Source organism: Bactrocera oleae, chromosome 5 (genome assembly GCF_042242935.1).
Source record: "Bactrocera oleae isolate idBacOlea1 chromosome 5, idBacOlea1, whole genome shotgun sequence".
Classification (NCBI taxonomy): Eukaryota; Metazoa; Arthropoda; class Insecta; order Diptera; family Tephritidae; genus Bactrocera; species Bactrocera oleae.
Genome location: NC_091539.1, coordinates 36,409,047 through 36,553,225, shown reverse-complemented (window position 1 = coordinate 36,553,225; position 144,179 = coordinate 36,409,047). Strand labels below are relative to the sequence as shown.

The following is a 144,179-nucleotide window of genomic DNA, read 5'->3' as shown; positions in this document are numbered from 1 at the left end:
TGGCCATAGGGAAGCAGCTCGTAGTAGATGATTCCTTGCCAATCCCACCAAACACACAGTAAAACCGTCCTGGCCGTCAATCCGATCTTGGCCACCGTCTGGGCCGCTTCCCCGAGCTTTGACCACGACCGTTTGCGCTCGATATTGTCGTAAGTGACCCATTTTTCATCGCATAATCCGCTTCAGAAACGGGTCGATTTTGTTGCGATTCAGCAGCGATTCGCAGATGGAAATTCGGTCCATCATGTTTTTTTTGCGTTAGTTCGTGTGGCATCCAAACATCGAGCTTCTTTTAGAATCCAATGTTATGCAAATGGTTCCAAACGGTTTTCTGGCTTATCTTTAGTTCCTCAGCAATTAAATAAGTGCTCACGTGACGGTCTGTTTCCACTATTTTCATGATTTTAACGCAATTTTCGACGACAGGCCTCCCGACGCGTGGTGCATCTTTGACATCGAAATTACCGGAACGGAACCTAGAAAACCACTTTTTTGCTACACGTTCGTTTACAGTATCGGGCCCATAAACTAAGTTAATTTTTTCAGCCGCTTTGGCTGCTTTTTCGCTTTGATCGAAGAAAAATTGTAAAATATAGCGAATTTTGTCTTTGCCGGTGCCCATCTTTGACGAGCGCTCACAACGTACTGAGTCAATCAATCGAAAAACTGTCAGAAATAAACTTTTAGCGCGAATAAACACGTTTTCAGCGCCGTATAGTATGACATAATGCGACATGTAACACTAATACTATGGACAATAACGCCATCTCTTAGATAAAAACCGAACGAAATATATGAATTTAGTCTACGAATTATCCCAACTTCTATATAATATATATAATGATTTTCGTTATTTTACCAAATCTAATGCCGAAAATGTCGGTCAGTGTGCGAGTTATTTATTTATAAAATTGCTTGAAAAAATGTTCTCGAGTATACCTGTGCAATAGCAAATGTTAAAGCAATAAGCCCCCAATATACTCTGTATAGTGATCTTTGATTTCCCACCAAGAAATTAAGCGAATAACTTTTCTTAAAAATTATAAAATTATATTATTTAGTTTTGAATATTTATGGAGTTGATCTAGACTTTGTTCTTAACCTCGTATTCCTGGTATAATAAATTCGGATCTTCTGGTTGACTCATTCTCTTTTTTTATTAACTCATTATATTAAATTCTTACCCTCTGGTTTAGTTTAAGTCAAGTAACATATATCTGATTTGAAGATGATTTTAATATATAATAATTTTCGCTGACCAGAAGTAGAATGTATTTATAAAACTAATTGAGTCTATGACCTACCTTACGTAAAACATTAACGATTTCGTTGAATAATGAATGTTGAAATCTTTGGCAACATTTTTTAATATTAAATTTTGTCCAATACTTCAAGATACTTCCACGGCTTTGATTCTTGCAAGTTGCAATATTATGAACTGTTCGGTTGCACCCGAATTTTGCTTTCCTTACTTGTTTAGAATACATTTTATTACAATTATAAATTAAGTAGTCTATAATATTTCATCAATGAAAAGCTACACTAATTCAACTTAATACCCGCTGTCTTCCTGGTTCTATGCTTGGTGACATAGTGAGCAACAATTGTTGCATGAAATATTAGTTGAATGCTGTTCGAATTTCCCACTACCTATTGTGTGTGTGCTCTCGACATGTGTTAGCACACTACTCCTTTGTTTTACTAATATTATTTATTGCTAATACAAGCATATATTGAATAAATAAAATTAGTGTACGCCAGTAAGCAAATGTAGATGTTTAATATCTACATCATAAAAATATTTACTGGGTGCGTCAATCTGGATAAGTTAGAACAAATTGTATGGCGCATAGTAATAAATTTGTTTCGACTACTACTTATCAGAGGGCTTAATTTTTTGCCTAAAATATAACCATAAAAATCCATAAAACATTACAGAAACTTAATTTTGATAGCAAATTTTTTTAGATAAAAACTTTTAGTGTCTCAACAGATTCGAAATATAAAACCAAGGTTTCGGATAAAATCGGTATTTTTTCTCATTCTTACTTCCTTCGATAAGTGACAATCTCAAACTATTTTTAATTACAGTCTTGGAACAATTTTAGAGAAGTTTTGTTTAATGTCTTAATTTTGGCACATAGTTTGTTCAGCTTAAACATTTTTCAATATTCAATTTTGTAATATTTGAGAAGTGTAAGTTTTTTGCTATTTAAAATTAGTCTACGTATTTTATCTATATCTTTTAAACCGTTAAGCATTATGGATCATAGATCACAAAATAGCGGTTATGGCATATAGATTATAAACTATAGATTATTACAAAACTCTTTTGGGCCAATCTTAGTGAATTATATAAATTCCTCCAGCTATAGTCAATAAGCACAAAAAATTCCAATTATCATTAGAGAATTTGATGGAATTGTTCATCAAGCTGGTCGCCTATTGATAGGGGATCATGTGGTTTGCTGATTATGAATACTCCTGTAGTTGAGGGCACAACAAGGAGCCAAAACCCAATCAGTCTTCTTTGGACCGACCTATTTTTGGCTCCTTATTTTTTTCGAAAGCGGCAATGACGAGTATTTTTGCCACATAAAGGCTTTTCATTACATCCATCAGTGTTGCAATGTATGATTGAGTTATTTGTTTTTAGATACAATTTTGATATAAAGACCGACAATTTTAATGGTATAAAGCTTGAAGAACATATCCGAAAATTAATTTGAGAGATCGCTCGAAGTTCAGGTAGAGTGTTTGAATTCTTCATTTCAAAGAAATATGTATTTCTACAATATACCATGTAAAGCTGGTTAATATAATATATCATGTTCAAGTTTTGTGAGCAGCAACAAGGGAATCTAAGCCTTGGGGAATTTATAGAACAGACAGGCTGAACTTCACCGTTTTAAAGCTTATCTACCTTTTATTGCTTAAAATTTAGAACATCTTTAAATATGCAAGCGTTCTTCTTGTGCACTCTCAAAAGTGTGTCACGCATCGCTCACTTACGCGACGCATAGTTGCAACGCGCGAATCCGCCTGTTTTGCATACAATGCCATCATCATCGTCCTACTTTGACCCACAATTGCAGTGGCGGAGAGCCGAGTCATCTCACACTGTTGTCATCATCACCAGTCATCCCATCAGACTCTTTGTTAGTGTGTGACAGTATGAAGTTGCGTTTTATCCACTCAAGTGGTCCATTGTCCTCACGTGCGTTCATGACGCGTACATATGCTCGGCCATGTGTGTTCCGCTTGGTTTTTGCCTGCTGTCACTGCACTACAAGACTCGGTAAGACGTATTCACGGCACATTTTTACCGTTTTTTGTTGACTTCTTATAAAAGTCCCAAATAGTGCACGCAATACTCGTCCACACAGATAAGGCGTATGCATGTGAAATTTGGATGTTTTTGGGACGAAGTTTGGAAGATGGAGTATCATTTCGAGTATCGGGCACATGACTGGCGGAAAAAAATTGGACTATAAGCTTAATTTTGTTTATATATTTCATCGACTTATAGGCCTATCGAAGAGAGGCAGCTGATGTACTTTTTAAAGAGAAATATACAATATTTGTGTAGCCACGTGACTTCTTCGTCCCTTTTCTATAGAAACTCCTTAGCACACTGTATGAACTTGAAGGTTGTTTTTTGAAGGTCACACGAGAAATACTTGTATACTGCGATATTATTTAGTTATATACAAATCCGGGTCCATACTGAATATAAATGTAGATCCGCAACGAATCTGTTTTAGCTAAAGATAGGATTCTACGAATCCGGTGACCTACGCTGGTGATTTAGGTTGCTTCTTAGATTTTCCACTGATTGGTTAAGTTATTCGCTAATGAACTGAAATACCATTCCAAAATTCTCGATCAATTTCATAAGCAGATGTCATTTTAAATATTTGACACACACATAGGCTATATGAAGGAAACTAAAGTGCCGATCTGGCACTATTAATTTGAAAGAATTCGATTTTGAACAATTCTTTAAGGGGTACACCTAGTGTGTCCTCCTCTGTTGCAGTGATTACGGCTTTCGAAAAAAATCAAAACTTGACAAAATGACGCTAGAAAATAATTGAATTTCGCTCAAAACTTTGGTGGTTTTCGAGTTCTATTATTCTTCCATTAGGTCCGTGTATGGAGAACATGCAGAAAATTTTGATAGTGATCGAATCATTTGTCTCCAAATAAGCACTCAAGCAAATTGGAAACATGTAGTTTAGTGAAAAACGAGTTTAGAGATATACTGATGGAGCTGATTGAATTGAGCGGCTACAATTTAGAAGGCTAAGGAGATATCTATTTAAAATTGTGGTTTGTTATTTTTAAAGGTAAAGACTGTCCAAAGATTCAAATGATCGACATTTTTTTTTAATTTCACCTTAAATGTGTCTAAGCAACTATCGACATTTGCCTTATTTTTAAACCTGCTTAGGAACGTTTTGAAATATATAAGATTTCTTTATAACTTAATCATTTCTCACCTTCCTCACTGACTAAATTATACTTTTTTTATTTTAGTTTTATTAAATAACTAAACAGTTTCTTTTTTTTATATTTGGCGCTCCTTGGCTGTGTATCAGAGTATGTTTTAAGATGTTTTCAAAAGCATGTATCCGTAGGAAGTGCTATTGAATTCTTAATTTATTTCTGCTTTAGAAAGTTGAGTGCAAAGCTGTAGTCAATTATGCCAGTGGAATGTCCTACTGGGTGCTTCCATATAGGAGTATATATTTTATAACCGTAAATGGTTGCATGCGTGAGTGTGCGACATTAAGTTGCCAGCGCATGCCAGTCACGAATCGCGCACCAATTCACTTTTTTGTTCTATTTAGGGTTTGTTTATCGCGCTTTTTATACACATATATATGCATATATGTGTGTGTATTATCTACCGTGCATGTGTGTGCAAGCGGAGATATGTTTCTGCTTATTTTTCGTGCGTTGTTTTCCCTCACGACAACTGCAATGACATTTTAATCTAGTTTAGTTGCCATTTTTGGTTGCCCTTGTGGCCGAAACCGCTCACACGCACACAGGCACACATATGGTACGTAGCTGCAGTTGCACTTACGCTTGCGCTTGTATGGGTTTTAATATAATAATATGTATATTATATAATACGTTTAAAAAATGGCGAAAAGCAATTTGGAAAAGATTAGAAGAATGCATGAAGCGAATTATATAAAAATGTGTAAAAGATAAAACTTTTCAATTTCCCTAATATTGTTAAGCTTTCCATTTCCATTGTGCATAAGTTGATTTGAAATTTCACATTTCATGAATTCTGATTGACGGTTTGCTAAATTGAATTCAATTTATGCACATTTTCCTATTTTCCAACGAATCAAGAAAATATGGAAAATTGAAGAAATTATTTATTGATTCTGTTTGTTGAAGAAAACTCTATGCCCTGTCCGAAAGTACAAGTAGTTGGCCCAATATTGAGCTGGCCTATCCTATTGCTCAACAAATTTTATTTTTACTGCTTATAAAGCTCTGTTCTGTTTGGATAAGTGGTTTGCGCGATTTGACAATTTGGAGATAAGTGCACGAGTGTCACGTTATTGACTTACCGAATTCGGTATATGTATGGCAAAATATTACACTTTGTTTTGAATAATATGCCATAGGTATGAATCTTTAATAGACTAGACTCATTGCAAGTTGAAACCCATCGGAAACGAAAGCTAAAATAGCAAACATTAAAGGGAGCATAATTTACGGGCGATTTTGTCGGGAAAAGGGGCATGGTTGAATTTTTAAAGTTAAAAAATGGTTTATCTCGATTTCCGGCAAAACTGCGAGTCTTATAGAAAAACGTAATATCGCAATGTTGTAGACAATGAAAAGGTCTATAACTATTGTTTATAGACCTTTTTTACATAACCTCAAAATTAATGTGAAAAACTCAAAAAACCAAGTTATTGGGTACAAACAAATTTTTTCTTTCATGAGATTTGCTGTACGCTTACTTTATTATGTCCTAAACAAACTGTATTTTTTCAATTTTAAACATTAATAAGGAAACCTTATTTCGACATAAAATAGAAAAAGCCCTAATTTTCAATCAAAAATTCTCAAGTAAAAATTTTAGTATTTTTTTTAAGTTAGTACGTTTTATGTTTGTTGAAATCTTTATACAATACAAACTACATTTGCACCAACTGTTGCTAGGAAATAATAAGTAGGTGAAACAAGAAAAAACAGCTTTTAATCGTTTTTCAAGAGTATAGAGCTTACTGACTTAAAAAAAATTTGGTATTATGACTTGAGATTTTTTTATTGAAAACTAGGATTTATATATTTTAAATTAAAAAAAAATACAGCGGGTTTGGGTCATAAGAAGGTAAGTTTTCATCAAATTTCGTGAAAGAAAAAATTTTTGCACAAGATACAAGTAAAAAACGCAAAAAGTTAGCTATTGGAATTTTTCATATAAATTTTGAGGTTATGTGAAAAAGTCTATACACAAAAATTATAGATCCTTTCATTACTTATAACATTGTTACATAACTTTTTTCTAAAGAACTCATATCGATACCTCCGATTTCTCAGATTCTACTTGACCCATTTAATTTTTAAAGAGTCTTCTTTATACACTTGCCTATGTCTGGAACTAACGCCAAATATCAAGCTTTACTATTTTTAAAAAATTCAAAACGGTCAAAAAAGTGGTACAACAATTTTTTTTCAGGCAGTCGGCACTTTGTGAAAAAATATTTTTCCAATTTTTCCGTAGTTCCAGACATTGCGACATTATTCTAAATTAATAATTGTGTTTTTTTTTATTTTTTCGGTTTCAGATTTCTAGGAGGGTCGAAATCGTGGGTATCATCCCGTACCAATTTTTTTTTTTTTTTTTTAACTTTTCCTTTTGATTTTTTTCTGTATTTTTGTAATGTTAGTTAACATTAATTAAAAAAATAGATGATAAAAGTATTAATTGCCTTTTTTTTACGACACTTCAAAAATTGAATGAAATTCAGGCCTTTAGACTAGATACATTTAAATGCGTCTGATTCTTTAAAAGGCTTATTTAAACTACTCTAGGAATAAAATACATAGAAATTAACTAGCTGATATGCGTCGATCATAAAATGGTAAATTTTCTTTTGGGTCAATACCAAATACCCCTGTATACCGCACATGAAGCTTACGGAATAGCCGAGCTAAGACAAAACACTGGACTAAAACAGTTCAGCCTTTGAGATGGAATTTAGTACCGCGTAGTATGAATACAATAGTTGCCTGAGATCGTATTATTTTACCCCCTCTTCATATAAAGTTAGGTGTGATAAAAAGAAAATTTAGGAGAACGTTTTAATAAGGATATTCGCGCTTTGAAAGAGCGATAGGGTAGTTGGAATGCAAATATGGTATGATCGCTGATTATTGCAGGAGCATTCAAAACAAGACTGCTGTTTCTACTCATGCAAGAAAAGCACATAAAAGAAATTTTTTTTCTTGTTAGGAAAGAGCGATATCTTTTTTAAGTCTAAAATTGTAGTATTTTTGGCGAAAAATGTAACATATTCATAATGCTAAAAGCTGCTAGAGCAAAAATGGTTACAGATTTCGAATCAGCGTGGCAATATTATACAAAATCGGCTAAGAAACTTCATAAAACAAAACTACTATTGCTCAGTGTTATTGGTCCATATGTGAGTAATCTAAATGGAATTCAGAGAGCTTCTTTTTTTATATAAATATAAATATGTATCTATAAATGAAGAGGTACCAGTACGAATATTTATTTTCAGAGAGAACCTTTATTACTGGGAAAACTTGATGTGAGTCCACTACAGGGCTAGTATTGGCTATTTTTGATATAGATACATAGATAAGGTAGATTATTATTAGAAAAATAGTGAGCCTATGGCTGCTGAATTAATACCCTGTAGATTATATTCCATTCACGATTTTTTCAAAAAGTGATTTTTGAATATTTTGAAATAATTTTCAATGAAAAGTTTTGCAACAGCTGAAAGTATTTCCCGCCTTTGATCTATGCAAATTGCTAGAGTTTTTAATTTTCGGTTGCACGCGAACTCAGCCCTTCCTTCCTTGTTTTGTTTTCTATCAGATAAAAGTTTTGTAAGCTTAAGAGTTGGTTGTAACACTAATTGAGATATATGAATTTCATGAAAGTTGCTACACGTTTATTTTTGATAGTATATTTGCCTTGAATACGGCAACTAATATCCCAAAACGGTCAAAATAGGTCCAACCCTTTTTCTAGAGTCAAATACAATCTTGAGTCAAATACAATCTTGATCGGTCAAAAATTAAGTTGTTTTATTGTTTCGAACTTAATTTAGTTTGTTCACAATAAAATTATTTAATTGCCTTGGTTACTTTATAACGAATAATATATATTAGTCAAGAACTGCGCTTATTTAATGAAAATCTGCTTAATATTTCCAAAAAAATTATTGCTTAGCGTCATGAGATTCTCTACCAAAACTAAGTAATATCTTTGTCTGTATTATATCAATTTCATTCTAAAATTATTTAGCATACTTTCAAGAGTAAAAAGACGTATATGTAAGTACTTATAACTATACGAATGCAGTGAAACTCACAATCATTAGTATTGTACTAAGAAACCACGCGCCCACATTTATAACAGGGTGATGAGAAGTAGACATCAAGAACAAACTTGGTTGGATATTAGTGTGTGAGCATGAATAAAATTAAAGCCTTATGAAATTCATCAGAAATGAAGGAATCATCATGGTCATGGTGGATCAATAGGAATATCCAGAGATCTATAATTTGGCAAATAGATGTATCATTATTTAGGAAACTTGAGACAAAATGACGATCTGCGAGTTTTTATCCCCCTCACAATAATTAAGGGACTTTATCCTTTTGCTCTCACAAATACATTTTTTTTGTTTATAATTGCTCAAGGAGGTCTCATTTATATATTTTTTTTAATGCTAGTCGGAAAATAGGTTTGAGTCCCAATCTGGTGCAGGCGACCAACCTGATATGGATCGCTGAGCACGTCGTAATTTGGCCTAAACCGGACACTAACTAAGAAAGCATCCGTTGGTTCAACCTCTCTTCGCTTAATTTTGATTAAACATTTGAGAGTTCTTAAAACATTTATCTTTTTTCATTAATCTACAATTTAACGGTCCCCTTTAAGTTCTGCAGGAATTGTCCTTCATAACCACTTCCTGAGTTCTTTTTTTCCCATTTTCACATCATGTCCATTTAATCAAAATTTAAAGGTCTAACCCCCAGCTGGTCAAATTTCAGACAGGTGGCAGACCCTGCCTCGACCTAACCTCACCATATAATGCTGGACACATTTTGAGTGGCTGGCCTGCTAATGTAATTGGATGCATTTGGAATGCATTAGCGGCAGTAAATATAACAAACGGATAAAAGAGCAGACAATGCTCACACACACACTCATGCATATTCCCTACATATTCCCGTATATTTAACAAAAGCGACGTGCTTAAAACCACAAACACATCGAAAAGGCAAGCAGCCACAGCTGAATTTGCGCACATCTGCATGTGTCCACACAAATGCATGTATGTATATGGCGACATTTGTGGTTTGCAAAGCACGCCTCTGCACACACATGCTCACATAAATCGCATCAAACATATTATATGTATGTATGTATGTTTAGGCAGCTGTGTGCCACAGGCCGCATGAAAAAAACGTCATCTGCTGCACGCTTTGCAAGACACAAAAGGATGCATAAAAGGTTGAATTAAATGGCGATGTGACTTAGAGCCATTGGGAGGCGCAGAAGGGACAGCATGACACAGTTAAGCTTCAAAGCGACGTAGAGCTTAGAAAGCGCGCATAACTGTAACTATGTATACATTATAGACGCATGCAGGCTCCACTAACGGTACGTTTACCTCTGCTGTGCTGGGAAAGTGTGAAATGCAACTTTATGTTCGGTGGTCAGTCACTGGTCGTTCACATTATTTTGGGGTGGAATTTCACACTTTTACTTTGTGCATTCATGGTCGAGTTGCTTGCATTGCATTGCTTTGTGTTATTCTCGTTTTAGATACACTGTTTGGCGCGCTTTGACTGCGGTCAAAGCTGATTTTTTTTGTTTTTTTGCTCCTTCTCGATCTCGTTGTTTAATGCTCCATTATTCTGCCCTTTGCCATTTACGCTTTCCCTCCAGCATTTGTGGTCAATGTGGCTTTCATTGTTTTGCTCTTACGCGCAGCGCACTTTGTACTCTTCACCTTTATTGTTGTTGTGATTGCAGTGTGTACTTGGGTTTTCATGGCGTTGTTTAATGCATGCAGTGTGTGTTTCTGTTGCAACCAACTTGTCGCTTAACATAATTAACTCGGTTTTAAAACTTTAAACAATTTAAGGTGGCATAAACCGAGAGTATGAAATTTAAAGATTGCTTAGTTGGTTCTATCTATTGAATCTCAGTAAAAGATCGATTTTGATTCTAAATGAAAAAAAAAAAATTCAGTCCAATCTGAGAAACTGTGGTTTTTGGAGTAAAATTACAAAAAAAAATTCTTAGATTACATGGGTTTCTCGGCTTCAAAAAAACAAAAAAAAATTTTTTTGCTAATTCTATAATATCTCTAGAATATGTCTTAATTTCTCAAGTAGATACCAGTAATAGTTTTGCAGATACAGCGTTGAAAATTTGTTTAAGCACCAATATTTCTTTCTTTTTACTTTTGATGATCCTGTCAGAAATTCTGCTGTCAACGCTGAAGCACCTTTCTTCCGAGGGACTGCCGGAAATGACGTCGAAATAGCAGAGTTTTGAATATATTCCTTTTAAAATTTCCAAAAATTTTAATCAAATACGCTCTTCGAGCTCAAAAGTTTAATGGGAGTTTAATATAAGACTATTTCCCAAGTTTCTCAAAGAATAATCAATTTTGGTAATTTCTTTCGTTAACGATTTATCGCAAGCAAATCAACCGATTTCGACCCGGTTTGCGGCAAACGATGTGTTTTTTCAAGGCTTAGAACTGATTAGTTTTTGGGGTGCGATCGGTCAAGTCGTTTGAAGAAATTCGAAAAAAACGATTTTTCAAAATTTTTATTCGGAATCTACTGGTCCGATTGGGTCCAAACTTACACGAAATTCGAGTGCAATGAAACCCTTTGGAATGCCGTTTAGTTTATTCAAATCGGTTGAGCCGTTTAAAAGTTATAAGAGGGTCACATACATCCACACACACACACATACATCCACACATACATACAGACATACGGACATCATCGTAGAAATGTTCGGGAAAGCTTCCTCGACCCTCAGAACGTCGAGGTCTGTTGATAACTCGATTTTTGAAAAATGGGGTGAAACCAAAAACTTCCCAATTTTTAGAAAACTTTCAATTTTTTTAGCGGGAAGTTAAAAACAAAAAATATAATGTATGTGAAAAGATTTACGTTTCAGAGTGGCTTAAAAATCGAAATTATTTTCAACAATCATATTTTTACAATCATTATCTGATAAATATATCTGCAAAGACTGTGTGAAAACTTCAAGTCGATCGTCCCAGCCGTTTCAAATAAATATTTTAACTTACTCTGAAAACAGCGTTTCGAGAAAAATGCGTGTAAGTTTAAGTACTAAGTTAAAAAAAAAATTAGAAATATATTTAAAACTCCGAAACTGTTTGGCGGATCATTTTAAAATTTTCGGAACAGTTTCTATAATATATTTTCACTCAATATCTCTACATGCACAAAGATTGTTTTTTTGAAATTCACAAGTGCATATAACCACTTAGGCAACTTCGCAGAAATTCCAGTTATCGAAGACTGTCTGCAAAGTCTCTAATGTTTTGTTTGATAAAAAGTAATATCATTAAACATAATTTCACATTTAGTAATTCATATTTAATTAACTTTAGCTTTTGGATTCTGATGTTCCAGAAATCTCTTTAAAACAACTGATACGAAAATAAATGTTTTTCAAAACGTGTTATGTAGTTGCAAATATGGAAAATTTAATTGCGCTGCCTACCTTTTTGCGCAGGATTAAATAATGGCGAACAAAGGATAGACCACTCTGAACAAACTTTATAGTATAGGTCATAAATATGTACCTGAAAGCGATGCCTACCTTTTGGCGATCAAAGAAAGAAAGCTCGTGGTACAATTATAATAACAGGAAAATGAATTAATGATATTGAGGTTGTAAGGCCTTAACATTTGTGAGCCTAAGTGTAGACATAGTATATTACGAAAGTAGTTTTTCAGTTTTTGTTTGTTTTTACGGTTAAAAAAAGTATAACCATGAAACCGTATGTCATTGATTTCTAAAATATATATAGATAAGTGTCATAATTTTAAAATAGTTGTGGCTTAAATCTCTCATAATCGAGTGTTTTTATTGTCTTTTACCTATAATCACTTATTTTTCGCATTCGGTTTTTGTTTCGCACTGCACTCAGTATTATTAGAAGTGATTGATTTGACCTAGTTTTTCTTTTCACCCACTGATTCTCTGTTTAGGTGATATTTCTTCGTATTATCTTCTTTCATTGTTGTGAATAAAAAATTAACCGTTATATCAATGAGTGGTCAGGAGAAAATTATGAATTAATTAAAGAAACGTTACACATAAATGTGATAAAATATCCATAATTTTTGACAAATTAAAACCCAGCTACTCGGACAAAGAACTTGAATTGCTTGACTATTATTCTCTACTATCTACTATCACTCAAACACGTTCAACATTAATATGAAGAAAACCTTAGCCTAAAGTCATCGTATTTTAGTGAAAGTTATGGTGAACATGCTCTAACTGAGCGAACTTGTCAAGAGTGCTTTGCACGATTTAAGTTGAGTTAATTGAAAGACGATTTTGTATATCATCCAAATCTGAATATCTATGGTCCAAGTAATACACTGCATTTGGTGGGATCAGAAGGGCATGCTGTATTATGAACTTGCACAACCGCCGTTTACCGACAAAAACTCATCAAATAAAAGCGAGCGATAGCCGAAAAACGCTCGGTATTTGTGACTAGACACGAGGTAACAATTTTCCATTATAATAACTCTTGGCTTCATGTATTGCAAGACCATTTAAAAACTTTTTCTCACGCTAAGTTCGGGTGTAACCGAACATTTTATAATCTCGCAATTTACAAGAATCAAAGCCGGAAAAAATTATTTTCGAATTTCAATAATATATCTGTCTGGTTGATCGATATTTTCGGTAAAAAAATCGCAATAGGAACTGACGTTCACATATTCGGTATCTGGGGGCTTGAATAGTTTTGGTCCGACTTGGACAATTTTTGGTCACAAGGTGGCACATCTTAAGGGCACTATTCGTGCAAAGTTTTATCTGGATTGGTGCTTAATTTATATACTGGAAAGTGAAATAATCAGATGGAATTTAAAATTGTGTAATATGAGAAGTAGGCGTGGTTTCAGTCCGATTTCGCTCATCCTCACACTGCAACATAGGAATGTTAGAGTAATATCACACACCAATTTTGAATGAAAACGGTGGAGCAGGTACCGGGGTATAGGTTTTCACCTAAATGTGGGTGGTACCACGCCCATCGCCCAATTTCTACCACGGCTCCTGCAAAGTCCTCTCGGGTGTAAAATTTAATGTCTCTAACGTATTTAGTTACTGATTTATCCTGCTTTTAGTAGTTTTAAATAGAACTGTTTTGTGAGGAGTGGGCGGGGTTATCAAGCGATTTCATCCATTTTTACAGTGTCGGTCGGGATGCTTAAAGGAGTTGTCTTGAAAGAATTTGGTTATAAAAGCTTGAATAGTTGACGACATATGTACATTAAACTTCTTAGAAGGCGGGGCCACGCCCACTTTTTAAGAACTTTTGTCCCACAGATGCCTTTTGCTACTGCTATACCCTTAGCAGTTTTATACTTTTATTTGAAGTTTAGTTTAGGCAGTTTATCGATATTCGCTTAATGGCGCTTTGTGGATCTACAAACTCGTCCTCACCTGTTTGTCAAGGAACATGTGTACGAAATTTTATTACGATACCTCAATTTTTACTGAAGTTACAGCTTGCCCAGACAGACGGACAGACAGACATCCGGATTTCAACTCGTCTCGTCATCTCGATCATTTATATAAATATAACCCTATATCTATCTCAGTTAGTTTTAGGTGATACAATCAACCGTTAAGTAAAGAAACTATTATACTCTGTAGCAATATGTTGCAAGAGTATAAACAATTATTTTAACGCGGCAACCCTATATCTAAACCTAGGAAATAGGTTCATTGGTGATTTCTTTACGTGGAGGGGTCCTAATAACAATAAACCCCGTTTATGAGTATCATAAAAAAATCATTTGATTTGCTTTGTGTCGAAGTGAATAGAGAAAGGAAGTAACTGCAAAAAGAATACTCCCTTAGAGTACATATGGTACATGGCAAATTTTGCAAGTAAAATAAAACAAAACTTTTAGTATCATAAAAGCATATGCTTATTATCATAAAATAAAATATATATATAAAACTAAAGAAGTGTTAGCGCGCAACCAATTGTCTGCCAAAGTACCACTAATTTCCCTTATTCTCTCTAAATGGTCTTAATTGCTAACAGCTGGTGAATGTGTTGTTGCAAGCAGCATATTAGGCCCACCTTAATTCCCTTTATCTGCACAATAAAGCTGATTAGTGCCATTACAAAGATACTTCGGTGTTTGTACCCCTGTGTGATGCTCTGTATCTGGCGCTCTTACAGTTCCATTGAAAATTTACTCACGTACGCAAATACAAAGTGGCCACTAAAGCCGAAGCGCCGAACAATGTATTCATGAATTCATTTGTAAATTCAAAGCTTAGCGAATACAATACTTAAGCTCTAAGATTGCTAGAGCGAGAGAATTCCATTATCGGAAGCTCAAAGATGAAGCGGAAGCACTCATAAACGCGTATGATGACTGTTCAATTGTAAAACTAGTTTCAATCAACTGATAAACTCACATAATTCAGAATTTATTATTATTATTAACCGCAATGTACACATTCAAACCTTGCTACAATATTAGCTGTTCGGCCTCGGAAAACTTGTAAAATTGCCATGTTACGAGTATCTCGTAAGTTAAGAACTCTCTACCATTCCATAGTATAGCCATTATCCTTTAAAATATTTTGACTAAAATACGCTGGGATAACATCATTACGGAATGATTTGCTTTAGCAAGTCTCTCGCAAGACTAAATGTTTGGCCTTATTCTGTTTCTTTTCTATCTGTAGTATGGAAATATATGTTATGTATGTCGCTTTTGGAACTCCTTGTAATTGTGCGTCGTAAATGGATCGCGGTGTATTTATTGGTGAATCCATTTTTGTACTCTGAGCAGGGTATATTAAGCTTGCAACGTTGCTTGTAACGCCCATAAAAAAACGTCGGAGACTCTATAAAGTGTATATTTAAATGATCAGCCTGACCAGCTGAGCCGATTAGCCATGTCCGTTTATCTCTCTTCAAGAAAATGTTCCTTTGTCGGAACCGTCGATATCTAACAACTATAGCATATCGCTGCCATACAAACTAAATGATCAGACTCAAGTCCTTGTATGGAAAACTATTAGAAAGAAATTATTATTATTATTAATATTAGAAAGAGATTATCACCTAAAGCATCGCTACAATGTTCGAAGAAATTGATCAGATCGGACTACTATAACATATAGCTGCCATTCAAACTGACCGATCAAAATCAAAATAAAGATCTTGTTATACCCTTTTATGATATAATATATGTACCTGTGATGAGTTTTATAGCTTCGGTAAAGCCGAGGCTAACGTTTATTTTTTGTTTTAATAAATATTGAGCAAGGACCCTAACTTTCCACTGAATCCTGTATAATTTCGAAATATACCAGATGAATCCATCTTTACTGGTCAATATGGTCGACCTATTCAAATGTAAACTTCTGATTCACCCTGTATGTTATTGAAAGAAAGATTCGAATACCATGTCGGGAATATTGATAATTTTCTTGGCCTCTTCGGGTGTTTAGTTACAGGAAACTATTTGTGAAATGTACCTTGATTCTGTTCGATGAATGATACTCTTTACCGAAACTTAGGGTTTGTTTCGATCGTATTTCAAATTAACGGCTCTCCTTCTCACACTTACTATACTCAGCTACAGGAGTGCATGTTCTAATTGAATTTCAACTATCTCAAATTGTCTAGCATGCCAAGCAGCTTGACCGCTTTAAAACTATGCTCCAGCACTCAGCAAATATGCCACATTCAAAGTTAAAGTGAATTTAAGTTTTTAAACACTTCCTCGTAACTAAGCTATGCAAACTACTTGTGCATAGTTATTCAAGTTATTATGTTGTTGCTGTTGTTATAGCAACCATTTTGCCACTCATTAGCGTCACACTGCCAACGCGCATTTGTGGCATGCTCGCAATTCAAAAACTAGTTGCATTTGAAGCTTTCAAATTCACTTGCAATCATTTCCGGCTTCGCCGCAAGTTTTAATGTTGCAACGCTGCGCCCAACAACAACAAAGCAGTCAAGTAACTAACAGCAGTGCGAACCACAATACACGAAGTGACGGACAGTCGTTCGTACATATGGAGATGTGGAGCGCGCAGCCGAAAGGGATTACAGTTCTGAAAGTAGACCTTTGTGTTGGACCAAACGTAGCGAAATGCTCAAAAACGCCAAACTTTCGCAAGCAGCTTGACAGTTGCACGCGTTAACGTCGAGGCGTCTGAGAGTTGGTGTTGCCGTTGGTGCTGCCATTAGAGGCGCTTTGTAAGATTTACCTCGGAGTTGGGCCGCCAACTTGTGCTGCTTATATTTGTACTTCTTAAATATGTACAAATGTAGTGCAGTTTTGTTAAAGTCGCTGAAGAAGAAGAAGATGTAGGAACGCCATTGGTACGAGTCTTGTTTGTGAAGGCTCAACGGCTTTTGGCGTACTAACCATAAACACTTGTTTCTGTCATGTCGGCATGAAAAGCGGAAGCCGTCCTTTGTTTTTTAAACCCTGTGACAGCAACAAGAAGAAAGGTGGTAACAAAAAAGAGTCAGCAATAGGCAGTCACGCTGGGTTATAGTGAAAATCTAGTCATATTTTTGATGTGTATTGCCAGTTTTGGCGCTCGCCATTTTCTGTTTTAGACCTTTTTGATTGTGTGTTCGTTTACATACTAATACACTCGTATGATACATATGTAAGATTGTGATAATAATATGTAATTTACACCTTTGCTAGATATTTTGTGTGAGTTGTTGGTCTCCCTTTTGGGTGTATTCACTGAAGTTATTTTATAAAGGATGTGACGTACGCCTTAACCCGCCTTCGGAAGGCTCCGAGATTTGATTTTAGCAGAATAACATTCGTTTTCTAAAAATATTTTCTTTGATACTATTAATATTTTGTGGGAACATTATTATGGTATGAAAAAGTTCATGGCATAACGGTAGTTCGAAATCACTAAAAAAAATTTTAAAAATAAACTTATTCATACAAAAAAAAAATTATCGAAAATAAATATGGTCAATAGATGGTCCATACATTTTCAGTAGAATAAAATTGCCACTTTTTCGAATTCGTGACAGGCAAGGAATAAGGGAGTGATCTGTTCTCAACTATTGTATTTTATTAAAAAAAGAGATCTTTGTAGTTATTGAAGAAGTGAATATTATCATAGTTATTGATATTTATAAACAAGGCTCCCGTGTTTACCATCCTTGTCTACTTAGAAATCCGGCTCCATTCATGGAACATCGACTCAAAAAGAGGTCCTTTACAGGAGTTAGTCGGTGTGTGGAGTACTTATAGAAGTCAACCGATGCCTTTCTCACTCTCTCCTCAATGCTTAGCTTCCAGGTCTCCTATCTAGGATAAGCTCCAAGTACTTCACTCTGTCCACGGGGTGAAGACTAGAGGCTTCCAATGAGGAGAGAGTAACTTCTGGAACTTTGCACGTCCTAGTAAATAAAACTACATCAGTTTTATCAGGATAAGTGGCTAAACCACTTTTATCCGACTACTTGGTTACCGCATTCAGGTACCATTGGGTAAAAACAACAATACAATAGACGGTGTTGAGGATTTTTTTTTTACCAGAGGAGATGTGTCGTTCGCATAAGAAATCCCCTAGCTGCCATGTTCCTCAAACAACCAGTAGAAAGAAGTTGAAAAAAGGCTGCAGGAAATTTATTTTATATTTTCTGCATTTTTTCTCGTAGTTGGTATATTTATATTTGGATAGGAACTCATTGGCAACAAGTTAAAGCAGAGTTAGAAATATATCGGTGAGAGCAAAAAAGATAGATATGAAAATTGAATCAGAAATCCCTTGTTGGGGCCCCTTCTCGAATTTTTATCAGTTCTGTAGATTTGACTTCTCCACATCCAAAAGCAATTATAAGGCTTAGTATACTTGTATATACCTAGAACGAAGTGATAACTGGTTACCCCTCAGGAGCCCAATGAGCCTAATGATAGCCTTAGTGCGGCTGGTTGCAGTCTTGCGCTCCTGCGTTTTTCATTTCAATCAACAAATTAACCAATTATTGGGACAAGGAGTTAAATTTGCCGGAATAATCGATTACTGTAAAGTCTTTCATTAGTAATTTGAAGTCGATTTTGGATCTAAGCTGAAGTTGGGTGGGATTGAGGGAGTAAATTTTATTTTAAAATTCGAAGTCGATTATTCGGAAGTAACGAATAGAAAGATCTTTTATTTCTACCTACACTAAGCAATGTTATTACAATTTTAGTTATTTATCTAATTACCGTTAAACACCTTTAACTTTCGCTGCTAATCACTTTACAAAATTGGTTTGTTAACATTATTTTCAGAAATCTTTTATATTTGCAGAATCTCAGATCAAGATAAAACTCTGTAGCTTGAACAGCAAAGCAGGTCGCACCATTTCCATGTTTCACCCTCAAAGTAAGACCAGCATAGAAAGTATCTGATTGCTATGAATCCTCGTTGCTCGCTGCCTTTGTGCCACAATTCGCTTGTCATCATCGTCAAGTAGCGGCGCATGTGGTAAGAAACATGACGTGTAACATAACCGGAAACATGTCATCAGCACATACATACTCATATCTAACGGAAAAAAGACAGCAGAACGAAAAATTGAAGAGTAGTTTAAAAAATATTGCGCGAAAGCGTTGAAATGCTGCGGAAAATGACAGCTGCAAGAGGCTAGATGTCTACATATCATGCGAGCTGCATGCATTTGAATGTATATAAAGATATACACATGTATATGGAGGTAGACTACTAAATAAAGGGTGCTTGTTTCTGCTTGAAAAACATTTTTTTAAATAAAATACAAGCAAAATGTAAAATGACAAGTTTTTCGACTTTTTTAGTTGGCAAAATTTAGAGCATTCATCATTTGAATATAATTTTGGTTATATGGCCATCGTAATCGCCATAAAAAGACCGTTCTGTTAATACGAATTTGCACATTTTTGCTTAAGCCTCTGACTTCTGACAGAAAATAGCTTAAACATTCATAATACCTTTCCTAGTATATCGCACAAATATTTCTATTGAAGACTTTTCAGATGGTACTCTTAAGCTCGATAAGTCTTGTACATATTTGTAACATTTTGTACAGTTTTAAATTTCCAGATATGTGGTAACACTTTTCCAAGTTTGACTAAATTGAAGGCCTACCTACTTTCCGAAGCACGGGTTGTAGTGGATTCTATTTTATGACGTTATCAATTTAATTTTGAAAAATTCATTCCTCTATTCAGGAATATGTTTATATTAAAGAACTATCAAATACGTCACCAAAGTTAGGTTTTAGTCTTTTCCGTTTGATACTTATTTTGTAGGATTTTGTTTACATTTACATTTTTCGAAAGGTGGTAACATGAATTAAAGTTACTACTTTCGTAAAGCTAAATTCCAGTCCAAGATTTGAAGGTTCAGGAATTTTTATCAGGGTTCACCAAGGACTGGATTTAGCACTCTAGATGCGAATTTTATTATTTATTTGTTTTTTTATTCAATTCTACAAATATGGTTGCTTTTCGCAATATTGCGCTTAGTTTTGGAATTACTCCAAAATATGAGTAAATTGAAGCTCTCCTAGACACTTTGATATTCATTTTGTAATATCATATTTACTGTTAGATTTTTGGAAATATGGTAACTCTACTCCGACTACTATTTTCGGAAAGTTTCTGAAATAGTTTCATTTAGTTTTAATTTCATCGATCGAAATTCTGTTCTAATATGTCTAAATTTACGAACCCGAGTACTTCTTGAAAGCCTTCCCTACACTAGATAGAATTGAAATCTGTACCTGGGTCTATTAGTTTACATTAGAACCGCAGATAAGCAATATTTTGTGAACCGATTGCTCTAGAGCTTTCTTCTTAGAAAACAGTTTGGTTTTTCCGTACCTAAGGCATTTAGAAGACCATCAGAACTGGTACAAGAAAAATTATGTTTTCTCAGTTAATTATGACAGCACCTTCAGCTACTTAAATTCCTTAGAGTTCATTAAAAATAGTTAGTTTTACATTTGAGCGACTTTAATTTAATGCCTCTACTCCGTTTTAACGTTTTCCTATGATTGCACAAAAATATAGAACTTTATTCCTTCACTAGCCCACTCAAGCATTTTATTAAAAAACTTTCTGTTTTATGTATTTCTGTTATCATTTATTGTTGTGTTTGTTATTATTACTGTTGCTTGTTGCTTCAGACTGCAACTACAAATATCTAGGCACAACAGTCGCCGTGCAATAACTGCATTTGCCTGGCACTCGCTGCATTGTCTCAGCTGTCACTCCGCTTTTCTTGGTGGCTGGATTCAGCACATTGCGGCAACTTTTGTTGTTGGTACTTGAAAAGTTCCTTATGTTGGTGTGAAAAACTGCACGTCATTAGCAGGCATAACTTGCCTTTGTGGAGCAAATTTAGGCTGACTTACATCACTCTGTGTTGTGGGTTGATTTGTATGTTTATACTCTTGCAACATGTTGGTACAGAGTATTATAGTTTTGTTCACCTAATGGTTGTTTGTATCATCTAAAAATTATCGAGACACATATAAGGTTATGTATATATAAATGATAAGGATGACGATACGAGTTGAACTCCGAAAGACTGGAAAGACTGTCTGTCTGTTCGTCTATCTGCGCTAGTAAATTGAGTAAAAATGTAGATATCTCAATGAATAAAAGGTGAGGACGAGTTCATAGATGGGCGTAATCTTATCACTGTCACGCCCACAAAATGTCTTTAATAGAAAACTATAAAGTGCCATAATTAAGCAACTAATTAAGATATCGAACTGTAATTTGGCAAAGGGGATCGCAGTAGCAAAAGACATCTGTGGAATAAAAATTAAAACAAAACTGGGCGTGGCTCTGCCCTTAAAGAGGTTTAATGTATATATCTCCTAAGCCACTTTAGGCAGAACAACCAAATTTGCTCAATACAATTCGCTTAAGCACCCCTACCGACGCTGTGCAAATAGATGAAAACGGGTGATCACTCCGCCCACTCCCCATATAACGATTCTGTTAAAAACTACTAAAAACACCAAAAATCAAGAAATAAATACGCCAGAGACCTTAAATTTTACACCCAGGATGAAGCCAGAAGACTTTATAGGAGTAGGGATCAAAATAGGGTAATGGGCGTGGCACCGCCCACATTTTGGTGAAAACCCATATCTTAGGACCTACTAGACCGATATCGACCAAATTTGGTTTGTAATATTATCTTGACATTCTTATGTTACACTACGAAATCGGATTTCAACCACGCCCACTTTCATCCGATTCTTTCCAGTATGCAAATCGAGCACCAATCAAAATAAAACTTTACACGAATGATGCCTTTGAGGTGCGCCACCTTATTACCAAAAATTACCAAAATCGAACTAAAACTATTGAAACTCCCAGATACCGATATGTGGACCCCACTTCCTACAGTTCCTTTTTCCTGTATATCAAACATTTACGGTGTCGGGTCAGTAATTCCTTTAACCCCCATTAACCTAATAGAAAGATTTTCGAACTATGGTCTGACTTTATATCGCATATATCAGCAAATAAGTAAGATATCTCAGTAAAATTGACAGATTTAATGTCGAAAATATGTAAAATCGGTCCACAAATTACCCAAACTGGCATATACTACATATATTGATTTTCGTTCGATTCTGTATGCACCTAAAGGTATTTCGCTGGCTTTGATTCTGGCAAGTTGCAAGAGTACTACAAGTAAAAGTTCAGTTACATCCGAATTTAGCCCTTCTTTACTTGTTTTTCCTTTTTTTATTAGTCTGCAGCCGGGTTGTGCTCTGAGTTTGAAGAGACTACTGTTCAAACTTTATATATTGGCGGTCAAAATAATTTTATAGTGAATTTTAGTTGTTGGAATTTTCGGAAATAACTTCTGAAATGAAATAGTACTTTTGGTTAACTATTTATTTCGAATCCGCTGCTTTGAAGTCCTAATACACCATGCTGAACATTTAACAGTTAACTCAAATATATTGAACACTTAAAAAAAATTTCGTTTTACCTTAGAAGTATGTTTTAAGTGAAACAGGCGGAATTCACATATTTCCTGTAATCGATTGTTAACATTTTGTGAGTAATTTTCTAACTGATAGATAGGTTTCCTACTTGATTTATAGGTTTAGGATTAACCAGATTAATACAGAAACTGAAAAGTCTGTAGTTAGCCATTTGTATTAAAAAAAAAACACAAAACTTTCAAGTATTTCACTTTAAATCTTTATTACCGTTTTCAAAATGGGCTCCAATCCTTCAGAAAATTTTGGTTTTTTCGGTTTCGGTTCATGTGTAGAGCGCCATTCGCTAGTTGTTGGACAGTTTCGACTATAAACCCACCTTTCGTCATCAATAATGATGCGTTTGATGAATCTTGTATCCTAATCTAAGTGTTAAGTATTTCTTTTGCGATGTTTGTGTTGAGTCGATCCATAAGAGATGTTGAGATCCTCTGCTATGTCTCTGATTTTCAAGCACTGATTCTTTAACTTCTCCGAAGTTAACGCTATTAACAGAAGTGGATGGACGATGTTTTCGGTGCAAGCTCGTTGTTAAATTTTCTTCATGGTAAAAATCGTTGTAAATAAGCAGCTGCCAAACACATACTACTTGATATATGGAGATAAAACTTCACATGAACATAAAATAATGTTGTACCAATCCAGGAAAAATATACTTATAGATTTGGTTTACGCGCCTAGTTTCAGTTCAGTTACTTCAAATATAACATGAATGATTTACATCTAACACAATATCTGTTAATGAAGTCTTTTTCTGTCCCCCACCAGCGGTAAGGCAATTAGAATCTTCATTGAGTTTAATAATTGGTCTTACAAACCAATTATTCAATATCAAAGTTTATACTATAGTAGTTTCGGATCGAATACTGTAATAATGATCTTATTACTCGTATCTACACAGTGCAAATTACTAGCGCTGTGCTTCTGAAAGACTTTCTTATTCAAATTCGTATTGAAACCTTGTCGAGGAACTTTGTAAATTTTAGACTAATTGATTCTAATTGAGTGTTTCTTTACATTAATCTTTTTAAGTTCCAACTATTTAATAATTTTTAAATAACCAATAAGACATCTGATAAGTTTTTTTTTAATTGCTTACATTAGAAAATGGCAGATTTTGTTTGTTTTCTTTGGATTTATTACATTTGTGTTAGTTGTAAGAGTATTTGGTTTTCTTTGTTTATGTTTTATCTTATGCCTGGGTATCTTTAAGGATTGATTCTACGATCGTAAATCGAGTTCTTTAAGGTTCTCCGAATTCAGTATTACTGTTTAGACTCAGTGACATAACTTTTGTGCAAGTCATGTGCTGTAGAATGTGTTATAACTGTTTGGGTACTTTCTGAACTCCAAGGTGTCAGACGAATTTCAGGACAGAACAGGAACTGTCCAAGATATGTTTAACAGAATTACTCACCATTCGTTGGTTTGTAGCAAATCGTGAAAAATACACGGCCCCTGCCAATATTTCAAACAATGATCTTAATTAGCAAATCCCAGCTACTGCGGCAGCCACGTATAGCAAATTGAATCTGTATTTCTCTTCATCGACTGCCTTGAATCAAACTCGTTCAAAATACGTAAATTTCACTTCAAAGCAGGTACATATGTATGTATGTAGTTATTTGACACTACACCCTTCACGCACATTCCCAGGTACACTATCATGTTATTGAGCTTTAGAAATGTTATTATGGAAAATAACACGTGCGTAGCGTCACACTCATATGTATACCTTCACACGTTGCTAGGTAACTACATAAATCATTTAATTTTAGCGAGGTGTCGACATGACGTATGATGAACCTATAGTGTAAATGAGCCGTCAATTCAGTCAAGTAAGGTGACGCGCACACACGTAGAAGTAATCTTTTTCGGATGATGAAGGAAGAGCGGGTAATTCACGCAATGCAATCTGTTCTTCAAAGGAATCGCTTCAGACATTCGTTACAACAGTAACAATAAACAAGTAAGGAATGGCTGAGTTCGGTTGTAGTCTCAACATTTCATACTCTTGCAACTTGTAAGAATCAAATCCGGGGAAATTCCTTCAATTTATTAATTTTATAAATATATAACTCATACACTGACCGACATATTGAGCATTGGGTTTGTTAGAATAATAATAGATATATGAGGGTTGTGGTAATTCGTAGACCAATATCACATATTTTCGGCATTAAACTATAGTAAGTCCAATATTGTACGTTCAGTTTATATTGCTAAGATATCTTACATATTGACCGATATATACGGTATAAAGTCAATCAAAAGTTTGAAAATCTTATATTTGTCATATGAGTGATGGGGATAGTACTGAGCCGCTTTTATCCATTTTTGCTATTACCACAGAAAAATATGATCTCTGAGTTTCATTAGGGTATTTCACATACCATCAAAAATATAATATATGCGTGATAAAGTCAGCTGGATGTTTTAAAATCCTGATATTAGTTATATGGCGGCTAGGGCAATTTTAAAACCGATTTTATAATTTTATGCACAAGGATACATTGTTATAAGAAAAATACGGTCTTTTAATTTTATTAAGATAACTCGCATACGGACCGATATTGGCGGTATAAAGTTAGCCGAAAGTTCGAAAATTTTTCTATTAGGGACTAAGTGAATTATTCATCTGGTTCTTTCCCAGTTTTGGCACACGGGCATATTGATATCAGATAAAGATTCTCCCTAAGTTTCTATGATATATCCCACATATTGACAGGTATTTTCGATAAAAAGTTCACAATAGTTTTGCTTAAATTTAGATAATGTTTAATTGTTTAATGAATTTAAAATTGTGCGCATTAAGACTGCGGCATAAGAATGCCAGAATAATGCCACCTACCGAATACACCTCCTATAAAGTCCTCTAGTACCATCTCGGATGTATAATTTCATATCTCTGGAGTATTTAGTTATAGCTTTATCGCGCTTTTAGTAGTTTTAAGAAGTACCATTATAAGGGGAGTGGGAGGGATTATCATTCGATTGCATCTATTTTACAGTGTGAGTAGCGGTGCTTAACCGATTTATACTGAGCGAATTTGGTTATTATAGCAGTATGGGTTTAGGAAATATGTACATTAAGCCTATAAAGGGCGGGGCGACGCGCAATTTTAGGGCGTGGCAGTGGTCCGATTACGCCCATCTATGAACTCGTGCTCACCTTCTTGCCAAGGAACACGTGTAAGTAACATTGAGATATCTCAATTTTTACTCAATTTGCAGATTGCACAGACAGACAGATACACGGACGGACAGACAGTCACTCGGAATTCAACTCGTCTTGTCATCCTGATTATTTATGTATTCATAAAATAATATCGATCTCGACTAGTTTTAGGTGACACAAACAACCGTTAGGTGAACGCAACTATAATACTTTGTAGCAACATGTTGCAAGAGTATAAAAAGTAATGACATATACATATGAATACATATTTTGATATGTGCGCAATGACAGTAAAAGTGTAAAAGAAGGAGAAATTATGTAATAAAGCACAGCAGCTCATAAAGAAAAGAAAGGTAAAATGGATTAACTTGACGAGTTAACGCTGCATGTTGATTTTAGGCCCGACTTTTTGTAATGACATAATATTCGTTAAGCAAAACTTATAAGCTGGAGTTTATATGGCTTTGTCCGTGTTGCCACTGATTAGAATAAATGAGCCATTCGCCATTATGTTTTCATTTCCTGCAGACAGAGGTTGATAAAAATGTTATTTGATTTCCTGCTGTTGTGCGGTAATGTATCGTAATTCGAAATAATGAATTGAGCTTTGATGTCTTTAAAAAAAAGTATGGTATGTCTTGAATGTTGAAGGTACCATGTAGATTAAACGCATTAGGTTTATTTAATTACTAACAGCAAAATTTTGTTTGAAAATATTTCTTCCTTATTATTTGGCATGTATTATTATTTAAAGCATTAATCTTAATCTCCGAAGAAATTGTATAGATCGGACGACTACAGCATATAGCTGCCATATTAACTGAACGATCGGAGTAAAGAGCTTGCATGGAAATTTTTTTTATTTGACGAGGTATCTTCACGAAATTAGGCACGAGTTGTTGCTTAAGACAACAAATTATTCTCATACAAATTGAACGTTCGGAATCAAGTTCTTGTAAGGGGCCTTTGTATTTGTGAAGGGTATTATAGCTTCGGCGCAACCGAAGTTAACGTTTTTTTTTGTTTTATTTTAAATCATAAACATTTTTGGCGGGTCGTGACACCTTCTGTGAGCACTACTCATATAAGCAAAGCTGGTTAGTGTACAGACCTTTCTCTCTCTTATGTCGAACAAATACGTCGTTTAGTTCTCAAATATCGATGTTATACTCTCTTAACTCCATGACGGCTCTTCTCATAGTACCAATATTGTTTGGATTCACCAAATTCGAATCGTTTGTTTTTTATTGGATTCGGTATCAAAAAGAACGGTAGATACTATCCCAAAGCTTAGGGATATTAAGGGATGCATTGGAGCCCACGGTCTCTCAGAGTTTTTCGAGTTTCTTCTCTAAGAACAGTAAAATCTAAATATCCTTGTGAATCTTCGAAATTCGTAATGAAGCGGAAGATGTTATAACTGTAGTAGTTATCATAGTATACAAAATAAATCATGATCTGCTCGAGGTGTATATTTTTGAGAACTTCGTTCTTCCTTGCTTTATTTCTTTTAATTTAGCTTTAAGAGCTTCTCTTTTCAATTTAACGAAGTCATGCATGTTAGTCATATGTTGGAATTCCACGAAATGCGAGCGCACTCAATTACTGTAAACGATGCGCCAGTATTAGATGCAGTGCTATATTCTAGAAATAGAGTTTTGCATTTTAAACACGAAACTGTGCTTTTGGCCACTTTTTATGTTTTTATAAATTATGCACGTCATGTTTGTGTGTATATATTTAGGACGTCTAGTGGCTGTAAATTCCATTTACACCAAAGACAAACGGAATTTTAATTAAATGCACACAAATAAAATAACGCGAACATTGAAAGAAAAAACTAGGCAAAAACAAATTAGCTAATTTTATTAAGTGTTAATGGGTTTGGCTGCTTAAGAGAAACTTAATCAAATAAAAGTTGTAAGCGTGACTACTTGTAAGAGTAGAAAGTGGATCACAAAACGGTGATGACCTTTTCTGCTTCCGTGCAGAAGTGGAAAGTACGACCTTGTTATTTTTCATGTTGCATATTGACAGCGTGTGTTTTTTTCAACAGGTGGCAACTTTTGGGTACAAAAAAAGGCTGCCAATTCCACGAAATGCTTGCCTTTTTCTAACTGGTTACGCTCCTTTTGTAGGCAGCAGGTGCCGTTATTTGCGCAACGTGGCGTAACGTAAGAAGCGTTGAAATTTTTCTTATGCCGTTGAGTAATTGACGAAATTCCGAATATATGATAGCCAGCCAGTTGGGTAGGCAGACGTGTCGCCGGACACATCTAAGCATATATATATGTATGGCAAAGAGGATATTGTAATAAAGTGCAGGCAGAAATATCCTTAAGCGGCAAAAACGGAATCTGATAGATACGATGAAGAATGAGTACAAAAGCAAAAGAAAGAAAAAAATTCCAAGAAAAAATATAAAATATGTTTAGCGAAAAGTCACTCGAGCCGAAAGTGTCGAAAACACCTCGAAGTTAATGTCATTTCATGTCACAATGGGAGAGAGCGAGCGCGAAATAAAAGTAATAAAAAAATGTTTCAGAAAAATATTGTTGCTGTCGTTTTTGCTTTATGCCAGCAGCAGGTGGCGCGCAAAGTTCATATAGCAAGCGCTGCTAGAAAAAACGGTACTTCTGCTTGTTTTTTGACGAAAGTTTGCGACATTAAATACCACGGTCCCACGGGGCGTATGAGGAACTCATTTGCATGCTATGCACACGCAATTTATTGAGCGACAAGGTACGGATTGCTTGCTCTTGCAGTGGTTGTACTATGTTTTTGCTTTTGAAAAATGAAAATGCTAATATTTCCTTTGGTGCACAGCAAGCTTTTAGAGTTATTAAATATAAATTGAAATATATGTATGTGCAAGTGTTGTAAAAAAACAATATTCGAACTTGGAAGAAGTGAGCTTATGTAGCGGCGCATACTTAGGAAGCGATTAATGAAGCTATGAAATGTTATTTGTGGCAACAAATTGAGCTATGCGCATATATATAAGGCACTTTTGTTGTAAGTGGCAGGTGCAGGAGTTACCAGAGCTTAGGATACCTCATTAGTTGGTTGTATACCAGGTTGTTGTAAGCGAAATGGTCGGTTAGCGAATATACCTAGTACATACTTTTTTAACCGAGTGTAAAATGAGAGATGTATTGTAAACAGGAATTATTCTATGTTTTGTCATTATAAAGCCGTAATATTTTTACTCTCAAAATCACGAATTTTGGGCGTTTTTCGGCTATCGATTGCTTTAATTTGATGAGTTGTTGGCGGTAGCGCTCCTCCTTAATAGTTTCAACCGGTTTTAAATACTTATAATCCTGCACGCCTTTGTAATCCCATCAAATATAGATCATTACGATTTTTTCACATAAGATTTTTTAGGTTAATGGTTATAGTAATAAATATACTTTTTACCGATAACCACAATACTATTAAACCTTTTTTTGCATTGTTCAAACAGCATTTGGGACGTGCAAAAGGGGAGTGGGCGGGGTTGTCACCCGATTTTATTCATCTTCACATTGTCGATAGATATGCTAAAAAGATTTGTCCTCAATAAATTTTGTTATTATAACTTTAGCTTTTCAGAAGATATGCACATTAAACCTATTAGAGGGCGAGACCACGCCCACTTTAAAAAAAATTAAATCTGCAGATGCCCTTTACTAATATGATCCTGTATAGCAAATAACAGTCTTGTATCTTATTTTGGAGCTTAGTTATGGCAATTTATTTGCTTTTGATTAGTGACGTTTTGTGGGCGTGGCAGTGTTCCGATTGCGCCCATCTGCAATACCGACCGTCTTATGGCACCAGGAAACGTGTGCACTAAGTTTCATAAAGATATCTCAATTTCTACTCAAGTTACAGCTTGCACAGACAGACGGACGGACGGACAGACAGCCACCCAGATTTCAACTCTTCTCTTCATCCTGATCATTTATATAAACATAACTCTATGTCTAACTCGATTAGTTTTAGGTGATACAAACAACCGTTAGGGGAAAAACTATTATACTCTGTAGCAACAGGTTGCGAGAGTATAATAAATGATGAAAAATAAAAAAACTTCGGCAGAAAGAAAGTTGAGGACTTAATTTTGATCCTCAGTTGCCTGACAGCTATATCCCTGCTGGTGCGGTATCGTCTGTTCCGAAAAATGAGCAGCTTTTTGGGGAGAAAAGGACGTGTGTGCGAAATTTCAGAATTATATCTCAAATATCGCGTATATACGTATTCTGGAATTAAATTTGCTTTTACTTTGAATGTTTTTAGAAAACATTTAAAGAATAAATTAGCATTTTGCTTACCAAATCATGTGGCACCTTAAATATTTCTACATCAAGATAGATAGATCGATATGGATACCCCCTAAGTCACAACGACTCGTCTAGCCCCAGCATATAGATGAACGATACGATCCCTGTTGGGAAACATGGATTCCAGGGCCATATTTCTGAGTCTGCAGACTGCTGTGCAGTCCACTAGCAGCTGTTCTGGAGTCTCCTGCTCCATGTCACAGAACCGGCAGTTTGCAGAAGAGACTAAGCCCATCTTGAATAGAAGTTTATTGAGCCTGCCATGGCCGGTGTAGAACGCGGCAAGTAGCCGGAATATATTTCTCGGGAGATTGATTACGGTTTTAACCGTCTGAGGTTGAAACCCCCCATCTGAAACCATGTTACCATTGTCTCCCCCTGGCCGCTCTTTCCTCTTTACGGAGCAGCTCCTTAATTGTGTGAACCAACCGCTATGCATGGTTCTGGTCCTACCATTTTTGTAGAGGCTGCAGAGCGGGCCAACTCGTCAGCCAGTTCATTTCCGTCTATACCCCTGTGACCAGGCACCCATATGAGGAGTTAAGGAATGCAACTTCTTTGCATTAAAATAGCTGACGCATTAAAGGAACACCTGCATTTTTTTTTACATTAAGTGCATTACAAATTAATTTGAGGTGCACTCTATTGTGGTTTACTAGGCTGTTCAGCCGTTCTATGCACTCCTGCACTAAAGCGATTTGACCTCAAAAGCGGAGGTGTATCTCTACACACCGAATTATAGCATATCGCTTGGAAAATGTTAGGAAAACTTCCCTTGATAGTAAATACTATCCCTTAGCGGTAGGTCCAGCGTGGAATCGTTCCACTTTGCCTTACCGCCAAGGGTAACCTTGAAGTTCCTAGTGAAGCTTACTGCTTTAGTAATGCAGTCCCTTGGGAGAAGGGTTAGTGGCATTTCATCGCTTGGGACCCTCATCTGTAGGGTCGAGATTACCTTCCCTTTGCCAAATCTTTCTGCTGTCATTTGAAGCAGGGTGTGTTTCGCCGTCTGTTCGATCACTATATGTAGAGGTGTGGGTTCCAGAATTACTTCCAGCATTACTTCCAGTGCTTCAGTCGGACACGTACGCATCGCGACCGACGCGCAGATGCAGGAAAATCGTTGCAGCTTCGATAGTTGAAGTCCTATCGAAGTATGCGATGCTTTGGAACCTCAAGCCACCGCTCCATATGTTATGATCGGTCTCACAATCTTGGTGTACAACCATCTGATAATCCTTGGGTTGCACCCCATGATTGCCCAGCAAGTCGAGTGTACACCATGCTTTCGTAGCTTTGGCCAAGGTCAGGTCCACATGGTGCTTCCACCGTAGAGTGGAATCCAGTATGATGCCTAGGTACTTGACCGTGGTAGCCATCTCCAGCTCCCTGCCGCCTAGGCATAGGTTTCGGTGGTCGTCTTTGGCTTGTATGGCCTCATGACCACTGAGCTGAACCTATAGTTCATCCGGAAGCTCTGCCTCAGATATGTCATCTCCCTTCTTAGCTTGGGAGCGATCTCTCTCAGCCAGCTTGCTGACTTCTCGCGCTTGACTTCCCCGAATCCGAGCAGTTGATCCGGCTCAAGTGAGCCTAGATGGGGTTCGCTTTATCAGCACCGGCCGCAGTCAATCTCGCCTGCTGAGCGCCGCTGCACAAAGGCATATCGTCGTCATCGTCTCTTGCATGCTACTCGAACAGCGCCCGCTCTTCTGACGAAAGGGCGTCCAGGAAGCTGCACTTTCGTTTAGTCCCTGAGTAACCCTTTCCTGCGCTGGTGCTTGTGTTGTCATCTTTGTCCGTTCGATTTTGTTGTTTCCTTGATCCGTAGGTTGTTTCATCTTGTTCGTACGACCTTTGGCTCGACAAGGTGAGCTGTCGGGTCAGCGTTTGTTCAGTGTAACACACAGTCCGCCGCGCCAGAGCCCCATGACGCGGTAAGGCTACCGTTACTTCCCAATGCGGCCATGTGTTGGGAAGGCTCCGTTAGACTACCGCCGAATTTACCTCTTGTCTGCAAATCTTCCAATGGGCACGGGAATCGCATAACACTCTAGATTAGGAGGTGGCAGCTCTTTGTTGTTGCAGGCATGCAGCTTCGTCCAACCCGTGTGAGAGGTGCTAGGCAGCACTCCTCACCCCGTTTGGGAGATGCTGAGAATGCCTTGCGACTTAAGCCCATGCATCACGGTAAGGTGCCTGCCATAAGCAGAGGAATTACCACATCAAAGGAAAATTATGAAATATTGATTATTAGCAAGTGTCACGCCACAGAAATGCTGGCCTAAATGTAACGGCACGACAACCCTTACGTTTTGTTAAAAAGGATTGACTTTGACAAGTGCCGTTGTCGTTTAATGACGTCAATTATTTTATATAATTTATATTTCTTTTAATAAATTGCGTTTAAATAATTTGAGCGTATTTTTTTAATAAAAATATATTTTTGCTATTGTGACACAATTATGAAATCATGTGTTACAGACTATCGCAAATAAATCTGGAACGTCTGAGGTTTTTTTCATATATAAATTTTGGTATTATTGAACGCCCGTAGCACCGCCTGTTGAATAAAACTATTATATGTATATCTCAAATTTTGGCCAGTCGCAAATGTTTTTTTTTTATGCAACCAACAAACGAAAACAGTTATATGACGGAGTATTCTTAAACATGAAATGATCGAAATGCGGTTTGAGCTCGGTCACTGACATGGTTGACTAGTCTTTCGATCATTATCTGCATTCACTTATAGCAATAATACATTTTTTTTTGGTGTTTTCGATTTGAGAAAATTGTAAGACAAAATATCTCCCTCACAACCAAACACTCTTTTCCGGTCCTTATGGAGATCGGACACGAGATCAATTGACTCTGGAAGTTTTCAAAATGAATCACCGATTATTAAAGTAAATTAAATTCTGTAAATGTAGAGTGAATCAAAAAGATCGTCGCTTAGAGCCTGCCATACATTTATTGAGGCAGCTAATATAATATCAATTGTAGCCAATACGCCGGGTTCGCATAAAGTATGCTGAGTACACCCGAAGCCCTTAGATCCTGCGCCCGAAAGTATGAAGGTAAGGTCCCGCTCGTTCCCATCCTAATGGAATTTGGATATGGGAGCTTTTTCTGGCAAGCTAAACTGTTTTCAACGATTCCGCTATGGTCAGACCCCCAGACAAGTTTAATACAGAAATAGCTTGATGCTACTGCTAATGAGGTCCTGCACTCCCAGACTAGCATGCTACCCTAAAAGAAGCCGAACTTCGGAGAAGGACATCTGCTGCTACCTTGTAAGACACTGCAGTGGTCTAGTCTTCTGAAACAAAGGTTGATTAAGAGCTTCTGACAGAGGACTCCACCTCCCATATTGTCTTTGAACTTCGATCCACCCGTGAAAAAACTCACTTCGCCTCTACTCCAGGTACTCTGGCTCACCCGCAGATTCCTCGGAGGTATGTGCGCGGAAAAGATAGCCGCTAGGCGTAGGTTCCGCGGCGTAGTGTTTCATATTATCAGGGATGCAGCCTCAATGAGAGACGATTTGGGAATGTCCCTCTCTGGGACCCCTTATGTGTCCGGTTTCCCGGAGTCTGATGCCAATGCTCACGAATGCTATACGTACAATGGCATTAAATACCATGGAGATAAAGAAAAAGAGCGCATACCATAATTTTTAAAGCTTTGAGGCCGCCTGATATTTGATTTCCAAAGGCAAAAGTCCGGTTTTCAGTAGGGTTTGGTAATACAGACGTCGCGATGTTAGGAGGAGATAGACTACAGCTAAAAACACCATTATTTTCAATTATTGCTGAAAGCTTTCGTATTTATATTTCAGTCTCTGTATATGTTAAATATAACACATAATGTTGCATTTTATTTTTCTTTGTGCACTTACAACATGTGCTCTCCAAAAGGAAAATTTTAATTAAATTACCACACAAAAGAATATGGTGGTGGACGGAAAAATTGAATTAATCAGCAAACGTGCAAGGACGATGTGCAAAGTTAACAACGAGCAGCCGCATTCACATCCAAACAATATACACATGGTACGTTCTCCGAACGGCGTTGACAATGAAACTGAAATTGATGAAATGAGCCTCTGTATGTGTGTGTGGGTGTGCGTCTAGGGGACGGATAGTAAAGCGTGTCGAACGAAATGCCCCACAAAAATGTTGTCACATCACTTAACTGCTTAATTTGTGCGCATTTGCATAAGCACACACACATACATACATATGTGCATACTAACACGCACGCGCCGTCATCTGCAAAAGCCCGCCTACACACACCCACACCCGCTTACGCACATTTAAGCAATTTTACACATAATTACATGCATTGCGGGGCTACGTGAGGAAGCGCATTGTTCATTATCGGTTACTGGAAATATTCCCGCATATCCTCACATGACCGCTTAATGTAATATATATATAAATACTATATATTACTCGTGTCAATATATGTATGTGTGTGAAATAAAATGGGTTTGAAACTTTGTTGCTCTTGGCTTGTGTTAATAGGATCGCGTTAGTGCTCATCAGTGAATATCAATGGCGTGCAACAACAACTGTATTAACTTCATTCTGCTCATTTATCAGCACACAAACAAATTCACACGCACACCTACTCATAGCAAGCAATTACTTAGGCCCTTATCGCACAACCTATGTAGACATATACATCCATATATGTATATTAATATGTATAAATACTTATATATTAGAAATCCAAATCCATGTTTTAACCTCCTTAAAATTCTGAGTGGTATGCAATTAAATGTTTACCAGTTGTTTAACAACGACAATGCGAGCTCTCACCCATCGACTAAAACAACTGCATTTTGGAGCACTCAAAATATCGATTTGATGAGTCATCCACCGTATAGTCCTTGGCATCGAATGGCTTCTTTTTCTTCCGTATGTAAAAGATAAATCCAGACATCAACGGTTTTCGACACCTGAAGAGACGGTTGATGAGTGTAAAACACATGTTTTGAAGACACCTCAATCAATGAAAAACAATAAAGCGATTTTTATGATCAATATTTTTTTTTGTACTGTAATCCAGAAATATAACGGGCAACCCTTCTAAACTGAATGTATCTGACATTACTTTTAACTGTGGTTTTATAACATGGAACATAATCGTTATAAAGTGAAGGTTTATATAGTGTAAGGTAGTTAAATGCAATAGATGGTAAACACTTTAATACTATATCTCTATCTACAAGGTACAATTCAAAAGTTCCAGGACTTTTTAAACAACGCGGCTTCTAGTGGCGCCATCTGTCTGAAATTGCTATCCCTCAATTGAGTATTCTTCAGTGTTGTCGTATAAAATTTATATAATAGCTGACTTGTATAACAGCTGAGATATCGCGCTACATGTGACATTACATTTGTAGTGTCGGTCGGAAAATGAGCATCGAACAAAGAGCCAACATTAAGTTTTGTTTTAAACTTGGTAAAACTTTTACCAAAACTCATCAAATGATGAAACAAGTTTATGGCGATGATTGTCTATCCCGTAGCCGTATTCACGAGTGGTTTAAACGTTTTCAAGAGGGACAGGAGGACTTGGAAGACGACGAACGTTCGGGCCGGCGAAAAGATGTTGTGAACGATAAAAAACACGGAAATTGTGCGTGAATTCATTAAAAAAGAGCCGAAACCATCGCTTAAATATATGGAATCGGAATTATCAATATCCGCAGCGTCGATTTATCGTATTTTGACAGAAAATTTGGGCCTCAGAAACGTTTGTACTCGATTTGTCCCGCACACTTTGAAACAACACGAAAAAGACCTCAGAATTCAACATTCAATTTGACCAAAAATCACATTCATATAATCAACCATTCACCGTATTCGCCTGATATGGTACCCTGCGATTTTTATTTGTTCGGAAAACTACATTTGGCCATGAAAGGAAACTGCTATGCTGACGTTGATGCCATCCTCAACGCTATACCGACAAATGACCTAAAAAAGTCATTCGATAACCTTCTTGAACGTGCAAAACGTTGTATTCAGGCGGAAGGATACTATTTTGAAGGCGACCAATACATTAAAAAAAAAAAAAATAATAATATTCGTTTTTTAATAAAAGTCCTGAAACTTTTGAATTGCACCTTCTATGTTTTCGTAGTAGCAGATGCAAAAAAAGCAGGTTTAAATCGTTAAGTTGGCTATATTTACCATAGTAATGTACTAATTTTTACTATACCAGCATAAAAAAGAGATTTTAACAAACCTAAAGCCTACTGATTTTTCAAATATCTGATATTTTGACCTGAAAATGTTAATTGTAAATTTTTTATTTACTACTTTAAGTTAAAAAAGAAGAAAAAAAATAGTAGTAGGGACATAAGAAGGTAAGTTTACACGAAATTTTGTGAAAGAAAAAATTTTTGTAAAATATGAAAATAAAAAAATAATTTTATCGGAGATCGAGATAAGCCATTTTTAATCCTTAAAACTCCAACCACGCCCCTTCCCTTCTCCTTGTAGACCTCAAGTCGTCCCTACATTATTTTTCCTTTAATTTTTGTTATACTATCTTCCTTTTTCAAGGGACTTTTTATATATGGTAGTACCCATTGATGGGCCTTGAGTGGTTCAATTCCATCTATAAAACTTTTAACCGCCATAAAGTCCCAAGGAACTCGTATATTTAGCTCAATTATTATATTTAAATTTTTCATTTCTCTATTCGGCCAAGGGCTGTTAACTCGGCAGCATTACTCAAAGTTACGTGAGGAACACTTTCTGGCGCTACAAAAACAACAATGACACCATATATATTATATATCAGGAAATTTTAACGCTGCTTACTTTTCATTCTTTTTCGCAATGATTCGCAATAACATAGTTACTTGCCTTCTTCGCTCCACATTTTTCGCAACTTATTTTCGCAAAATTTTCCACACTTTTTTACATTATCTGCGACACTTTCTCACGCTGGCACGTTCTTTTATTATCTTTCATTTACTTAATTTTAATTAATTTTTGCCGATGTAATGACAAACTACAGGAAAAGGATAAATCAAGTGAAAGGGAAAGTAAACTGAAAAATTGAAAAGGAGAGAACACAAAATAAGCAGATTAAATGGTGATCTTCAGGAAAGAATAAAGCGGAATTCAGTGGCAACTAAATTAAAAGTAAACATGCGACTGGAGGCAACAAACCTCAGTCGCCTCCGCCGCTCAAGCGCCTGTAAATATGCTCGTATTTAGTGCGCTAATGCGGCAATAAGCCTGGCAATAAGCCTGCTCAAGCGCCATAGAGGCACAATAAACAATTGTTTTTGCATTTTTATTGCATTCATTACTATACTTCTTGCTGTTGTTGTTGATTTTATAAGGTTGCATTTAGCTGGCTTAAAAGCTTGCAAGAGCGTTGCTGGTGTTGCCGCCAAATTAGTGGTGGTGGTGTGCGTGCGGCTGCGTCAAGTCAGAAGTTTTGCTTTTGCCGGCAAAACTTTAATCTGCAACAACCGATTGCAACACTGGTAGGGCGTGTTGTAAGTGACAGTGCTCACTAACGCTTGGCGCGCAGCGTTTGTAAGTGGTAAGCATTACAATGCGCACTTAATTGGTTGTTGTTTTGCCGCCACTGGCAAATAAGTCTAAATACTTGCTGCTGCCACATCAAAAGCTTAGTTGTGCTTGTTGCATACATTGTTTGCAACATTCTTCCGGCGCGCCTTATTCATCGTTTCATTCCATATGCTTTTTAACTATGCATCATTGTTGTTGTTGTTAATATCTTTTTCGAAATACTAAACAGCAATAAAGTTTAGTTGGCCTTTGGAAACTACAAAGTCGTGCTTGCTTTGGCTCATCTTGTAAATTGCCTCGCCACGCATATGCCCCATCCTTTGCCTGCACTATTCCTTCCTCACTTCTAACCCCTTCCCTGACTCACTTACAGCTAGTTGGATGACCAAATCGTAGCTTTCTTCGTAGTATAATTAAAAGTTTGACCCATTTGAGTTCAAGCAAATGTGCGGTTTGTATTCGAAGTTTTCCTGGTAATGTTAATTGCTTCCCTTTGTTATAGTTATTGCTTTTGTGGCTTTCGAAAATTGTAGGATTTTCCCCAGTTTGCGGTAAGAGAGAGAAAATCTTATTAGTTTTTCAAAGTCGCAATTTTCTAATCGAGACGCCTAATACTATAGAAAAAAAATAAAATAAAATAACACTTTTTTTCGAAAATTCCAATTTATTGATTATGAGCTCGCAGTCGCTAGTACAGCTCGAGCAGAGTGTAGATATACTTATTCGTATCAATATGTAGCAAAAGCTTAAATTCCTTTTTTGCTTACTTGATTCTGAAGTAAATTATGGTACAGGCTCCGTTACAGAACGCCGCATGAAATAATTCAAAAGTGTTGAAAGTCTTTCTGGCAAAACGCACGATCTTAAAATTACCAGTATATAAACAAATAATTGTCCTACATTTTTATTGAGTTTCGAGTGCCATATAGAACATATATTAGGGCATTTGCCCACCCGATACTACATTACTTTCTTCAACGTAGCCGTGTTTCAATTAACTCAGTTGGTTTCTCACTGATTTCACAATATAAAAATAAAAACGATTGTATTGTCGTATTCCTTAAAAAAGTATTATATTTGTCTGGTTAAGCAATTGGCCTTGGATTGCCAAATGATTAGTTTGGTTTTTAAAGTTTGCTCCAGGAAAGTATTATGATCATAAGTGTTAAACACTGAAGTATGCTTTTGCAGCTGATTTGATACTTTACTCTTTAGTAGGGATGTAAAATTCGATTCCGATTCTACGCGATAAATGATTTTTCTCATAAAATCGATTTTTCTGAGTCGACCTTTACCTTCTAAAATATATATATAATCTATTCTTGACATTCGATTTTACGGATAAGTGACTATTTTCAAGCTCCATTTTTAGGAAAAATAATATATAAAACAAGTAAGGAGGGGCCTAAGTTCGGATGTAACCGAACAATTTATACTCTCGCAAAGTCAAATGGTATACTCGTTTGAGATTTCTTTGTGGATTGACTGATATTTTCGGTAGAAGGTCAACTATAGGCACTGGGGTCCACATATTTAGTACTTAGGGGTTTGAACAGTTTTGGTTCGATTTAGACAATTTTTGGCCGCAAGGTGGCATACTTTAATTGCATTATTCACGCAAAGTTTTACCCCGATATAATCATTGTTACCTGATTTGCATAGTGGAAAGTGAAAGAATCAGATGGAATTAAAAATGGTGTTACATGGGAAGTAAGCGTGGTTGTAGTCCGATTTCGCCCATTTTCGCACTATGACATAGAAACATGAAAAGAACGTTATGCACCGAATTTGGTTGAAATCGGTTGAGCAGATCTCAAGATATGGGTTTTCACCTAAAAGTGGGCTGTGCCACGCCCACTGACTAATTTTGAACGCGGTTCCTATAAAGTCATCTCATACCATCTCAGAGATAAAATTTAATGTCTCTGGCGTGTTTAGTGCTTGATTTATCGCGCTTTTAGTAGTTTTTAACAGTACCGTTATATGGGGAGTGGGCGGAGTTGCCACCCGATTTCAACTATTTTCACACCGTCAATAGAAGTGCTAAAAACATTTGGTTCTAGTGAATTTTGTTATTATAGCATTAGCGGTTTAGGAGATTTGCACATTAAACCTATTAGAGGCGGGACCACGCCCACTTTTTAAAAAAAGATTTAACTGCAGATGCCCCTTCCTAATGTGATCCTGTGTACCAAATAACAGTCTTGTATCTTATTGCGGAGCTTAGTTATGGCAAGTTATTTGTTTTTGATTAATGGCGTTTTGTGGGCGTGGCAGTGGTCCGATTACGCCCATCTGCAATACCAACCGTCTCACGGTACCAAGAAACATGTCTACCCAGTCTCATAAAGATATCTCAATTTTTACTGAAGTTAGAGCTTGGACGGACGGACGGACGGACGGACGGACAGACAGTCACCCGGATTTCAACTCGTCTCTACATCCTGATCATTTATATATATATAACCCTATATCTAACTCGATTAGTTTTAGGTGATACAAACAACCGTTAGGTGAACAAAACTATTATACTCTGTAGCAACAGGTTGCGAGAGTATAAAAAAAAATAGAAATATAAAATCGAAATCGGAATCGGGAACCATTTTTTATAAAATGTTTTCATCCCTGCTCTTTAGCTGTTTACGCCAACTATATCATTCGAGTACCGTTAGAAACAAATCTGAACTGAAATTAGAAAATTATTGCGTTCGAAATATTTTCAGGTTCGTCCGTTCTTACCTCAGAATGTTGCCTTCCGTGAGAGTGGTAGTTGCCCAGCGAATGTTTATTTTTCTAATCAATATTTATTTTTTTTAATCAAGGTTTGATTTTACTAATTGTGATGAATCGGTCAATTTGGTTAAATTAAATTATGGAAGTGGCGAATATATTCAGTTTTCATACTAATTATATTGTATTGTAGGTATGATAATCTATTTGTATGGTCTGGCAAAAATAAATCCCTTATGTTTGCATTAAATTTAAGTTTCTTAATACATTAATAGAATAATCCGATTTAGGCTAAATATCTTCCGTTTTCTTCCATAACTTGAGGACGTTTTGAAGATAATTTCATAATGCTACTTTCATAGATACCCTACCCTATTGACAAAAGACTGGGACAGTGAATTTTTACAAGCAAAATTATTCACCATAGACAGAAACAGGTAGAAATCATTTTATTATACGTTCTAACTATAAGGTGGGTGCATAAGAATCACTCAACCAATTTCGAGTAACTGCAAGTATAGTGATCTGGTGTTGTCCTGATAGAATATAATTCTTCTTCTATGGGCCAAAGCTGGCTGCTTTTGGGCATTGTTTTCTTCAGACGGGCCAATTGTTGACAGTACAGGTACGAATAAATAATTTGGTAGTAGGAGAGCAGCCATAATAGCTTTTGGCTTTACGTGGTCGTAAGTGACCAAATTTTAATCACTAGTAACCATTCGCTTCAGAAGTGAATCGATTTTGATGTGATTCAGCAGTCATTCGCAGATGGAAATTCGGTCCATGAGGTTTTTCCGGTTAACTTGGGTTGCACGCATACGTTACGCTTATTTTCAAAACCGGACTTATTTAAATGGTTCCAAAAGTTTTTTTGTGCTTAGTTATTGGCCCAGTGCGTTGTGTACCTTTGACATAAAAATTCCCGAAATAGAAATAACGAAACGCAAATTGCGCACTTTTTAATTTAGAGAAATTCAAACCACTTAACTCATAGAAGAGTTGCAAATGGAATGGTGTCGAGTGGCGAACTATTAAAAACTGTTCTCCTTCCGCAGTTTATTTCTTCTGTTGACTTTATACGATATGTGAATTTATGTTTAGTTTGGGTCAATATGTTCCCTCAGCCACTTATCGAAAGGTCAGTCTTTACATTCCCTTGGCGAAGGATATAAAATAATGTAATCCATTTTTATTTATTTTATCATATATTTCGCTCTCCATTATTTCCATTTCGGTCCACTAGTCGAGCCGTTACTACGTGATGTGTCCCATTTAGCTACGTTGTTGTTCTTTTGAATCGAATATATAATATTTATAGCTGTTTAGCGACTAATTCTCAATCCATTGGAACACAAATAATTAACAACAAGAATAACAAATTGCAAACCTGTTCGTCTCAAAATCGAAATTCGCTCTAAAACTAACGTATTTCTTGGAATTGTTAGATTGTTAGATTAAATTAGGTCAATCGAACGAAAAATTTTATGAATAATGTGTTTCTTATTCAAGTATTCAAATTAGTTGCTAATATTTGCATATTTCAAGTTTTATATTAATGTTATTACTCGATAAATAATTAATAACAAATTAAGCGACGTATTTTATGATAAAATTATTTAATTTTGATAGAAGAGTATTCTACGCACTTCTTTGTGTTTCGTTAAATGTTGTTTGTACTTTTCAAAATTCCTGTTATTCTTTGTGCTAAATTTTCACTCACCTCAATTCATTGCGAAATATTCGCTAGCTTTATGTACTCCAACATCTCCAACTATTTTTAAGCAAGACAACCCATATACATGTGTATATAGGAGTAGTATATACTGGAGTACTGATGACTTCGCAGTTTCTACCTTATTTGCATATTTCATTTGAGCTCGGCCGAAGTTGTTATGATGCTGCTCTTGTAGCTATGGGAAATATATGAAATAATTTTAAGCAATGCTGGGGAATTTACAGTGCTTGGCTGGCTATAAATCCATCTGTTAAGGTTTGTCCCAACTATCGTCGGTTTTTTGGTCGTAAGTCGTTGTTGAATACTGCAGCACCTTAAATGATGTGATCAAAATATTTCTCCTATAATTATCAATAATAATTATTTTTAAATTCATCATTATTTTTATATAAGGAAACAAAAAAGCGTTTTGTGTGGTTTTTTTTGCAGAGACATTTTATTTAACAAATAAGTAAAAAAAAATGTACATTTACAGAATTTAATGTGCTATAATACTTAGCGATTAATTTTAAAAATTTTTGAATTTTCTTAATCTCGTAGCCCATCTCTAGGAGAACCTCCGAGAAAAGGTGTCTGTCGATGTGGAAAATGTTGCTGCTTAAAATATCTTAAAAATATATTATAATACATGAATACAGGTAATGATTGAAAATGGCGTCTAACCCAAAAAAGTTGTTTTTGTGATAAAATTTACTCTTCCCAGGGGCTTGACAATATTTAATTATTAGCAAATTTTATATTGCTACGAGCATTACCTGACTAAATATGTCTAAGAAGGTACTATTAATACACGTGGATCAGTCCAGCTGTTTTAGAGAAAATTGTTTTTGCTCTCCGACTCTGAAAATTACCGATTACACGAAAAAATACGCTCATATTGCCGGACTTCAAATTTTGGGAGATTATTTTCAAATACCTATATTCGCATTCGAAATAATTTTGACAAAAATTTGAGCAAAAAATGCATATCCTCTAAATTCTCCTAGGGCGCTCCATTAAGGGTCAGTAATCGCAAAATCTTACACAGAGTAAATTGTTATAAAGGCTTACCTTCTTACGTCATGTCAAAAAACTTACAAGGTTTGGTGTGTTTAACGCGTGTACTTGCTGACGACAGCCTTACCCCATGGCGCTCAAAAGCGCAGCGGATGAAATCATTGCCTTGATCAGCGCTCTGAATTGCCAAGCATTTTTTAGTACCGATGGCCACTGTGGAATAGACACACTAACCACCTTGGATGGGTTCGATGCCCATCTAAAACCTCTGCAGTACTTTGGGTCCGGCAGCCGATTGCAAGGGCGCCAGAATTAAGTCTCCGGTCAGACCTCGTAGCCGAAACTACTACCATTTGAATTTCCGTACTGCTCTGTAGTGGGGGCCAGGTGTTGAACCGTATACGAGGCACCATCCACACAAGAAGCTAATTCTAAATCCCGAAACACATTCGCCGCAAACAATCTAACTGTTCGGCATTCCGACTAGGAAAGATCACATCGCTAAGATCTAAACCTCCATTAGACCAGTTAACGTCCATTAAAACCCAGGCTCAGACAAATTTTGAAGTCTGGGTTACCCTCAAAAAACCTAACGTCCCGGATGTACTCGGGCTATTGTCCCAACGGTCTTGCCACTTATTTTTAATCCTAGCATCTAGAAGCCTCTTGCTCCCAGGATATCCTTCCCTCTCTACATCGTCATCGGAAATCCAGTCATTCTGCGGCAATGACACACTCAAACCCCTTCTTAACCTGAATGCAACACCACGCTGTATGACAATCAGACCAAGAGGGGGTGCACCCAATAAGAAATGCATCGCATTCATCGAAACGGTGCGATATACATGCAAACATCATACAACGTTGCACAGAGAGGAGTTTTCGTCGACCCGAGACCCACCATATTGCAGCTTAATAAGCGACACAAGCCACAAATAAACCACAATATATGGTGCGAACAGTATGGCATCCAAGATCCCAATCGCACCTCAGAATGCGTCGCACTTTGCCTATGATTGCCTGCACTCGCTTCTTCAAACTCGCCAAGTGTTGAGTAAAACACATCCTTTCCCTCATGATCAGGCCCAGGTATTTGTCTTGCATTACATACCTGGTACTGAACCCATTTCTTTACTCCGCCTTATTTTTATAAAATATGGACACTCTCGTTAGAAAGATTTTCTTTGCTTACCAAAACGTAGTATTATTTATATTAAGAGAATAATTAAGTTTATTTACTGACAACTTTCTATTAATATTGGATATTGTTTGCCTACTTAAAATATTTTGTTTTTGAAGTCGGGTGCTCAAAGATCGGTATTCTGTTCCGTTCCGCAGCTTTTTGAGTCTGTTTCATACATATTTTTATTCATTTTCAATGACTGAGCAGTAAGTCCATTTATTACTACTGTGTACCTACCTCTGCAGACCCCGACATTTCAAAAGTGGTTTTAGGCAAATTGAGTTTTGCCATCCATTTAAAAAAATCGTATGTTTTCATGTAAATACGAGTGTTAAATTTTATTAAACTTATAACTGAGAACGTTCATTTCTTTGACCATTATTCCGTTTGTTCGCGTTACGTCTGCGTACGATTACTCTGCGAGGCTGTTTGCGTTGTTCTTCACGTCGTCGCCTGCGACGATCTTTTGAGTTGTTACGATTTCGTCGTCTACGCCTTTGTGCCGATGGACGTCTGCGCCTTTGTGCTGTTGGTCGTCTGCGGCGATTTTCCCGACGTCGGCGTTGTGAGGGATTACGTCGTCGTATACGATTCGTTTGCTGGTTTCGCGCCATGTAAATGGCGTTTGCTGTGTTTTGCTCTACATTGCGACCATTTGAACTCACAGGTGAATCGTAATTATAATCCAGTGATCTCGCTGTACTATGGTAGCTACCAGTAGATGGAAGATCTTCTGTTGTAAAGTGTGATTCGGGAACTTCCGCATCTGTAGCTGTTGAATGTTCTGGATGGTCTGTGTAACTTGTTGAACCATATTCAGGCGATGTTGATTCAGTTGAGGTGTCAGGCTTGCATGTAGGGTTGCTAGTTTGCCCCTTTAATGCTAATTGATTGATGAAATCGGCTGATAAAACGCGACCCAACTTGCCATCGTAGAACTCGTTGTACTGAGAAGCTGTAAATATTATTAATATCACCCGTTATTTTTTATTTTTATTTTTTTTTCAAAAACAAGTAAATAAAAAAATGAAGTAATAAAAAAGAAATAATAATTATCGGCAGACAACCTTTTGGTTTTACCAATCTAAGAAATTTTTTTAATCGATTAGGTTTGTGCGCGCAGTTTAAATGGACCAGTTCAGGTCAAATTTGATCTTGAGTGTATATGCTTTATTCTTTGATATTTTAAGTTTCACCCACCAACAATTTCCAGTTTCACAGCCGCTATAAACAGCAGTGCTGGCACTAAATGTAACTTTGCGATCTTCATCTAATGTTCGAGATGCCGTTATTTACCTCGAACATTTAAAAAACTAAATTGAACTGCCTTCGCTCCCATGTGCCTGATGGTTATATATGCGCTTTCGCAAAAATGTATAATTATAACTTTTCTGTAATAAAGAAAGAGTACAACAACGCACTACTGCAAATACATATTCATGCATATAAGTATTTTATTCTATATCTTAATGTATGCAAAGAATAAACTTGTTCTTCATTCGCGAAAATTTGCAAAGACTTGGAAACTTAGAAAAAAATAGAAAAAACAATAAGTAGGTAAGCCACAAATATATTAACAAATCTTCAAAACAACATTGTCCAATGTTGTTGACCTAAGAAGCTGGGAATTCATGCAAAACTTTGACATGTCCCAAACATTTTTTTTTATATGGCATCCGCGAGGTTTCATGCTAATTGTTGTTGCAGTTGGAGATTATTGAAATTAGTTTGCTAACTTGCGGAATATTAAATTTCGTAAATTCTGAAGTTGGCAAAATGATTTATAAAATTCAAAATTCACACACACTTCTACTATGTACTCACATAAGTTTACGATAATATTCTAATATAGAATTAGTCGACTTTGGGACAATTTGTGACCACCTTTGAGAAATGACGTTGCACTTTATTTTAGCATTATTTATTTATATGTTATGTCGGAAGCTTCAAATAGAGATATTTTAGTTTACGTAGTTACGTTGTTTTTTGTACAAATAACAGTACGTAATATTTTACATCGAGGAACATATGCAATATCTGTAGCTTAACCACTCAGGCAATGACACACGGAAATATAATTTGGAAATTAGTAGGAAAGGGAAACAGGAGGTACCAATAAAATTGAATCCACGATAGTCGCTGAAATTGACCCATAACGCGGCCAAACCCTTCGCGTAAGTTGAAATATAACGAGAAAAATAGCAAGGATTGAAAAGTTGAAAATGAGTGGAAATTAAAAGTAGGTTGGAAGGCTTAATACTCATAAGTATTACAATTAATAAACATATACAATATACTTATTCTTTTACCTAAGTAAGAATATAAGTCCAACCACAGTAAACACCTTGAGCAACTAAATGTATTAGACCCCCTACACTGCTGAAACTATCCTCGGGAGACTTACTGACCTATGGCGAAAAAGCTATGCCTTCATATTAAGTATAGAAAATTCTGCGAAAACACGTGGAAAGGCATGTTATGATTAGTTGCTAGCAATAGTAAGAAACTTTTAGCATCGCAGAAATCCATGTGTATCATTCTGCAAGTTAATTTACACTCTGGGTGCTTCAACCTTATAAAAATTCTCAACAATTTTCATAGTCAGCACAACAAAACCCGACGCCGATGAATCGCATTTATTCTTACCTTTAAAATCGGCTGCTGAGCTAATACGCCTCGATTAGGACGACTTTATTTCTCTTCAGCGCATTTTAATTTTTTCGGTTTCGGCACATCTTTGTAGCGCCATTGTTGGACAGTTTTGACGTCATATTCATAAACCCACGTCTCGTCATTATATGTCGCTTTTGCAAAAGAATTAGGTCTTTTGGTACGAGTCTAGCATTAACACGCTTTATACCCAAACCATTAAACAAAATGTGTTGAGTCGAACCAAAAGAGATGTTCAGATCTTGTGATATTTCTCTGATGTCAACACGACGACTTTAATGCACTGTTTCTTTAACTTTTTCAATGTTATCATCACTAACAGTGGGTGGACGATGTTTTTAATAACTTCACGACCTTCACTAAAATAATTTTGACCCGCCAAAATACTTCTACAACATTTTCATCGATCCCGTAGCCGTGATTACATTGGAAACAAAAAATTCTAAGCAAACTCGTTGTTCAATTTTTATACCCTGAAAAGGGTATATTAAATTTGTGACGAAGCTTATAACACTCTGAAGGAAAAGTCGGAGACCCTTACAAAATATATATATAAACGATCAGGGTGATGCGCTGAGTGGATTTAGCCACGTCTGTCTGTCTGTATATACGTGAACTAGTCCCTAAATTTTTGAGATATCGATCTGAAATTTCACACGCGTCCTTTTCTTTTCAAGAAGCTGTCGAAACCGCGGATATCGGACTACTATATCATATAGCTGCTATACAACCTGAACGATCAGAATCAAGTGCTTGCATAAAAATCTTTTTCATTTGACGAGATACCTTGAAGGGTACTATAGCTTTCAGGCAACCGGAGTTAACTTTTTTTATTATTTAATTATTAAACAATACAAATATAATATCACTCATTTACAAGTTTTTGTGCATATAAGGCCCGACCTAATGGATATTATTTATTTTATATACCCGCCTTAACTTGTTTGTTATGAACCAGGTAAGCTGTTCGCGGCATAAATAAACAGATGCCCAACACACACTAATTGACATATGGAGATCAAATTTCGAACGAAAACAAAAAAGGTCGTACCAATCCGGGGGAAAAAAATATTTAGTAGTAGTAGTTTAAAATGACCAAGTGGGGACCAGAGTGGGGCACCTTCCGCGTTTGGAAAAAATTGATGAGTTATAAATAACTAGGCTAATCGTTCTCAATTCGATTACTTCGGTTTAATTTAATAGATTATTTATAACTGTCTTCAGCAAATACTTTCCGATTTACATCTGCCTGTTTGTCGAGTTTATGGTACATTGGGCATGAACTTTAGAATGCGCGTTCTTTAGATTAGAGAGAAGGGAAAAGCTTCGAAGTTAGAGATAATTTCATCTCCTGAATAGAGAAACCAACTCATCTTACCAAAAATCAAGTTCATTCTTAGAGAACCTTAAGAACCTTAAACTCCGTAAATTTCATTCAACCGTCAACAATGCTTAACATTAATCTCACTTTCAGCTATCATATTTCTTAAAAGTTGTCTAAGATATTTACATTTTTTTTTTATTATTTACAAGTTTTGACTGTCATAAATTTACTTTTATTATACTCCTATTCCCTACAATATCTAACCATTTAATTTCAGCATATTTACTTGATAGTGAAAGAATTTATTATTTATGCGCCTTTTGACTTTCATTTCCTTCTTGACGCCAATAAACAATTACAAACTCTCGCCATTATCACCATTTACCACCAGCTGTCGCTTGCGATACCTCCCCCGATGCGCCAAATAGCTGTTTTAATTAATTACCCTCATCTCCTATGAGATGACATGAAAAACACCTGATGATATGCTGTATTAGGTGCGTAGGGTAGAGTAGGTGCTGAGTGTGAATGTCGATGTGGCTGTGGGTAGCTTTCATACACTGAGGCATTCGAATAATTAGGGCGGAATTATTAATCACAAAAATAAGGTCATAAGCTTAAAAAACACAAGGGACTGTAGGATGGGTGGATAGAAAAATACATAGGAATACTACAGGAGTATATAAGTAGGATAATGAAATTGGCGAGAAGTGGGTTACAGGTGGAAAACGAAAGATGATAGTAAAAACAGTATGACAAAATACTGCGTAAATTTTCTGTTGGTGTATGGGTCATATGTTTAGTGGGTTAATAATATTAGAGCAAATTGGGCATGTAATATTATGTTTAAGAAAGTTTGTCTTCTCATTTATATTCGGGTACCTAAAATATTGACCCATATATGAGATATGAAGACAGTCGTAAAATGGAGAGCCTCATACTCCGTAGTCCGTTCTCGCTCAAATCTAACTCTAACGTACGGTTTCAATGAAATGCTAAATAAAAAATATGGTTGAAATCGGTCTACTAGTTGCTGCGGAAATAATTGTGTACTAAAATATGTTTTTCGATTTCCTATCAATGAATTTTGGTAAATGAACGTAAATCTTCGAAAAAGGTTAGCTAGTCTTTATCAACAAGCTTTGTCTAAGACCAGATCAATGTTAATCATTTCCACTAGTTTTCAGGCTTCTTATTCGTCACTTTTTCCGCTTAGATCAAACAATTTAGGTTCCATTGTCAAAACGTTGCCCACTATGTTTGTAAAAGTTCAAAGTAAAACCGTCCACGTTCTATGTGATTGTTTATTACACTTTCGATTTTTTAGCGGTCACTTAAACAGACTGAAAGCCAAAAAACGTTTAGTTTTATTACTAACCGCATGGATATAGCCGCAAGATGTATGTCCACGAAAGCTGCACTCAGACTCAAAGAATCTGATCAAAGAATCATCGTACACTTTCATTTCATTCCAAAATACTTTGATTAGCAGGTTGCCGAGCCTAGTCCTGGCTGTATCTTCTCTGCTCACATACCTTCGAGGATGACATGGGAGGGAAGGACTCGCTAGAGGAGAGAGACGGTGAGCATTTTTACAGATGTATTGTCAGAAACTTTCCATCAGTTGCAGTTTTAGGCTTCCTGACCACTGCAGCGTCTTCCAAGCGGAGGTGGCTGCAATAAAGGTAGCAGTGGATTTACTTTTCCTTCAGAGTGGTGAATCACTCCGATAATAGGGCAGCGATATTAGCCTTGCGTCGCTACTGTGCGCTCAGGGCTAGTGAAAGGACTTCTACACTCCTTATCTCTAGCATCGCGTTATTTTATGATAAGACTGATTTGGGCCACGGTGTAAACTGTGCGTATTTATTTCCTTGTTTGGCACTATTATTAAATAAAACTAAAATAAAAGGTTTAGTTTTTAAGAAGGTCACCTTAAAAGTGGTAAGTATTAAAATTCCCCCTATATGACGTTTATATATTGATAAATATGTATCACTCAATATGTATTAAAACTGTAAGTTTTTTTAATTATTAACCGTTAGGCTACTCCCTGACAAATCACTTTCGAGACTCCAAATTTTGTTTAAATATAACAATACAGATAAATCTACAAGCAGCCTAACCTTGATTTACCTTAAGCAAATTCAAAATTATGCTCGGCAAGTATTTACTTAAGCTGTGTGCATTATGTAATAGATACAACGAAATGTAAATAAGCATGGAAAATCCAGGTGCTGTAAGTGAGCTGACATAAGTTCTGTAAAAGGAGTGCGTATGCTATCGAGCCAAAGTAAATACTTAAGTAAACACATGAACAGCAAGAGACTTTAAATAGATGCGGCTGGAGGGTGGGTGCGTATTTACAGTCATTTAGAGATATGTATGAGTACGTGACTTTATTCTGTTATATATTCAAAAAAGTAATATGTTGAGAAAGGACGTGAGTTAAACTATAAATATTAGGTGTAGTAAAAAGAAATTCATTATTGTCACATGAAACTAAATGCTTTAATTAAATTATTTCGTATCCAGCCTTATTCAAATGGTTACAAACGGGTTTTTGTGCTCTGCTTAGGTCCTGGACAGTTGTAATCGGTGCTTGGACTCGGTGATTTGATCGATTTTTTCGGTAATTGGTATTCTAGAGCGTGCTGCATCTTTGACATCAAAATTACCGGAACGGAATCGACGAAACCAAAATTGCGCATGATTGGCTGTTACATTCTACTATTCACATTTTCAGCCGCCTGGCTTGCGCTTTCTCCCTTTTTTTATAGTAGGGGAAAGCATCGAAAGCCGAAGTGTGGAACTTCAATCCGCTAAACCCACACACATATGTGTTGTCAGAGTTTCCACCGTTACACTACCGCCGAGAGTAGATTTGAACTTTTCCCTAATATTTAAAAAGCGGGGGCACTGAAAAAATACGTGTTCAGAGTCTTCTATGCACTCTGTACACGTCGGACAATACGGGCTAACATCATGATTAATTTGAAATATATACTTTCTAAAGCATCCATGCCCACTCAGTATTTGGGTTAGGTGGAAATTCAAGTCCCTATGTCGTCTGTCTATCCACGAATGAATGTCCGAAATCAGTCTATCAGTCCATCGTCCTTTAGATGAGTTTTGCTACCGTTGCTGCCACATTGTTAGGCTCTTGGTTCTCTCCTCTTTTTTTACTCCTGAAGATGACACTGACAGCTGGTACAGTCGCGCGAATTCGTCCCCCTGGATGTCAATAGGCGGCATGCTGGCTAGTACTTCAGCAGCATCACTTGATATCGTTCGGAAAGCACTTATTACTCGGATTGCAGAAAGCCTATGTACTGCGTTTATTTGTCTAGTATATGATTTTATGTCTAGCGCTTGTATCCATATTGGGGATGCATACAATATTACTGAACTCATTGCTTTTGATATTAAAAACCGCCGGCTGGAACGCACGCAGCCTCTATTGGCCATCATTCTCGATAGCGCATTATAAATTTTGTTTGCTTTGCCGGAAGTATACACCAGGTGTTCTTTAAATTTTAATTTGGAGTCTAGTATTACTCCCACATACTTCAGCTGCGGCTGGGAAGTAATCTCGCACCCCCCTATGGTGAGTGATAACCAAGATTTCCGTTTTCTGCTCAGCCAGCTCTAAGCTGATGGTAGCAAACCATTGGCGCAGACCATTTATGCAGTCGTTGCATTTGAGCCTGAGGTCATCTAGGTGTTTAGCCACTGCTACCACTATGAGATCATCCGCATGTTTTCACGTTTTTTGGTTGATGTATTCTTAGCACCCCGTCTTACATAAAATTTCATAGTAGTGGACCTAAGATCGAGCTTTGCGGTACTCCACTCGAGATAGCGTAGCTCTGTATCTTTTAAGATAGCTCATTATAATATTTACGAGATATTGGGGAGGGCGTATTTCGTATAGAGCTTTGATTATATTTGCCCACTTTGCGGAGTTGAAAGCATTCTTCACGTCCAGAGTATTTAGCACGCAATACTTTTTTGTGCCACCTCTCCATCTTTTGCTATTTACTGCATATATCGCAGTATCAACCACCTCTCTTAGTGCGTCAATAGTGGAGCTCTTTTTTATAAAGCCGTATTGTCTTTCTGATAATCCGCCGGCTTTTTGGATTGCTAACTCCTAGCGGTTTCTTACAATGCTTTCGCACACTTTACCAATCGTGTCGAGCATGCACAATGGTCGATAAGATGAAGGTTCGTCCGGTGGCTTTTTAGGTTTTGGTAGTAGAACCAAATGCTGCACCTTCCACGGGTCGGGAAACACGCCTTCCAATATACACGCATTGCACATTTTAGCGAACAAACTGGGTCTCAGAGTCATGGCTTCTTTTAGGGCTCTATTTGGTATACCATTTATTCCAGGCGCTTTGCAGTTTTTAATTTTTTTCGCGATAGCCAATATTTCTTCTTCTGTGACTAATAGAGGGGGCTCTGTAACATCGTTTCGCATAGCATAGGAAATGGTGTCATGTGTTGGAAATAATGCGTCGACGACTTTCCTCATAAATGTTGCGTTTTTAGGTTGCTGCGACATATTTTTAAATTTTGACATACATATTTTGTACGAGGTTCCCCAGGGGTCTATGTTTGCTTCTTCACAAAGCTTTTCGAAACAGCCTCTTTTGATACGCGTAATTGCTGACTTGAAGAGCTTTTTTTTGTGTTTAAATGCTTCTCTAAGGCGATTTTCATTCTCGCCTCCCTGGTTACGCTGTAAGCGACGTTTAGCTGAGTGACAGAGCTTGCTCAGCGTGGCGATTTCTTCGTTCCACCAGCATACTGGTTTTCGCTTAATAATTCTAGTATAAGACGTCCACGACGATTCGTGCGTCTGCTACCCCAAGCAGTAGACCATGCATTAAAATCTCCCGCTATTATTATCGGAGATTGCTTTTCGTCTCTAGAGACAGCTCAAGGAGAAAGTCTTTGAATTAATTTACTGACGCGCTTGGACGAGCATAGCAGCTTACAACATATATTTTGGGCTCCTTTGGAGCACGATGTGAAAGCTTGTCTTTGCATGACCATATTGCTGCCTTGCCACTTATATCTTTAATCCAAGTGCTTTCCGAACGCTGAGTATATTGCTTGCTTAGCAGGGCGACATCTATTTTTTGTTCTAGCACCGTCTGTTTTAGCAGGTCTTGTGCTGCGGCGCATTGGTTAAGAATTAATTGTAATATCTTCATTTTTCCTTTAAGTTTTTCATCTCTAGATAATTCGGACAGACCGTGCTCAAGACAGAGTGTTTCCCTTTACAAAGCATACAGCTCGGGGCATTAGTGCATACTTTTGCGACGTGTCCTGAGGTTCCGCAGCGTGTACAGAGGGAAGACCTATCAATGGTGTTGCCACATTTATGCGCCTTATGCTCCACTTCGAAACACCTAAAGCAGCGAGTGATAGATGAGTATTCCCGGAGGCGACAGATAGACCACCCGATATTTACTTTGCCTTGCTTAACTACATCTGCATTAGTTTGAGAAATTTTGGGTTTGAAATTTCCTATCGATGTCTTAGAAACTGAGGGACTAGTTGACATATATACAGACGGACAAACGTAAATGGCTTAATCGACTCTGCTTATCATATATATATAGATATATTATATATATTTTATATGGTCTCCGATGTTGATTTATGGGTGTTACAAACTTCGTGGCAAACTGAATCTTTAATGCTCTTTAATCACTTTATGAATTTTTCAAGTTATATTTACTTGCGCACTTTTTTGTTGTGAACTGTCTTTAAGAATTAACTTTATCCATATATATATATGTATGTATGTATATAGACCACTGCAGAAGCCTTCGAAAATGATAAAAAGTGAAGGAAATTTATAGTAGGTTGAAAGCATTAGAAACGAAAGATAAAATAAAAGAAATGAAAACAAAAATAATTTACGGGCGATCTGTGGTCGGGAAGAGGAAGGGGAGGGGGGTGTTTGAATTTTTAAGGGTTAAAAACGATTTTTCTAAATTTCCACCAAACCTACGAGTCCTATAGAAAAATGTTATATGGCAATGTTGCAGGTAATGAAAAGATCGACAACTTTTGTGTTAAAACCTTTTACATAATTTCAAAGTTTAAGTTACAAATTCGAATACACAAGTTTTTGGGTATTTTATTTTTACAAAAAAAAATGTTTCGCTAAGCTTGGTTTAAACTTATCTTTTTATTCCCAAGCGCACTGTATTTTTTAAATTTAAAATATGTATTAAAGAGAAAACCTTATATCGATTTGAAATTGAAAAAACCTTAACTTTCAATAAAAACTCTTACGTCATAGGTTTTTATTTTGGCAAACTGTATAATAATAAATTGAAACATCAACCTCCAGAAAAACATACTTTACTTGAGAAAATATAAATGATTTTTAAAAAATTTATTTGTTTGCATTTTTGTTATTGTTATAGCAATAAAACTTTTTATATTTCGAATAAGTTTTTTTGTAAATCCTAGAAAAACCTCTTTATTAATAGATGCTTCTAAACTTACTTACTTAGTACTTATATAATCCCTCACTTATAAGATATAAAGTTTTTCAAGTGATAAATAACCAACTCATACACTCTTCTTGGATGTCCATATACAAAATTATCTTTGTACTCTTATTCATTAAAGTTTGCGAGCAAAAAAGCTTATACGCGTTGCTTTGTACTTGTATTATTCCCTCCGCGCCACAGTTTTCAAGTTAAATGTCACTTCAGCGCGAGTAAGTAAATTTATTTTATTTTCTATGATAACATATAATACTTAATATTGACAAGCACACATGCGTATATTTGTGTGCGTATGCATTATTAACTTTCACTTGCTTACTTGAAGCTTTTGTTTATTTTTTGGCGCACGTGTCGTATGAGTAATGCGCTTATTGTAGCACAAACCTTCCACCTTGATATAATAATATTTTCAGAAGCTTACTGTGTATATAAATATATATACATATGTATATGTATTTATGTGTAAAATACCTTTGCGTGTGTTTGTGTGACTGCTTAAATAATGTAAATACTCCGAAAGCATTGTACATTAACGTTATCTATTAACAAATGCGCTCGCTCGCTGACTCCCTATTCAGCTGGTACCCATTTGTCAAGAGTGAGTGATTTGTTTGGCCTTTAGCTCATATTTTGCATCTTGTTTTTCCGCCTTCATTGACATGAAATTCATGCCTCTGTCTACCTTTTCTATGCTGGTAAAATTAATGAAATAAGCCTTGTTTTTGACAAAATGCGCTTACAACCTTTACTTTTTCTTTTAGTGACACCTGATGTTGCGCGCTCTTCCTTTTCTTATTAAAATCAAGTATTTTGCATTGCTGGCACCATCCTCTATTAAAATTGATTTCGATACTAAATTTGCTATTTTGTGCGTGTTTCAATTTCGGCGCAGTAGCTGAAGAAACTTTCTTAATTCCGGCAAGTTTCTTGGCGTAAACAAAATATCTTCTCATCCGCCTCTGCGATTCAGTTGATATTGATATTTCAGTTTTTTTAACTACTCGCTTTGCTTTAAAGTACGTTTTCTTTATAGAAAGCGTTGGTGCATTTGCAAACTCATTGAAAATTATTGTTGAAAATTTAATAAAGTCGCCGTTACCTCAAACACCGTCTGCTCAACAGCTGTTGCTAGATATTTCGTTGTGTTACGTAAGCGCGTGGAATGCGTTGAAAGTAAAAAAGTACAACAACGAAGAATTCTTAAATTTCATCTATTATATAATATCTTAAACTTATTAGTATTTTTAATCAAAATATCTAAAACCACTTCTTTGAAAAGCCAGTTAAACAGCAGAAACGAATGCAGGTCTTCCAACTTTTGTTGAGTTGACTTGATAAGGCTAATATACGAGCAGACCTTTCATCAGACGGTTCAAATCATCGACTTTTTGTAATTTCATAAATTTTTAGCAAAACTATTGAAAAATATATTCAGAAACATTTTAAAATGAAAATTCCGACTCGCTCTATTGTTGTAAGCCTTTAAAAAAATTAATTCTCTTTCAGCACCCGAGTTGAAAATTTTTTCGAACACATTTATTTTAAAACAACTTTTTTGAGCTGGCTGTTACTTTCTTCATAGCATGAAGCTCTATCGAGAGATTATGATTCTTTAAGGGGGGAGTAGGGGTAAGCAGACCCCATTTTTATGTTTTGTTTTTATAAAACAGTTAAAGTCTATTTTTAAAAACATTTGAAGAATATTCTGTTAAATTTTTATTGAGAAATATTAAAAAATGCGACAGTAACAGCAATTGCTCTGAAGCGCCTCGAAAAAAGGTTGAATTGCGGTGCCACTCATAACGCAGTGCTAGATCATCTGAAATCAAAAGGTTTAAATATGACAAAAAATTATTCTTCTAGTGGTTTTTTCACTGAAAAATTAGATTCTTTATTTCTTATACGACTACGTCAGTAAAAGAGAGAGATATATTAAATTCTCGATTTCAGATACAATTCTTAAGAAATTTCGCAGTATACACTTGAATATATATACATTAAATTATCTAAAATCTTCAATGAATTATTCTTACTTTGATACCACAAAAATATTTATGAAAACCATTGAGAAAACGCTGTCCTCATCCTGTTTTCTGTTAAATCATCTACTAATGCTATATCATACTTCGTTTTTCTCAGAAATCTTTATAGACGTTTGCTTCGTCTATTGTACTGTCAAGTTATCTTAAATAATGCTTTTCTTAGGGTTTACAACTCAACTGCGTTTAAGATGAAGTTTTATAAATCTGTTTTGTTAATATCAACTCAGTCCGTCTAAGTTCAAGTATTATCGTACTTCAAATTGTTTGTGGGGTTACTGTTTACCAACATTTACGTCGTCAATCTAATCTAAGTCTAATCAAATTTAACGTTTATTCACTCTTTCTAGAAATAATCCCAGTTTGTTCCTTTAAGTTTTTCCCTCCACATCCATTAGATGTTTGATTATCTGTCAATTCTTCGCTTTTTTAGGTTGGCAACATCAAAGAACTTCAACAGAAATTAGTTGTAATTCGTAAAATTAAACCAAAATATAGTTGTTCTGAAGTTGAATCGCGTTAACTTTAATTCAACTGGGTCGAGTTGTACACCATAAAAGGGGTATCATTTGAAGTCCTTATATGAAAATCAGTCGTTGTTATTTTGTAACTAACGGGCGTACGTGAAATGTTCAGTACGAAATTTGATTGAAATCTGCTAAAAAAAGAATAGTATCGCACTTTTAACAAGTTTGAGCAATGCGGTAATATGGGCTGTACCTAGCTGGTTTTTATACCTTGAACAGAAGGAAACATCGATGAGCTGAGGTGATTTAGCCACGTCCGTCTGTCCGTCTATATATACGCGAACTAGTCTCTCAGTTTTTGAGATATCGATCTTAAATATAGCATATGACCGTTTCTTACCAAGAAGCTGCTCATTTGTCGGAAGGGCCGATATCGGACCACTATAGCATATAGCTGCCATACAAACAGAACAATCGGAATCTAGTGTTTGTATGGAAAACTCTTCCATTTGACGAGGTATCTTCATGAAATTTATCATGTATTATTATTTAAGGCATTAATCTAATCTCCGAAGAAATTGTATAGATCGGACGACTATAGCATATAGCTGTCATATTAACTGAACGATGGGAGTAAAGTGCTTCGGTGTAAAACTTAAAGCCGTCGTTCAAAACAAAGAGGGTGGCTTACTTAAAAAATTTCCGATTTATTTTGAAATACTATATATACACATATCTACCATATATGTATATGTAGCTTCTGTATTATGTCACTTTTCGAATTTTCTTCTTCGTCGCTTCATACTAATTTTTGGTGAAAAAGTTTTATAAAAGTTGACGGTAGGGCACCCAAGCACTTCTCGAATCAATGAACAGCTCACAGTCGTCTATTGCTCTGTAGCGAAACTTTCGCATAGAAATCGATTTGAAGAAAGTTTTCACCAATGCACTTTCACAGCTTTTGCGCAATTTCTGTCGTTGCCGCAAAAGGCAGAAAATGCATATAAATGACATTTGCCAATAAATCAAATGAGGTTGGCGGTTGGCGGTCATGGGGCAAAGTTTTTTCCACATTTATTTTCGTTGCCGACAATGCAATTTATAGCGCTGGTTGATAAAATAGGGTCATGGGGCAACGGTCACACTGCAGTTGATTGAAAATCGCAGATTGCTCATCTTTCCATATGAATTTTCGGCATTTCATGCATATTTCAATGCACGAGTTGGCGGCAAAGTGTGCAATGCTCCTATTAGAAAGATATATTGAAAACGTGCAGCGCTTCCCGATCGATAGCAATGAAGCAATGACAGTGATGACAAGCGTAGTGAAATTTACGAAAATAACATTTTTGTTTGTTAACATATTATATATATGTATGGTATATGGAGCTAGCTGCTAAGCATTTATCCTAACGTTCACTGCGGAAATACTGTGAAATTCGACTAATAAGGGTGATTTCCGAAAATTTAAATCACCACATACAAAAAGTTATCTTATGATACTATGAACTTCATCTAAGGAGTCGCACTAACAAACTCAAAAAAGGTATTAAGACCTCCTCGATCCTTCTAAAGTAAAAATGGTTTCCGGACAAGTTTCAAATATAATCATATTTTTAACAGATATCGTAGCAAAGGACTTCAATTGGTTTTTTACTTTATATGGAAAATACAAACGCTTTGTATTAGGATTTAATACGGTGAACCAAAACTAAAAGCAAAGCCGTCATAAGTATTGTTGAAAAAGGCAATCAAATTCAAGGGGGAATCGAGTGAACATGTCATGATTAGAGGGTCACAGAAATATATAATAATACCTTATATGCATTAATAGTGATATCTTTAGAGGCCGTTGGTTTAAATGGGTTAAATTAGGTTCCGGTTAAAAACGCCTATACAAGTACCTATTCAATATACTATAATGCAGTAATCTAAATATTTATCCAACAGTGTGGGAACTTTAATTTAATTAATGATATATGGATAACGTGATGTGTGTGTAATGATGTGTATTTATATATATATATATACTTCAATAGCTTCAAGCTCGTTCTTGATGCTTCTGCTTTTCAGATAAAATATTTTACTTAATATTTGCATAGTGATGCAGGCACGATTCACTCTAAATGACAGCTAATATTTTTTTCGATATTGATGCCATTTTGATGGACATTCTCCGAAAGCAGATGCGCACCGATGGGTAATGTGTGATATGCTGCATTTGTGATGACATTGTAAATGGGCTGTGACATTTTATAAAACCCAAAACTATTCGGCTAACATATATTTTGATTTTCCTTACTTTCACATGAATTTGCATTGTCATATTATATTGCAAAGCAAAAGAGAAAACAATATGTGGGATTATTATTTGAGAATTACATTTGCTTTTCTGGAACGTATTTACCAACTGACAGGCACAACTGTGAATAATCAAGTATTTTCATTTCATGTTTGCTATATTGTGAATTTATTGTTGCTTTTATGGTATTTTAAATAGCAATATGATTTCTCAACTAAATTAAGTTAAATTTACCAAGCGAAAATAAACATTCGTTTTGTTTTTACCCACCCTAATGTATATAGCGCTCAAAATATAATAATTTTTTTCTTATATATTTATATACAAATTATTATCAAATAAAAAAATAAAAAATTTATAGTTGAATGAAACCCATCGGAAACGAAATATAAGATAATAAACATTAAGAGAAAATAATTTACGGGCGATTTAAAGTCACGCAAAGGAAAGGGAGGGGCGGGGTTGAATTTTTAATGGTTAAAAACGGGTTATCTTGATTATGGGTAATTAAAAGATCTACAACTTCCGTTTATTATTGACTTTTTTTTTATACCCTCAATAATTATGTAAAAAATTGTTGTTTTTGGGTTTTTTATTTTTATCATGTACATAATTTTTCCTTTCACGAAATTTGGTGAAAACTTACCTTCAAAGTCCAAAACATATTTTATCTTTCGTTTCTGATGGGTTTCAATCTACAATGAATTTCTTTCTTTTTTTCTCATTAGAATTACCGTTAATCTATCAAGCTACTTAGCTGGAAGGGATCTATTAAAAGCTAATTATCTAGAGTATTTGAAAAATTAATTAAAATTTAATAGAGAAAGAATTTAATGAAACAGTACTCACAAGCAATAAAAGAAAAAACTAAAACAAGTTTTATAACAAAACTTTAATTATAGAGGGTTGCCATTTTGCTTTAAATAAAATATATATGAAACAAAAAATAAAAACACCCAATTTGAAAAGTAAGGAAGTTCTAAGTTCGGGTGTAACTGAACATTTTAAACTTGCAAGGATCAAAGCCCGGGAAATTACTTCAGGTTTTATATTAAAGGAAGTATTAATCCGCTCCAACCCAATTTTGACACAAAGACATACTATTATCGAGACTTTCATTTATTTATTTTATTATATAAATTTCAAATCTATATCTTACACATTGATCGATATTTTCGATAAAAAGTCAGCAATTTTTGGTCACAAGGTGGCATACTTTAAACGTATTATTCACGCAAAGTATTTGCATAGTGAAAAGTGAACAAATCAGATGGAATTAAAAAGGTGTTATATGGGAAATAATCGTGGTTGTAATCCGATTTCGCCCATTATTATTCACACTATAACATAGAAATATGAGAAGAATGTTATGTACCAAATTTGATTGAAATCGGTTAAGCAGATCCCAAGATATGGGTTTTCTCCTAAAAGTGGGCGGTTTCACTCCTACTGTTTAATTGTGAACGCGGTTACTTTAAAGTCATCTCATACTATCTTAAAGATACAATTTAATGTCTATGGTGTGTTTAGTTCTTGATTTATCGCGCTTTTAGTAGTTCTTAACAGTACCGTTATATGGGGAGTGGGCGGGGCTGTCACTCGATTTCATTTTCACACTGTTGATAGAGGTGCTAAAAACATTTGTTCTCGGTGAAATTTGTTAGTATAGCTTTAGCGGTTTAGGAGATAGTTACATTAAAACTATTAGGGGGCAGGACCACGCCTGCTTTTTAAATAATGGCGTGGCAGTGGTCTGGTTACGCCCATTTGCAATACCAACAGTCTTACGGCACCAAGATGTACATGTGTACCAAGTTTCATTAAGACATCTAAATTTTTACTCAAGTTATAGCTTGCACGGGCGGACGGACGGACAGACAATCACCCGGATATCAACTCGTCTCTTCATCCTGATCATTTATATACATATAACCCTATATCTAACTCGATTAGTTTTAGGTGAATAAAACTATTATACTCTGTGCAACAGGTTGCGAGAGTATAAAAATAAATGAAACTCTCCATATTAGTTTGGTTTTTGTGTCAAAAATGGGCTGAATCGGATCAATACTTCTTATAGCCCTCATATACCTAATATAAAGATTTTTGAACTCCCGGGTGACTTTATACCGTATATATCGGCTAGTATGTGAGTTATATCAATGAAAATGAGAGAGCTTGTTTTTCTTATAACAAGGTATCTTTGCGCCTAAAATGGATGAAATCGGGTGAATATTTTACCTAACCCCCATGTAACTAATATCAGTATTTTCGAACATTCATCTGACTTTACTCAATATGATTGATGATGGTAAGTGAGGTACCTTAATGAAACAGTGTTCATTTTATGAATGTGGCATGTTAGTAGTTTGTAGTACTTGCAAAAATTGATAAAATCGGGTTAATACTACCCTCAACTTTCATATTACTTACAATAGCCGTTCCTTATTTGTTTTCTATGTATACGTACAAAATAACTGATACAAATAGCTTAAAACAATAAAAAACAAGTTTATTTACTCGTTTTCCTTTTCATAATAAGAAAAGTACTTGGGTATTTTTAGACAACGCTCAATTTTTTCTCTTTAAAACATAACTAAAAGAAAATAGGTTGGGTAGCTAATTACTTCGCACATAAAGGTAATTTTCACCTTTCTTCTCATAGTTTTTTGATAACTTTTTAAGTACAATAGTTGGGCATTATTATTATTTTTTAGCTAAAAGTAGCTTAAAACTAAAAAACGTTAACTTCGGTTGCGCCGAATCTGTAATACACTTCACAAATGCCAAGGTTCCTTACAAAAAGTTGATTCCGATTTTTCAATTTATATGACTGCTATAGGATATCAGCTCATCACGCTGATCATTTATGCATATATTTTATAGGGATGTTACAAACTTCGTGGAAAACTTAATATATATATATAAATATTAAACCCAACTCAGTTTGGACCTCATCCGGCGCTTATACTTTACTAGAGTAAATCGATTAAACTTTTCTCTAGTTTTCCTTCATATATAATGTGATAATATGTTATGATATAATATGTTTCTTTAAAATCTCTGTTAGTTTTTTAAGGATAGGGTTTTCATACTCGGAATTATAAGCTTAATAGGTTTACTCTCTAACTGACTGACTGTACTGAAAATAGAAAGAGATCCATGTTCATAAGATATTTTAGTCATCATGTATAGTTTAGGTAAATAAGGTAACCGTTTAAGATATGGTTGATCATACATTTATAAATAACCAACAAGTTATTACCGATCTTGCTTGCTATTCCCGACGATACACCTCTTGTCATTGGCGGTATATTTCTATATTTATAATATTAAATTCGATTAAGTGCTTGCTGCAACAGTATTCCACCCTCTATATTGAGGTGCCTTTTTGGGGAAAACATATTGAATTCTGTTTTGAGTATTCATTTGTTTTGCTTGTTTAGCCTATACAGTTCGGCAAATTTTATTCCAATATCGATACTGTTGTCATTTGCATACGAAACAAGTAATTATTTATTTGGAAAATTCTTGTTGTTATTGTTTTTATTTGTCAGTGGGTTGGTGCAACCACCTACGGGCATGTGATTATATACATTGTAGTAGAATAGCGTAGCATATGAATGCAATAAAATATATGCACAAGCCCACGTACACGGAAATGAAATATACAGTAGCTGCTAATGCTATGTGAACAACAAGTTGTTTTGCGGAAAACTTTTAAGGAAATATTAGGCTTTTTAATTTTGCCTTATCTGTATTTTGAATCTAAAAAATTATTTCTTTTAACTCGAAAACGTCTAAGAAATTGCATACTGCTTCAAGTTCCTTAATTTCATACAAAAACGTCCAAAAAGTCGCTGAAAGTACCGATTAAAGTTTTATAATACGATATTATTTTACATATACAATAAAATCAGATTTGTGAATGTGTGTATCAAAAATAGTGAAAGTCAAGCTCAGTTGGATTACCGTGAATTTTCACAAGCAGATGCCTCTTTTTATCACGATACCTTGCAACAATTAACGATTTTGTATCTTGATTTGTAGCTTAGTCATAAAATACTATGTTTTCGGCTAACGACACATTTTGGCTGTGGCAATGAACTAATTCCGCCCATCTGCAATACCAACTCCTCTTGTGTGCCAAGGAACATGTGTATGAAGTTTTATTAAGATATTTTAATTTTTACCCAAGTTATTGCTTGCACGGACGGATAGATGGACGGACGGACGGATAGACAGTCACCCGAAACTCAACTCAACTCGCCATCTTAATCATTTATACCATATACAAGTATGTATGGTATGTAATTAAAAAATCGAAAATTGAAATTGCAAACAAAATATAACAGCTAGAATCATTACAATACATTATCCACTACACTGTAAGCAAAAACCGGTTAAATATAAAACCATTGACTAGTTTTAGTAATTCCCCAAAAAGCCGCAGCATCGTTCCGTTTTGCTATTTTCGCATTCATTCGCTCACTTTATTATTCATTCATGTTACTAATTTCGATGTTGTTGTTCTTGTATTCCCCATATTTATACGAATTTGTTGTTATGTTGTATTATTGTAGCATTCTCTGAAATTTAATTTAATTTAAATCAGCATGTGTTCTTAACAAAGGGTAAAGTAATTTGCACGCAGCAAAACTCAATGGTATTCTCTTTCAAACTGACCGAGTTTCGTGCAATAACCCGTTATATTAAAATTAAAAAAAAAATGTTGGCATAAAATTGATTTTTGACATGAGTAAATATTTTGGTCAACACTAAGATTGATTCGCAATAGTCAAAACTTTGATATGAGATATTTGCGATCCTAACGACCATAATCTCAAGTTTCGTCTACACTATTAATATTGTGAGAGTGGCGAGTTTTGTACAATAGTGTTTCTCTCCTTTCAGCATAAGTCAAAATTGTTTTACCATACTTGTTATAAAACACTCGGTAACTTTGCGAATTGTGGAGAAGGAGCGTGAAATTTTAATCAAGTCGATGTGTTCTTTTTCAAACAGGTTACACAAAAATGCATCTGCAGAATAATATCAACATATTTAATTCTCAACAGTTCTAAAATATTATAGTACTTCAAACCTTAAAGGCGGTGTTTTTACCGAATTTTCCTGAGTAAGATTTAATCATAATATTTATAGAGGAAAACAAAGCATGCTATTGTGAAACTCCACGGTCTTGTAATAAATTGAATGCTGGCTTAAGTAAAAAATACCATAAAATACAGCTCACATTGAAAAAAACGGGATTTCTCCGGTGTAAGTTGCTTTTTGTCTTGATCTCGTTTACAAAAAAACTATGAAGTGTGATTAACGGTTATGTGTATGTTCGATAATGGGTGGTCATTTCCGATTCGTTGATATCTCTGCAAAGGCAAAGCCTTATCTTTGTTCTTGTGATGACTTAAATAAAATTTAGGATTTAAACTTTGAAGCAGCGTTTGTGGTGCGAAAGAGATTTTGTTTGTGTAAATACATACGGTTCACAATAATAGGACTAAAATTCTAAATCTCATTATTTACGGCCAAACCTCTGAATCTAGCTGCGCTTGTCGGAATCCGAAACAAGGTTGTTGGAGCAAAAAAAACTCCGGAAACACATGGCTGCCTCCGGATTTAAACCTGAATTGTTTAGGCATGCACGTCACTCAATTAAGAAGGAATATTTTCCAGAGCGTTCCGTGTTAAAATTTCAGAACAAATGGGTTAATAAGACAGAAGCAAATCGAACTTTTCTATGTGCCTTACTAGTGCTTATTTCGAATACGTTTGCATGCTTGACAGCTACATATGCTTCTAGTTCAAACTGTGAGTATGTTCACATGCTTTATCACCTTCTCTTGCTTAATGACTATTTAAATTTAATTAGTTGATTGCAAATCAATGACGACAAAAGTTCAAACCGAAGAAGAAGGAAGTCTAAATAAGAAAACATAGCTAATGTTCACAAAACAAGAGATAACTGATATTCTGAAGTAAATTTTTGCTTTCAGCATAAATCCATATACATATGTGAAGATGTAACTATGAGTTAGAGAAGCAATTTCTCTATAATTATAGTAATGTCTAAAAAGTAAATTAGAAAACTGAAAAATGTAACGAGAATTATTAGTAAATACAAAAAAGCAAAAATACTAAAAAAATATACTAAAAAATAGTTAAGCAGCGACTATGGTGCGGCGGAGACCATGGTTAATATAAAACTAGCTAAGTAGACCCAACTCTCATATGAACTGGACCAGCGCTCTTGTCCATTAACGAGCTTTCTTGGCGAAACGTCTGACAAAATTCTGAGACTAATCGACTAAAGCAGGGTTTTGAAAGCTCTTTATTTTTACCTTAGTATTAATCATTAGTTTTTTTCATATTCAAAACTGATTCGATATCTTTATATAACTTTTTGAGTTATTCGATTCGGTCCTTCCATTTGAAAGATATCACGAATTAAAAATGTAGGTATTAGTAAAAAGTCGCGTGGTGAACGGCAACCCGCTCGGCTAGGCTGCAACATAATATGCGATGTACTTGTATGTGTCGTGGGATGCGGGAGGGGAGGCAATGTCAGGAAATAAAGTGTAGCGTGGCTCAATCGCGCAGTTGGCTCCTTACGAAGCGGTTCTCCGGTGGGATTGCAAATGGAGTGATCTGCTAGTGCTAGATAAAGGAAAGAAAGCTAAGCTTTGAATTGTTGAAATCATTCCTAGAATTTTGCTGCTATTTTTTGGAGTCAATGTTCGGTACACTTTTATTAGTAGTTTATTAGTGAACAATGGTGCCTCACTTGTCTCTCTTTGTGTATGGGCTCTGTAATCATATTTTAATGCAAACGGATCTGAAAAATTATTCCGAGGAATATAATATAAGCTACTAATCATATAGCTAAGCTGCGATCGGAAATAACAAAAAACAAGAAAAAAGTTAACTTTGGCTGCACAGAAACTGTAATACCCTTTACATGTGAATTTTTATAGCATAACAGGGTGTAAAAAGAACTGTAACTTGATTTTGATCGGACGGTTTGTACGCAAGCTATATGCTCTAGTTGTCCGATTAAACCTTTTTTTTCTGATATTGTAGCGCTACCTAGTAATCTATGCCATATGTTATGAAGATATCAACTAAAAAACTTTTCCAGGCAAGGACTTAAGTTTGATCCGTCAGTTGTATGGCAACTATATCTTATATTCGATTCGATATCGGCATATGAACAGTTTCTTGGGGGAAAAAAGGACGTGCGCAAAATTTCAGAGTGATTTCTCAAAAACTGACTACTAGTTCGCGTATACGTATGGACATGGCTAAATCAACCGTCACGCTGATCATTTATATACCGACGTTTTTTTTTCTGGGTGTTACTACTTTCGTAGCAACTTAAGGATCCTTTTCAAGATATAAAAGCCGGTTTGTCGAACAAGGCAAATATGATAACGAAAAGCTTGTAATACTGGCTCATAGAAATCTAGGCCAGGGCGAATTAAAAAAGCAGGTTACCAAGGTCCAAATGTTTTCATAAAATATAAAAACATAATCTTACAGCACGAAAGGGAGTTGAAATTTTGTCTGATATCTGCGTGAAAATTAATGACATTCAGCAGTTCTAGCGGAGTTAGAACAAACTTTCCGTTCTTATTATGTTCGAATAACCGATGACACAGGGGTTAGAATTGGCTGAAAAGTCTGTGAGACTAAGGAAGCACGTCGTACAAAGCTTGCTTTCATTGAGGACTCGCTTCACTGTTAAAAGGGAGAGAAAAAGCTTTTAAATGCTGCAAAAATATTCCAGAAGTTATTGAGTTTTCTTTTAAATTCCCATCAACACATTTGTACCTTGAGATTTATTTTAGCAGCAACCAAATATTGCTGGCAGTTGAAGCAAAGGAATACAAAGCAATTCAAGCGTACGCTTAAACTACTTAGCAATAATTGCTTGTAGGTGGTATCGCTTTTGATTATCAAATTTGCACCTAGAAACCGAAGGAATGCAACTAAAAATTCATTAGCTGATAAAACACCTCTATATACATATGTATATACGTTTACATATATATATATATATCTGTGTGTGTGTGTGTGCCATTGCAAATTAAATTCTTTAGCTGTAATGGAATCTAATTGGACAATTCAGCAGTATCAGTGGAGTTGCTTTGGCAAAATAGCTGTAATCACAGGTGCACACACTTGCATTCACACATTCACAGTTATGTGGTTAGGGCAGCACGTGCAAACATATGTCCATATATATGCATATATATATAGTGGTGTCTGCGCTTGGCAATTCAATTCAATTTCATATTAAAAGCAGGTATTTGTGAAAGGCGAGCAACCAATGTGCACCACTTATACTTTTGCAGCTGTAGCAGACGGAATACGGTAGATTTTTTCTGCCACATCATGAAACCATATACATATATTAGTATATACATACGTACATTTCATCTGTATGAAGTTGTATAATGCTTGCTACGTGTTGCTTAAACTTGTGCTAAATTCAACTTTTGTTTTTCTTTGCTTGCGGCAGGTCCGCTTTCATTTTTTCATTCACATAAGCAGAGTAATTGAAAGTTTGTATGCTCTGTGCCGCATAACTACAGTGGTAGCCAAATATAGCGAATCATATGTTTTGCTGTGATCAAAAAGTGTGGTGAGGTGATTAACGTGATGTGGAGCGCTATGAATTCCTTCAGCCGGGCTAAACTGTAAAAAAATAATATTATTAAACCTATAGCGATATTCGCAATATTTGATGGTTTGTTAAGCCGAAAATTCGTTATACTTGACGGCCACTGTATACCCATATTAACACAAACACGTATTATACATATGCAAAATTAACTAAATATAAATATAGTTTCACGTATGCTCAATAATGAAAGTACCCAACTAAACTTATTTAAATTTTTATTTCACACCCAATGCAGTGAAAAAAATTCTTAGTACATTTTTTCTCACTGATTTTTACGAATTTTGACCGATAAAAATCAAGGTAAATATGTTTTAATATCTTTTTATGCTATAAAAAATGCAGCCGGGAAGGGTATTATAGTTTTAATGTAGCCAAAGTAAACCCTTAATCGCACGGCCTGGGAAAAATTACTTACACCACCACCCTGAGTCTCGGTGATATTAAGAAAAAAACCACCAAAAGTATTATTTTTTAATTAAAAGGTACATTTTCAGATCTTAAATCATACAGTAATACCAAAAACATGTTTAAACTTAACATAACATTCATATTTATGATACTTTGCTGAGATCATGTAAAAATGTTAGAAAATAATATATAATACAAGTATAATATAGGTATAATGAAATCGAAATAAATCATAAAACTGGTGTAAGGTAAGCAAATGATTTTATGTATTTCACTTAAACATAACATATTTATTAAGAAATAACATAATTTTTACAAGGTTTACTCCTCATACAAAATAAAAAATCGTGCAACGGGGGAAGTTAGTCAATTGAAGCACATGTCAAACATATTTTTTTGGCACATGTGAAACAAATTGGTTGTTTGGAAGTGAAGTTTTGGTTCTTTTTTTTTAGTTTTGCCAGTAAAACAATACTTTCTCTGTTTCCTGGGTAATTAATCAGTTTCGGGTGAACTTCGTTCTTCTGGTATACTCAGCTGTGGTGGATTCAGTTATTAAATTTTTTTGTTAGTCCAAGTAAGTAATAAATTCCACATGTCTGAATTAAGCATACTACCGGGCTAAGGTTTTCCATTATCGGTTGAGGGTTCACTGACTATTTGAATCTACCATATATATAATTATAATCTGTCATTTGCTCTTCTTCACCATCATCCTCGCTATGACTATTGAATACTCTGTAGCAGTATCATGGTCAGTTGAAATGAAATCAGCATGACCAATGTCCGAAAATACTTCGGAAATACAATCTGGAGAAGGTCCTAAACGCTCAAAGCATTCTTCCTTTTTCATGCTCCTCGACCCATTTGGTTTTTTTTTTTCAGCAGAATTATTTATAGGGTTACGAACGTGCGGTATCTAGAGTAAAAAAATGTGTTTTTTATGAGGCATGAGTCTCGGGGACTAAGGGTTTGCGAATAAGGGTTAACGTTTTTTCTTGTTCAATATTAAATAAATATCTCAGAGAAGGTTGGAAATATGGTTGTGAATTTATCCATTTAATTTATTTTATAACATGAAAATTAAAATTCAATAGACTTTTATGTTCTGTTCTGTCATGTTAAGTGTCGGCTAATTGAGTATACACAAAACTCATATAACAGAATCTTTATGTAACGGTTTCATTGCTATGCGTTGTTCTGCTATGTTTCGCTAATCAGACCATTAAGTTTTCTAACGCTCATAAAATACCGTTTTTGAATAAATTAATTCATTTGCACAAATTCATTTATTTACGATAAGCGCAAGTTCATACAAAGCAGCTTTTGTCGTTGGTTGTGACAACGCAAAGCACGTAGATAGGTGCATAGACAAATCGCTTTGTGTCCTTTCTTGTTTCAGAAAATTAGAAAAAGTATTAGCCAACACTCAAAGAGATATTATTTATTAACAATTTATCAAAGTTAGCTAAGTTTACATTTATTGTTTCGATTCTCACAAAACAGCGGCTATTCGAAGCGACTAAAAAAACAAACTTCGGCGTGATTTACCTTGGCTCCATATTCTCGTTATGAGGTCCATATACTTGTATATTAATACGGGTATCCAAATAAAGATTCCGCAGGTCTCATTTAATTTAAGTATATCTATTGAGTACGATTCATTAAGGTTGAAGTCTCTAACATTGTTGCGTTAATTTTATATGAATATGCACTTCTTGAAAGTATTTTGGGTTACTTTGAAATAGAAGGCGCAAAATTATGAATCAGAGAGCTACTTTACTAAATTCTGTAAACTTTAATCTGAAGGTATCACTGCTTATAATCTATTGGCAATGGTTTTCTTGTTGGTTCATTAGGTGGAGGGTAAATTTAGTAGCAATTCATATTTCTTATAAATCAATATTTTACTTTCTTGTTTCTAATACAAGTACATTTGAGTTAATTTTTCAAATTTTCTTTCGGGAATATCAGAGCTATTCATTGTTGAATTTATCATAAATTCACAGTTAGCAATTTCACTTCAAAGTTTATTAAATTGCTCACCCACAGCATTGTTAAGTCAATTAACGATTACAATTAATTAAATTCACGGTCGACCGCGCTTTGAGCACAATGTATGTATAAACACACTTACACACCTAATGGTGTCCGTTTACAGCGCTAATTTTCTCGTCCTGTGGCCTTTTGCTGAAGAAAAAAAATGTTCGAAGCATCAGTTTTTCACCTCAGAGTTCAAAGGTCAGACAATTTTCGTGCTAAAGTTAGCGGTATTAATTTCGTTTATGTCTGTGAAACGTCATTGACTGCTTTATTAGCGTGAATTGTCAAAGTACTCGTTGTCGCTGGAAATTGCTTTAGGTTCAATGGTCATTAGCTTAGTCGAGTAGGGTAACGAAAAATATTGCCTTTGACAAATCATGTTTGGATAAATAAAGTGTTATTTATATTATTATAACGCATAATCTGGCATAAGAAGCCAATATTGCAAAGTCAAAGAAAATTCTAACGGACAATTTACTCTTAATTTAACATTATTAAGCCGTTAAATAGAAATGAGAATAAAATTAAACTTATACATTAAGGAGATAGAGCGATTTTCAATAGGGATCTTCGATCCAGATGTTGAAGTGATTTACATTCTTCGTATGTGCAATTACCTATTTTTATACTCTTGCAACATGTTGTACAGAGTATAATACTTTTGTTGACCTAACGGTAGTTTGTATCACCTAAAACTAATCGAAATAGATATAGATAATACATAAATATGTTACATATATAAATGATCAGGATGATGGCTGTCCGTCCGTCTGTCTCTGTATCCGTGTGTAATTTGAGTAAAAATTAAGATACAAAATTGTAGTTTGGTGCAACGTATCGCATAGTAGAAGTGCACCTGAGATTTAATAATCTTTAAAACGTGGGCTTTATACCGCCCAGTAACAAGTTTTAAGTATATGTCTCCCAATCAACTCATGCTTTTTCACCCAGACATGCACAGGATAAATCCTTTCGACAACTCCTACGACAGTGTGAAAATGGAGGAGTGAACTCCCTCACAACTCCCCATATAACGGTTTTCTTTAAAACTGCTAAAAGTGTTATAAGTCTATAAATAAATGCGCCTTAGGCATATAATTTTACAGGATAATGCAAGTGGGATTTATAGAATCCGGGGTCAAAATTGGACGATGGACGTGGCACCGCCCACATTTAGGTAAAAAGCCGTAATTCAAGATCTGATTGACCGATTTCAACTAGACTCGACAGGTATCATTTACTTGATATCCCTATTCCCTTAGACCTCATATACCTAATATATACATTTTCGAGTTCCGGGTGACCGCATATAACTTATCGGCCAATATGTGAGTTACCTCAATGAAAATGAGAGAGCGTATTTCACTCATAACAGTGTATCTTTGTGCCTAATATAATATTTATAAAATGTGGCGAAAACTTGACCTAGCCCTAATATAACTGATATCAGGACTTTCGAACATTCTGCTGACTTCACTCCATATGATTGGTGATGGTATGTGAGGTACTTAAATGAAATTCTGGCAGAATTTTGTTGGTCTGTGGCTTCTTAGTAGTATGTGGTATTGCCAAAAGTAGATTAAATCAGATCAATACTCCAATATGCTGCATATAATGACTTCCGTCTTTCCACCTGAATCTAAACCGTTCAGGTTGGTGAAAATGTGACATTTTAATAAAATCTAATGGATTAGTTTTCTTAAAAATTATGTGGTTTGGTCCTGAATTAGAATATATACCTCCTCATATTCTTAATACAATGAATTCCGATCCTCTGGTTGACGTTTTGCATATCAACTGAATATAGCATTTTAAATTTAGTCTTTTCGGTCCAGTTAATATCTTATTTGAAGGTGTTTTTAAAATCTGTCTGTCCGTCTGTTCATCTGTCGGTCTGCTCGTCTGCATGTCTATATATACGCGAACTTGTATCTCAGTTTTTCAGATATGGATCTGAAATTTTGCACCTATCCTTTCCTTACTAAGGAGTTGATAATTTATCGGAACGGGCGATGTCAAATCACTGTAGCATATAGCTGCTATACAAACTGAATCACATGGAATCAAGTGATGGTGTGTGAAACTTTTTATTTGACGAGTCATCATCACGAAATTTGGCATGATTTATTTCCTTAGACAACAATGTATTCTTCAAATTATAGCTGCTATACAAATTGAACGATCGGAACCAGTTCTTTTAAGAAACCTTTATATGTGTGGAGGAAATTATATAAATTCGGTGCAGCCGAAGTAAACTTTTTTTTATTGTTTTTTTTATTTATTGGCAAATCGTATATGCCAGCAGCTAAAGGCATTTCGCGGGCTTTGATTCCGATTACATGTTTAATATAAATTTTTGCTAACATCTTAAAGTATTTTCCTTGGTTAGATTTTGGCAAGCTGCAAGAGTACCTAAGCCCTTCCTTACTTGTTTTATATTTTAATATAGATATTTTCGCGTATATGAAGATAGCCTAAATATTTTCCCTTGCTTACTACATATATGGATTACCTAATAATAACATTTTTAATTTGACTTCATTTTCAAGCAGTTCCACTGCAAACGAAATAAACTAGAGAGCTAGTGATAGCTCCTTCTAAGCATAATCAAGTTATGAACTCTGAACTTCAAAAGCGTCATACAATAAGCAAATACGAATCACATCGTGTTATCTTCATAACAAATATATTTTCAATCATCAAAGTTCTAAAATCGACGGCCCCTTACTTTACTTACATTACCGAAATATACAAGTTTATTTTATATATATGTTTTGGAAAAGAGAATTCAATTGGCAGAAAAACTCATACTGGTCACTGCCACTCAAAAGATATTTTATAAGCATATCTATCATAACAATGGAAAAATACACATTCGTGGCTGAAAACAGTTTTCTTGTTGTGTTATTTTTTAATCCGTCCAAATTCGAAAACTCTGAAAACTGTATATTAAGCGCATAAACTAAATTTTTTTGCGCTTTAATTAGACCGCGTAATTTGTTATTGTACTGAGGCAAGTAATAAAATCAACGTTGTACCGCTGATTACACAGCTCTACAATACTTAACTGGTTTGTTTTGTCCTGGATATCTTACCAAACTTGAAGAATGTCCTCTTGTTTTTTTTTTTTTGATATTGCGTTTTTGATATTTTGACCAATTATGAGCTTATTAGTAATAAAATTTATTTTTCCAGTCATAATTAAGGCTCTGCGGCTATTTTTCGCTCAAGCTCTTTAACCACCTTTAGGCTCATAAATGTCATGTTTTAATCAATAAAAATTTGGCTTTCGTTTCAAAAGTAATTCGCATGGACTAATCAGAAGCAATAATGTCGCTAAATACCCAGGTATCGGTACAGTCTACCAATGGATGTGAATAAGAGGGTGAAAGAACCATTTACTCTTAAGTGTTTTTCCCAAAATGATTCCAGTGATTTATTCCGTGATAAAATTAGGAACGATAAAGCAATTTGTCAAAGCCTTGGACGTGGGAGGATAATGTTTTAATTACATTTATAAAAAATTTTCGGCGCTTGGTATGGAAAAGTTGAAAGGTGGACTATTTGTTGGTCCCCAAGTACGGCAATTCATCAAAGATGCAGATTTTATCAAAGGTATGACTGTTCCGGGAAGTGAAGTTTGAAAAGTTTAGTGTTGATAATCGAAATTTTCCTAGGTAACCATAAAGCACCCAATTATGAAGAAATTATCCAAAATATGCTGACAAACTTTAAGATTCGAACCATATCCGCAATCATGTGGATACATTTTCGGGGAATTTAAATATCTATATTGAGGAACAGGGAGAACGGTACAACTTTTATCTAAAAGTAATGGAAGAAAAGTATCAAGGTTATTAGGATCATCACTTAACGGCAAATTACTTCTGATCCTTAAAAAGAAATTTTTTAACTGAAAAAGTATAAAAGAAATCATAAAATGATAAATAAATTAGTAACGGTAACCAAATCTTTTATGTTGCCCAACTTTTAGCGGCTGAACTCTTCTGTTTCTTCTTTAATTTACTTTTACATTACTCCAATGTCTTATAACAAAATTTAATTTAAAATAATGATATCGAAAATTTGCTTTGATTTACTTTTAAACAAATTGGTTTCGATTTTACTTCGGTCACGTATGCATAATTCTAATTTATAACATGTATGGATCTTATACTCAGCTTAAAATTAAAAACTCTTTATTACTTACATTAGGTTTTGTTAAAAATACATATACTTATTTAGGTCCAAGGAATTCTATTGGTAATAATTTAGAGTTCCGATTCTGTAAAGTGTGGAATTAGTAAATGGTCTTTTGCTCTCGAATGCATTAACTTTATTATAGAATGTTTTCTATCAAAGAAACTAGTTACATATGTACAAGTATATAGTATAGATATTATATTGACGATCTAATAGATATAGATGCTTTTATCTTCTGTGAAAAAAATTTTGATTAGGAAGTGATTAAAACTATAAAAGATTATTATCTCCTAGGTGATGTAAAAGAGCTAATCTAGAATCCAGTTCCCACGGATTTGCTCTTTACCTACCACTTAAATTGAATTTTACTGTGGAGTCTCAGAAAGAAGTCTCTAACTATTAAGAAAACTTCTTCTTATCAAAAATCTTTAGCTGGAAATAATGCAGTAAAGACGTTTACACATAATTTTGGAATATAATATGCAAAGGTTACATCAAAACAGATAGCTATGCCAAAAAAAAGAAATCAAATTTATTTTAATAGCTCATTTCCCTCAATTGGGTTGTGACTGGAAAAGTTCCGGCTCGAAAAGAGACAACAATCTACAGACAATAACCGAAGGCTACAAGTATAATACAAAAAGCTTAAAATTTGCAAATGCACTTACGGGCAGCCGCTGGCTTAGAGTATAGGAAACTCGTAACGAATAGAACTACCGGTGCATGGAGAACGTAACTGGAAGAGGAAGAAATTACAATCGCGCTTGGTGTCAGTGATGACGTTTCGCTTACAACTTGACTGCTCGAAATTTCATACATATGTTTACATTACGCTTTACGTACATTTACGTTTACGCATAGCAAACAGCTATCCGAGCAAAGCGTCTCAAAAGCTTCTCATCTCACTACACGCATAATAGCGACGTACACTTAAGCCGCTAGGCAAATAAAATATAACTGTAAACAAATATAAATTCAAAATTATTGCCGCCAATATGTTGGTTTTTTCGCTTTTTCGAAGCTCAGGTTATTTGTCGATATGTTGGCAGTTAATTTCCCAGTAGTAAAATTTAGATGATCTCATTGATATATTGGTTTATTAAATGGTTCGCTGAGAGAGATCAGAGATGAGGTAGGAAAATACTCAGAGCAAAAATGTAAACTGAGGCCGGATATTGGTACTTTTTGGATTATGTTACAATATATTATATGTTAATAATACAGGAAGAGCTTTTAAGAATGATCATACCAAGAAACTTTCTTAACAATTCTTCCCTAGATTATGTGAGTTCACTCTCGTTTGACCCTTTCATGGGTATTAGCAAGTTAGGGCTGATCAGTTAGAAACCAACATTCTGCGAGTTATAGTCGAAACATGATCGGCTTTGCTGAAAAGAAGTCTTGTTGAATATATTGTTTGTATCCTGGAATACTTCCCACTCTTATAGGCAGCCTTGAAATTTTTGCAAATACTATCTTTTTTTTAGTTTGCAGAGTTTGATAAAAAGCAATATGTTAAATCTTCTTATAATATTATAATAAATATAATAAAATATAAATATATATTAAATCTTCTGAACGTCACAGAACATTGTTAAGACGTCCCTGACACAGTCCTTTTCACTGCTGGTCATAAATCTGAGCTACCAGCATTATGTTGTGCGTGTAACTGTTTCCTTAATATATACGAGTATGGAGGTTTGCAGTTCTGCGAGTTACGCATTCGTCTATCTATCGGTCCTTTCCGCTGTCAATCGTATTGCTGCTGTTGTTTTTTTACTGGCTGGTTGTCACTTTGCGGTCTACAACACCATGCTGCGGATACCATAAATTGATTCGTGCGAACGCTGTTTCCCTTGAGCAAAATTGGTATGTGTTTATAGTAATGTAATGCAATGAATTATCGGCGACAACATTTTTTTTCCGCACATCACGGCATTTCTATTTTACGTCTTTTTATTTTATTTCATTTTGTGTAAAAAATGTTTGTTGTTTTTCCCGCATACTGTCATCAAATATTCCTCGCTTTCTTTTGAAATTTTTTGCCGGTCGTGTGAATTATATATTATTGTACCGTTACATTGCGGTATTGAACTGAATTGTATGCAGTTATTTTTGTTTATTTTACCATTTTCAATTTAGATACTGTTGGTGTGTTAAGGCATACATACATACCTGTTTTTATATGCATAAGTTTTTATTGAGTGATGATTGCTTGATTGAAGTGGCATAACCTCAAATGACAATATTTATTTATTAAAATGAAACACTATTTAATTGGAAATCGATTTGTGTCACACCCTTTTATGTACATACCCTGTAGGAAAGCGAATACGATAAAGATTACAACGTTGATAACTTCATTTAATATTTTTGCCCTCTAAAGCGGTTTGGGAAATTTTTCTTGTTCTCTGAAGGCTTCAAGTTCATTATCTATGTGATATATTTACGTGGATAACCATTTCTGACCAATAATGGGTCTTGTCCTCATTGCAAACTGTTTTCAATTCGATGTTTCTATACTATCAGCAGGGTATATTAAGTTTGCCACGAAGTTTGTAACACCCAGAAGGAAGCATCGGATACCCTGTAAAATGTATATTTATATATATAACTGATCAGCATGAGGAGCTGAGTTGATTTAGCTATGTCCGTCTGTCCATCTGTCTGTCTGTATTTATACGAACTAGTCCCTCAGTTTTTAAGCTAACGATCTGTCCTTTCCTCACTAAGCAGCTGCTCATTTGTCGGAACGGCCGATATCGGACCACTATGGAATATAGCTGTCATACAAACTGAACAATCGGAAGCAAGATCTTGTATGGGAAACTTTTTTATTTGACGTAATATCTTCACGAAATTTGGTATGAGTTATTTTCTAAGGTAACAATGTAATTTCCGAAGAAATTGTTTTGGTCGGATGATTATATTATATAGCTGTCAAACAAATTGAACGAACAGAATGAAGTTCTTCTAAGGAACGTATGTATTTGTGAAGGGTATTATAGCTTCGGTGCAACCGAAGTTAACGTGTTTTCTTGTTTCTAAAATGTGATTACGTGAAGTCTTACGGAACTATAAAGTGGTCAAAATTAGAATTTAATGGACCTATCATCTAATCACCACAAGTTCATATGATATTTGTTTAAGATATTATACTAATATAATATATTGTTTTCCACACATCAGCTAAAACGTTGCAAGAAATCCAATTATATAAGGAGTGGGATAAAATGATGACGGTTTAATCTTGCTAGGTCCTAGGACTGAGCATGCAAAGTAAAGGGTCTGTATGTTCCCTACTTGGTGAGCACCAGCATGATCTCTGGCTCTGTTTAATCCTAGTTTTCATATAGCCTTCACATTGGCGCCCTTGGGTAGCTATTTCGGCATCCGCCGTAAGCTAGTCATGTATACAGCGTTGTTCAATTACCTGGACATTAAATTTGGATTGTGGTAGGTTTTGGTATAGCCCATGCCAAAACAAAATCCAAAGAAAATCTGCAAAAAGATAAAATGATTATGTATCATTATGGATGATAACCTATAATTTCTACACATGAAGGTTTTTTTTTAATTATTCGAATCTGGTGTCCAGGTTTTCGAAAATTAGATTTGTATTATGATCTAGGGTTATGTTACGTTAGGTTATATGGCTGATCCCAAGAGATTCAGCTGTATGTCAGAAGGGTTGATATAATATCCAGAGACTAATGTTGATGTATTTTTACATTTTTTTAAATTTATGTGCATTTTATCTTGAGCAACAAATGTTATAAGTCTAAATTAACTTTACCTCATCATTCATAACTAATTGTTTCGAACTTCTTCTTTCAGGCTAAATTTAGTTATATAGAGAAGATACGATCTAGCCAACAGAAGCTATGAATTTTATTTTCAGTCAATAAAAAAATTTACAAACCAATTTTTCTATTTGTTTTACATTGCAATTAAGAAATCCCTTTCAATAGATGAATTGCAAAACTTTTCGTATAAAAAATATTATTTTCTATTTCTAATACCTTTGTTTGTAATCCACTTCTCAAGAGTTTTACAGCACATTTGAATTTCGAAATTTTTGTCCCCTAGCTCCTAATCTTCTTTTATTCCATTATTTCCTCCGGTACCGTTCGTCATTTGTCAATATGTTTGTTGTTGCAGACTTTCGTATAAACGTCACATGAGCGTCATTAACAAATGATATTAATAAGCCATTTTGCCACCGCACGACGTCAAAAGAACAATTCTACGAGTGGCCAACTTACAAAGCTACATTTTTGTGTGCACCAACACCCTTACTCCCAAAGGGGAGCACCGACCGTGGAACGAAGCGCCTGTACTTGAAATGTTCGAACCCTTGTCAAAGTGTATTTGATCGATTTTCGACTCCGCTTGAACCCTTTTTAAACTGCAAATTACCAAATCTGCTCAACTTGTTTACTGGCACCATATTTGTTATTTGTATGCGAGCTTGTGATTTTTTAAAAATATTTTTTGTGTTTTTGTATTGTTCTATGGCACCTCTATGAATTTTGGTATTTGGCAAAATCTTTTTATGTTTCAACAGTAGAATAAGTTTTTATTACTTTATGGCCTTTGTAATGCAGTTTTTCTACCTTTTTACTTTTTGTATACTTGGGTGTTGATCCTCAAGTGATTTTTGTAGTCATCTGGGTGATTAATTGTGACGTCTGATACTGTGTTCGAATAGGTCATTACGGTTTTCAGCTGACTACAGAGTGACAAAGAAGAAAAAAGTCGAACTTATATATTAAAAAAGCGATTCAGTTATTTTTAGTTAGTGATTTCAGGCATTTTCGTGCTAAAAAAAGATTTCCTTTTACACATTAAGAGATGTACATAGTTTAGTCATATAGACGGAGTTTCAGTCAGTGCAAAACAATAGCTGCTTTAAGGTTACTAAATATGTTTGTATAACTGATAGACTTAGTACAAAAGAATTTAGGTGACATATCAATCACTACCAATTTAAAAAAATTTAATTAAAACGAGAATAAAAAAATATCTAAGTATTTTACTCTACTTTGGACTCGTTGGCACCAAGCATGATTAATTGGTACTAAGCTTTTACCAGCTTTGTTAGTTGTGTGTTGCTTTCGGTAATGAAACTCATGTGAATTTTGGATGTAAGAAGATAATGTCAATGTTTAGGCTTTATATAGAAATTTTGATCGAGTTTATCAAGGATGTAATGTTTTTTATAATGGAGGTATCCACTACAAATAATTACATATCGAGCCCAGGTGAAGTCTATCGATTTCAGGCCTTCAACGAAACCTGGCATTGAAGTTAGCAGACTTGATATTGATATGGAAATAATAAATTCAATTTTAAATTTTATAAAATAAACCTTTGAGCTAAAGTTAGCGAGATGTTGAGGTAGCATAATATATTTGTGGAGACTGTTAACCTATGGTATCCAACGTCAGTGTCACTCTCTCTTTTTCGCATATGATAGTGAAATGACCGTTACATGGCCCGACTACCAATCTTCCTCATCGTCAGACAATTGTTAAGTTCACATTACTATAACATTAGCTGACCATTCGTCCCGGATTGGCCGGGACAGTCCGGATTTAGAGTGGAGCGTCCCGGCCGTCCGGGCTTAGAATTTAAAAAAAAAGAATGAATTGAATAAAATTGTGTTGCTCTCTCACCTATTATACAATATGTCGCGATTTTCAGTGAATTATAATATTGAAAAAATCGGTGACTAAAAAAAAGCGTTTCGGACTTCGCCTGGACAAATATGGTCACCTAACTATAACATCTATTATATTATCATATATATTGGTAAAGTAAAAAGCTCGTTCGGTTTTTTATTGATTTTTTAAAAGATGATAACTTTATGTACATTTGTCCGATTTAAGTCAAATATGCGCCGTTTTGTTCGTAAACTTGTTCCCAACAAGATGCCAACTTCATTATACCCCTCTCTTAGAAGACTGCGTCCCTATTGCCAACTCGGAGAGTCAATTTTCATAGGCGTCCTTTGAGGTCAACTTCTCACCATTAAGCGCGTTCGCCATGCACAGGAAAAGATGGTAATCACTTGGTGCCAGGTCCGGACTATAAGGTGGGTGCATTAGAACCTCCCATCCGAGCTCCAGGAGCTTCTGGCGAGTCACCAAAGACGTGTGTGGCCTGGCGTTGTCCTGATGGAACACAATTCGGCCTCTGTTGATCAAAGATGGCAGCTTGCAGTAGATGATTCCTTGTCCATCCCACCAAACACACAGCAAAACCTTCCTGGCCGTCAATCCGGTCTTGGCCACCATCAGGGCCGTTTCCCCGAGCTTTGATTACGATCGTTTGCGCTCGATGTTGTCATAAGTGACCCATTTTTCATCGTCAGTCACAATCCGCTTCAGAAACGGGTCGATTCTGCAGCGATTTGCAGATGGAAATTCGGTCTATCATGTTTTTTGCGTTAGTTCGTGTGACGGTTATGCAAATGTTTCCAAACGGTTTTCTAGCTTATCTTTAGTTCCGACGCATAATGCATCTTTGACATCGAAATTACCGAAGAAATTGCTCATATCCAATCACTATAGCACATAGCTGCCATGCATACTGACCGATCAAATCAAATTCTCATAAGAAATTTTTTGTATTTATGAAGAGTGTTATAGTTTCCGTGCAATTTATTTTACGTATTTACATGATTCGTTTTCCCTTCAATTCAAGAATGCCCAGAACTAAGACATTTTTTTCTAGTAATAAATATTCTTTATTGTCGTATCTTCATTTTTATACTCTCGCAACTTGTTGCTACAGAGTATAATAGTTTTGTTCACCTAACGGTTGTTTGTATCACCTAAAACTAATAGGTTAGATATAGAGTTATATATATGTAAATGATCAGGATGAAGAGAAGAGTTGAAATCCGGGTGACTGTCTGTCCGTCTGTCCGTCCGTCCGTGCAAGCTGTAACTTGAGTAAAAATTTAGATATCGCCCTAATAGGTTTAATGTACATATCTCCTAAACTGCTAAAGCTATAATAACAAAATTCACTGGAAGCAAATGTTTTTAGCACCTCTATTGACGGTGTGAAAATGGGTGAAATCGGGTGACAAGCCCCCCCACTCCCCATATAACGGTACTGTTAAAAAATACTAAAAGCGCGATAAACAAAGCACTAAACACGACAGAGGCATTACATTTTATCTCTGGGATGGTATCAGATGACTTGGTGGGAACCGCGTTCAAAATTAGTCAGTGGGCGTGGCACCGCCCACTTTTAGGTGAAACCCTATATCTTGGGATCTGCTTAACCGATTTCAACCAAATTCGGTACATAACATTATTCTCATATTTCTATGTTATAATACGAAAAAGGGCGAAACCGGATTACAACCACGCCTATTTCCCATATAACACCATTTTAAATTCCATTTTATTCTTTCACTTTCCAGTATGCAAATCAAGCAAAAATGATTGTATCGGGGTAAAACTTTGCGTGAATAAAATTCTCTAAATTGAACCAAAACTGTTCAAGCCCCTAGGTACTGAATATGTGGACCCCAGTGCCTATAGTTGACTTTTTACCGAAAATATCGGTCAACATAAAATAGGCGGCAAGATCCACAAAGAAATCTAAAACGAGTATACCATTTGACTTAGCGAGAGTATAAAATGTTCAGTTACATCCGAACTTAGCCCTTCCTTACTTGTTATTTCTGCATTTGTACATAACAATTGATTAAACATTTTTCAAAATCGACACTTGAAAATTTATTGACTGCTCAGCCAGTCGTGTCGTGCCGTACCGTTACAAGTCATTTACATTTATTGGTCTTTACATTAGTGCTGAGCAGCTTAAGCGCCAATAAACTTTTCACTAAATACGAACCAAGGTGTAGTTGAAATATATATCTACATGCATATATGCTGCCTCGGATAAACTTTTGAAATTATAGTTACTTCCATTTGTGTCATTTACCTCCTTTTTAAATTTTTTCCAACAGTTTTTAGCTCATCGCTTTTTATTGCTTGACCTCAGTTAGTTGCTACAAGCTAGCCACTAGCCTGTTATGTATGTATATGTGTATGTATGTGAACTGGAAAAGTAAACACAGTCAGCTGCAGTGACAAACTACTTTTTGCCCTTAAATCAACTTTCTTTTAGACACACACACACTTGCTTGGACAGCTTGAATATAGTCTGCCAGTGTTTTCTTTTCATTTCTTTTTTACTCTCCACTTTTTCATCCTCTGAAGAAGCGTTCTTTATGCATTCGCTCGTTCATTCATTCACTGCAAACTGGTCATGTTTCACCTTATTTTATGGCCTGCAATTGCAAGTGTTAGGTAGTCCTGCGGCAACTGTCACACACACGCATCCGTAACCATCTACATATATGTATGCATGGGTAATTATATGCACATATATGCATTATAAATACTCACATGTAGAACAAAATTGCGCCTGTGTTGACAGTGGACATGCATCAAAATAGTGAGCTTTAAGCAGTGCTGAGCTACCACATGTTGGCTGGAGAGTTATAGCTTGCGTTTTTATACCCTGAACAGGCTACATTAAGTTTGCCACGAAGTTTGTAACACTCAGAAGGAAACGCCGGAGACTCAATAAAAATTATATATAAATGATCTGCGTGACTGATTTAGCCATAATCGTCTGTCCGTCTGCCTGAATATACGGATGACTCTAGCATATACCTGCCATACAAACTACAAAATACAAATATATACCTGTGAAAGGTATTATAACGTTGGTGCAGTCGAAGTTAACGTTTTTTCTTGTTTTCGTTATCACTTTACTTGAATAGAAGATATAAAATGCTGCAGTTTTTTAACATGATAGAAAAGTATTGCTATTGAGGTGGAAAAAGCGAAATTTTGTTTCTCGTCCAATTAGTCGAACTGTATTAATTAAAATCTCGTGGATGAAATGCTGTAATTTAAGAAAAACGCAGTTCATGAAAAATAGGACAAGACATTCCAACTAGGTCGAAACCTAATATTTTAGGCTATCTTATACGGAGAGAGATCAACACATGGGCAGAGAAAAATAATGAAACTTTCATATAGCTATATTAATTTTTAAGCATCTATTGCAAACTGAGGCATACATCTACTACATCTGTCCATCGAAATTCACAATAATTTTTAAAATATATTTTGTTCTCCAATTCGTTATTTTATTCACAAAAAGATATATTCATTAATATTACCGGAAAACTAAAAACATCGTTTGTATTCTTACATCCGTTTAGTTCTGTTTGATTCTTATATTGTAATATCCTATTCAAAATATTAATTTTTATACTCTTGCAACATAGGTACTGCTACAGAGTATTATAGCTTTGTTCACCCAACGGTGTTTTGTAACATTTTAATCTAATCGAGATATATATAGAGTTATAACTGAACATGATGACAAGGCGAGTGCATGTCTGTCTGTCCATATGTCATTTCGTGCAAGCGATAATTTGATAAAAAATAAGATATCTTGATGAAATTTAATACACGCTTGGCAAGGGGGTTTGGTAATGCAAAAAGACGAAATCGGTTTATTGCCACGCCCACGAAGTGCCGTTAAGCGCAAACATATGTATAAAGGGCTATAACTAAGCTCCAAATTAAAATGTGTTTTTGCACGTATAGAGCTGGTAAGGGGCATTTTTGAAAATTTGTAAAAGTAGGGTATGGTGCGCCCACTAAAAGGGTTAATGAGCATATCACAGAAACTACATAACCTATTTCAACCAAACTTCTTAAAAGAAAGTCTTTTGAAAGCTTGTTTAATTACTGTGAAAATCGGTTATCTCAAATGATAACCACGCCTAATACGCTAATAACGGTTATGTTGAAAACTGTTAAAATACGATAACTCAATATGATATTGCGTCAGGGACATAAAATGTTGGCTGAGATCTTATCACATGTATGCCATTTGAGTTAAGTAGGTTAATATTAAAAATAATATCTCGGATATAATCGGTTTTTGAGATATCGAAATTTCGCACACGTTCTTTTTTCCTAGAAGCTGCTAATTTCTCGGAACCGCCGATATCGGACCACTATGGCATATAATTGCCATACAAACTAAACGATCGGAATTAAGTGCTTGTATGGAAAACTTTTTCATTTGAAGAGATATCTTTATCAAATTTAGCATGGGTTATTGCCTAAGACAATAATGCAAAAATGAATCAGATCGGAGCACTGTAGCATGCAGCTACCATACAAACTAACCGATCGGAATCAAGTTCTGGTAAGGGATCTTTTGTATTTGTGAAGGGGATTATAGCTTCAATACAAGTGAAGTTATCGTTTTTTCTTGTTTAAAAACATGATTTTTCAAAAAGTTTTCGTTATTCGATTTATAGGGATCTACTTGTATGTTATAGCCTTGTAAAACAAATAATAGGAAACCAAGTATGAGTCCTCCCGTTAACGCTGAGAACGTTCAGCAAAAATATTTCTTAGTCGCACGTAAAATTTTCAATTTTACTATTTTTAAGGCTTCAAAGTATGTAGGGAACTGGAGCAGTATTTTATAAATCCTTATTAAGAAAATTTAAATCCACTTAATCCCATGCACATTGTTATAATATACTTGTATGATGTCGGTATTTTAGATATACATATGTGAAACTCCTGGGTCCCTAAAAGAAAATTCGTCAGTAGTTCAGGTTGGTTTAAAACCTTTAAGTCCCATCCAATACTCATCAAAAATCATTTCTGCTTGACCAAAGCAATGATATGAATTTAAAGAGTACAAATTGTACCTGATACTGAGGGTGTGATTGCGAAAGAATACAGATACAGAAAGGCTACAATATACCTATATTGTTTTGTGCCGTTATAACTTGTTTGATGAGGGAGAGGCTTAAAACCCCAAAAAATTCAATCTCCAAACAAAAAACTCTTCAATTCAGAAAGGAGTTCTTAGCGATAGGACTGATGATACCCCGGTGTTGGATCGGCTAGGGTTATTTTTCTAATGCTCGGCTGAAGTCCGCCATTGAAAAAGGGAGTGTTTTGGGGATTTTGAAATGGACTAACCCCTTTGACGATTAGGAGGTCGCTATGTATTGTATTGTGGCTGATAACCGAGCAGAAGATTACACATGGACGACGAAAATACTGCTTAAGATAGATGAAACCCTTATGGATTGAAAAATTTACTTGAGTACATAAAAAATATGCTGAGGAGTTTGAATTCGATTTCACTTAGTTCATTCGGGCGGAGTGAGTGAGAGAAAATGTTTTAATTACAAGTATTGCCTCGCCAGAGCAGAACAATGCACGCCAAAGTCCAAAAATTATTTCACCTCGCTAATTTTCATAAAATTTACTAGCTACTAATTGGTCAATGACCGGTCAGGACTCGAATTATTATAGACAGTCATACATACTTTACAGAGTGCGAGAAGCTTACTCAGTTGATGTAACGCTCACTAAACTGATGTGAACGAACAGTAAACCACAAAAGGAATACTGCTCAGTCCCATGACATTGACAGCGGGTGTTGATAATATTGCCTGCATAGTAATATTATTAATCCACCGAGAAGAATAAACAAACAAATTCATTATTTTATTTATACATATATAATATAGACACAAATATAAGCACGTATAAAGAATATCTGATGGACGTAGTGATCAACAATTCCTTTGTGTGATCGTTTAAATATTTCATTTCGTGGTAACCAATGTTATGCATTCATTCTCCATTCATTTGGGCATTGTTTTGGTTTTCATTCTTCACCCATTTTTTGCTACGCCAGTCAGCTCCATTACATTCGCGAAATCTCGACACACCACTATGCACACATTACATATGCACAATTTGCCACACACGAAAAGAAATTAAAGCAGCGAAGTGGACACTAACTCCAACGTACACACAGAAAAAGGAAAAACCACGCACATACGGGGTATGAACATGGGAAAAAAATGGTTTAGTTTATAGAGCATGAAAATACATGCATATATACATACATATGAGTGTGTGATTTTCGGTGGTGTGAGCACAAAAACTTTCTAGAAACACAGAAAAAGTGGCACATACTCACAAATGAATTTAATGAAATAAAATTAAAACAGAAAATATCAATGGATCTATAAACTCATAAAAATAAATTGAATTATTCCCATTTTGATAGCAGACAACCAAACTACAACAACAATAAAATTCGAGTTGAAGAGAAACCAAAAATGGAAAGCGGCGCAAAAAAGTTATCAAACACATATGAGATTTTTTCACTGGGGTTGTGCACAGGTTCAAACGAATTTAAACTTATTAAAAAAAACTTTAAAATACAGGTTAATGAAACACTACTTTCCACCGTAAATATTCGATATTTTTAAACAATATTACATTATTTATATATATTGATCCGTAATTGAATCACTAGCGCTTCCTATATACTACTAGTATTTTGCTCAACTACGCCAGTAGAGCTAATTTATTTGAAAATGATACAAGGTATTCTTCTACTCGTAAACATAGAAACAACTTACAAAAACGTTAATTTCGATAAAAAGATCTATATTTTGATTTAGATCGCTCAGTTTGTATTGCAGCTTTATGCTGTATTAGTCCGATTTGAATAATATATATTAGAAGACTTTTTTTTTTTTGTGGACAATTTTCCACAGTCAACTTTGTGAAGATATCTTGCCTAATCGAAAAGTTTTCTATACAATAACTTGATTTTGATCCATCAATTTATAAGGCTGCCCTATCCGATGGTGGTCTGATATCGCCGGTTTCGACAAATGAACAACTTGTTTGGGAGAAAAAGGCGTATACAAAATTTCAGATCGACATCTCAAGGGTTTAGAGATTAACTTGCGTATACATCGACTCAGGTCATCACGTTTATCAATTATACTATATTATTTATAGCGTTTCCGACGTTTCCTTCTGAATGTTACAAACTTCGTGGAAAACTTCAGACAGCGTCTACCAATAGAGATTACATGCGTTTGGCAGCTAGTGACATCCATGTGTGTTAACGGATTTATGTAAAATTTTTTCAGTGTGTTCAGTAAGGTTCGCAATTTTCTTATGTCATCTTTTCGGTTGGAACCACGTTTGGAAATTTTCGAAGATTATTACGCAAATTTACGTTATCCGGTGGCTACGGTAAGAGCTCTTTGCGCAAAACACAGTCATGCTCTTGCTGAGCGCGCTATTCAACGCATAATTCCAAAATTTGAAAATGGTTATAATCTCTACGATATTGTGCCATCTTCTCGTTTAAAGAAAAGCCCGTATTAAAGGGAATATAGCTGTCGTTCAGGCCAGTGTTCAGTTCAATCCGATTCAGTCGGTTCAACGTCGTGCTGCATAATTGGGTCTCTCTCTGATGACAACATGGCGAATTCGGTGGTTGGAATTGGCTCTTCATCTATATAAGATTGTGTTGGTACAAGAACTAAAGTCGTCTGACCATTTGAAGCGCCATAGCTTTGCCGATTGCACGCTGGAAATGATATAAGCCAACAATGATTTTCATCGAAAAATCATCTTCTCAAATCTAAGTTTTATAAAGAACTAAATTACTGTTTTATTTTGTGCTTAGTTATGATATTTTGTAAGTTTTCGATTAAGAGCGTTTTCGCAGATGGACAGACACTCACTCGGATTTCAACTTTCAAACTATGATATTCTGTAGCAACATTTTGCAGGAGTATAAGAATAATAACGAGTTTATCGAGTTCAATCAAAAGAAGAGAAAGTTCAGAGAAGACCTTTTTAAAGTAGTATAAACACTATCTTAAATCTGCCAAGTTTTTTTTAACATCGTAGATCAGTTTTACTGTTTAGTTTATTTTAGTTTAGTGAATGACGCCTATGACAAATAACTCAAAAATCAAGAATACCAAAAAATTGTTTTTTGTTGATTTTCAAATCTTAAAATTTAAAATTAATTACAGTTTTTTAGAGAAAACGTAAGTCTGGAATTCAAAAGGCTACCAAAATATTTACTATGGAGGAAAGAAGAATTTCTTTATCAAAAAAAGAATTACAACACATGTCAGAGGACATGTTAGCGCAAGGTTGCAACGCAGGGTTTTACGATTCATTACTCTCCAGTGCTTAGCGAATCACAGACACCTATTTTCTTAAATTTTTTTGTAAATGGGAACTAGTTGTCTTGTATGAAGCTGATGCTCACCAATGCCACAGTCGAAAAAGTTTCGTAGAAACAGAATAAGCAGAAGACGCTATTGAAGACAGCTTTAAAATTTCCTAATATAAAATGGTTAATGTTCTACCTATTTCTCTCGTTAGTTCCTAAGTTTTCTAAGCTAAAGGAATATTAGTTTTAGAATTTTATATCTAATATAAATTTGTTTGTAATTTGATCGGGTAACAACGCCAAAAATGATATATCTGTAATAAAGTGATTCATAAAATACTTATTTTAAATTTTTATATAACATTGGCAACATTTAAAAGGTTATTATATAATCTCTCATCAGGGCTCGTTTATTCTAGGAGTTAGGGAAAAGCAGCTGCATTTCTCCCTTTTAAGTTTTGCTAAACTTAAAACATTGACCTTTATTACAAGAAATTTAATCAAAAGTTTACTCGGCAACTAAATTTTCATCACCCTTTAATTTTGGTTAGATGCTAGCCCGAAAGAAAAACAATCAAACTTCGTGGCCATTTAGTTGGCTTTGTTATTCTTCATTAAACAGCATTACTATGTGTGAGTGTCATTGTATACCGTTTTTTCTTGCACACACATATTCTTTCATATCTTATTTTTTCGTTATATAATATATATATGTGCATGTATGTACGCGTGTCTTTCGCCATTTTCGGTACGTCATTTGGGACTTGACTTTGCGGGTATTAAATTATACATCATTTCACAACAAATGATGGTCGTTATTCTTTCTGAATGGCTCCACTCAGTGAAATCCACAGCTGAGCTAAGCCCCGGCTGTATTTTTGTGTTTGTATATGTTTCACTTTAACGTAGACCTGTATGTATACCGTTACATTGCAACTCTAAAGGCAGTTGATAGAGTCATCAGCCATTATTTGTGCCGTTATGCATGATATTGTGGTTGTTGTGTGCACTTGAATTCGTTGTTTTGCAATGTTTGACTAACGTGGTGAGTTTATGAAGCAAAAAACAGTTATTGATGTATTTACATATGTTGCTGTGGTAGCTTTAGTAGTATTTTGTGTCTTTAGGGTTTCACACTTGTCAAAAGAATGTGCATACGGTTATATAATATGATGTACCGATACAAATGTATGTAAAAGTAGAGTTGTAAAATTTTATTTCAAGTGAAACACAGAAAAATATATAGAAAGTAGCGGTAATGTAGTCTTCCGTTGCTGAAAATTGAGGACTGATAACGCATTCGGCATGCAAAGCGAAATATTTTTTTTTCAGATTATCTACGACCTCGCTAATCCTGAAATGCGCCCCATAAATATACAGTGCGCTCAAATAATAACGTTATAGTGATCTGATCTGACCAATTTCTGTGGAGAATAATTTGTTGCCTTAAGCAATAACTCGAGCCTAATTTCGTGAAGATACCTCGTCAAAAATAAAAATTTTCCATGCAAGCACTTTACTCCGATCCTTCAGTTAATATGGTAGATATATACTATAGTCATCCGATCTATACAATTTCTTTGGAGTTTGGATTATTGCCTTAAATAATAATACACGCCAAATTTCATGAAGATACCTCGTCAAATGAAAGAGTTTTCCATACAAACACTTGATTCCGATTGGTCAGTTTGTATGGCAGCTATATGCTATAAAGGTCCGATATCGGCCGTTCCAATAAATGAGCAGCTTCTTGGTAAGAAAAGGACTTGTTCAAAATTTCAGATGGATATCTCAAAAACTGAGGGACAAGTTCGCGTATATACAGACGGACGGACAGACGGACATGGCTAAATCAACTCAGCTCGTCACGGTGATCATTTATATATATACTTTATATGGTCTCCGCCGTTTCCTTCTGGGTGTTACAAACTTCGTGGCAAACTTAATATACCCTGTTCAGGGTATAAAAATGAGTGCTTAGTAAAAGAAACGTTTTGCCTTTCTAACGAATCATCGTAAAGGTCCCAAATGGACTATTAAAAATCTTCAAAGTATTTAAATATGAGTTTTACATTTGTGGAAAGGTGGTGTGATCATAATGGAGAAACTATAAAGCCAGGAAAAATTGAAAATCTCGTGTTAACTAAAAGTGAGGACAAATCTATTGTTTTCTTGTTTGAGAAAAAACCACTGAACAGTCTAAGAGAAGCTAAACAAATTTTGTTTTAAAAGAGATTAGATATGTCTCTAAATACAATATGGGACTGACTTCAAAGATGTGGTACTATAGTCAAATACTTACTTTCAAAAACACACATTAAAAAGGTTGGAGCGATGTAGTACTTACAGAAGAGTCAGCATTTGTATTGTTCAACCCTTGGAGACGTGCTGTGGCTATGAAAACGACGAACATTTACTCAAAAGGTGAATGTTTAGGGATGCTTCTCTACTCATAGATTTGAGGTTTTGAGGTGTTTCACAAAAACGCTGAACGCTGGTAGAGTGATAAAATTGTATAAAATTTATTGAAGTCAACTAAAATGCTTCATGGCAAGAATAACCATGATTGGATACTACAAGAAGACAATGATTCGAAATATAGCAACATACTCAGTACTAAATGGAAACAAGAAAACCATATTGTTACTTTAGATTGGCCATTACGGTCACCAGACACCAAACCGCTACTTGAACATACCTAGAGGTGTTTACAGACAAGTAAAGGGTAAACATACAAAAGAGTATTTACAGACGAGTTAAGGGAAGAATGTATGTCAGGTAAACTCTAAATTGTGCACAAAGCCGTAATGATACTTGCATTTTATAATATGTTCTCAATTTGAGATGTATACGATCTCCAATTTCCGACCAACCAAATACCGAGTTTGTGGCATAGTATTTATTGATAAACATCAACAGCTGCCTAACACGCATGAATTATCATGTGGAGGTCAAACTGCACACGAAAATAAAAAAGCTTATAGCACCATGTGTTGACCATGTTGACTAAATCGGTGAAGATATACGTCATTTAAAAAAAAGATGTGGATCCATAAAGAGAGAAGCTGCGGGTTTAAAAATCTTTAATTTAAAACTAGCAAAAATTTATTAGCTATAGGTTATTAAAGGGTCGCCTATTGCCTTAAGGCGTACACGTATATGGAGCAGTGTAAAAATATATATAATTTTCTTAACCGACACCCATAATCCTTTAGTACGTGCGGAAATGCTGAAATGCAGAGCAGGATTCTTCACAATTAGACTGAATGCTGATATTGATTACTGGACTTCGAAAATTAACGCAAAACTTTTTGGTTTAGTATTTTAGTCTAGTTATGGCTTGTTCTTTCAGTTTGGGGTTTCATTCAATTCAAATGGGTTTGAATTTTTGAAAATATTCTGCATTGTTTATAAAAAGACATTACTTTATTTTGGGTCAGGTCCATACTCGTGGTTTCAGTAAAATTGCTTATCAGCGGAGAAAACTCTTTAGCTTCGTTTAATAATGTTGAATAATATTTCTTTAAAATATTTTTACATTCGTTACAAAATCCGTATATTTTTCAAGGTGCTGGCAGTTTGTATGATTCAGCAACAACTTCTCAACGGATTTACGATTTGATAACTAAGTTGAGTACAGTTTTTGAAGTACCGACCAAAAATTTTTCACGCGTCATCTTCTCCCCAAGAAGCTTGTAAAAACCGCTGATATCAGATCACTATAGCATAAAGATTGCTGCCTAACAAACTTAACAATCGAAATCTAGCGCTTGTATGGAAAACTTTTTCATTTGACGAGCTATTTTTAAGCCATTCGGTATAGAATATTTTCCAAGGCATCAATGCAACCTCTAAAGAAATTATCACTATACAAGTAGCGTATAGCTGTCTCACAAACTGATCGGTCAAAATCAAGTTCTTTAGGAAATCTTTGTATTTGCGAAGGGTATTATTGTTTCGGTGCAACCGAAGTTAATGATTTTCCTGTTTTATTGATAAATTAACAAAAAGAATTAAACATATTTCTTTATTTACTAACAGTTGTCCCCAATCATCGACGCCACCTTGTAGTTTAGTATTAAAGTTTGTTGACAACGTTCCCTAAGTCATGCCTATTTGCTTAATCTCATTTGTGCATACTTACCGGCAGCAGTTAGCAATTTAAACGCTGGCAAACACTTTAATATTTACTTTCTACTTGCCATTTATTATCACCTTTGTTTTCAGCTCAACACTACATGGCGTTTACGTAATTTCAATTAATTGCATGTTAAACATTATACGATTCGTTGCACTGCGCATACTTTGTGGCTGTATCTGTTACCAATATTTAAACATCTACTTATGTATGCACATACGCACACGCACTTGTATTGTGTACACGAAAGCACAAGCAATTCTCTCTCAAATACACGCATACACAAACAATCAATACAGCTCGATACAGTGGCATGGGAGAAGATGCTGCTGTGCTATTTTGTAGAGAGAAGTGTTTTGATTTACTTGCCAGCCATATTTACAAAGCTATATATAGATGTATAACTATTTACGATATTGTAGGTGTATTAAAAATTATATAAGATGGGTATGCACTAGCGCAGAAATGCATCCGCCGGTTAACTCGTGTGGTACTCAGATGAACATAACGTCCCAAATGTACCAAAAACAGTTTTTACATTTTTTTTAATAAGAAATGTCAAAAAAGAAAGTGTACTTAGCGTAAATAAAATAAAAAATTCGCACCACCATCACTGGACAAGTTTATGTCTCTTGTGTCTTTAACAGATTTACATCATATGTATATATTTTATTGGTTAGGTGTGCATCCTGCAAAGTCCTAACTTTGACCCTGGTGCTTCTAACATAGCATTCCCACAATAATAATAATAATATAAGATTCTGATTATTGCCCACCTCTCTTATCTTACTATTAATGAGCAGCATAGTAGAAAATGGAACCGGTACCGGTTGAACTGTTTAACCACCCCTATCATCTATTATCGCTCACGGAGGAGCGTTTGTTTATTAAGCTATTTTCTCATTTCACTGAGCCGGGATTTCCTCAATCTTAGAGGCCGTTAATTACTATTGAATAACTGTTAGAGATGGACAAAGAAATTGCATTTATATTTTTCAAGTTTTATTAAACATTTGGGTATAGACAGACAAGCAAACATGTCGTAATCGATTCAACTCGTCACGCTGATTATTTTTTTACTTAAATGTTTATACCAGAAGTGACCAGAAAGTTTCCGAAAATTACAAATAAAACGAAAAATGTTTAATCTTCATCAATATTTAGTTTGTCGCCTTTAAAATATGCTCCTTCTGAAGCGATACACATATGCTATCACTTTTTCCAATCATCGAAACATGTGCTTTAGGCGCTGTCCGGGATCGCCTTCAGTTCCCTCTTCGTATTTTCTTTTACGACCTCAATCGAGTCGAAATGGGTTCCACGGTGTTTGGCTTGTTTGTGGTATTTATAAACCCATGTGTCGTCACCATATATAATGCGTTTCAATAACAATTTCCGGACTTTCTGGTCATAATATATGTTTATTTTATAAGGTATTCGACGTTTCCTTTTTGTCACACTTAATATACCTAGTTGTATAACATGAATACACTAGGAAGAAAAAGTCTCAGCTCACTGGGTACAAAATCTTTTGAACTAAAATAAAAGTTTGACCAATTGGCCAATTAAGACATTTTTTTGTGTTATTAAATTATATCTCTTCGCTTAAAAAAATTTACTTTTTTTCAAATTATGCAATAAACAAAAACCACAGAGTTCATTTTCATTTTAAACAGAGTCCCCGTTCATCGATTGGGCTGACATTTTACTCCATTCGTCCAATATAACGGCCAATAGAGCCTATAAATGCTCCATTGAATTGAGGTCAGGTGATTGTGAAGGTGAATGTAGCTGTTTTGTAGCATTGTAAAGAACCCAAAGGCGAACAAGTTCCGCTGTATGCTTAGGGTCATTGTCTTGTTGGAAACAAAACACGTTTGGCAATCCTAATTGTCAGCACTTTGCTTCATTTGTCGTTTTAAAATATTCAGATAAGCAAATTTATTCATTATATTTTCGATAAACTCAATGCCACCAACTCCACTTGCTGCCATACACCCCTTCAATTGAACTCCACCCCCACCATGCTTTATGGTTGAAGTAAGATTTCGCGCTTCAAAGGTCGTACCAGTTTTTCGCCACACCATCTGTCTCCTTTTTTTCCAAATATACTATATTTGGTCTTATCTGACCATAACACTGATTCCCAGAAAGATATAGGCTTGGTTATATGTTCGTTTGCGAATGCAATGCGCTTTATACGATTTTTTAAGGAAATGAATGGCTTCTTCTTGGATCAGCCCTTTTTAATATTTTTCTTGCTGTGTCGCTACATATTGTTTTTTTAAATTGTAGTTTTACATCCTCTGCTATTTGGGAAGCGGTTAAACGCGGATTAACCTTTACAAGATACACAACTTTGCGTGTTTCCCGATCAGTCGGACGTCCAGATCGAGGCTTTAAAGTAATAATTCCCGTTGTTTTGAAAGTCTGGATGACGTATCGCACTGATGACTCCGTTCTCAACTCGTCCAATTTCACGAAAGGTTTTACCATCCTCCCTTAATTTTAATATTATTTTCCGCTCATCAACACTTATTTCTTTGGCTTTTGCACTCATTTCGATGAAAGCTGAAGAATTCGAAAAATTTACTCACAAATTGCAGATTTTTCCTTCGATTCTCTAAATATGTATTATTGACAACAACGTACAAAAAATTATCAGTGAGCGGAGACTTTTTCTACCTAGTGTATATAAAAATTGTACGTAGTTTACCAGATAATAGCTTAGTGCGATTTGCCAAGCGCTCCAAAATAGTAAATCGAATAAGTTATGTATACCGGTTTTTCAAACAATCTGGCAGCAGTTATGTTGCAACCTACGGCAAAAAAATTTTGAAAACTTCTTTGTTTCGAGCCTTACATTTTTCACAATATTTATTGATCTGAGAAAATTTCTTCAAAAAAATATAATAATTTGCGGCTGCGGAAAAGAGCAGGTACATTTTAGAACAGAAAATAAGTCAGTGATAGCATACAGCAGCGTTTACTGGAGCGTGTCTACTTAAAATATGTTCCATATTTCTAGTCTTTTACGATTTAGCGGTTTTTGCAATTGAAAAGTTCATGGAAAAATTTAAACCAATAGAATTGTAAACTTTAATTTTTATATATTAACCTCATGAAATATTAAGGTAAGCAAACGGATACTAACGTTATTTAGTTGCTTTTCTTTATTCCTTCTACGTCTTTCATTATTTCAAACTGAACATCCCTAAAACCATAAAATGTGTGGATAAACAGTCGCAAGTATATGTTCATTAAAATTCGTGCTTCTAGCTTACTTTGCGCTAAAATGCCCTTTTCAGCTGTCAGCAACGGTAAATGATATCAAAAAATATCCGCTTTCCAAATTGTGTACATAATCTCACAATCCACGTATGCCTGCATTCTGCATACTTGACACACTTTTTGTACGCGAAATATTATATTATTCTGACACTTCAAATAACATAATAAAACCATAAACTTTTTGAGTGCGTTTGTGATTGCGGTAAGCGACAGCTGCTTAACGTTTAATGTAGTACGGTCAAAATTTTATTGGAAATATTTGTACCTTGAACAGGGTATAGCATATTGCTGACATACAAACTGACTGATTGAAATCAAGCTCTTGTATAGAAAACTTTTGTATATTGCGAGATATCTTTACGAAATTAGACATGTATTATTGTCCTAGACAACATTGCAGCCTTAAAATTTTTCACTTATTGTTTTTATTAAAAGCAGGTGCATGGTTTGATATTTTCGGAACTCTTTGCTAATAATTTTTTCTAAAAAATTACTCTGTTATTGTTATTTCTATTAGGGGGATATATACCCTTGTAAGTTACAAAAAACTGGTTTTATGTGCATTTTTTTTTATGACATTTTATTTAACTAATATATAAAAATAATTGTCATTTATAGAATTTACTGTACTTCAATAATTGGCGATTCATTTTGAAAAATTTTGAATTTCTTTGATCCCGAACCCGATCTCCAGGTGGACCCTCGAAGAAAGTTGTTTGGTTTCTCAAATCATAAACTCCAAAAAAACTTAATTTATCATAGTCAAACTTAAAATCTTTAGAAACGTGGCGACTTTCAAAATTTTCACTTCCGAGTAGTTAAAAAAATCGAAATTATTATCCAAAATCTTAATCTTTCGATCATTAGTTGACAAATATATTCGAGAAGGTCATATGGGAATTTCACGCCAATCGGTCTAGCGGCTTCGGAGAAATTTTTCTCATCCACGCTGAAAATAGCGTTTAAAGTTTTGGGAGCTGATTACACTAAATTAAAAAAATCTTACAAATACGCTCATATCTCCGAAACTATTTGGCGGATTAATTTAAAATTTTGGAGAATATTCCCAAGTGTATGTTCATTTGACATGTAAGCAAAAAATTGTGTCGTTCTTCAACGTTCTTACATATTTTAATCTCGGCATATATGTATATATATATAAATATATATAATGCCAATGAGTTCTTTTTACTGGCAGAAATAACATCAGTTAAACCGAATATAATAAAGGAAGCATTGAGCAGAGTTTAAGGCGTATGCAATGAAATGAAGAACTCAAGATTTTAGTATATGTGTATGGTATATATAATACATACCTCTCATGAGGCGCCTGAAATATGAGCTTAGCAGAACTAAAAAAAAAGAACACATGAAATATTATAGTTTAAAAATTTGACAATTACTACGACTAATTAGTATAAAGCTGAAATTGAATAAATGGGACAAGGTTTTTTGTCTCTAATTTTTTTCAAAGGGCCATGGGCAGGTATGATTGAATATGGAATGACTAGATAATGTTGTGAATCATTTTCATCATTTTTTCTATCAAACCATTTATATAAGCAATCGAGTTGCCACATATCATATTTGTATTAAATTTTATTGCAACATCGATATTATGGCATGAGCTATTTGTTGTAGAGACGAATAAAGTAGCGGTTGAATTGAAACTATTGGACGACTTTTAAAAATTCTTCAAAGTACATGAGCAACTCGGCACTGTTGTCTTTTATGCCAAATCTAAGTAGGTTTTCATAACTGTAATTAGCTTCATTTTAGGTTTGTAGGCATAACAAGGATCCTCTTGCGGCCTTATATTGAACTTATTATAACATATATAAAAAACATCAACTTCACAAACTTTGTGCCCTTATCCTAACAAACTATTTTTTCTACTTCCTCAAACAGCTGGTGACCTATTCTCTTGTTTTTCCAGATTGGTTAGTTTTTCCGAATAGTAATTCATACTCTTCAAATATTGAAAATAAGCATTGAAGTTTTCTAATATTAGGTTTGTTAAAAATAAATTCATAATTTTTGTATTAAATTGAATTCTTTAATTATTACTTTTCGTATCCAGCCTTATTCAAATGGTTCCTAATGGTTTTTTGTGCAATGGTTAGGTCCTGGACAGTCGTAATCGGTGTTTGGACTCGGAGATTTCCATTATTTGATCGATTTTTTTTGATAATTGGTCTTCCAGAGCGTGGTGCTTCTTTGACATCGAAATTAACGGAATGGAATCGACAAAACCAAAACTGCGCATGTTTGGCTGTTACAGTAGCAGGACCATAAACGCTATTCATATTTCCAGCCGTCTGGCTTTGCGTTTTCTCCTTTATCAAAGAAAAACTGTAAAATATAGCTATTTTCTCTCTGCTAGTGTCCATATTTCACGCGCGCTCAAACAAAACTGGATAAGCCAGTCACAAAACTTTCAGAAAAACTTTTTTAGTACGAAATGTCATCTTTCTAACGCCATCTAGCCGATTCCGATCGGACAATCTATTTGAAAAATTGGATTTCTTTTTACTACACCTAATATATTAATTCTCGGAAATCACTCGCCACTATTAAAAATTCTCAATTCTCCGAAGTAGTCGACATTTCTAATTACAACTATTATGTAGAATATGCTGCTTTTGCTCTTAATATAGTAATTAATTACTTCACCCGATAACCTTTTTATCTCATCAGAATGGAAAATATTGCTTTCAATGAAAGCGTTCTAATTTGTATATATTCCACAGGAATTCATCAGTTACAGCAGTCAACAGCTTACATACTTTTGTATAGCATACGTATATATTATAATTTTCTGAAATATATACATACACACATATATTTATGTACGCACTACTTAGGACGCCATAGCGTATGAGTAACTTATGTGGAAATGCCATAACAAACTGTTGGTTATGCTTGAATTTCGCGCAAACAAAGCTTCAGTTACATGTTTTTGAAATTAAGTGTGAAAAATATTATTTATTATAAGAAAATGCGACAGTTGTTTGAACACGATGGCATAGCAAGAGGACTTTGGTGCGATAGGAACTATGAATATTTTATATTTATAGCTCTTTTCATGATCGTGTGAGATACTTTTCTCATGACGTGTTTATGTTGGCTCAAGTTTTGTTGATTTTATTATAAACAAATGTCAGTTTTTTTTTGGGATTAATTAAGATTAAGACTCTGACATTTTCTATTTGATACATTTTTTTGTGTAAATCAACCAAATTCCGTTATGCACGCGTTATATAGGATGACAACTTGGTCAACCGTTTTAAATTACTTGTTATATTCTGCTATAGAGTAGAATAGTTTTGTTCGCTTGACGATTGTATGTATCACCTAATACTAATCGAGATAGATATTGGGTTGTGTATATATAAATTATCGGGATGATGACACGAGACCCACAAAACACTATAATCGAAAACTTATAACATGACACAACTAAAAAATAACTTAAGATATAAAACTGTAAATTGGTACAGGATATTGTAGTAGTAATGGGCGTGGACCCGCCCGGTTTTTTTGAAAACATAAAATTTTACACCCAGAATAATGCAAGTGGGATTTATAGAAATCGGTGTCAAAATTGGACGACGACGGACGCACATATCTCCGGATCGACTCAACCAATTTCAATCAAACTTGATACATAACATTACTATGACATTTCTATGTTGTTCTCTGACGAAATAGACGTAAATGCACTACAATCACGACAACTTCTCATATAGCACAATTTTAAATTCGTATTTATATATGATTATTTCAATTTCCAATAGCAGTAACACAAATAAAGCACCAATAAATATATTCGAATTAAACTTTGCACAAATAGTGCCTTTGAGCTATGCCACCTCGAGTCTAAAAATCGAAAAAAAATCGGAATATAACTGTTCAAACCCCCAGGTACCGAACATGTGTATCCTAGTGCGTATGGCTGAGTTTTGGCCGAAAATATGGGTTAATCTGTGAGATAAAGTATTAAAATTCGGAGAAAAGTTTCTTTGATAATAATATACACTTGTGTCAAAAATATTGGTTGATTCGAATCAATACTTACCTAAGCGCCTTTATGCCTAATATCGAGATTTTCGAAGTTCCGGTTGACGTTATACCACATATACATATATATATACATGTATATATCGGCCAATGTGCTAGATATTTTAATGAAAATTGCAAGAGTCTGAAATGTTCAGTGCCACCGGTGCTTAGTCCTTCCTTACTTGTTAATTATTGTATTTCTCTATGTAAGCTTTAATAATAGATAATTTTAAATATAATAATATAAAACGTGTTCAAGTGTTTTAAATTTTACTTCAACTTTGTAAAATAAGTAATAAGTTTAATATAACTATCTGACTTAAGAATATGTATTTATTGAAGGAAGCAAAGTATTTTTGAAATTGTTGCCACCTGTTTAAAATAATCTATTTCATTAATTTCAATTAAATAAATAAAATTTTACAATCTGAAACTTTGAAGTCGGAATTCGGGGAACAGAAATCAGAAGTGTTTTTTTAGAAGGGTTGTTTTATAATTCTAATACAACAAAATTTATAAATTATTACAATATTGGTAAAAATGAAAAGGTATTTGATAAAAACTAGTCAACCACACTTGTGTACATATTTACTTGTGTTATATAATTGGCAAATGTTGCTAACTGGTTATTATTTTTCCCCATTTTGTAAGCAACAGACTAAAATAAGTTGCTAACGTGTAAAAACTCCAACAGCAGGAAGAATGAGCCGCATGGCAACTACAGTAAATTACAACAATATCGACTTGTGAAATTACTTAACACCTTTCGTTTAAAGTTTTTAGTTTCCAGCAAAATATCCTAAAGAAAAAAAATTAAATTAACAAAATAAAATAACAGAACAAAAATGGATTTTGTGTTTCCCCTCAGACCCTTTTCGCACAAGCTTTTGTTAATTTCCTTACTTTCAGCACAACGTTGATTAGTCTTTTCCAATTTTCGGTTTTAATTGAAAATTTTGCCATGTTACCCGAAGAGCCGGGCCAAAATTATGCCTAAAACTATGATAAGTTTAGTTTACATACGCACTTTTAGGCACACACATCCTCATACTACATGAGCTTGTGGTTGCTCATAAATGCCCTTAAGTTATTTATGAAGGTATATCAACCTTAATTTGCTCGCTGAGATTTGACAACAAAAAGTTTTGCATCTAAAAAGGTTTAGTTTTAGTTAAATATTTTGAAATCCAGAAAATTTTAATTAGTTTATGTATTAAATAAAGACAAGTTTTCAGGAGCTTTGGGTTTTTAACTAGAGTAATAACATTTTATTTTTTGTAGTGAAATAGTTGTGTTTTATTTAATACGTATACAGTTTTATAAATTTTAACTCTTAATTGTTGAAAAATTAGGTACAAATAATTATGTATTTAACAGTTCTATTTGAGAGCTTTTAAGCTTAACAGGCTTAAGTGAAAAAACTGTTTTAACTATAGTTAAATACATTTTATGTTACAAAATCTTGAAATCATTAAAAGAGAATGTTGAAACAAAGTTGCTACCTTTACTAATTTCAAAAGTTAAGACAGCTAGGTAGGTAGGAGTCCTGCCACCCTGGGCCCAGTTGCGCTCAAACTAATATGTGCTTTCAATTAAACTACTTACATGCGTTATGCCTTTTGTGGACAACCAACAATCAAAGTTTCGTGCCTGATGTCTGGTTTCTGTTAGAGGCTTCTAGCTTGCAGCTGCGACAAATATTGTTATAAGGCGGCCCTAGAGCTGCATAACTATCGATAGTCGGATCACTCGATAGTTTCGATAGGTTAAAAAATACTATCAATAGAATCGATAGTTGTTCCTCTTGAAATCCACTAACTTTACGCTGGTTTAAATTAAGAGAAATTGGGTTTTTACACTTAATTTTTTTAAAATAATTTTTGGATTTATTTATGAAACAAAATATGAACAATAAAGTAAAACACAAAAAAACTAATAAAGTTACATATGACATTTTTCATTTTATTATATCAACTTCTCTAAGAGCTGACAAGTTATAAAACGTTAAATTTTTTATACATTTACTAATGTTATATGAGATCTAGAAATTTTTCTTAAAATACGTTTCGGTAAAGTACTTTAACCTTCAATAATGTTTGTTGCCGTTTTTAGCTTTTAGTGCCGATCCTATCTGCCATTAGCAATTCAGCCTGGTTAAACATTCTCTTCGACTCTGTATATTCTCTAAGGTATGACGTGACTTAGACAGCTCGCGGCGGCCATGTTTGTTTACGGATTTGTGTCAAATTTTGTCAGTGTGTTCAGTAAGTTTGGCCTTTTCATCAAGTCACGTTTCACTTTGGTACAACGCTTGAACGAAGACAACTTTTAGAGCTCTATAGCCGAAACTCCAGCCGAATCTTTGCATCGGGCCATGGAAAAATTGCGGAAACGGGTAGAGATAAGCAAAAGGAGCCGTTGTTGCCATTTGGTCTACATTTTATTCAAATCATAAATGACATAAAATCATCTGCATGATTGTTCTTGTTGGTAGACTCTTTGGAAGTAGCTGGAATAAAAAAGTGGCAAAATGAACGCAGAAATCAATATTGATTTATTAGAAAGTGTGCTGCTAGATTTTGCTTGTGATTTACATGGCAATGAGTACATTTTTCATCAAGATAATGCCCCTACCCACGTGGTAAAGACGACAAAGGCATTCTTTAACTCCCGACAGACTGAGTTACTTCAGTGCCCTGCCTTAAACCCAAACCTCAATCCCATCGAAGATCTATGGGGAATATGAATAGGACAAACCTGACAAACTAGTGGAATCAATGCCCCATCGAATTCAGTTGGTGAATATAACTATGGGTACCACCATCTCTTATTAACTTTTATAAAACTTTTATTTCACAAAATAAATAATATATATATATATTAAATAGTCTTTTGGCGCATAAATATATACATATGGTAAAAAATAAATTTTAATAATAATATTCTGTTATACAGTCCCTAGTTGTCTATAAAAACGTTAACAAAAAGTAAAGAGTTGTCCAGTTTTTGTTTTTAAAACAGTATTGCAAAAAATGCATTCAAAAATGATTGAATTAACAAAATTATTTACAAGCATCCAATCAAAAATTAGAAAAAAAAAATTGTTTAACATTTCAAATTTTTTTGCGTTTGCGTACTTTATTCATATTAAAAAATTAAGTTTCAAAATTCTAATATACTTTTCAATCCCAACGTCGCGATAAAAATATGTATGAGTATATACAAATATCATTAAATTCATGTTCATATAATATATTTAAATTTCATAATTTTACTCTACAAAATCAGGAGTACTAAATAAAATATATATATGTTTCTTAACAATTTTTACTTTTTCACGGTTCTTAATGATCATTAAAATAGTGAAAAATAGTGGCATCAAAAATTCTGAATTAAAATTGAATCAGTATAGATAGAGGTAGAGATCTTCCCTTACCAAACCTCTTCTCCATTCACCAGAATGTGACTATTAGAATCTGACCTTGGGAGGATATAGTCTGATTTACTTAGGTTTAGCTGCTTCAAGATGGATGGATGCTTTCAAGGAGGAAAGAAGTTATGGAAACCAGGGTTTAAGGTCAAAGTTTATTATAACCATTTTTTGAAGAAAGTTGCCAGATATCAACGATATACCTCTAATAGGTTTAAAAAAATTTCAAATATTATAATATCATTATAAATAGCATGATCATAGTTTTTTTATGAGACGCGTAGTATGTTTGTAGCTATTACATCTCCAATATCTTTTTTATGTTTTTAGTGCCATCTTAAAACTAATATGATTTTCTATCTTTGTTTTAAATATTGATATTTACAATATATGTTTCGAATCCCTGCGAAACTTTCGCCAGAAATATTGTTTATTGAGAAGGTAGTCAACTTCAAATATTTCAAGTAATGAATAACAAGGGGTAAGGGGTCACCAGAATTTTCAAAAAATCCGTCCGTCTGTGCAAGCTGTAACTTGAGTAAAAAGTGAGATATCTTTATGAAGCTTGGTACACATATTTCTTGGTACCGTAAGACGGTTGATATTGCCGATGGGATCAGACCCATGCCAAGCCCACAAAATGCCATTAATCAAACATAATCATATCTCCTAAACCACGAAAGTTATAATAACAAAATTCACTGAAAACAAATGTTTTTAGCACCTCTATGGGTGAAATCGGGTGACGATCCCGTCCACTCTCCATATAACGGTACTGTTAATTACTAAAAGCGCGTTAAATCAAGCACTAAACACGCCAGAGATATTCAATTTTATTACTGGGGTGGTATGAGATGACGTTATAGGAAGCGCGTTCAAAATTAGAAAATGGGTGTGGCACCGCCCATTTTTAGGTGAAAATCCTTATCTTGGGATCACCGATTTCAACCTTTAAATTTCTATTCTTCAGTGCGGAAATGGGCGAAATCGCTTTGCAACCACGCCTATTTACCATATACTGAAGCTCGGAAACCGTCGTTAGATTTAAATAAAATTAAAACTCCTTGTTTTTATACACAATTTACTGTCGGTTCTTTTTGATTGTCTGGGTAAAACTTCTCTTGAGGCCGCCAATTTGTTAATTAAATAAATAAAAACATTAACTTCAGCTGCACCGAAGCCTTAATACCCTTCAATATGCATTTTTATACCATATGGTAAAAGGGTATCTTGATTTTGATCGGTCAGTTTGCATAGCAGCTATATGCTCTAGTAGTCCGATATCGGCGCTTCCTAGAAATGAGCACCTTCTTGGGTTTTATATGAATCTCCAAGGCTTAGTGGTGGTCATCGCAATGAACTTCGGTTGGAACTGAATCAACATAAACAGCCCATACTTTTAAAATTATTAATTTTTTCACATTTTCTCAAGTTAAAATCAAATATTACTTAAGGATGCTTTGTTTATAATTAATTAAATAAAATAATATTTAAAATTTTAATTTTTCTATGTCTCTGATTGCACCTAACCCCATAAGTTAATTTTAGGTTTTCATGCTGTGCTTCCTTAAAGAGTCTCAATCTAAATCTTTATTGTTGAGTGGCAAAAAAAAATGAATTTAGTAGAGCTTCCACAAACAGATGTTTGAGAAAATAGTTTCACTTGACTAACACACAAACATGTTTTCTAATTTAATTTCAACGAAATGGCGAAATTTCAGTGCCACCATATTGAATTTGATTGTTTATCGGCGATGTTAGCTTTGGCTTACCACCGTGGGGCAGCACAAAAATTTAATTAAAGCAGCAACGCGCTCACCTTTCGCATTTTACTGCATGCATGTGGGTGTGTGGTTGGTGTTGGTGTGCATGCTTCTACGCTGGAGCCGCGCTTTGGTATACTCATTTAATTCCGCTTTGTTGTGTATTTGCTGCACAGAGAAAACCAACCAGTGCAGCTCCACCATAATCAAGAAAGTGCTCCACACAAAAGCGAGTCAGAGCACACACGCCCACACAGTGTACCACAACAACAATGCGCACATAAATACAAAATACGAACGCACACAATGATGGCGTGACGTCATGCTGAATTTCGCTTTACGCCATTTGGATTTGCGCGCTGTGCAAACTCGTGACGGTCACGATTAATTTCCAATTTCTGGCGCGCAAAAGCCAAACACTGCCGCGATATGTACGCTTACGTTCATTACCGCTTGCCGAGCTGCGCGCTTCATCGGGCGTGCAATGACACGACGCGCCGATTGCCATAAGCAAATACTTGCAGCGCCATTATGTCGATGTGCAACAGCTGAAAAATTCGTGCGCAACTTGCACTGATCGCCGCTCGCCGGCCATTTGTTGGTCGTTTGGTTGGCTTGGCTTGTTCGCTTTTAATTTCGCACGCTCGAACAAATTCTTTGCGAGCGCTTTCATTGAAATTGTCCGCGAAATCCCGCTGCGCTGACATCGCCGCAGTTCGTTAGTCAGTCAGTTGCCGCATTTCACGCATACGTAAGCAGCAGGGCGTTATGCAATGCGAACGTTAAGTTATGTGTATGTCATTAGGCGTCAATGTACCAGGAGGCATTGAATTACAGCGCGTCGCATTGCGTTGGCAACGCGGTCAACATATTGGTTGATTGTTCTCTTCTGTCGGTCGGTCGTAGCATGCTATGCTACGGATATAACATTTAATTTGAGGTAATTGTAGCAGACGCGAAACACCAACGCGCCCACCGAAAGTTGTCGCATTTCGCGCGCGTCGCCCTCTCGCCCGCAATAACTTACCCATATATTGGTATGCATTGCTGAAGAGTGCGCTGACTGTTCGCTGTTAACGCTGATTCGCCGCATTAATGGCCGTAATTGTGTTGCATTTTGTTGCAGCCGCATTTGATGAGTGCAGCGCCCTTGCTTACTGCTTCATTGAAATGCGAGTGGAGGGCTTCTGCAATGCCAACTATGGCAACAGTGAATGTTTCAGCGTTTGCAGCGTTTACGCTATGTGTTCCGTTGCATTGAAACCATTTGCTAGCCGTTGTGCTGGTTGTTGGTTTGTGGCGCGAATGATTGTGTTGCCACTTACAAATACAACTGAATATTATTCATGCCAAATTTCGTAAAGATATCTCGTCAAATGAAAAACCACTCCATACAAGCTCTCGATTTCGTTCGCAGAATAACTTTAGCTTTCTTACTTCCATGAGACAACTAGTCGTTTAAACGGTATTCAAGAGCCGAAGACCTCACCTGTTAAAGACTTTGAGTTCATAATAAATATATATAGTATATTAAAATAGTTTCCCAGTTTGGGAAGGTCCGTGAAATAAATTACGGAAAGTATATTTTTGTAGACGATTACTGTTGACATTTCAGTCGATTTGAATTTATTAGAACGGTTTAACCGCGTATGTCAGAGGTGCTGACTGGAAAATGGGTAGAACCACTGGTTCACACCAGATACCAAAGAGAGGTCGCAACAGTGGAGTTTATCGACGAGCCTGTTCCTTAGCATGTGAAGAAAGTGAACGGAGGCCTGCTTTAAGGGTTTTCGGATCACTTATTAGGCCCGGTAGGTTAAGGGTATCGTGCTAGAAAGAGACTATGGCACTATGAGAGGGCACAATAGACCGTAGGTCGCGGTGCATACCTCAAAATTAATCAATCAAATGGCTGAAAAAAACCGATTTTTCTAATGTTTTCGTTTTTTGTTAGTAAGTTAAATAATTATCGGAACACCATCACATTTCTCAGAGAAGCGAAATTTTTCTCAAACAATTTTTCAGCATTTCGAAAGTTTATAGAAGTTTTGTATTCTACACGCTAATTATTTGCAATGTATTTGTAACCAAAGCGTAAACGTAGAGAAAAAGGACCGGTTCTTCTTTTTAACTGAGCATAATTTGTTGTAAACCAAAATGACCCACTGTTACATTCGCCTGATCATTTTACAAGCGGTTTCACTACAAGTCCATGCACATACACACATACACACTTTATACATATATATGTATGTATCCACCAGCATATCCACCGGAGTAATGCATTCAAAACTGTTCTGTCCACCAAGCAACAGCAACAGTCAAAAGCGAGTAACCTCGGATGTGCGTTTAACCGCATGAAAGGATGTTGCGCCACCTCAATTGAGAAGCATGGCGTAAAGTCGCGCAACGTGCAATACGTCAATGAATACGTGTTTCAACAGGAAAAAAGGTAATTTCGTAGTTGTTTGAATAGCACGCGAGCGTGTACATATCTACATGTATGTTGCGTTGTGTATGAAATTGTTTAAGCCTTTCGGCGCAGGCGTTGTGGCAGCAAATATTCACACTTCAGCGCTGTACGCTTGCCACAAATGCACAGTTTTTCCATTGTTGTTGCTACTTGTGCCGTTGCTGGTGACGCTGTTGGCGTTGTTGGTGCGCTTCGTGGGCAAAGTAAAGCTGCAATTTATTGCAATTAATTACAAACCATCGACCACAATCGCCGTTACCACCCGACGTTGCAACACCTACACACTCATACAAGTTTACATATCTATATTAGTATGTACATGAGTGTGTGTCTCTCCCATGAAGCCACAGGCCGCCTTGAAACTGCCGGCCACCTCGTTTTAAATGCTGACTGCCGGCTATGCGGCCATATTCAAACGAGTATGAAAAAGTTTATTCATTTTCACACAAACACACACAGCCACTCGCGCGAACATTTGCGCAGGCATATTAGTGTGTAGTTAGCTTCATGCATCAGTGCGCTGCAAATAAGCCTATTGGCATAGTCGCGATGCTGAAATGAAGCGTTGCAAATTGGACAAATATAGGCATGCCTCGTTGCCAATGTTGCGCTTTAAAGATGAATATGCTTCAATTGACACTCGTGCGTGTCCATGTTCAAAGTTTTTGGAACTTATGAAATTTTAGGTGCTAAGGTAATTTTGTCCCTAAATTCGGTGCAAAATTGTATGTGGGCGTCCTAATTCGTGTTGTTGGCTTGAGGCTTGAGAAACTTTTCCTAACTTTATACTTGGAACGTTTTGATGTGTATTCAATTTTCAATCACAAGGCCCGAAACATTTTTCAGCAAGTTTTAATGTATATTAAATTTTCTTTTTAAACCAAAAACACAAAAACATAAAGGCCAGTGCAGAAGCCTGTAAAAATGGTAAAAAGTAAAAAAATCATAGTTGGTTGAAACACAATCCAAACGGAAGACAAGATAACAAAAAATTAAAGGTAACACAATTTATGGGTGATCTGAGGGTGGGAAGAGGAAGCTGAGCGGTGATTGAATTTTTAAGGGTTCAAAATGGGTTAGATCGATTTCTGGCAAAACTAAAAGTTCTATCGAAAAAATTATAAAACAAAAAGATGACCAGTTTTTATTTTTATATGTTTTAAATTTTACAAGAAATTATTTCTTTCGCGAAATTTGGCGTGAACTAACATTTTTATGTCCCAAATATACTTTAATTTGTATACTCTTGCAACAAGTTGCTAAATGGTAATATTGTTTTGTCAACCTAACGTTTGGTTGTATCACCTAAAACTAATCGAGATAGATATGGTTTTATATAAGTAATGATAAATGACCAGGATGACGAGACAAGTTTTAATCTGGAAGAGTGAGTAAAAATTGAGCTACATTGATGAAAATTAGCACATATGTTCATTGGCACCCAAGAAGGTAGGGTTGGTGTTGCAGATGGGCAGAAACAGACCATGGCTACGCCCACAAAACGCCATTAATCGAAAACATATAAACTTCCATAATTAAACTCCGTAGAAAGATACGACACTGTTACTTGCACTAAGGAGGGGGCATTTACGGTTGAAAAATTTTTTGAAAAGAAAAAGCACATATTATATCTAGTTTTGTTAAAAATTACTAAAAGTGCGATAAATCTATAAATAAATGCGCCAAAGACATAAAAGTTTACACCCGAGATAGCACAAAAGAGCGTTATAGCGCAAAATTAGACAAAACCACCACTCTTTCCATAGAACACAATTTTAAATTCCATCTGATCCTTTCATTTTCCAGTCCCAATTGTCCAAACTATTCAAACCCTCAGAAAGCAAATATGTTAAATTTTCAAAAATGGCTTGAACCGGGTCAATACTTCCCTTAGCCCCCTATGAATAATGCAAATATTTTCGAACTTCCAGTTTACTTTATAGCGCAAATATCGGTCAATACATATATGAGTTATCTTAATGAAATTGAGAGAGCGTGTTTTTCTAATAACTGTGAATATTTGTGTCTAAATTGGATAAAATCGGGTGAAAATTTGCTTATACTAATATCAGAATTTTCGAATATCCGGCTGACTTTACTTCATATATATTGGTGATGGTACCTTAACGAAACTTAAGGAGCATTTTGTTATGTTTACCCAAACTTCCATATACTAAATATAATGATTTTTGTTATTATAACATACCTTGTGCCGAATTTATCCATCAGTGTATGAGTTATATATTGTATTTATAAAATTGCTTGAAAATATGTTCTCAATGTTTTGTCCCCAATATACCCTATATAGTGATTTCTGACTTCCCACCTGTCTTTAAAACCATGAAGATTGGTAAAAATGTCTGATATTTTACTGAAACTAAGTGCTGATGTAGTTTAGTGCTAAATATATATGAGTTTGTTAAGACCTTGGTCCAAACCTCATATCCTTAATGTAATTAATTCCGAACTTCTTGTTGACGTTTTTCACATCATCTGAATATATTATATTAATATGTCTTATTTGAGGATGATTTTAGCATAATTTTCTCTAACGGAAAGTAAAATATATTTATAAAACTAATTTAGTCTATGACCTATAAAATATATATGTTAATAAGATACAAATTTGATTGTAATCCATTCTCGATTTCGTCAAATAACGACGAAACATTTTTTTAATAAAATTTTGCCAACACCTGAAAGCATTTCGCCATCTCTGCTCCTTAGAAGTTGAAAGAGTAAAGTAAAAAAGTAACTTATCCCTTCTTTACTTATTTTGATTTATAATAATTGTTAGTATTCATTACTATAATATGTTTTCTTAAATAATGCAAAAAAGTCCACACTCAACAATTCAAATCTGTTTCTTTACATCGCTAATGCGGAATAATTGGTAGATATAATAAAAACGTTTCATATTGTCCTTCTATGCATTTTATGACTAAACTTACGATTTTTGAATTTTTAGGTTATGCGAAAAAGGCGTTGATACAAAAGTCGCAGATTTTTTCATTATATAAACTTTGCCATATAAATTTTTCCATAGCACTTGTAGTTTTGTTGAAAAGCGAGATAATCCGTTTTTAACCGGTTGAAATATTAACTGTATTGCAATTCACACTAAGTCAAATGTCAAATTATTGACATTGATAGCTTATTGTTAGTTTTGTCCTTTTAATCTGTGGGTGTTGTGAACTGATTTTTTTAAATTTAATTGGACATAATGAAGACTCAGTTAAAGGGAAGTGTCAAACGAAAACGGGGCTCGAATTTGAAAATCAATGTGTCTTCTTTCCGCACACCACAAATATTTCATCAATGAAGTACAGCAGCGGAAAAAGTATTGCTTTGCATATACACAAAACATACATGTACTCCAATGGTTTCAGACGGATTTTGAGGATGTACTTTTTGGTGGCTGATCTCGTAACCTAAAAATAAAAAATCTCTACTGGCAGATATTGTTCGTACAATGACCTACGCTCGAAAAAATATCAAAAAATGACAAAATGGCGGCTTTTTAAAAAAAATTAATTGTACCCAAATCTTTGGTTGTTTTTGGTCGATGTAGGCCATTGCATTAATTGTTAATTAATCATTTGTCTGTGAGTAATACCTCAAGTAAATTTTAAAAATGTGGTGGTTTAGAGAAAAACGCGTTTAATAAAAACTGATGAAGCTTATTAAACTAACCGGTTACACTAGAATGCTGTAACTCAAAAACTGTTTAAGATATCGATTTAAGATTTTTTAGTTTGTTATTTTTAAAGGTATAACTTACCGAAATATCAAAAAAAAAAATTATTTTATTTCGCACTATGTGAATTAAATTAGTAGAAATAGTGGGTTTTGAAGATACTCTTTTCATAAGAAGTACAGTGCAAAGAAGAGAAAGTTCAACATATTTCCCAGATAAATTCGTATCTGCCAACAGCTGGTTATAGTTGTCAGATCAGCTGGCCAAGCAAACACATGTTTCTGACATGTCCATTTAAATCAATTGTCTTTGATGATAAATGCCCTATTACTAGACAGTTGAACACTAATATTCGGAATTTGGAATATATTCTCGGGTTTGATTTGAACAAAATTTCCAAAGCTCTAAAGCAGCACCTTCTATTCGAATTTACTGCCAAATACTCAGTATATTAGTGGTCACTATGTGGACAAATTAATGATTCTCCTTTGGTTCTTTTGGTGTACCACATTTCCGCAGGGGTTGTTTGAGTAGACATTTAGTAATGTGGCATATTAAGGTAAAAGCAGGCTACATACATACAATGCATATACATATATAGGAGTGTAAAATGAGTTTAATTTTTATACCCTGTACAGGGTATATTAAGTTTGCTACGAAGTTTGTAACGCCAAGGAAGAAACGTCGGAGACCCTCTAAAATATATATACAAACTATTCGCTCTGTTTTAAAGCTATCGATCTGAAATTTTGCACCTGTACTTTTCTGCTGCTCATTTGTCTTAACGGCTGATATTGTACTACTATAGTATATAGTTGCCATACAAACTGAACGATGGGAGTTAAGTACTTGTATGGGAAACTCTTTCATTTGACGAGGTATCTTCACAAAATTTGGCATGGACTATTATTTAAGGCAATAATCCAAACTCCGAAGAAATTGTATAGATCGGATGACTATAGTATATATCTACCATATTAACTGAACTTTCGGAGTAAAGTACTTGTATGGAAAACTTTTTCATTTGACGAGGTATTTGGGCACGAGTTATTGTTTGAGGCAGCAATGTATTCTCCGCAGAAATTGTTCAGATCAGATCACTATAGCACAAAACTTCCATACAAATTGAACGATCGGAATCAAGTTATTTTAAAAAGCGTTTGTATTTGTGAAGGGTATTATAGCTTCGGTGCAACCGAAGTTAACGTTTTTTCTTGTTTACTGACAAATTTGTTTATAATGATTTACATATGTATTAGAATTGCTCGAACAACTTTGTCTCTGTTCAGGCATGAAAATGGCCGCAATTGAACTATAAAAATATCTGTTTGCCAAATATATTATTTTCGTAGCAGCCCTAACAATAAATGAATTAAACATCAATGAAGTTATCGGAATGAAACTTTACACAAACAGAGTCTTCGTGGTATATCACTTTGGTTGAAATCAGACCCTGCCCTGTCAAGCATCTACATATATATCCAAGTCCTCATATTGGTGCAGTGCCTTAGATGGAGTTTTTAAGACATCTTAATGGAGATAGTGCATCTTTTCATGATAATAATATGTTCTGATACCAAAACTGAATTCGGGTCAATGTAGATCATTGCCCACATATAGCTAATGTAAGGCTTTTCAAACTTCCGGTTGCCTTTTGACCATATATGTTTGTCAGTCAATGTGTTAGATAGCTTAACACAGTTAGGTGGACGTCGAACCATATATATATACTTATAAGTATTATACTTTTACGCCGAAGATATGTGAAATTGGTTGAGGAATTACCTCAACCCTTATATGCATACATACTATGCCTGGAATGCTTTTTGTTTTTCTAGTTCATAAGTAACCAAACATGATTCAGTTGTAACATTTTTTAATACTGAATTTTTCCAATACCTGAGAGTATTTCCCCTCTCAATAATGACAAATACGAGAGTATAAAATTTGGAGTTATACCCGAACTTAACCATTCCTTACTTGTTGAAATTGAATTTGTTGATAAGGATATTCCCAGGAACGCTCGCCACAACAATTGACAACCGCACTCAAAACTGTAATTACGTCGAAATTCAAATTATGTGTCATACCTATATACTAACCATTCTGCGAAGATGCTACGCGAAAGTGACAGCCGGCAAATGCGAAAGACAGATTGTGATGTCAAGTGTCGCGAAATTGGTCAGTTATGCTGCTTGACTTGTCATTTGAAAGGAAAGTGCGTGTAAATGAGCGCAATGAGAGCATGAGATATGCATTGAATTGATGCTGAGCGACGGTACACAGGACGCTTCGATCGCTCGTAATGCATGGTTAAGTGTCGACGCTGTAAGCGTGTGTGTAAAGAAAAATACCTGTGCGCGACATTTCGTACTAAATTGTGGAAGTGCATTGTTTTAGGTCATATCAAGGAGTGTATATGAAAATAAAGCAATGCATTTTTGTGAAAAATATTATGCAGGTAAACCAAAGATAATTAAGACATTGATTTTCCATAGTACTCGCAGTTTTGCCGTAAATCCGAAAATCAACATAACCCATTTTTAACCCTTACAATTTCAAACACCGCCCTCTCTTCCTCTTCCCGAGCTACTATGAGTTTGTTTGTTTTTTAAAATTTTCTACCTTAGTCAAGGGAGGTGTACATCTATTCTTGGATTTCATCCACACAGAAGCTATAACTGCAGCAGTGGAGAACCTATTTTTGAACGCCGTCGAAGATCGTGCTTCAAATAAACTTTTAAAATTTTAAAATAGTTAATACAGTAGTTTTTCTTTTTCATTCCCAAATATCGACTTTTTTGGCTGTCACAGTACTGTCGTTTTGAACGGCTATCACCGCCATGGCATATATATATAATAGTGAACTTCGCTTTGACAGCTTTAGCTGCAAGCGTCCGTCAACGTGTTAAATGGAAGTTGAGAGATTTAGTTATAGTGTTTCAGGTTAGGTGAGACTGTTTTGAATTAGTTCTCAAAAAACAAAAAAACAAAAAAAATTAAATCAGTTTTAATGGAAAATCTGCAGCGTGCTTGGTTTTCGGTAGCTAGTTTGGTTTTGCTGAGGATTTAGTATTTATTTTGAAAATATTTTGTGGAACACGACTTTGACATCAGAGCATAGAACGCGCTGTGCAATTAGTGCGACTTAAGTGCAATTTATTTATAGTATATTTCGTGTGATTGTGTGCCAAAAATCAAAAAATTAAAAATGAAATGCCATTTACAGTGAAACTGCAAATTAATTGCTCGTATTTAGAAAGGGCATCGCAAGTAATTGCCGTTAAGCTGACAAGCACAAAAATCAGCTTTTAAAAGCTGCAAAGTCACACGAAAAGCTGCAACTGTAAAATGCTCAAAAACAACAAAATATTATAAAATAAAAATAGACGAAACGTTGCAATAAATGTTCGGGAAATAAAAGCAACAGAGCAGTTTGCTGTGTAAGTAGCACGTTCGCATAAATAGCTGTGCCGACAAAGCTCTTAGGCAACATGACGTATGAGTAATAAAGTTACCGTAAACATGAAAAGCTAATTCTACAAAGTAGTAAGCCCACTGCATGTACTTCACTTAAGATAGTAGCAGTTACTAGCGGCCACTCGCGCTTAGGGGAAATGATAACACTTGGACAGTTTTATGTACTCACCAACATATGTACGAGTATTTTTAGTAAACCAACTCAAATCTTTTTTCAGCAGTAATAGGCTTTCGTTGTTTGTGACGCATAAAATAACGACTTTAGTATATAATAAACATATACCTAAAATATTTTTAAGCTTATATAAATGCAGTTTAAGCTTCCTACTTCTAAGGTGTAAGTTTAGTAAACATTTTATATGAAAGGAAAATATAAAAAAATTAGAAACTTTTACAATTTTTTTTACTGAAAATTCTGTAAGAACTGAAAAACGAAAAATAAATGGAATACAAATTAACACTTTATCTCTGCAGATTAGAAAGTAAAGTAAAACAGTTAGTATTGCAGATGTACAATGGTATCTTACAAGTCACTAAAGCTATATCAACTAAACTTGCTGAGGACCAATCCCTTCAGCACGTCCTCTGATAATGTGAAAAAGGTTGAAGTAGAATGATAACCACGCCTACTCTCCATATGAAGTTTATGCTGAAAACCACTTAAATTCCGATATCTTACTAAATAAGCTTGAAGGCTCGAGAGGAGCCGGTGTCAAATTGGACAATGGGTGTGGCATCGCTTGCCTTTAGGAGAAATCCCATAATCCAGGAACTGCTTGTCCAATTCTAATAAAATTTGATCCCATGTCACATTACGAAAATGGGCGAAAACGGACTACAACCACGCAGACTTCCCACAAATCACAGTTTTTAACTTCATATGATTCATTTACATTGTACAAGTATAATTCAGACACCAATTAAGTTATTGAAAGAAAAATTTTCAAAATTAGCGGTTTTGAGGTATGTTGTCTCTTGTCGAAACCGCACCATTAATTTTCAAGCCCCAAGATGTAAACCAAGTTGGTCAAGCTAAAATTTTGCACAAACATCAGTCAATCTTAGTGAAATTCAAAGAGCGGATTTTCCTGAAAACTATGCGTGCCTGTCAAAAATGATTTTAATGGAACCAATATTTTTCTTATCCCCCATATACCATATATAATGATTTATGAACTTCAGGTCGACTTTGGATAGTAAATCTCGGTTAATACGTGAGTTATCTCAATAAAATTGAATGAGCGTGTATTTATTATTACAGTGTATATTTGTGCCTAAAATGGATAAAGTAAGAAAATCGTTTTTTAAACATCCGGTTGACTTTACACCTTATACAGGTTGGTTGAAAAGTTTATGCGCTCGAAATGAAAAAATACTGCTTCTGGTACGAAATATATTTCTTATTCAAAATAATCACCCTTAACTATAATACACTTATTCCAATGATTCTCCAATAGTTTTATGCCATCCCTATAATGACTTTGCAGAAGCTCTGCAAAATACCTATCTATGGTATATACGGTGGGTGCTCAAGTAATTCGTACATTAATCTGAATTTTGAATTTTGTCACTTTTAAAACACCTTTGTGAGCAGGTGAATTGTCTTGATAAAAAATGATTTTTTGTAGTGCAAACCATTTATTTTCTCATGAATTTTTTCATCCTGCTGATCCAGAAGGCTGCAATAATACTCAGAGTTGGTTGTTTTACCATTGTGCAGATAATCAATCAACCTACTTTGCATCCCAAAAACCTGATGCCATACCCTTCTTTGGTAATCGTTGTGACTTCACCTACTTTGGAGCTGAACAACCAGTCTCATTCCACTGTAAACGTTCATGCTTCAATTTATGATCCAAATCTCATCCATAGTTATAAAACGACGCAAGAAATCGGTTCAATTCTGCCTAAAACGCTCCAAATTATGCCGAAAAATTTGTTTTCGTTCCAGCTTTTGCTGAATTGTTAACGTGTGCGGCACTAACTTTCCAAACAGCTTTTTCATATGTAATTTTCCATGTGAAATATAAGGTACTAATTCGTTTGAGATGCCTATAATATTAGCAATTTCACGCTTAGTCAAACATGAGTCTTCACTAACAATATTATAAATTTGCTCAATTTGCATAATAGTGGATATAATGTAATTTAATGCCGAAAATGTGAGAAATCTGTCTACCACTTACTCCAGAATCCATATAATACGAATGATGATTTTATTCGTAAAATTTCGTAGAAGGTCCAGACCTTCTCGTAGTCCCAATACACCCTATGTAGGATTTCCGACTTTCCACGTGATCTGACCTGTGGGTCAAAATGTATAATATTTTAATGAAATGAAATGTTATTATTATGTAATATATGTTAATATATACTATATACTACAAAATACTATCAGGTTTTATTGTAGTGTAAATTGATATACTAAAGCGTACTCTCTAAATTAAATAGATATATTTTTTAATAATATTTTTTTTCACTCTAAGTAAAATATGTAAAAAAATATGTCTTAAAAAGTGATTTTAGTAATTAACCAGCGCTTGTAATGATGATAGTAATAATATTGCTTATAATGTCAGCATCAAAACGGTTTTCAATTTTTAAAACAATTGCTATTACTATTTATAAATATGGGCTCATCAAAGGGTTAATATGTTAATTTGCCTATATGCATATATTTTTTATGAAAATTCGCACACATACTTACCCACACCTAAGAGCCAAGAAACAAAAGCTCATATTTAACCACACTCATGTGTTTATAAAACGCGGTGGGCGAATTCTGCAGTCTACTCATTATGTTGCGGTTTGTGGCCTGCGGCTTCATGGTTCATTTCGCCATCAAATAAATTATTTAATTTCAGCGCTCACTTATTTACGCACTAAATCATTAATTCATAGATATATTTATTGCTTGAAGTGTATATGTTTGTAGCTGCATATGTTTGTTTGTGTAAGTTTGTCTGTTTAAGTTATTGATTTATAATCGCAGCAACTATTTTTTTGTTTTAAAAATATGGATGTAATATTATATGAAAGTGCTCATATGTACATATATAGGAATTTTTGACGCTACGACTTTCTTGTCAGGCAACATATTGAATAGCTTGAAGCGATTTGATTTAATAAGAGACCTAAATATTTCAAAATATTAAGTAGAGTTATTGGTATCGCGATTAAAACAATCGAATTATCTGAATTCTGATATTCGAATATCCCATCAAAGAAAACGCCACGAAAAATTCGTGTTTCTTCAGTAAAGAAGATGGACTATGTTTTTGTCACGATGTGAAAAGTTATTTGAAGAGAATTATTTTTTATTGATAGCTCAACAAAATGTCTGATTTACTGCACAATGTGAACAAATTTCCATCGATAGGATTAGCACATTCCGTATATCTCAAAGAAAACTACGTCAGTATTTGAATGCAAATAACGTCCCACTTGTATTAATATATGGAATACAAGTAAAAAGTTATTGGAGACTTGAAGGTGATGTGCTTTTAGACTGAACTGGAAGGTGGGTATACTAAGTACTCCTGTTATCTATGCCTGTAGGATATGGGTAATGATGCTGCTCACTACCGTCAAAAACATTGACCGCCACGTACCGAACGCGAAGTGGGAAACTGCAATATTAAATGAAAAGCAATTGTCGATTCTAAAACTATACTAATGCCACCTCTTATTGCACATTAAATTGGGTCTTAATAATGAGTCCGAAGCTTTTAAATATTTGAAGTGTTTTTTCTAAGCCATATCCTACAGGCATATATAAGCTTTCAGAGCCGAAAATAAAAGCTGGAATCTTTGTAGAACCTCAAATAAGAAAAAACGTATGCTTATATACCGAAGGCATGATGGGGACTATACAAGTATTTGGAGATAAATGAGATAAACGTCTACGAATCATAACAGGAAAAGTAATGCTTAAACATTTAAAGTCTTTTTTAAAATGTCAATTGTAAAATAAAACCCAAATGGATGATCAGTACATTTTTATAAATTATTTATATGTACAATAATTATTATTGTAAAATTTTGCTGTATATGTATAGAATTGAAGTTCCCTCTTTTATATTCTCAATTATTTTTTATTCTTATTCTTATTTTGAGGTGTAAAAGCAACAAAAATAAGTTATATATAACCCGTGCGCAAAAATGCCGTAGACCGTGTAATCGATTGCCATGACGATAATATCGATAATTCCTCAATATTTTTCTTTACTCAAGCAGTTAATTAAATCACACCATCAAATTTCGATAGACACACATAACACATATGTATACATTAATTATGTATTCAACCATCCGTATTCATATAAGTAAGTATAAGTGAAATTCCGAATATTTAATTCACCGTTGTGTATTCCAAGTGCACAATGAACGATTTGCACAAATTTACACCAACAAATTGAGACATTTAATTTACAGCCAATCAAATCGTTTGCTGAAATATCAGAACTATTTAAAATAGCTGTAGTTAATTTATCCCTGTACAGACTTCCCTCAGCGTACTCACAATAGAGGATATCTTCTCCAATTTCGAACTGACATCATTATTGGTAATTTTATGGATAATTCATGAGGATAATCGGCACTGATTCGCCCAAGCTGCCATATATGCCCCTTACGACTGCAATTTGCTATGCGATGACTTGGTGCCTTTGTTTATCGTACTCGATTGTGTTAGTAGCAATGAATTCCATGAAATTAGCACATTTGTGTTCACTGATACACTAATAAGTGTGAATGTAGTTACTCATACATTCATTTCTAGAATCTAAGTTATGGGAATACATTGCAACAGAATCAGTGGTAATTAAAAGCATTTACAAAATATGTATTTTGTTGATATAATATATCGAATTGACGGTTTTGGTAACGACATTGCACAGTGAAACAATACAGAGTTTCTTATTTAACAAAAAATTCTTGAATAATCTTTTCCACAGCATCTAGCAAAGAAAAATACTTTAAGAACACAGTATAAAGTATCAAAAAAGTTTCTATTCTACAATTCGCTACGAAGAACTATATCGCAATTGAAAAATCTTCGCTTGAGTACATTGGACTCAAGTATATTTCGTAAACTACGCTTAAGGTACCTTTGTTTAAAAATATGCAAACGAGCAAATCAAATCTACATGCTAAAAATTCATGTGTAACTGGGTTTTGGGAGATTCACGTGCAGTGCCATCTAATAAAAATATATTTGTTATACTTTCAACAACAAACAAATAACAAACAAAATAAAATAATTGTCATTTTATATAAGTAAACATTCGATATTCGGTTTACTTGTCGAACATTAAATATACAATATAATGCTATTTTTCGGTGTTTTCGACAATTAAATCGATTATTCTCTTTACTTATATAAAATAAAAAAATATAGAATTTGAATCGGACAGACCAACAATATTTTCTTGTATATAGACAGCGGTTATTTCAGCGAAAGCTATTGTTTGGTTGGTTTATAAGGGAGCAGCTTGACCGCAAGCGGCAGCACCTAAGTTGTTATGCCAGGAGTACCGGTATGTAGTGAGCGTTAAGATACAAATATGTTGGTAGGGAACATTTGTTGTGAACGAGCCTTAATCTTTTTCTGTTTGGTTGGCATGTCATCTGTCTAACATATTTAATAACCGTACAGTCATTGACCAAGGAACATCATATTTTTTCATTGGTTCGAGGCATATGATGCTCAGGTTCTAGCAAGCAACATGCAAAAGATAGTTTTAATGGTTCAGAGATAATGATTTTGATGTGAGAAATGAAGAACGTGGAAGGCTAACAAAATATTTATTAAATTTTAAAAAATAATTTTTTGACATGATTATTATTTAATATGACATTCAGCGCCTTCAGTTTTGCAGAAAGCAATCAAAGCATTGTTAATGAAGAAAAAAGTTGATAAAGCCCTACCAAAAAAAGAGAACTGAATAGGGTTTTCGATTTTCGTGTTTTATTTTAGGCAACTTTGTTATCAGCAAATATTCTCTCGTAAAATTTTTTTTATTAAAACCAAGCAAAGAGGGAAAATAATAAGAATGAAAATTTAAAAGAAAGAAACTAATTAAACAAAATAAAAAATTTTCAAAATGTCAAAAATAATAAAAGCCGATATATTTTCTAAGTTATCATATTTGAATAATACTTATTTAACTCTTATGGAGACGTTAATAATAATAATTAATTGAATATTTGCAGTGTAACATATTTTGATTTCCTTCATATACATATCTCTTAAGATTCTGGAATTTATTTGTAAATAGATAAAAATGCACATCTTAATTTCCCTTATTAGAACAAATAACCACTATAGTGAATAAACAACTGCCAGCTTTTGAATAGGGGTCACCAACTGATGATGACATTTTGATTTTGTCATGGGCTTAAGCCTGCCTAATGAGATGCACCCAAACACAATTCATATATATATTTACATATTTACATATATAAATATATAAGAATGTGTCTACTTATTTATTTGTTAGAATTTCTGACGTTTTAGTACATGAATTGAGTATATATGTCACCGTACGTGCTTCCTTCATAATTAATATGTAGAACTAACTATCGCAATTGTGGTTCAATGCTCTGTGGCTCTACCATTACGAGCATGCTTATGGTGATGTGTACCAATTAATAATTGATTATCTCTAATAATCGATAAGAATGTAGGACAATCTTGTTGAAGCTTGGCAGGAAATGCCAGAAAATTTATTGAAGTTGCTTTAAGCAACACTGTGGCTTGATAAGCATTTATCGAATAGTTGCTAGTAGTCACTGTCTGCATTCTTGGGTTAATAATTTCAAAGGTAATATAGGATTCTGTCAAAAAATGTAAATTTAATGAAGAAATTGCCATATTATGGAAAATTTTTATACTATATATTCGTTTCATTGAAGACTAAGAACAAATATTTTTATATGCTTGCCATCTATTCCAAATATAATAGAATATCTTTGAGCGAAATCTTTTAGAAAAGTAGCAATAAAAAAGGGGTACAAAAGATATTGGCAGTTACCACATGTTAACATATTTAAAGTAATATAGTAATTTAATTACAAGATTACAACAAATATTTTAGTAGCAATTTAGTAAGAGCTATACCTATGGTTGCCACCTATTCAAAATATGAACTAATTTTTTGAATTGAAGTACTTTAGAAAGGCAGTAAAATAAAATGGGTTACATAGATATTGTATATGTAATCGAAATACTACTATCCATTTTTGCAAATATTTTTGAAAAGCTGCTGGATAAGCAGTATTCGGGAACTGCTTGGAAATTTAATCAAAGAAATGATGCCTCAAAGCTTAATAATATGAACAAAGCCTGAGGCACTTTAACAAAAAATTACTAATTAGAGCTGCATGCAAATATTTTCTAAAAGGGTGTTGCTCAATTATAAAAGTGTTGCGATCTAGTTTTAAAAAAAAATTATTATATTATTTTTTTTATATAAGAGATAATGAAAAAATTAATATAATTTGTTTCCATAAAACTGTCCTACGAACTTCCATAATTAGAAACTGCAAATGCTTATTTTTTCTTGCGTACACGTCAGCGGCATAAGAACAGCAACAACAGAAAATACAATGTGTGCGCACCACAAAACCACAAAGAGATGTCAACACAGTGGCACGTACTTTACAACCTACTTACACATACACAACAGCTGCAAGCTTGTATTGAGTGCAATCATTAAAAACTCAGTGCGGTTAAGAAAAGGAGGGTGCATACAATCATACATGGTTACATTATTTTTTTTCTGTTTTTGGGGTGCGAGTGGGTATAGTGCAGAATCGTGGCTGAGTAGTAAACTTAATGAGAGTAGGTGCTTGTATAAACTGTTTTTTTGAGTAGCACTATGTGTGATTATATATTATATATGTGTATATCACTACAAATGAATTTGTATGCTTGCATACACTATGAAGCTATGAAGCTATGAAGCCACATACATAAATTCATACATGCTACCCGTGTCTACACAAATGTATTATATTATATATAGTTATTTCCATTTGAGTACGTGTATATATAGATATATGTAGACTCAGTTAGCATGTATGTATGTATGTATGTATCTTCATAGCTATATGCAAGCACACAAATTCATTTGTAGTGAAAAAGAGTAGCTTAAAGGATAAGCAACTGGATTACTTTGGTAGTTAACCGCAAAGTAGTTGAAGTTTTAAGCAAAATAACATATTAGCAAATGTACAAGTGAAAACGACAGTTCTAAATGAGAAAACAAATAACGTCAGCAATAGTAAACTCAACATATGTATGCATAAATAGATATGGTTGCAAAGAAATTTTGCAAATGCATGACGATAAGCTTTATTTAGTGGCTTTGCATGTTTTTAAGCTTACTTTGCTAAAACTTGCGTCATGCAAACTAATGCTTTTACCAACGCAAATACCGGCTACAAATAAAAATTGCAAAAAGATGGCAATTTATTTTTATTTAAAAACATTTAGTGCACAAAATGTTGTGCCACAGTATCAGCTGCTGTGCTGCGAATGAAAACTTAATTTCCCAACAACCAGATTTAAATTCATGTATTGTTATTCAATTTCATACGAAAATAAAACAAAAGCAATAATAAAAGCAAAAAACTAAAACAACAACACAAAATATAAAAAACAATTTGTTTGTTGGTAAACTGCTAGCAGAGCATATCACCATGGCGTGTACGTGCTGCATTTGTTTATGCATTGCTGCAGTGCAAAATATCACTCATACGCCGTGTTGGTCTGCCAATGTGGTAGTGAGTACGCTGAAAAACACTTTGTGCGGCGTATGCGGCGAATGGGTGTGCTGCGCGTGCATGTTATGACCTAATAACCTTTCGGCAATGTTTTTGCTATTTTTTGAAAGTGTTCACTCGCACTCTCAGATGCATACATATATACCATGGATGCAAACACACGGAAATATTCAGCAAAAACATTAGTTTGCTTTCAACTATTGTGCCGAAATCGCAGAGATTTTGGGGCGGCGTGACTGGGCGGCAGTTTCGGGTATTTAAGGTTATTTTTGCGTTTGTAAGTGTGTGTGTGTGTGACATTTTTTATAGATTCGGCTGTACACAAAAATAACAAATTTTGATAGCAAAGCTAGTTAAAAGTGAAAATGACAGCCTCGGGATTTTGTTTTATACATAAAAATGTATTTTAGGAACTAAATATTGTTTTTCTTTAATTAGTCTTGAATTTTTGGTTCACTTATGTCTCAGGTAGGTTCTCCATATATCGTTATTTTTGTGATAGGTTGACATTTGATTCCATTCTCACTGTATTCTAAGATCTAAAATCTAGAACAACAATTTAAAGCAATCTACGGCATCATTTAAGTAATGGTAGTTTCAAGTCTTACGGTAGCTTCGTAGCTGACGGTATTCATATTTTCGAAATCCCTTATTAAAACAACTAAAATAAATGAATAAGTTATACAAAAAATGTATAAAAAATGTTTTTAAAGATATATAATGCTACATAAAAATTTTAAATAAAAAAAAATCAAGAGTGTTTGGATTTATAAAACCAACCGGAAAGTGAAATTCCATTAAAAATTTCCATAAGTTTTGTTAAAATTGTGTCTTTAACCAAAAATTAATTATCAATGAAGTAATAATAATATTCCGAACATGCATTGCAAAGCTACTGCTCTTGTGAGCCTTTTTAACATGTATTTATCATTTCAAACGTAGACAGCAATCATTTTTTTTATTTAAATATGTTAAACTTTGTGCCTAAAAAAATGTTTTTGTAAGAAAATTGCAAAATTATTTTAATATGGAGATGATTTCAGCAGAAAGTCGTATTTTATTGCTGCTAAAAAAAGCTCGCAAAATCTTTTGGAACTTCTTAAGTAGTCGTTTCAAAACGTTTAAAAACAGTCGGATACATTCAAAAGCAAGGAAATGGCTACCATTTTAATTAAAGTCAAGAGACATTGAAAAACGATTTTCCAAGTCAGAAGTGCTGCCTGAGCGCTACAAAAAAAAATACAACGTGATTGGTGATAATAAATTAATTCATATCGAAAACTCTATTTTTTTTTATGAGAAACCTGGCCAACCAACCAAATCAACTGCAAAGCCGAATTTCCACAACGCCAAAGTATTGGTCTGTATTTGTTAAGAATAAAAGAGCATGCTGCATGTGAAACCATTAATATTGAACAATTTTCGATCATGGAAGACAGCGGCTGGGAAGTTTTGCCTCACCGCCTTATAGCCCAGAACTAGTCCCTCCTGAATACCATTTGTTCCGGTCGATACAGAATAATATCACTCAAAACATCAGAAAAGGATATTCAAAATCGGTTTGGTTCATTCATGGCCTCAAAACCAATGCAGTTCATTCGTGATGACATCCACAAATTGCCATACAGATGTCAAAATGTTACTGCTTAAGATGGACAATGCCTTGAATAATACTATTGTACATGTTTTTCTTAAATAAAGAGAAGAGAGATAGAAATCGAGCTGTAAATGTTTTTTTCACTCATCACTCAACTAAAGTACAGAGTATAAAAAAAATTTCATATTCGCGATCAAGTATGCTAAAAAAATAGATATGCCAAAAACCAAATATTTACTAGTGTGCGAACTTGAGCACCGTTCGTACCGTTAATATGTTTATACATACCACTATTACCGCGTTATATTAGTTACAATTACAATTTTCCTTGCTTTGCCAGCCGTTCGCGCAAGTTTGTGATGCGTTTGGTGATGGTGATGCCACTTGCGACAAATGGACAAGAAAATATAGACGATAAAGAAAAAGTTCCATTTTAGTAAAACTGTTTCTTAATCAAATTTTAACCTTATCTGTTGCGTAGATTGAATTAAATTCGAACGATTTTTTGAGTTATGTTGGTAATAAAGTTACATTTATTTATGGCTGCAAATATTTATTATCTTGCCAGCCTGATGTACTAGTATTTTTGATGTTCATTCGATTGGAAGACTACACAAATTACTATTAACAATTAATTTTTGTTCTTGAAATTTTTTTAGTATTTCTGTGTTCTTTGCTAGGTTTGCTTTAGGAAGGTTACAAATAAATCACTTCAGTAATTACGAGAAAATAACTACATACTGTAGCTATATATTTGTAAGGCTATAAAGCACGTCTTGTGAGCTTTTCGTTGCCAATTAGAGCAGAAAAATATTTTCTGTTATTTTTTTTGTAAGAATAAACCATTTTATATCGTTGAATTGGTGGGATGTATAGGGGCTGGAGCCTCAATGAGCACAATTGAAGAATATATTGTACTTGCGTTGAATAACTGATTCCGCATGAAAATATGGCAAGCCTTTCGTTGTGAACAGCGGCGATCAAAGATTGACAGTCGATTGGCCAACGCATTTTAATCATTTGAGAAAGCGAGAGGCAAAAAACTGTACAAAACTCAGTCGATATTTAAAAACAATTTGTTCTAAATCTACATGACAAGATCATACATTAATACAAATAAGTCCCTATTTTTAACCATAGTGATGCTGTGCATAGAAGTGTTAGTAAACTTTTTAGGTGATCGTCGTTAATCGTGATGACCTTATGAGCGTGTGATGGTCAATTGAGCGCATTCTCAAAACCTGCCGAACTTTTAAGATATTATTGTATAAACCGCTAAATACTTCCAAACTTCGATCAATTCCTCAACAACTCAACTTAACCTGAAGATTCGTTGTGTAGTAAGCTATGCATTTTTACCTTGAAAACACTTTTAGCCTGAAATAAATATTATTGCTTAGTCTTATATCAGACTTTACATTCACTACCAACCTTTTATTCCAAGTTTTATTATATAGTAGAATATAAAGTAATTTTACGCAATAAATTTTATTAAGTTCTTTTAATGCACTAAATGGAATTTCCTCATAAAACGATTACAAAATATTCCAGTACAAAAGCTACCTTAATGTTGGTATAGTACATATATACACATACATTAAGGGGTCCCTAATACCCGAAGTTGAATTTTTTTACAGAGGCAACCTGAAATTTTAAACTAAATATCTTAAGTTAAACCGTGTCCACAACAATAAAACAATTTGTTTAACATGGGATTTCTTGATGTTTTGCATTACATTTTTTATCTCCAACGCAAAAAAAACCTACAACTTTGAAAAGAAAATAAGTATTATAATAAAAAATTTTCCGCTCTACAAAAAAGGTGTAAAAAAAAAATTCCTTCAAATGTTAAACGTAGTTAAACTTGTACATCAAATACTGAGCATTCATACAAGTGCCTTGTAAATTCTGTGTTGCTTATACGACACGGTGTACTGTACCATATAAAAGCAGTACACTTAATGCATAACTTTAACTGCGCATAACTTCTAAATTAGAGGTCTTATTGCAAAAATGTATCAAGAACTTTTTTGTAGAGCGGAATTTTTTCTCTAAGAGCGTTATTTGACAAAGTTGTAGGTTTACTTGTTTAATGGGAGGTATTAAAAATTCCATGTTATATACATGAAAAAAATAACATGATTTAGATAAGGTTTAACTTGAAAATAAACAGTTTGTTACCGTGGACTTTTTTTGGGGAAAAAACTTAAACATCAGAACGCTTTTGCAAAAAAAATTAACTTGGTAAATAAGGGACACCTTAATATACGCGCATATAAGTATCGACTTGTGAGAACGCTCGTGTGAACTGAGGCATGTCTTGAAAGCATACAAATTCATAGTAGCATACGAAATAAGATACATACATGCAAACATATGTATATGTGTGAGCATGCGTGCATAAGTATCTGTCAACTGACTCTAATCCTGCGATGTTACAGTTTGTTGTTGAGGATTTTCTTTGTTGAAAATATGAGCCACAACCACAAACCACAAATTATACACGCTGGCTTGGTGTGGATGCCTAAATTTCGGTTGTGGCAAATACACTTATGTATGTTTATATATATAAATATATATGTATATCAATTACGTACATATGTAGATATGTATGCGGTTAACAGTAAAACTCAGCTTTAGTATGGCACAGTTAGAATAGCTGAGTGCTGCATTGACGGACACACGCATGCACATTTAAGTGTGTTTTGACAAAATTGAAATAGCAGATAGTTGGTGCACGGAGCCTTTGTAGTTTTAACTGTGGCATACACGTCTTGAGTGAAATGTTGATTTCATTACCAGCATTGCCACTCGGCTGCCACTACTTCAACAGTACCGCCAACCGCAAAAAACAATCAAGCAGCCATGTGAGTAAAGAGCCGTACTTCCTTATGCAATCCAGTATATATACATATTTATGTATGTATGTGTGAATTTATGTTTGTATTTGTGTGTGTGTGTGCTAGAAAGCAAGCAAGCATTTCAACCGCTGCCGCCGACAAGTATCATAATTTATATGCTGGCTGAGAGTGTTAAAGTGGCAACACAAAAATGTGGTGCCACAAAACGCCGCTAACACTCACACACACACACACGCAAGTATGCAAGTAAACACACATATGATACACTTAAATTGCGCAAAATTCTCGTAAAACCATACAGTTACACTTAAGTGTCAGCCGACATAAATACATATATGTGTACATATTATATATAGAAACATATTTTTGTGCGCTCGCACATATCATGTGTGGCAACTATAAAATACTGTTGTTGTTGTTATGCTCATACTTTCGAGTGGATTATGGAATTAAGATTTAATTTAACATTGTCTTTATATGCGCATACACTTGCGCTGGCATATGCTCTCAAGCACAAATATCAACGCACACACACATACGTTCATGCATGCACGCATACAGTTGCATATTTGCGCAAAAGCAGTAAAATGGCCCGAATGTTTATAAATGGCTTTGCTCTTATTTTCAAGTGCAAACTGCACAAAGACGACTTATTCTCATGTATTTATTATGGACAAACTTTGCTGTGTTTATGTGAGTTTATGTTCATATGTATGTAGATCTATTTGCAAATTTATTTTGTGAAAATTAGTTCTTGCCTCTTAAGTGTTAAATAACCCATTGCGCAGAGTGTCTTCGCCGAGTTCGAGATAATAGAAATTGAAATTCACGAGAACAATTTAGTTTCGTTTCACTTTTGATAAAATTTTAATAAAAATTAAGCTAGAACGTGACGTGTAATAACAAAGAAGCTACAGCAGGCAATTGTGGTTGCGGTGTGCGGTTACTTTCTCCACTATTCCAGGTAAACTCATATTACTATATATCAGATATTTGCATTGACATGCCTTATTCATAAACAAAACAATAACCAAAATATATTGTCGATCCATAAAAGATAAACATTTTATTTTTATTATATTATCGATTTAATTTAATATTTTAAGGCTAATTATTTAAAAAATACTTGTAGATGTAATAACAATTTAAAATTAGTTTTTCAAAATTAGTTTTTAAAAAATATTTGTCTTAACTTATTTACGCTTTTAAGCTTAATAATTTTATAAAAAATAAGGAAAAAAGTTAGCCGGAAGTTCAAAAATTTTTTATAGAAGGTACATGGGGACTAAAGAACGTATTGATCCAGTTCAAACCATTTTTGACATACAAACATCAAATTTTGACAGCTAATAGGGTACTGCAAAATATGCAGATTGGTTTCTCTTTTTAAAAACTACTTTTTTATACTTTTCGTGCTCAAGGGGTATCAACCGATCTTGCGATAAATATTTGCTCCACTGTATATAACCGAAACGTTCCAGATTTATTTCTCTCTCTCGAGGCTTCTAAATATTATTATTGCCAACATTTTGGCTATACTCGTATTAAAAGGCGTCCTCACTGAAATTATTTAAAAACAATTACTTTCATGATTCTTCAAAATAGCTGGATATAATATGAATTATTTTGGAAGGAAACTCTACATATAGTTGATCTGTGTACCGTATCCATTAGAATCAGATTTTGCTATAATTCTATGCACCGAGTATAATTTTCAAGGCAGTACATATTCGGCTGCATGGGCTGTCTTATAGCAATTATTGATGATTGTTTTGAAGTTTTTGCAAAATTTGGGTAATTTGGAAGCTACAAATGTTGCGATTATCTCAATAATGTACACTAGAACAATGTGAGAAACGGGATTAAATTTTTTCACACTATATACCAGTCCAGTTGAATGTGACTTCCACACTGTTATCTATATGCTTTAGTATAACCTTAGATTCAAACCAAGACTCGTACTCGTGTTTCGTTTAAACATGTAATAGTTTTAAATAAAGAGAACGTTGGCTTTGTCAGGAAGAATCACTTAAGTGTCTTGTGCCGTTACCGTGTTATGGATGAAATTTAGAAGTTAGAAAATAAAACTCACTTCTATTGATCTTTCTTTTGTTTGATATATACGAATATTCTCCTTTTTCGACTTTTGATAAAGTTTTTTATGTAACACTAGAAAGTTAGTCCAGTATTTCTGATAATAAATGAGAAAATAATTAAGGTACTGGATTATTTGCAAAATTCTTCAGGCTAAAAATATTAAAGTCGCAACGTCAAAAATTTCACGATTTCAAGCTAATGAGGACAATAGAAATCTTAGCGTATAGACTCTTAAAGTCCAGAGATGTTATGAACAAGTTGATGCCTTTCTAAATGCAGCGCTGTATATACCAACATACGCTTACTTATATTAAGAGTTCTGCATTGCTCTCAAGTGCCCTAAAAAATCAGCTATAAAAAGTAACGAAAAGGTTATGTAAAAAGCGCTTTAGAAATTTAACTTGCACTCCACCATAATGCAGCCAGCGACCAGCTGTGGGAGCGTGTACATATGCAACTACAAAAACAACATTTAGGCATTTAGTATGTGGGGTGAAAGCTTTGAGCTCGACCGCTTTTTGGCGGCAGGCGAAACAGAAAAAATTAAGACATGTTTTCGCCAATACATAAACGGAATGTTGCACGTTTCAACATGAATACAGTTGCGTCCAACATTTATGTTCGCTTTAACAAAAAAAAGCACAACAACTATATACATTTAACCACACACACCGGACTCAGCGCCTGTCCAGCTATACAACTGGGTAGCGGAGCCGAGCAGCTAACGTTGCCACTATTCATGCACTTTGTCCGTTTTGCTGAGAAAAGCAGCAGGTGTTGCCGCTAATAGCACGCCATTGTGACGTGAAGCGGCAAAACCGCTGTGCTTACACTTTTCGGAGGCAACTGGCTGAAAGCCAGAGCCAGTTAATTCACGTTGGCTACCCGCGGCAACAACAACAACACAGCGCATATTAAATTGAAATTCGTACAAGTTGCAAGCAGTAATCACACTACATTGAAGTTGAAGCATATGTGTAGGCGCTGACCTGCTGATGTGCCCTGCACCCGATTGCTGTTTGGGGTGCTTCAGCAGGCCGCAACACAGAAGTTGCTCAGCGCGCGGCGAAATGCCCACCAAATATGGTCAGAGCTTAAGAATAACCGCTCCACTCGTATTTTCTGTATGTGTGTGGTTTTTGCATTTACAAGGCGTCAAAATGATTTCCCTTTAAATGAAATAACTTTTGCGTGCGCACACACATATGCGTTTGTGAAAAAAAGCCGCCGAGATGCATATGTGTGTGTTTGTGAGCGTTATGTTTTCGCTTTCGCTCGAGGCCGTGGAGCAAACAGCTGCTGCTTTCGACCTTATCACAACATAAGGCAACATGCCGCGCTTGTTAAAAGGCTTTCACATATCTACATATGGTGCATGTATGTGTCTATTTGATTTATGGCAGTTGTATAGGGTGTTTGCTTATGAAAAACCACACACACACTCATACAATGCGATTGCAGAAGCGCTCACATGCATATGGATTTCTGATTATGTACAATAGTTTTAGCATTAATGATAGACTGCAGAGGTATTTGGCTACCCAACCACATGTATTTATGTACAAATACACTGATGAGGAAAATTATAACATTGACTACTAAGGAGGTTGTACTTCTTGGCAGAAAAGTCAGGCTCTTTACACTTTTTTCAAATATCTTCATGCGTTTTGACATTTATTTGGATAGTTACTAATAGTCTATCTGCAGCCTTGCTATATTTTTACTTCATAAAAAGAATTTAAACATCTATGTTGATAAATGATTAGTGCTTAGGATGTTTAGGAATCGAATATATTTGTTTTGCTATACTCAAAAATATCTTCAAACACATAATAATGGTTTCTAACGACAAAAATATCTATTTGTTACACATTAAAGCATTTCAGATAAATTGAGACTTATATTTGACTTGGCCTGAAAAGCCCTTGGCCTAACAATCACAGAACATTCTTTGAATAAAATAAGAAAAACGTTAACATCGGCTGCACCGACAAGATCTTATCTGCTAAGTGGTCCGATCTGAACAATTTGTTTGGAGATTGTACCGTTACCTTAGACAATAAACAATCTACGTACGTTCTGACAAAGTACAGAGCTGCAACACAGTTTTCAAGTCACTATCCGCCAGCTTCTGGGAAAGAACAAAGAAGCGTTGTTGGTAGCAACCAAGGCAATCGGCCGGCCGGTCCTGAGTTATGCTGTACCGATATGATCGCCTGAATGTTGTAAGACCCAGACGAAGAAGCTTGGGACGTGTCAAAATACTGCACTCTGTACTATTACAGGATGCCCTTTGATGTCTCCTGTTAAACACTTACGTAGCGAGAACCATATGCTTCCGGTCAAGTACCATAATAATCTTGAAGCAGTTTCTGCTGGGATATATTTGCAGAAACCACCTCTGCAGTCGTATGGTAGAAACGGAGCCGCCTCTTAGGAACATCAAGAGGTCTTTCCCTGGTTACGTCGAAGACATCAAACAGTACACCGACCAGGCTTCGGATGCAACAAAATTTAGACATGCACTGACCGCCCTCACAGTGGAGCCATCAACACCTTTACTGACTCCCTACCAGTGAATGGAGTACTTGAAGTCAAACCGCCAACCATTGCAGACGGAGAGCTCGAGTTGCGCTAAGAGTCTAGAGTGACTCTTTCGCAATTTCGTTCTGCATACTTTAGCAGGTTAAACTCCTACTTATCCAAATACCAAAATATATGTCCAGCTTGTAATGAGCCCCACATGATTCTAACCACCGTCAAAAGAATTAAAAAATTATACCACAATTGATGATGCGTTTGTTGCGATTTTGCTGGAGCTAAGTAAAAAAAAGTAGCAAGAAGTTCATAAGTACTAGGATCGTCAGTGGTCGAAATTCGACCGATTGAAAACAGTTTCCGTTGACGTACATGCACGTCTTCTCCTTCCTTTTGTCCATATGTGTATGTCAACGGCAACACACTCAAAAAGGGAACACAAACTTTTTTGTTAGCGCAATTATATACTATAAAAGATCATGAACACTCATGCAGAGATGGCTACGTAAGGGAAGGAGAAGATTATAAAAAAATTTTAAGATTGAACCGGACTTACTTTGTAAATTGCTAAAGCTTACCGCAAAAGGCTTTCCTCTTTACCATGGGCACCCAGAAAAATGGAATGCTTTTTACCAAAATTCTTATAATTTGGAAAAATGAAAAAAAAAAACACGTGTAAGGCAAAGGCAGCAGATAGCCACTCCGTTCAATGTTTATATCATACATATGTTGTAGAAAGTAGGAAAAAACAGATTTGGTCGTAAACGTGAATAAGTATAAAGTATACAGTTGGAGGAAGAAGGAATTGTTTGTTGGGGTATAAAGCTTAAACCCTAAAAGATGTACAATCTTAGACAAATTGGAATTGATTACAACTAAAGGTTTTTATAACAACCCAGAGGTGTCAACATTAGAAGCCGTTAAAATACTTTACAATATCTTCGAAGGATACATAATTAGGAAAAATCAAAGGACATAACCTGAACCTCAAATAAGTTTCAACAAACCAGAGTGCTATAACCAACAATTCCCAGGAGTGACTTATTCCAAGACAGTAGCTATATGTATAAGTATAAGTTATATATATGTATATGTAAATATTCAAATATGTTACAAGAGTATTGTATTTATGAAGTAAAATTATCTCGCTTTAATATTTGATTTACCAATTATTACCGAAGAATATAAGATATTTTATAATTTTTTTATGAGAAACAGTATTCCCTCGAGTTCTTCCAATTAACACACGAAGTGCTTGCTCTTCGCTGACTCATTAAAATCGAATGCGACGGAAATCGGCAAAGTCAACAAGTTTCCAAATTGAGTTCGTAATGACGGTGGAAATTTTATCATAAAAACTGCACGCGTCATCGAATGACGTCAGCAGGGCTGCATAGTAAGGAACTATTTTCAGCGCGAAAGGAAAAGTCAAAAGTACAGTTTCAGCATACTTTTAAGAAAAAAACGCAGTCGAGAGAAATAATGCTTAAAATAGCGTCGACAACCGGACAAATGCAAATTGGAATTTAAGAAATAAAGTAAATGAAAATAGAACGCAAAAAGCAAACACACACATAGGAACAATGAAAAAATAAAAATTAAGCGTTTAAAGCATCAAAGCAACTCGTTAAAAGCGATGGCGTTAATGAGATAAACAACCGCTAACAAAGTGTGCAGAACTCTTAAAAAGAAATAATAAAAAAGAGAAATTGACCCAAGGCGCATGGCGAGCAATCGCAAAAGAAAATTGCAAAATTGTGAAGAGTTGCGGCAAAAATATGGCCAATATGGCCACTTGCTAAGTAAACAGTTTAATTAAATTTCAGCCGTTTCCAACGGCGCGCTACGCGTAATATGCACACGCGCCCAGGCGCCTGAAAGTCTGCAATGTGTTTGCTATTTTCGCTCTTTTTTTATCACTAGACTCTCTCTTGTGTGTATGTTTGTTAGTTGGCGACAGATTGAAAGATAAATGATAGTCGCCAAGGACTAAAAGAAATTGAAACTTTGTTTAACTGAAGAACGTAATTCTACTAAAAATATGCGCGGCATGAGAAAGCGAATAGACAGGAAATCGGCAAAGAGATCACAAAAATGAATCGATAATCGTAATATTAAGATGAGGTGGTGGGCAAAAAAAAAATATGACAAGAAAAATGCGGAGGATGGCAAAAGAAGCTATGCTTAAAAGCGCAGAAATTGCAAAATCTGTAATGTCAACCAGCCTCTAGGGCCACATTGCGGCAGCTGCCCTACTGCAAAAGACGGTAAAATACACTGACAAATGCCAGTAAATACTAGTATTTGTTGTACTTGAGCAGTGAATTCGTATGCAAATTGTGCGGATGCGTTGCAAAGATGAAAGAAAAATGTTCTAAGAAAGAATATTACAATCAAAATTTTTAAAATATGAAAGGAGCTGTCTACGAACTTAGGCTAGCATTACCGATTGCGAAGAAGTCGACGTTAATTGCGTGAATCGCGATGGAAAAGGCTTGTAAATAAAAGTTTGAACTCCCTTAATTCCTTATCCGATCTTTAGGGGGACCTGCGGAAAAAAGCGTCTGACAGGAGGCAGATTTTTCTGCTTAAAATTATCTCAAATCTAAAACTAAACAAATATTATTAGAACAGATTAACACAGATATTGATTTAAGGACTAGTCGAAATTTCGATTTATGACCAAATGGGGGATTCCCAAAAAAAGGGTCGTGTTTTATAAAAAAGTTTAAATTTCAGATTTGCTTAAAAATCGAAATATTATCAAAAATATTAATTTTTCCATAAAAGTCGTGTGAAAATTTCGAGTTGATCGTTTCGGCCGATGAATGAAATTTTCTTACCGACTCTGAAAACGTTTCGACAAAAAAAAATTTCGGTAGCCGATTAGGTTAGATTAGGTCGATCAAAATCGTTAAATCTCACTTGGACAGATATTCGTTCTTTGTGTTACCCGTACACTTGTAAAAGTGGATCAGATCCTCGTAGATTGGTGAAGTGTTTTGAGCTCACCGCAAATTTATGAAGGCTGTTAGTATCAAACACAGCACCACAAATGCCAATGAGGGAGATGCGTTACTGATTAAAGTCAGTTAAAGAATTCTACAAATACGTGCATATCTTCATATATAAATATATGTATATTCGATATATATGCAAGAAATCGATTTTTTGAAATTTACATATGGGTATAACTTCGATGGATTTCATTAAAAATAGTAACGTAAAAGAATATTACAATATTATTATGTATATTTAAAATGGTTTGCTACCAAAATAATTTTAATCAAAACACATTAAATAAGTAAATCCAATACTCCAATATTGTTATCGATTGAAAGTTATTTGCAAATTTCCTTTGTGACACACGTGTTGTCACCCATCAATCAATCATGATTATTTTCGTTTTGTACGAGTTCGTCCCTAGAAAATAATACTCAACGTAATGAATTCAGAATATTTTTGTTTCCTACAAAACTTAGAGCAATAACCGAAATCACAAAAAGCACGTTCTTGTTGTAATTATCATGCAACTGCACCATTTCCTCTTATTTGCCAAAAGCTGCACACAATTGAGCGGATTATTGATACCGATTAAGTGCATTACAATTTAATTTAAATAATTACACACGCACACACACAAAAGGAACTCAACAATTAGTAGTTCGTGAGGATTGGTGCCGAAAGCAGATTGCCGCTAGTTCGCATTGTACTAATCGAAGTTCAGATGAATTGGAGTCGGATTTGTACGCCAAAAGCAAATTACGAAGCAGAAGAATGGGCGAAAAGCAAGAAAGATGAGCTATTGAAATCTACGTGCTTATGTAATTACAGATAGAAAGGTAAATCGCAAAGTGTAATTGACGATTTCGACAGCTGTGCTGAAATGCACATTTCACTTCCTCCGCAGAAATCTTAAGCTGATTAAGTATTTTATCTTATTTGGTGATAGCAAAAGTAAACTCAGTGCTTTTCAAGTAAGACAACCGATTTTCTTTTTATATTTAATAACTTTTTGTAACCAGATCAGTTTGGTACTTTTAAACTCTCTAAAAGAAACTATGTTTGTCAAGCCCCGAATAGCGCCGTTTTTTCCTTACGCTTGGTCTCTCCTTTTGGTGTAAAATGCACCTAAGTATACCCGCTTCTGGTAAACAGAAGAAGCGATAAATTAAAATCATATGTTTGGGAATCGTTTCAAATCTTCGATGCTCATTTCGATACATGATATTCCGTTCTCTCTACCAGTGTCTTTCAAATGCATTAAAGAAGTTAATCGATCAATTGCATGAGCCTATTAATTCCTTTTGCAAATAACAAATATAATATAAATGTAACTTGCAGAACTAGAGAAATAAGAAAATTACAAAACAATACATCAAAACAATATGAAATTGAAAATATAATATAAACAAAGGAATTGAAGTTTGCAGAATAAAATGTTGCTCCTTATCGATCAATTAGGCTTAGAAATTACTATGCAGTAGAAATGTATTTAAGTAATCAGACTATTAACTAATATATATGTGGACCTATAAAACATATTTCATTTAACGATGTCAAATCTTAACGGCCGCTTTTTGCGAATTAAAACAGAATGTATCAATAGTTTAAAAAATTGAGGGTATATTTATATACATTTTAACAATACACAGTAAGTTGTAAAAAATTGAGGGTATATTTATATACATTTTAACAATACGCAGTAAGTTGTAAGAAGAAAAAAATTAAATTTTTTCGAGTTATTCGCATTTTTTGACGGCACTAAAAAAAGTTGCCCTACCGTAGATGAACAAAATCTTTACTAGAAGGTCGAAATTAAAAACAACAAGTGAGTGTAACGGAACATTTTATACTCTCGTAAGTGGGAAACTCCTTTCGAATTTCAATAATAAATCTGACAAATTGACCGATATTTTCGGTAAAAAGTTCGCAATAGAAACTAGCGTCCACGGTTTTTCCGTATTTGGCGGCTTGAATATTTCCATAAGACAATTTTTGGTAATTAGGCGGCACACCTCAAAGGCACAATTCGAGCAAAGTTTTAATTGGATTAATTGATTAGTTCTTGATTTGTATACTAGAAAATGAAAGAATCAATTGATATTTAAAATCGTGTTATATGGGAAATAGGCGTGGAATGTCAGGATATTAAAACCTACCGAATTTGGTTGAAATCGGTTGTCTCGCCTATCGTCCATTTTGACACCGGCTGCTATGAAGCCCCCTCGGGTGTAAAACTGTCTGTATGTGGCACATTAAGTTTTAGATTTATTGCACTTTTAGTAGTTTTTAACAAAACCGTTATATGGGTAGTGGGCGGGGTTACAATCCGAATTCAACCATTTTCACAGGGTGGGTAAGAATGCCAAAAATATTCTCCTTAAGCGAATTTGGTTATTATAACTTAAAAGTTTAGGTAATAAGTAGATTGAACTTATTAGCGGTCAGGGCCACAATTTAAAAGAAAAAATGTACTAAAAAACCTAAAAGCAGAGAACGTAAAAGCAGAGAACGTAAAAGCTGAGAACGTAAAAAAAACGATAAGGTGCAGGTTTGACAGCAAATATAATATTTGTAAAATTTCAACCAAGGAATTCATCTCACAACAAGGGAATTCACACCGTGAAATACTAACATGGTTTTGATTTTAGCAGGATAGAATCTGCAGAATTACTGCGTTCTTTTACGTTCTCTGGTATAACAGAGACAGAGTCTTTCTGTCTGCTGTCTGTCCGTCCGTCACAGCAAGCTGTAACTTGAGTAAAAGTTAAGATATCTTGATTAACTTGGTACACATCTAAGGAAGACGGTGAGAAAATGGCCGAAATCGGAATACGACCACGCCTCCTTACCATATAGCACAATTTTAATTTTTATATGATTCTTTCACTTACATATTGGGACACAATGCACAAGCATAAATAGTGCGTTTGAGGTATACCATCTAGTCTAAAGTCAAGTCTAAAAATTGTCAAAATCGAACCATAATTGTTCAAGCCCCAGTTACGCAATATGTTGACCCCAATGGCTGGTGATAACTTTTAATTTGAAATAAAGGTCAAGCGGGATTATCCGCATAAACTTTAGACTTTACATATCCCCACAGGCAAAATTCTAAAGGTGTGATATCACACGATCTTGGTGGCCAATCGACCGGCCCAACATGCGAAATTATCCGCTAGTCGAAGTGTTGTCTCAATAAATCCGTCTTGCGTCGAGCTCACAAGCCTCGGTTATCATGGCGCGATAACGGTCGCCATTAACGGTTACGTTCTCACCGGGATTCTTTGTAGGGTGCTCTTCGTCAATCCGGCAATGTTCTGGTTTACATACTCCTTGAGACAGAAATGAACCTTACCGCTAAACAAAGTTTGGCTCGAAAACGTTGGATATTCTTGGAACTTTTCAAGAGCCTTAGAGCGAAGCGATGAACCTTGGGAAGGTCGAGCGGCTTCAGTTCTTGCACAAGTTGTATTTTGTACGCTTTCAATTTAAGATCTCGACGTAAAATGCGCCAGGTCGTTCCATACATCAGTCCGAGTTGCTGCAAACGGCACCGATTCGGCTCTCCACAGTCTTCGTGTAAACTCTCAGCTACATAACATCCCAAGCAGCAAAATTTCAAATGATATTTAGTGTTGGTGAGATTTAGATGTTGTATCTGTAAGTCCGACATTAAACGATTTCTGAAAGTTGTAAGTCCAATCAATATGAGAGAGGTCAATAACTTGGTAACAGCCTAAATTTACGGTTTAAATAGCTACATATTAGGAATATTTCTGTCAAGGTGCTAACGCAAGAACGCAAAACCTTAACGGTGACAATAACTCATCGAACAGTATTTGAGAGTTAACTACAATATAATTTTAATTAAATTTGGGTTTATTCACAACATTACTTCCACCTCTAGCGGCAAGCTTTATTAATGACCACCCAAATTGTTTGCAAATGGACAGTGATGGCGACAGGCGACGAAAACATGGCTAATTGAACATTAGTGATTTTAGCACAGCGGACCGTTATCCGCTTGATTATGTAGTATGTATGTGTATATATAATGTTTATGCGTAATACGTATGACATGTGTACGCACTTATGCTACATCACTCCCCCACATCTAATTATAGTTGATTTTCCTCCTGGGCCGCCTAATTCATATATGATCTGAACTCAAATTGGCATATGCGTATTTAATTATTCAATTGGCGTATTTGTGCGACTAATTCATAGTGCCAGAGTCAAGTAGAAAATCCACCCACATGCCAACACAGCCGCAGGGCCAGCTTTAGCAAGCTTGTAAGGAAACATTTAGCCACTTAAGTAATTTGGCATTCAATGTATGTATTGGATATTGTAGTGGTTGCGCAATAATTTGGGATAAAATTGCTGGGACAACATGTGAATGCTTAAGGATGCAAAGTCATGATGTCGCAGTAGTACTCACTTGTATTATGTCGTTCAGTGTGTGAGTTGGTCAGTTGGTCATTTGTATATAGTCTATAAAAACATAATGAAGGGCTGAGGGATTTAGGGCCGCATTTTTGGAGTTGTTTTATGTAAATATATTTAAGCCTTTTACCTATATGCGATTTTTAAAACTTTAACTTGAGTTTTTTCATATACTAATAAGGTTTATTTAGATCTAAGGCATAAGAGGTTATACGCATTTGCACATCAGAAAAAACGAATTTTTCGTGAATATTTTACTCGATTATTATTAAATAAATAAAATAATGTACATTTACAGAATTTAATGCACTTTGAAATAAGATATTAATTTAGAAAAATGTCGAAATCCCCTCGATCCTGTAGCCGATCTCCAGGAGGATCTCCGGAAACAGGTGTACTTCGTTGTGGAAAATTTTTCTGCTTAAAATTATTAAATTAAATAACCAAAAAAATCCAAAAACCAAAATAAAAAATTATTACTATAGATAATAACAGTTATTAACTGAAGTACCAATAAACATTTTGATTTTAGAGGAAATGGCGGTTTCTAAAAAAACGTTTTCATGCTCATATGACGGATAACTCAACAATTTCGGAGAATATTATCAAATATACATAAGAAATTTCAAAATTGTATACATTCTTCATTTAAAATTGTTGCAAAAAAATTTTGAACAGCTAGAAAATTTTTAGGCTCTGATAGATACTTTTATTTTATTGACAATTTCTGTTTGTTCAAATATTTAATTCTATCATTTTGGAACAGGTATATTTATCTATTTAATTTTAACCCTTAAATGATTTGATGCATTAATCCTAAAGAAGAAAATGAACATATCGGAGACTTTTAGTGGATCAAATCTGCACCTTAATATCCCATATAAATAAAATTAAGCCTCATTTATAGAATTCAACTTTATATAACACAATTAAAGCCACTAAATAATTGTTACAAATTTCAAAGGGACATAATATTTCTACGCAGCATTCGAAGTCTGTAAAGAATTATATAATACTGTTCGAGTACTATTTTTATGGAGCATTCGAACTCTCTGTAAATTGTATCTATTACATTTCTTATACTTTCAGAAAGAAGGAGTCAAAACGATCATTACGGTGTGTTAATGTTAAAAGGTTGTGAAAAATATTCTTTACGAATAATATTGTGTTAAGATAATATATATTCTCCGCTCAGCTGTTAAAAAAATTTCGAAAGAAAACTTTTCGACTGCTATATCACAGATTTGAATTCGGAGTGGCAGGCTTTGAACCAACATATTCTGTTTTACGTGGATTAGTGCCCACGCACAAGCCACACTCAGTTCAGATTCAGTTTAATTACACACACACAAGTTCACTTAGAAATTAACTACCGTTATATTATATTTTGTTTTGCCAACATTGCACGCCACTTCTGTATTATTTTTCCACACTTACGCCCACAATAATTTGCCACTTATTTATGGGTAATTACTTCAGCATAAATTAGTCCCAAATTGGCAGCTGACTTGTCACTTATCGATTGTTTGACAACCTAAAATAGTGAAAGCAAAGTTGGAAATATATAAATACTCAAAGAAGAGAAGCGTAAACAAAGCGATTTTGAGTGCCAAAAGGCACGCAACAAAAACTTAAATGCTACGAAGGGGAAAATCCATACAAATAAATACCTAAAAATCTTTTGTAAAACAAAATTAAAGCGAAAGCAAAAATATTCACAAAACAGTGCTGTGCCTAACCCACTTCCGAAGGTTCGTTAGTCAAATTGGCATTACAGCACTTAAGCCATCAAGATTTTAATATCACAGCGTGTGGCTTCAACGCCTAAAATTGTGCAAAAGATTTTCGAAAATTTGCTTGACCGTTATGCAAATATGTTTTTCTTGAACTCTCTCACCCACTTCTATTCTCTGCTTAAGCACGCACTTTGCTTTTGACTTCTTTTGACTTTCACACTTGAAAAAGTCAACCTTTTGTGTCATTTGGATGTGTTCGATATCGTAATTCGACAAATGGACGCTTGAAGCCTACGCATTTAAATATATATACATACATATTTATACATTTAGTTCCGCTTCTGCTCCTTGACCGTCTTACGTGTCAAGTCTATGGTTGTCATTCGGTGCAAATGCTCAGGGTGACAATTCAAACCTTCAAGTCGATTGTTTCTGGTTTAAATTATATAAGTTTGTATATTTATTTTCATATCTGGATATTTCTTTGATTTCCTTTTTAGTTTCATCATGCTCTTTGGCCCTTTGTGCACCATCCAATCTATTATTTGTGTCAATAAACATTTACCCAATTTTACACTTTAACGCTTTGCATTTTTCCTGTTAGCCTAGTAAAGCTGAAAATATTAGCACATTTAAAGTTTTACACTCTCCTTGAGTGCCCAGCCTGTTGCTTTTTTTTATCGCCACTTTGGTACTTACAGATTCAAAGCTTTCAACTTCTACAGATTGGTTGCTTGCCACAAGAATGCCCACAAAATTGAAACCAGAAAGGCCGCAGCTAAGTAACCATGCTTATGTAGATATAAGAGCAGAGTGTGGGTAGCATATTCCGATGGTTAAGCATATTAAAAATTTTTGGGAGCGAGATAAATTAGTATATAATGAGAATTTAATTTTTCAAAACTTTTTCTCAACAGTCGTTTCATTCATATTTGCTCTGGAATTGCAAATGTATTTAACGAAGCGATTTAGCAATGAAATGTCCCTGATTATTGATTTATAGCTGTTTTAGTAGTTTTTAACAAAACAGTTATAACGGGAGTATGCGTGGTTATCATCCGATTTTCATGCTGTCATAAGAGGTGTAAAAATTATATGTTCTATGTAAATTAGAGTGATATAGATTGAATAGTTTAGGAGATATATACATTAAACGGATTAGCAGACGGAGCCACGCCCACCAGGCGGCTTGGTTATGGCAATTTATAGATTTTCGATTAATGTTATAAGTGGGCGTGGCAGTATTCCGATTGCGCCCTTTTACGAACTCGTCATTGCACAGACGTACAGACAAACAGTCACACGGATTTCAATTAGTCTCATCATCCTGATCATTTATATAAACCTATATAACTCTATATCTAACTCGATAATTTTTAGGTGATACAAACAACCGTTAGGTTAGGTTATATTATAGGTCATAGATTTACTTAGTTTTATTGTTATATTTTAATGCAGGTCAGCTAAAATTATATTAATCATCTCCAAATGTGATATATGTACAGGTTGGTTAAAAAGTTTCTTCGCTCGAAATAAAAAAAATGCCGTTTTTGGTACGAAATATATTTTTTTATTCAATATAATCTCCTTGAACTTCAATACACTTATTCCAATGATCCTCCAATAATTTTATGCCATCCCTATAATGACTTTCCGGAAGCTCTGCAAAATACCCGTCTACGGCTGTAATAGTTTCTTCATTTGACTTATAACACTTTTCACGAA

At 34.8% G+C, this 144,179-nt stretch overlaps 1 protein-coding gene and 1 long non-coding RNA gene across 2 annotated transcripts; both read right to left on the bottom strand.

Moving 5' to 3' along the window:
• Window positions 1-44,618: 44,618 nt before the first annotated feature.
• LOC138857514 (splicing regulatory glutamine/lysine-rich protein 1-like) lies at window positions 44,619-52,589 on the bottom strand. Its single transcript, XM_070110286.1, has 2 exons — window positions 52,454-52,589; window positions 44,619-45,226 (listed from the first exon to the last, which is right to left on the bottom strand). Exons 1-2 carry the CDS (start codon window positions 52,587-52,589, stop codon window positions 44,619-44,621), a joined length of 744 nt encoding a protein of 247 aa, XP_069966387.1.
• A 33,940-nt stretch (window positions 52,590-86,529) lies between these two features.
• On the bottom strand, window positions 86,530-87,077 carry LOC118682568 (uncharacterized). Its single transcript, XR_004978382.2, has 2 exons — window positions 86,963-87,077; window positions 86,530-86,850 (listed from the first exon to the last, which is right to left on the bottom strand). It is a non-coding gene; the product is annotated as an uncharacterized lncRNA (long non-coding RNA).
• Window positions 87,078-144,179: the final 57,102 nt, after the last annotated feature.

Coding starts and splice junctions, on each gene's coding strand:
- LOC138857514 (XM_070110286.1), bottom strand. CDS start 52,589: ATGTGCAATGCGTGTATATTGGAAGGCGTGTTTCCCGACCCGTGGAAG. Junction 45,227..52,453: donor GTGCATGCTCGACACGATTG/GTAAAGTGTGCG, acceptor TAATATTTACAG/CTTCTCAGTACAACGAGTTC.